Source organism: Simochromis diagramma, unplaced genomic scaffold (genome assembly GCF_900408965.1).
Source record: "Simochromis diagramma unplaced genomic scaffold, fSimDia1.1 OVJJ01000165.1, whole genome shotgun sequence".
Taxonomy (NCBI): Eukaryota; Metazoa; Chordata; class Actinopteri; order Cichliformes; family Cichlidae; genus Simochromis; species Simochromis diagramma.
Genome location: NW_024387467.1, coordinates 2,337,189 through 2,448,420, shown reverse-complemented (window position 1 = coordinate 2,448,420; position 111,232 = coordinate 2,337,189). Strand labels below are relative to the sequence as shown.

The 111,232-nt window shown below is 43.0% G+C and overlaps 6 protein-coding genes and 1 long non-coding RNA gene across 12 annotated transcripts; 5 read left to right on the top strand and 2 right to left on the bottom strand.

Annotated features, from left to right (window-relative positions):
• Positions 1-4,140: 4,140 nt before the first annotated feature.
• fam207a (family with sequence similarity 207 member A) lies at positions 4,141-18,021 on the top strand. Of its 2 annotated transcripts, XM_040014847.1 has the most exons (9): positions 4,141-4,633; positions 5,177-5,297; positions 7,094-7,126; positions 12,846-13,017; positions 13,713-13,894; positions 14,004-14,072; positions 15,640-15,814; positions 17,592-17,657; positions 17,750-18,021. In XM_040014847.1, the coding sequence occupies exons 1-9, from the start codon at positions 4,463-4,465 to the stop codon at positions 17,874-17,876; spliced, it is 1,116 nt and encodes a 371-aa protein (XP_039870781.1). In that variant the 5' UTR covers positions 4,141-4,462; the 3' UTR covers positions 17,877-18,021. The 2 variants fall into 2 exon arrangements, with proteins under 2 accessions (XP_039870781.1, XP_039870782.1); XM_040014848.1 differs by lacking the exons at positions 12,846-13,017; positions 13,713-13,894 and having other exon boundaries at positions 4,158-4,633.
• Positions 18,022-33,091: 15,070 nt separating this feature from the next.
• On the top strand, positions 33,092-49,059 carry LOC120723377 (double-stranded RNA-specific editase 1-like). Its single transcript, XM_040014798.1, has 8 exons — positions 33,092-35,184; positions 37,897-38,011; positions 41,395-41,563; positions 42,336-42,490; positions 42,610-42,778; positions 43,719-43,900; positions 46,791-46,969; positions 48,042-49,059. The coding sequence occupies exons 1-8, from the start codon at positions 34,105-34,107 to the stop codon at positions 48,216-48,218; spliced, it is 2,226 nt and encodes a 741-aa protein (XP_039870732.1). The 5' UTR covers positions 33,092-34,104; the 3' UTR covers positions 48,219-49,059.
• A 10,465-nt stretch (positions 49,060-59,524) lies between these two features.
• Positions 59,525-70,977, top strand: cep70 (centrosomal protein 70). 5 transcript variants are annotated; one of them, XM_040014793.1, is made up of 13 exons: positions 59,525-59,937; positions 60,018-60,114; positions 60,422-60,521; positions 60,876-60,999; positions 62,109-62,289; positions 62,765-62,916; positions 68,438-68,543; positions 68,642-68,764; positions 68,864-69,013; positions 69,150-69,318; positions 70,058-70,166; positions 70,247-70,326; positions 70,610-70,977. In XM_040014793.1, exons 2-13 carry the CDS (start codon positions 60,106-60,108, stop codon positions 70,669-70,671), a joined length of 1,365 nt encoding a protein of 454 aa, XP_039870727.1. In that variant the 5' UTR covers positions 59,525-59,937; positions 60,018-60,105; the 3' UTR covers positions 70,672-70,977. The 5 variants fall into 5 exon arrangements, with proteins under 5 accessions (XP_039870727.1, XP_039870726.1, XP_039870729.1 ...); XM_040014792.1 differs by having other exon boundaries at positions 59,525-60,114; XM_040014791.1 differs by lacking the exons at positions 59,525-59,937; positions 60,018-60,114 and adding an exon at positions 60,142-60,351.
• A 2,212-nt stretch (positions 70,978-73,189) lies between these two features.
• On the top strand, positions 73,190-75,872 carry LOC120723375 (ankyrin repeat domain-containing protein SOWAHC-like). Its single transcript, XM_040014796.1, has one exon. It carries the CDS (start codon positions 73,717-73,719, stop codon positions 74,926-74,928), a length of 1,212 nt encoding a protein of 403 aa, XP_039870730.1. The 5' UTR covers positions 73,190-73,716; the 3' UTR covers positions 74,929-75,872.
• Positions 75,873-76,108: 236 nt separating this feature from the next.
• On the bottom strand, positions 76,109-96,439 carry dhrsx (dehydrogenase/reductase (SDR family) X-linked). Its single transcript, XM_040014797.1, has 7 exons — positions 96,273-96,439; positions 84,124-84,231; positions 80,793-80,861; positions 79,815-79,916; positions 79,521-79,728; positions 78,270-78,477; positions 76,109-77,539 (listed from the first exon to the last, which is right to left on the bottom strand). The coding sequence occupies exons 1-7, from the start codon at positions 96,370-96,372 to the stop codon at positions 77,357-77,359; spliced, it is 978 nt and encodes a 325-aa protein (XP_039870731.1). The 5' UTR covers positions 96,373-96,439; the 3' UTR covers positions 76,109-77,356.
• Positions 86,868-102,963, top strand: LOC120723379. Its single transcript, XR_005693730.1, has 3 exons — positions 86,868-86,890; positions 87,033-87,035; positions 102,821-102,963. It is a non-coding gene; the product is annotated as an uncharacterized LOC120723379 (long non-coding RNA).
• On the bottom strand, positions 87,197-96,385 carry LOC120723372 (E3 SUMO-protein ligase ZBED1-like). Its single transcript, XM_040014790.1, has 2 exons — positions 96,273-96,385; positions 87,197-89,640 (listed from the first exon to the last, which is right to left on the bottom strand). Exon 2 carries the CDS (start codon positions 89,613-89,615, stop codon positions 87,552-87,554), a length of 2,064 nt encoding a protein of 687 aa, XP_039870724.1. The 5' UTR covers positions 89,616-89,640; positions 96,273-96,385; the 3' UTR covers positions 87,197-87,551.
• Positions 102,964-111,232: the final 8,269 nt, after the last annotated feature.

Here is a 111,232-nt window from a genome sequence, read left to right as displayed (position 1 = left end):
GTGTGGGTCGTAGGGTTAGTAAGTAAACGTGCATATTTCTTCTTTGCTCCCTGCCCAACGTTACTGCTCCTGTTGGGTGGACTGTGCGCACCTGCTGTACAGGTGAATGTGCTCCTTTCTATCAGTGCACTGTAGATTTTTACTTAGACAATCATGAATACTCTCCAGTCCTCAGGTTTAACTCTGGTCAAAGATCAGGACAGAATTATTCGCCCCCTTTGAAAATTTCATTTTTTATATTATTTTAACGATTATTTTCCTACTGCTGTTATTTTACCATAGTTATGTTTTTGTTACTGTATCGTTTTACTTTGCACACAGAAACAAAATTAGTTCACAAAAATAAAATCAAGTTTGCTTATTGCTGATAACAGGTATCTGCAGGTATTTGTTGTGTCTCACACACATCTCCTGAGTAATCCCAGCCCATTCTTCTTTGGTCAGTCATTGCACCAAAGAAGAATGGAAAGAACTTTTAACAGGAGGAAGAGTGAGGGAGGGACAGCCATCTGCCCTGACCGGTCTGGGGGGAGCGCAGGAAGACACAGTGTGAAGCAGAGCTAGAGTTTAATAATGACTGAATACAAAGTGGTGTATAAACACAGAGTGAAAAGAGGCTGGTGAAGAAGAGATGCTCAGTGCATCATGGGAAGCCCCCGGCAGCCTCGGCATATTGCAGCACAAGTAAACAAAGGATCAGGGTCATCGAGGATCCTTTGGGAGGCAGCGGCGAGAGAATCACTCTCTGCTCCTGAGCTGCAGTCACCCAGCTCCTACAGGGAGAGAAATAGGGAGGGACGACCTCCCCACACTAAACGACCACCCAGGCATAGTCTCACACACACACACACAAACGAATGACACAAGAACACACAAAGATATTTGAGACCGAGAGGTAGATCACTCCCATGGAGGGAGGGAATCAACCAGGAAACGGGTAACCCTGAACACCAAGGCCCCAGACTCCCCTGCAGCATCCACCAGCACCCCACACCACCCTAGACCTCTTTTATAGATGAAGAAACTCTCTTTCCTGGCTAAATGAAGATCTTCTGGGTTAGTCCAGCACCATTTCTTCTCCAGTTTACAGGTTACGTTTTTAAAGGTGCACATTTGTGAACAGGGAGTCAAGCACTTCTGAACGGAGGCTTTTCTTTCCAGACGAGCAACAATGTGCAGGGTCGTGTGCAGTGAGGATGTAACACTATGACCAATATAATCCACCTCTGTGGGAACAGAGTTTAACCAGCTGCTCTGTCAGTCACACTTTCAAATGACTGTCTTTGGTTAATCTATACGTAGGTTTGAAAGACTGCTGCTCCTCCTCCTTTTACAGCATATGTGCTTTAACTGATTCATCCTGGTGTAACCAGGTCTCTGTGAGGCAGAATACATCAGTCATTCTCTAACAGGTCATCAGAAGACAGAGACATGATGTTTAATTGTCCACATTTAACTGCTTCAGTCTTTGGTTCCCACGGGGTGTCACAAGCCCGAGTCAGCCGGCCTGCAGCCTGGTTCAGGTGCTCCTGTGTTTTCAACTTTTTTCTTACTTTCTTTATTGGTTTGTTTTGAATACTGTTCTCTCTCTAAATTGTGGTGATATTTTATGCTTGGATTATTTGTGATGATTTTTGGTGGTCTGGGCCCAGACAGTCTCTGTGGGGATGGCAGGAGGCGAGAAGCTGAAAAGAGGTTTTGCATCTCTGCTTCCTGGTCTCAACTCTCAATAGTTTTTGGGGGTTTAATAAGTTTCATCAGATTTCTAAACATCAAATGTTCTCCATCCAATCTTTCCTAATAAGAAGAATTATCTTTTCTTATTTAAGAAGACCGCCAATTGACACAAGTGGGTGTTGACGTGAATTCTGATTTTACTCGATCAGTTTCTGTCCTTAACCAGCAGTTTTGCTGGGTTTGGGTGATCATTGTCTTTGAGACTACAGTTCCTGAAGTCATTCAGTGTTGGCAGCTATTCTGGAGTCTTTAGATACATCTCTCACTATTTATTTCCCCTACTTCTGCCAGGCTTGTTCTTAATTGTGTGGCTTTCTTTGAGCATCTCAATGATACTTATCAGTTCAGCTCTTGACACTTGGAGACATTGCGATACTTTTGTGTATCCATCTGCATGTTCATATTTCTTTTTCTAAGCAAGAGCAAATACAAAACCTGAGCGAGGTTGTTGTGTGTGTGTGGATAATAGCAAACACTGAAATACATTTTTTGCACGCAACAATGAATTTTGTTCACTCAAGTTTAGCTTGTCTTCACTCAAAATAAATTTCTCCTCAAAACACAGCACTTGTACTTGCAAATTATTTTCACGTGCGCTCAGAGTAGTAACACAAAAATAACACCATAGGCCAGTATGTCCCAGGCTAACACACAGACAACCATTCACACCTGCCATTGATTTGGAATCACTCATTAATGTGGATGCATGTGTCTGACTGCGGGTGGAAGCTGAAGAGAGCGTCTGCTCATGATAAACTGATTATTATGTTATTATATGTTGTAAAGTTGAATATTTTACTTTACACCTATTACTGAAATACGTGTTCTTAATGTTTTGTCCCCAGTGCCAACATACAAATGTTTAGGAAGACACTTTGTGTAAGTAAAAGCTTTATAACAGCAGAATCATAGCAGAGCTGATCCCGTTAGAAATGCTTCTTATAAAGTAAATGAGTCATTATAAAAAACCTGCTGAATTATTTTATTTTCTATTGACAACAGTAAGTGACTAGACTGAGTTGGTAAAGCTTTGTACTGTCCCACTGTGAACCAGCTGGAGGCTGGAAATGAAGAAGCATGAGCACACCTCCCAACACGGCTGCTTGTGTGCATTTCCCCCACATCCAGCTGCACGAGTTTCTCAGAAAAGTCAAAATGATTGTAGACGATTTGCTTGAGTTTTTATTATCCAGCTGTGTTTCACCATGTCTGTGTTTGTTTACACAGGCACATAATGTACAGTGTAGCACACTAGTGCTGAAAAGACTCTGGTTATTTTTTATTGCTAAATCCAGCAACAAATAAACATCGTTTTCACATAATGATGGAACTATTTTATCTTTCGTTTTCTTGCATGCTGATGATCTTATTACCTATTAATCCAAGTCTGGGGCATTCTGTTCGGCCCAGAGGAAATATCACCCTGACTTTAACTATGATGTGTAAGCATGTTTGCAAAATCCCTTCTGGTCTCTACTTGTTATTCTCAATAACTCACTTCAGTCATAGCGCTGATCGATGCTTTTGACTCTTATTACATGGAGGGCCAACTCGCATAAAGCAATGTCCAAAATCATTATTCCTGACAGTGGCAGAGCTGAACAGCCAGAGGTTTACAGGGAAAACTTGCTTCTAACCAAATAAATCCTGAGAAAACTCTAATAAGAGACTCAGGGCAGTAATATTTCGCTTATTTTTCTTTTTTAAATCTTGCATCTTATTTTAGGTTTGTGGGGGCGCTGGAGCCTGTCCTGCTGTCATAGAGAGAAAGCACACCCAGTCTATCACTGAGGCAATTAAAGCTCACATTGACACTTACAGGCGTTCAGTCCCTAATCTCTTTCTCCTTTAACCCACAGTTCAAACCATTCCAAAATAGTCATGCACAAATTATTAAATAGGACGTCTGTAACGTATACGCATTTGTACTTTTACTTGTTTCGTGAGCTATATTTAAGAAGACTAAAATTATTCACATAAATAAATGTTTTGTCATACTGAATTTAAATGTGCAGATGATGTGAATATGAATTGGTTGGCTACCTCTGTGGCTTACTTCCAACTATTGTATAAATAGAAAATAAAATATAAAAAGATGTATCAGAATAAATATTTTGTGCACTCTCCTCGAGTTGCAATGTTAACTACTATTTGTTTTCTATTTTTATTTCATCAAACCAAGTTATTCAACAAATTTAAGGAAGTAATTATTTTCCCATTTTCTAAAAGGTAAAAAAAATTAAATAACATAACTTGGTACTAAACCTTTTTTGGAAATTATACCAATATATAAGTTTTGGAGAACAACTTTTGGAAATTAGTATCACTAGGAACTTTCACTCCTCCTCGTTTTACACCGAGGCACTAAGCTGGTACACCAGCCGTCTCAGGACTACTATAACTACTTCCGGTAGTTATTACCAAAGTAAAATATGTTCAAGCTTCTTATACGCTCTCTAAGTCAGTTAAAATGTTAACACCGTCGATGGCAGCTGCGATGACAGGGGGGAAGTTAAGTACGCGGCGTGTTTTCCATTAAGGAAATACCAAAACCTTGTTTGAGGCAACATGTTCAAAGGAGAGAAAACACTTTTGAAGGCAAAACAGAACGATTTCCGGTGTTAGCTTGGACGACTTGACCTACATTGCACGCTCTCTAATGGAAATATCAACACGAGGGAGTTCGTGTAAGAAGTGGACTTAAAGTTGGTTCGGCGGTATTAAAATGGTTGGGAAGATAAAATATGTTCGGCAGAAGCTTCACCACGAGGCCGTAAAGGTCGATGGGCCGATCGGCTTCGCGCAGCACGGCTCACTGGTGTCTTCTACTGTACGGAAGGATCCTGGTGAACTACTCACAGCAAATCTAAGACTGGGGAGCAAGCCTCACAGACAGGTGTGTGTTTAAAACCATGGACATAACGAGCAGTCCAAATCTGTCACTGCCACTTTCTTGGGACGGACGTGACAAGATCAACCTTTACCTGACTGAAACTCTTCAAATAAGCCATTCCTCTGCAGATGATCTGTTAGCTGGTTGACTCTTTCAAGGATGTTTGATATGAAAGGAAGGTTGGAGATTGGCCTATAATTAGCTAAGACTGCTGGGTCTAGAGATGCTTTTTGAGTGAAGGTTTAACTACAGCTAGCTTGAAGGCCTGTGGTACACAGCTGATTATTAGAGATAGGTTGATCATAGTTAAGATCGAAGCATTAATTAATGGCAGGACTTCTTTGAGCAGTTTTGTAGGAATGGGGTCTAAAAGACACGTTGATGGTTTGGAGGAAGTAATTACTGAATTACTGAGTAACTAATTACCAGCTCGAGACCATTACACTTAGAGACAGACAGAATCACACATTAGGCTCCATTCTAGCACAAATGTGGTGGATAGAAGTCTTTGAGTTATAGATGCACTTTCATTCTAAACCCTTGCAGGCCCCTGCATTGGCATCCTTCCCCTCCAGTGTTTTTGCTGGCACCAAGATCTCTCCTGAAGCTCTGGTACAGACACTCAAGTTTGATGAAGCTCCAGATGTGCCCACACCTGTCACGAAAGGTAAGAGACGTTTGTCCATGTCAGTGTGATGGCTTATTTGATTATTGTATTATGACCCACAGAGGTCAGTGAAGCAAATTAAGGTATCAACTGTAAAGACGGTATAAGTGTGGCTCAGGTCTAAAGCTGCACTGAAGCACACAAAGCTCTGTGTCCTTTGCTTCTGTGCCTGAGTCTTAACCTACATGTAAATAATTCAGAAAATGTATTCCTAATCGGGTAAACTGCTACAGTTAAATGAAAACGATTCATTATTTATTTATATCAGTGACATTTGTAAGGTGTCTGATAGGGCTGGGCGATATGGCCTAAAATTCATATTGCGATATAATTTGAAGCATGTGCGGTAACGATATATATCACGATATATTCTTTTCTTCTGTATAACGTATTTTCCACACTATAAGGCTTAAAATCCTTTAATTTTCTCAAAAATCGAGAGTGTGCCTCATGTATGAATTCTGGTTGTGCTTACTGACCTCGAACCGATTTGGGCAGAAATCTATTAAAAAATGTTTTAGTACAACTTTGGTAAGCCGCACTGCTTGATGGATGGTCAGAGCATTACGGCTGCCGTAGTGAGGAGCTTCACGAAGTAATCTGGGTCCAAAACTCCGTCAGTTCAGGTCCCAAAGTCAAACAAACACTGAGAGTTAAAAACGGTCTAAATTCTTTCATCTTTAATTAAATCATCAGCATTGTTGCTTTACCAGGTGTAATAATTAAGTTTAACATCCAGGCATCCATGAAAACAGAATTTATTAAATGTAACGGAGCAGGAAGTTAACAGGAAGTTAGCTCGCTAGTTTCCACCTAAACATTTCATAGCATGTTCTGACAGAGATTTTTTAAACTAATTCAAACGTACAGCTCTGCTACCACTTCCAACATAAATGAAGACAGAAAACTAAACAGCAGTGGCGTTTGTGGGGTTACTGAAGTTGGACTAGCTGGTATATAATGTTGTGCTACGTGACTGCTAGCGACACAGCTATGTTAGCATAACATTAGCACAGTGAAGCTGCAGGATGAACACCAACTTTTTTTCCACTCGATAAAAGTTAACGTGAGGGATTCTGGTGGTCAGGGACAAATGCAGTCGCATAGCAGGATGCTGTACACGGGCCAAACTTCAGTCAGGAGAACAACTGAGATTATTCATCCACAATACGAGGTTAGTTATTAATATACTGCAACAACATGGGAACAGAGCAGCTGCGAGAGAATTCAACATTAATGAATCAATGTTACGGAAGTGGGGGAAGCGCAGTTTTTGACTTTCCCTATATTTCAAAAGTGCTTCATCTCTTTGCTGTGACTGTCGGCATAATTTGCAGATGATAATGGTTGTAGCCGCTGCCATGCTTTGACCAAAACAGGCGCAGCTTGATGACATCATCAACATGCGCTATCGCGATAGAGCGATATAAGTCAAAATCTCTATCGTTGGCCAAATTTATATCGTTTCTATCGCCCACCCCTAGTGTCTGACTTATTAAAATGAGTGTTATTAAAATGCTGATGAGAGAAATATTTTGTGTTTGGGACCTAACAGAGCTGCTCGATATGGTTACTTAAGAAATGTACAAAATTTTAAAAAATGGTGTGACAGGAACAAACTATGCTTGAATCTCTGTAAACTGTTGATGTGATTTAGAAATAAAATGAAATTCAGTTGAGTTGTTGAGCTGATTGAGTGTCTCTCTTGCTCAGCTGTGAAGCCAGTTGCAGTTAATCTTAGGTTTATGTGCTCAGGTAAATGCTGGTTTTCACTCAGTGTTTTGATTTTATTTCAGCATTTGAGAACAACAGAGAAAAAGCAACAACAGGTAAGAAGACTTCAGAATCTCTGTAATTTGAGAATAGAGCAGTTTCAAGTTTGAAATGTACAGAGGCAGAAAAACAGCATAATTGTGTGTGTGTGTGTGTCTTTAATGAGCCTGTTTTGGTTCTTCCGTGTATGTGAAGGCCTCCATGAAACTGTTGAAATGCTCGTCACTACTTAGAGTCGTCTAAAGCAGCTGCAAAGCTGTGATGTGCTGAACCAGTTTTCTCTCTCCCTGCTGTGGTGTTGTTTTCTCATTTGCCTTCAGCTGTTCGATATCACTTACTCTGCAGTGTGTGCGGTGTGGTGGATGTACGACGGTTAGGTGGAGAACTCGTCTTCTGCCCACCTCAATCACAGAGATCCATTTCATCTGACAGTGGAAAAATGAGGCTCCCAGTGGGAACAGTGGTGGTAAAGCATGCCCCCTGCCTAACAAACACACTGGAAACCCCCACCTACTTGTGAAAGATTGGATTTCTCCACCTGTGCCCACAGTTGTAGTCAGTGGCAGATGCTTATCTTTGCCTGTTCTGTTAAAACACTTGTGTTGTTTGGTGCTGTGCTGGTAGATAAAGGCCTGCTAGGATGTCTGCACTGTTCACAGTGTGGAGATAACATGCCTGTCTGAACAACACTGGCTGACATACAGTGGGGTAAATAATTATTGGATGAGCAGCAGGTTTGCACACATCTCAGGGGGGATTTTGGCCCACTCCACTTGACAAACAACTCCACGCTTCAGCTCCCTCCACAGATGTCCTGGAGCATTGACGTTTGGAGACTGGGGAGCCTTTAATGGGCCTCTTCCTTAGTCAGTCTGTTGTTGCCTTGGTTGGTATTTTGTCTCTCCATTACATTTAGACATGATAAAAATGATAGACAGCTCATTCTTTGTAAGTGAGCAAACGTACAAGATGTTGAGTTAGGCATGTCTCCCCATCGCTAGCTTAAACAAGTCCTTGGCAGTTCCTGTTATATAAAATATATAAAAAAATTCCCCACTCGCCCCTGTGGGCGGTTTATCCTTCAAGCTCGGGTCCTCTACCAGAGGCCTGGGAGCTTGAGGGTCCTGCGCAGTATCTTAGCTGTTCCCAGGACTGCGCTCTTCTGGACAGAGATCTCCGATGTTATTCCCGGGATCTGCTGGAGCCACTCGCCTAGCTTGGGAGTCACCGCACCTAGTGCTCCGATTACCACGGGGACCACCGTTACCTTCACCCTCCACATCCTCTCGAGCTCTTCTCTGAGCCCTTGGTATTTCTCCAGCTTCTCGTGTTCCTTCTTCCCGATGTTGCTGTCATTGGGAACCGCTACATCGATCACTACGGCCGTCTTCTTCTGTTTGTCTACCACCACTATGTCCGGTTGGTTAGCCACCACCATTTTGTCCGTCTGTATCTGGAAGTCCCACAGGATCTTAGTTTGGTCATTCTCCACCACCCTTGGGGGCGTCTCCCATTTTGACCTCGGGACTTCCAGGTTATACTCGGCACAGATGTTCCTGTACACTATGCCGGCCACTTGGTTATGGCGTTCCATGTATGCCCTGCCTGCTAGCATCTTGCACCCTGCTGTTATGTGCTGGATTGTCTCTGGGGCATCTTTACACAGCCTGCACCTGGGGTCTTGCCTGGTGTGATAGACCCCAGCCTCTATGGATCTTGTGCTCAGAGCTTGTTCTTGTGCTGCCATGATTAGTGCCTCTGTGCTGTCTTTCAGTCCAGCTTTGTCTAGCCACTGGTAGGATTTCTGGATATCAGCCTCCTCCTCTATCTGCCGGTGGTACATACCGTGCAGGGGCCTGTCCTTCCATGATGGTTCCTCGTCTCCCTCCTCTTTCTTGGGTTTCTGCTGCCTGAGGTATTCACCGAGCACTCGGTCAGTTGGGGCCATCTTCCCAATGTATTCGTGGATGTTCGTTGTCTCATCCTGGACAGTGGTGCTGACACTCACCAGTCCCCGGCCCCCTTCCTTCCGCTCAACGTACAGCCTCAGCGTGCTGGACTTGGGGTGAAACCCTCCATGCATGGTAAGGAGCTTTCTTGTCTTTATGTCAGTGGCTTCTATCTCCTCCTTTGGCCAGCCTATTACCCCAGCAGGGTGTTGATGGCCCGGGTCTTGTAGTGCACAGGTTGGTCAGTCTGGTCCTGCAGTCTCGGCTGACTGTTCTGTCTACCAGTAGCTGGTGTTTTGCGCCTCTGGTATTCTTGCCCATCCCTTTCTGTGCCCCGCTCATGTATTGACCCATGTGCCTGTTCATCTTAGCCGCTATGATGCCTGACAGGAGCTTCCATGTGGTGCTGAGGCAGGTTATTGGTCGGTAGTTGGAGGGGACCGGTCCCTTCTGGGGGTCCTTGAGGATCAGGACTGTCCGGGCTTCGGTTAGCCATTCCGGGTGTCTCTCGTTAACTAGCAGCTGGTTCATTTGTGCTGCCAGACGCTCGTGGAGTGCAGTCAGCTTCTTCAGCCAGTAGGCGTGAACCATGTCGGGCCCTGGTGCTGTCCAACTCTTCATACTGGAGACCCTTTCTTGGATATCTGCCACTGTGATGGTTACTGTACCCTGTTCAGGGAGGTCGCTATGGTCTGCCCTCAGATCCACTAGCCACTGAGCAAGGTTCAAGGTTCAAGGTTCTTTATTATTTGTCACATGCATAGTTATACAAGTATAACACACAGTGAAATGTAGCCTGACACGCTCCTCGACATGTGCAAAAATTGGGGGGGGGGGGGGGTGTAGAGGAAGAACATTTTATATATATATATATATATATATATATATATATATATATATACGTGTATATATATATATGTGTGTGTGTGTGTGTGTGTGTGTGTGTATATATATATAAAAAACACCCAGCACGCCCCTGCGGGCGGTTTATCCTTCAAGCTCGGGTCCTCTACCAGAGGCCTGGGAGCTTGAGGGTCCTGCGCAGTATCTTAGCTGTTCCCAGGACTGCGCTCTTCTGGACAGAGATCTCCGATGTTATTCCCGGGATCTGCTGGAGCCACTCGCCTAGCTTGGGAGTCACCGCACCTAGTGCTCCGATTACCACGGGGACCACCGTCACCTTCACCCTCCACATCCTCTCGAGCTCTTCTCTGAGCCCTTGGTATTTCTCCAGCTTCTCGTGTTCCTTCTTCCTGATATTGCTGTCATTCGGAACCGCTACATCGATCACTACGGCCGTCTTCTTCTGTTTGTCTACCACCACTATGTCCGGTTGGTTAGCCACCACCATTTTGTCCGTCTGTATCTGGAAGTCCCACAGGATCTTAGCTCGGTCATTCTCCACCACCCTTGGGGGCATCTCCCATTTTGACCTCGGGACTTCCAGGTTATACTCGGCACAGATGTTCCTGTACACTATGCCGGCCACTTGGTTATGGCGTTCCATGTATGCCTTGCCTGCTAGCATCTTGCACCCTGCTGTTATGTGCTGGATTGTCTCTGGGGCATCTTTACACAGCCTGCACCTGGGGTCTTGCCTGGTGTGATAGACCCCAGCCTCTATGGATCTTGTACTCAGAGCTTGTTCTTGTGCTGCCATGATTAGTGCCTCTGTGCTGTCTTTCAGTCCAGCTTTGTCCAGCCACTGGTAGGATTTCTGGATATCAGCCACCTCCTCTATCTGCCGGTGGTACATACCATGCAGGGGCCTGTCCTTCCATGATGGTTCCTCGTCTACCTCCTCTTTCTTGGGTTTCTGCTGCCTGAGGTATTCACTGAGCACTCGGTCAGTTGGGGCCATCTTCCCAATGTATTCTTGGATGTTCGTTGTCTCATCCTGGACAGTGGTGCTGACACTCACCAGTCCCCGGCCCCCTTCCTTCCGCTTAGCGTACAGCCTCAGGGTGCTGGACTTGGGGTGAAACCCTCCATGCATGGTAAGGAGCTTTCTTGTCTTTATGTCAGTGGCTTCTATCTCCTCCTTTGGCCAGCCTATTACCCCAGCAGGGTACCTGATCACGGGCAGGGCGTACGTGTTGATGGCCCGGATCTTGTTCTTACCATTCAGCTGACTCCTCAGGACTTGCCTGACCCTCTGCAGGTACTTGGTGGTTGCAGCCTTTCTAGCGGCCTCTTCATGGTTCCCATTTGCCTGCGGGATCCCCAGGTACTTGTAACTGTCCTCTATGTCTGCAATGTTGCCTTCTGGTAGTTCAATCCCCTCAGTTCTGACTACCTTCCCTCTCTTTGTTACCATCCGACTACACTTCTCCAGTCCGAACGACATTCCAATGTCATTGCTGTATAGCCTGGTAGTGTGGATCAGTGAATCGATGTCTCGTTCACTCTTGGCATACAGCTTGATGTCATCCATGTACAGGAGGTGGCTGACAACTGCTCCGTTCCGTAGTTGGTATCCGTAGCCAGTCTTGTTAATGATCTCACTGAGGGGGTTCAGGCCTATGCAGAACAGCAGTGGGGACAGAGCATCTCCTTGGTAGATCCCGCACTTGATGGTGACTTGTGCTATGGGCTTGGAGTTGGCCTCTAGTGTTGTACGCCACATCCCCATTGAGTTCCTGATGAAGGCTCTTAGGGTCCCATTGATCTTGTACAATTTTAGGCATTCCAGTATCCAGCTGTGGGGCATTGAGTCATAGGCCTTCTTGTAATCAATCCAGGCAGTGCACAGGTTGGTCAGTCTGGTCTTGCAGTCTCGGCTGACTGTTCTGTCTACCAGTAGCTGGTGTTTTGCGCCTCTGGTATTCTTGCCAATTCCTTTCTGTGTCCCACTCATGTATTGAGCCATGTGCATATATACACTGGGTGAATGTGCAGTAGTAGCATTGCCGTTATATAGCGGCAATGCTCCACTGAGCGTCCTTCTCCCATATGCTCTTCCAGTATTGTTCTGCCTCCAGCCTTGGTGGTTCTGTTCTCATATTGTTCCCCTGCCACTGAGAGTACACCTTGGCTGGTTCTGTGGAGAACAGCTGGTTTATTCTCCTGCCTTCTATCTCTCTGGTGTACCTCCTCAAGCGGCTGGCCAAGGCTGTGAGTCGTTGCTTGGCAGTTTCCAAGGCCTCAGGTATGGACAGCTTCCTGTACTTCTTAGGGACCTTCCTCATCGCGCCTTTCTGCAACTCCGTTAGTTGGCTAACCTCCCTCCGTGCTACCTTGATCTTAGCCTCTAGCCTCCTTCTCCATGGAGGGTACTGCCCCTTGTTCAACGTAGCCAAGCATCTCACTGATCACTGCTGCCGTATTGTAGATCAGCTTGTTAGTGTCGGTAATCGTGGCTGTAGGTATCGTCCGTAGTGCTGCATTAACATCATCTAGCAGACCTTCTGAGGGTACTTCACGTAATCTTGGTAACCGGCTACGGGGGATCCAGGTTTCAAACTTGGCCATGATCTTATCTTTCAGGTCAGTTCCTCTCGCACTCAACGATCCTTCTCCTATCACACATATATGATATATTTAGTATACGCATTCAGTAATGCACATACACTGTTATATTGTACATATATTTATTCATATAACTGTCAGATTTACCCATTCTGATATTTTGCTTGCTCTTATGTTATTGTATTTTTACACATCTCTGTTGCTTGTGGAGCTCGCACACAAGAATTTCACTGGCATGTACTGTACCAGTGTACCTGCACATGTGATGTGACAATAAAAGTGATTTGATTTACCTGGATGACTGAGCGTCCTGTACAGGTGTAACCGGGGATCTAACATCTCTCTTTTGTTCTTTTAGTTTCCTGTTTGCATCAGTTCCTCCGCTTCATCGCAGCTCTTCGGTTCATACTCAGTTCCATCTCATCACCTCTTGTTCTATCGTTCCATCTTTCCATATGTGTTGATTGTTTTGGATGCTTGCTGGCCATCACCTCCATTAGGATCCGCCCTGAACCCCTGTGTTTGCGCTGGTTAGTCCCTGTGTATACCTGCCTCAGAATTATGGATGTGGAAATTTGAGGGTTCTTTGCCGTGCTGGAAGATCCATCCATGACACCTCTACAGTGTTTTAGCTGAGGAAAGATTTTCTGATAGATGGTTCTCTCTTGGGCCCTCAGTGAAGTTATCCTGGACACTTGGCAGGAAACAGCCTCACATCACAGTATTAACTCTTTGTACTGGACTGTGTCCCTTTGGTTATTCTCAGCGTTTCAAAGCGGGTGGGTAAGATTTAGGTTTTACCTGACCGCCGGACTTTGTGATCTCTGAATCATTTTTAATTTGCTTCGTATTTCGCCGCATGTCTTCACACAACAAATGTGGACTCACTCAGCCTTAATGTTAAACAAGAGGGAGCTGTTGTGGAATTTAAAACACCAACATCTAGTCAGTAGATTTTATTTAAAAGTGTTTATATGGACAGAATACTGCATCTATAATGTAATTAACCCCAATATGAGCAGTAGTGCACCGTATACCAGAACACACTGACTGGGTAAAGCTGCCTGTGTGGGCGCTTCATGGGTCAGTGTTGACCTAGCTTTTACTTTAGTGCTGGGCACTGCTATGATTTTTAAAAAGGGACGTAGAGCAAAGAACAGCATGTTTGAAGCTGCTGCTAAAGCATGGATTAATAAGCTTCAATATATTTCTGATGCTGTTGCAGCTACAGGGACAGGACTGCTCAGAGCCTCTACAGCCTTTTGTCTTCACTCTTTCATTTCCAAAAGGAAAGAACTGTGTTTCTACGTTGGGTTAACTCTGCATGGGTTTTGGTCCTGATACATGCACGGAGTGTCAGCGCTGGTTTATGCAGCACGAAGCTTTGTTTTCTGTTCACGAAGGAAGGTTTGCAGCCATCTTTGATGAGTCACATAAAGCTGCCTCTCATAGGCCCCTCTCACTGTGCTGTTATATCGACTGATATTCCTGTTTGTGTGTGTTTGTGTTTCTACAGGCACAGAAATCAAGAAAATGCAGTCAAAGAAAGAAAAGATGAAGGAGAGGAGGGAGCGGTGGCTCAGCAGTGAGTTCACATGGACACAACAATGTAACCTGCTCTTATTTAGTCTGGCAGCTGTGGTTCAGTCGTACAGCTCCATTTCTTACCAAAAATCTCAGGCCAACACATATTTTCATCTAAGTGAACAGTCCAAACACACTCTGGAGTCTGCCACGTGGGCTTGTGTTCATTCTTATTAATGTAATATTTTTGTCAGTGTCTGTCTTGGATCACTTCACTATTACACTGTTTTAATTACTGAGTTAGGGTTAGTTTGCAGGGAGGCTGAGGTGAAGGTACTGGTGTCTGATCGCTCTGTGCTCGAGCCCCACTGTAGTCCACAAACTCTTCAAAAACATCAGAAACAACAGGTTTCGATCTGCCGTCCAGAGGGACCTGTGTACGGTCCAGGCGTCGCCTCAGTGCTGCTAGAACTGAATTCAAAGCTCGTGAAAAAACAGTCGGACGCGTCGTTCTGTGGAGAAGGTGAACCCGTTACACTCCACTCACCGTGGACACGCGTGTTTGGAAACTGTGTGTTTGTGTGATCTTAGTTGTTTTCATGTAACACAGATTATTAAAGGTTTTAAAAACGACATCTTCTTCCAATCAGGAATCTTCTCTCCGTGATCATTTCAGCTAATTGGGATTAGCCTGTAACAGTAGCCCTGTGATGAGCCAATCAATTCGTCAGTAACACAACACGTTTCCTCTTCAGGTGTATAATTAGTTACTAATGGCTTCATGTCTCAGCCCTGCTGAAACCCTAAACCAGCTCCACAGTGGATCGTCCCAGTGTTACAGTCTGGGCTCCACTGGCCAAGGACATCCAGCTTTCATTTTAAATGTACAGCTTGAATGGACACGTTAGGGAAAGAAGATTCATTTCCAGAATTACTAAACTTAAAGTAATTCTGATGCTTGGGGAGTAAGAAATATGCAGTACATACTTTAATGGTTTGTTTCCACATCACTGGGGCTCAGCTGTTTGACAGGAGAATGAATCCTGGTACTTGGTCGTCAGCTGTGGAGAGTTTAGTTGGCATGAAGGTTCCTTTGGGATCAATACTTCTTATTGTTTTGGTAGACACGTCGCTCATTTTCACTGTGATGCCAGAAAATAGCTTGAAAAGAATTAAGTGACAGTAAAATGGATAAAACCCTCCTGTTAAGGTACCACAGAGGCTTTCTTCATGTGCAACGGTCTGCATGTGTGATGTCACAGAGCTGCCATCACAGAGCGGCTGAGAACGCCGTCGCTCACAGGTTCGGCTTGTTGTTGTCAGCCGTCCCTCGTCTTTATTCTGTAGTCTGCAAACACTGTCTGCGTGTGTTACTCAATGTAACATCTCAGTTTAAATCAACTTTGACATGTTTAAGTTCACATGTGAGAGATAACGGTGTCATTGCACAGTCCTACGTGGTACAATAGCACAATGACACTGATAACTGTCCCACGACGGCACATCACAGTAACTTCAGTAATAAAATGAAGAAGAATAAGTGTATGTTATATAGAAACCTCACATCTTGTACTGACATTTCCTGTTACTATATGTCTCACTGTAATAATTTCGCTGCTGTTTCTCAGAGATCAGCTCCATTAAGCAGGCGAAAGAGCTCCAAGCAGCCGAGGTCCGGAGACAGGCCACTCCTGTAGTGGGAGACATGAGGCCGCTGGCTGACGCCTTACCGGATCTCTCTCAGCTCATCTCCCCAGCTTCCACAGCCCCCGTCGCTTGCCGCAAAAGCAGGAAAATCAAAGTGTAAGTGCCAAGGTGACCGCTGAGCAAGCCAGGCATCAAGTGTCAACATGACAGTTGTTGATTATCAAGTGCAGCGTCCCAAAATGATCCCGTTTCTTTTGTCCTTGAAGACAGCAAATCAGGACTAATGGCATGTTTGTGGCTGATGAGGCTTCATCTACTGGCTGCTCTCACTTGTGTTCGCTGTCCGTTTCTTAATGACCAAATATTTTAGTAGAAATGAGCAGAGGTTGGAAAAATGAGCTTACTTTGGGCTGATCAGGCCAAAATAAGACGTTTTATTTCAATAATAAAGAGATTTTCTAAGCTTTACTGTTTTCCGCAGGCGTGTCCATCAGTGCCTGCTATACTGACACAAAATGAATTATGGACCATCGCACGAGCACCACTGTTTTACTGCTGACACAGGCCTGCACTTACATCTTTTTCTGGACTCGGATGAGTCGTCAGTCCAGTCAGTTTTTTCCATTGTCACCATGGTTCACCACAGTCCTCAGAAACTTTGTCATCTTTGTACACTGATGTGCTGGTTTTCACATCTTTAGTCTCAATCTCTTTCTTTTTATTTTAGAGAATTTGTACTTCACTTTGTTCTGTCGTGTTCATGATGAGTGACAAAAAAACAAACCTTGAACTGTAAATTTGTTATTCAAGCAGCAGTAATCAGGCCTGGGTTCATCTAGGTCAAAGTTCAACTTTAACACTATTCAGTAATAACAACAACAATGATAAGAAGAAGAATATCAAAAGCAAACACTAAGTGATGCTTTCATTTGGATCAGTGTCAGATATCTCCTAAGTACAGTCAGCTGACTCTCATGACCACAGGTCTGTCTGAGAGAGGGAGCCTTTAGTAATTAAATGAGCTTCAATGTCTGTCCCCATATGTGCCTGTCCTGTCCCCGATTGTCCCTGTCTGTCCCCCGTTGTGCCTGTCCTGTCCCCGATTGTCCCTGTCTGTCCCCCGTTGTGCCTGTCCTGTCCCTGTCTGTCCCCGACTGTCCCCATCTGTCCCCCGCTGTGCCTGTCCTGTCCCTGTCCTGTCCCTGACTGTGCCTCTCTGTCCCTGTCCTGTCCCTGACTGTGCCTGTCCTGTCTCTGACTGTCCCCATCTGTCCCCCGCTGTGCCTGTCCTGTCCCTGTCTGTCCCTGTCCTGTCCCCGACTGTCCCTGTCCTGTCTCTGTCTGTCCCCGACTGTCCTCATCTGTCCCCCGCTGTGCCTGTCCTGTCCCTGTCCTGTCCCTGTCTGTCCCCGACTGTCCCTGTCCTGTCTCTGACTGTCCATGTCCTGTCCCTGTCTGTCCCCGACTGTCCCCATCTGTCCCCCGCTGTGCCTGTCCTGTCCCTGTCCTGTCCCTGTCTGTCCCCGACTGTCCCTGTCCTGTCTCTGACTGTCCATGTCCTGTCCCTGTCTGTCCCCATCTGTGCCTGTCCTGTCCCTCTCTGTCCCTGACTGTGCCTCTGTGCCCATCAGCTCCATTTCTTTTTCCTGGCCTACGTCAGATGTCTTGCAGAGTTTGGGTGGAGCTACCTGAAGGAGCAGCTTCTCCCACAGACTGTGATAAAAACATCTTTAGTTTGATTTACACTCTGCGGTCATGTGACCACCACATACTGATGTCAAAGCAACATTAAAGTAGTGACTGCCTGATAATAAACCCCGCAGCGTTTCCCTGCTGTGTGGAAGACCAGTAGGAGACACCATTAGAAGAAACTGTCCACTGTTCTTGATGTGTTAAAGTGTCCCCATGTCTCTGTCCGATGTCCTCCCTTTAGCCCGGTGAAGAGACCAGAGCCGACAGATTTCAGTCAGATGAAACGCTCACAGAAACGCAAGCTGCTGTAAGAGTTTTCTTTCTTACTTACAGTGATTGAGAGCCAGACTACACTCCTGTGTGGAAATCCTCTGCCACTCTTCTTTATTGTTTTTACAGGGAAACTGAGACCAGCAGGTTCAGCAAAGCAGTGAGGACGCTCTCAGGTAAAACCAACCCTCTGGCTGATATCGGTGAGCTGCTGAGGAAGAAGATGAGACAGGAGGAAGAGCAAAGCTGCGTTTAGCAAGATCCCAAAGCTGGACTGTGGGAGGCTGAAGAGTATCCACACACAAACATTTCTAACTGTCAGCGAACAGCAACAACCCTGATACCTGTGAGTGACACAGCAGGGTTTCTGTGAAATAATAAATCACAACATTCAGACCCAACATGTTCTGTTTCATTTCTCCTACAAGGTCACAAACTTTAGTCACTGTGTTCATTAAAAATAATAATAACATCCCGGGATGTGTACTTTCAGCTGCTTGCCTGTGAATAAGGCCGTGACCTGACAGTAGTGTTCAGACTGTCACCACGTGCACATACCTCTAACATACAGAAATGTGGATGCTTCTGATAATTCCCCTTTCTCTCAGCCTGGTGTGTTCCCAGGAATGTGGCACATGTCTCCGTGCTGACTCTCCGCTGTAGATGCAAATGAAATAACAGTGTGAAACCCAAGTCTGACTTACAGGAAATGCAGAAATCAGAAGAGAGAAGACATAAGTAATGTCAAGGCAACGTGCTAGCTTTGATGTGTGATTTTAGCTTCTGCTCTTTTTTAGACTCTTCTTCATTAATAATAAATGAAATGAACGAATGAAGGTCTGGATTTGACTCCCAAGTATTTAATTTGCAATTAAAGACATTTATGTGAAGCCACAACATACGATCAAGGCTCTGAATGCACCGAAGGACAAACCAAACATTACAGGAGTGAATGACAGAAAGAAGAAGAGCACAGTGAACAGGAAACGGCCTGGGCGGTGATGCCAGGATTCTGTCTGTGGTTCAAAATGCAAACAAACTCCTACACGCCATTCTGTACACGGCTGTACTACAAACTGGGGTTAATGGTAAGTCAGAGCTTTGCTTTCTGCTTTTATTTGAACAGCTAAGTCACATTAGTCGTTTATGCTTAACACTAAACCGGGTCTTAAACGGGTTATATTTAGAGTTTCAATTCAAAATCACCACCTCATAATTCAATTACATTTACAGCATATGTTCAATGTGCTGCAGAACCTGTGCTGGGGGTAAGCGTAGGGATCATGTTGAGAGCCGTCTGACCTCATGTGACCCATATGAAGGCTCTCACAGTATGGATCAGTTAGAGAGACAATGCTACTGTATGAAAACCATCCAGTTAATAAATTTATTCCTTTGTTTCCAGAGTCATCGACTCGCACCCCCCCCCCGAAGCCCTTTTATAATTAGAGGCAAGAAAAACCTAATCAATACAAAGTCCAGTGCTGCCATTAGAACTCATTAATAATGAATCTATGGGACGAGCGCAGTGTTGAATTAAAGTAACCAGAGCTCATTGTTAGCAGCCTCCAAATGAAGTGAATATATGAAGCACGGCGCTTCCCAGGCTTGTATCTGTGAATCCACTGTTCTCAGATCTCACAGCCTTAAACTGCAAGCACAAATATTCCATGACCAACAGACACAAACGCAGCTATGAAAGAACACAATCACAATTCAAGTGTGGCAGTGAATGAACTGTGACAACAACAACAACAATAATAATAGTGCCTGAAAGGCTACAGATGCTGGGTTCACTAGGACAAAGCAAAGTGATCCAATGCGTTAGGAGAATTTAGTGGAGGCTGGGTCTGTAGCCCATGTGCTAATGACTTATTTTAAAGTTACAGTCAGATTCAGGCACCAAACCTAGTTCAGTTTAGGAAAAGATTTAAGTTTCAGTATAAATACTTTCAGAATATGAAATATCCAGGTGTTCTTACTTCAAGGTTAGAACTCCTGAAGGTACGTTTCTCTCACTACTGCAGTATAACTCTCTACATCAGGGGTGGGGAGCTCCAGGCCTCGAGGGCCTGATTCATTCCTTACCAGGCCTCTGGAGAACTTCAAGACGTGTTGAGGAGGTCATTTAGCTATTTGAACCAGCTGTGGTGGATCGAGGACACATCTAAACCCTGCAGGACACCAGCCCTCGAGGCCTGGAGTTGGACACCGCTGCTGACACAGCAGAGCTTCTTTCTAAGCCCGTATCAGTGCTGCTGGCCTCTCTCTAACTGTCCCTCGCTCTGATCTTAAAACCAGAGGTGCTTTTGAGGTTGTTGCACCCAAACTGTGAGACTGCCTCTCTCTGTTTCAAGCGATGTGTGTGAATGAGGCATGTTGTATAAAGCGCTGTGTGATTTTACCCTTAATCTTTTCTCTTCATGCATACGTGTGTGTGTGTACAGGGAGTGCAGAATTATTAGGCAAATGAGTATTTTGTCCACATCATCCTCTTCATGCATGTTGTCTTACTCCAAGCTGTATAGGCTCGAAAGCCTACTACCAATTAAGCACATTAGGTGATGTGCATCTCTGTAATGAGAAGGGGTGTGGTCTAATGACATCAACACCCTATATCAGGTGTGCATAATTATTAGGCAACGTCCTTTCCTTTGGCAAAATGGGTCAAAAGAAGGACTTGACAGGCTCAGAAAAGTCAAAAATAGTGAGATATCTTGCAGAGGGATGCAGCAGTCTCAAAATTGCAAAGCTTCTGAAGCGTGATCATCGAACAATCAAGCGTTTCATTCAAAATAGTCAACAGGGTCGCAAGAAGCGTGTGGAAAAACCAAGGCGCCAAATAACTGCCCATGAACTGAGAAAAGTCAAGCGTGCAGCTGCCAAGATGCCACTTGCCACCAGTTTGGCCATATTTCAGAGCTGCAACATCACTGGAGTGCCCAAAAGCACAAGGTGTGCAATACTCAGAGACATGGCCAAGGTAAGAAAGGCTGAAAGACGACCACCACTGAACAAGACGCAGAAGCTGAAACGTCAAGACTGGGCCAAGAAATATCTCAAGACTGGTTTTTCTAAGGTTTTATGGACTGATGAAATGAGAGTGAGTCTTGATGGGCCAGATGGATGGGCCCGTGGCTGGATTGGTAAAGGGCAGAGAGCTCCAGTCCGACTCAGACGCCAGCAAGGTGGAGGTGGAGTACTGGTTTGGGCTGGTATCATCAAAGATGAGCTTGTGGGGCCTTTTCGGGTTGAGGATGGAGTCAAGCTCAACTCCCAGTCCTACTGCCAGTTTCTGGAAGACACCTTCTTCAAGCAGTGGTACAGGAAGAAGTCTGCATCCTTCAAGAAAAACATGATTTTCATGCAGGACAATGCTCCATCACACGCGTCCAAGTACTCCACAGCGTGGCTGCAAGAAAGGGTATAAAAGAAGAAAAACTAATGACATGGCCTACCTTGTTCACCTGATCTGAACCCCATTGAGAACCTGTGGTCCATCATCAAATGTCAGATTTACAAGGAGGGAAAACAGTACACCTCTCTGAACAGTGTCTGGGAGGCTGTGGTTGCTGCTGCACGCAATGTTGATGGTGAACAGATCAAAACACTGACAGAATCCATGGATGGCAGGCTTTTGAGTGTCCTTGCAAAGAAAGGTGGCTATATTGGTCGCTGATTTGTTTTTGTTTTGTTTTTGAATGTCAGAAATGTATATTTGTGAATGTGGAGATGTTATATTGGTTTCACTGGTAAAAATAAATAATTGAAATGGGTATGTATTTGTTTTTTGTTAAGTTGCCTAATAATTATGCACAGTAATAGTCACCTGCACACACAGATATCCCCCTAAAATAGCTAAAACTGAAAACAAACTAAAAACTACTTCTGAAAACATTCAGCTTTGATATTAATGAGTTTTTTGGGTTCATTGAGAACATGGTTGTTGTTCAATAATAACATTATTCCTCAAAAATACAACTTGCCTAATAATTCTACACTCCCTGTGTGTGTGTGTGTGTGTGTGTGTGTGTGTGTGTGTGTGTGTGTGTGTGTGTGTGTGTGTGTGTGTGTGTGTGTGTGTGTGCACGCTGGCTGATTATGTGTGGGTCTGTGCGTCTGGATGCTTTAACATGTACACTGGCTTTTATTTATTACCACAACCATTTTGTAACTCTGTGTTATAAATAAAGTTAATATTATCATTAGTGTTTCTCATGTGACAACACTATGACAGATATTTCCTGATATCGATGTTGCAGAGACAAAAGCAACCCAGTGGCTGTGATATTAATGTCCAGGAACATGAGGGCACAGTTGGATAAGCTGTTTGAAATGGATTTCACAGTATGTGACATTAGCTGTTAGCCAATCATCTCCAGAAGTTTTCCTGTGTATGTTCTACAAAGAGCCACAGACTCGTTCAGCCGCACCTGTACCGTCCCCGACTGAAATCAATCCTGTGATTTACAAAAGAGTTTTCCAGCATCTTTCTTTCTAAGCTAAGATAATTAAAGATGTGATCCTGGGTGAGCTGACGTGGTAAAATGTGTCAGGGGCGATCCCACTAATGAAGTCATGTAGGCTGTCACCCTGCCCCCCCATCCCTCCATGTTCTTATATCCTTTAAGCAGTCACTGGTTTCTACCTGCCAATGTGAAAACTATCATCAATTTTAGGAACAACCCAGAAATAATGACTGGACAGTAAATGTAACTGTTTGTTTTTTTTATTTTAAATGTAACCCAACAGAACTTTATGTTAGAGAGAAACAAATAATGTATACAGTGCAAACATGTGCAACATTAAAACACAAAAGCACACAAAGAGAATAATTTAAAACAAGGTCACATCTGAAGACAGTGTGTATATTTGTCCACATGCACAGTGTGTGTGTGTGTGTGTGTGTGTGTGTGTGTGTGTGTGTGTGTGTGTGTAACCAACATAACCAGATCAGGTCATCCCAGCCGGACCTGCTCAGCTCTGATTGAAGTCTGTGTTCACATAAATAAAGTGTTGATGAATCCAGACATAAATATATTTCATTAGCTTAACTCACTTATGTAAACACAACTTTAGTTAAACCAGTGAAACTTTGCAGCTCACACTTACCTGACTGACACTAGTGAGGCAGTCGCTGGGTTTTATTTTACTAAACCCGTTTTAAGTGGTATAACCGTAGAATATTTAAGTTGACTTACTAAACCAGGATATGTCCACAGCTTCCACACAGTGTAGTTAAGTAAACTGAAATGACAGCACTTTAGTGGAACAAACGTTTGTTTACTCTGCTGAGTATCAGTGAACATGTTCTTTCTTCCTCACCGAGCTTAATGTTTAACAGTTTTCACTAAAACTGTTAAACTGTTAAAAATAGAAACACTTTTCCTATAATAAGCAGGAAAAGTGTGGAGGAAAAACAGTGGAGAGAAACAGAAAATGCATAGAGTAAATATATTTACTTTGAATCTGTTGTCTATTAATGTGAAAAAAGGAAATCACCAGCTTTACCCTTCAGCTCTAACAACCACCAGCTGTCATTAATATTCTAAGATAAACTCCCAGAACCAGAGGAAACACTGGAGTCAGTTTATGAGATTGTAAAAAACTGAATATACTTTCTCTGCCTCTAAATATGATCAAAACATGCAATCAACAAAAGCCTTCTGGACTTGTTGGACCTGCACAAACCCAGAGAAACTTTCAAACAGTATTTCAAAGGGTTACACAGTGCTGTGCCACAGGAAATACTTCAGTCAATTCATTTCCTCACTTGCTCCACTCTCCGTTTTATTTCTTTCCTCTTCCCTGACCGACATAAAAGGAAAACCTCACGTGAACAAGTGGGAAGTCTGTTAAAACATCCAGACATCGTTTCAAAGCGCATTAGCAGCTCAGTGTGTGGATCCATTCAGTTTGTTTTTCACCACCTGAGCTTTTGTCGAGAGACCGTTTCCATCACAGTTCTTTGTAAAACCTCAGATGTGTACTTCAGCTTTGTGGGGAGGCTCCAGTCCAGTAAGTAAACGAGGCCAAACGAAACAGCGACTGCATCTGCAGTGTTACCAAGGTCACGAAGCATTTCAGCATCTTCAGTGATTACTCCGACATCTTCAAGGTCACCGGTGGGTTCTGCTCCTTCCTTCCTAATGGTAAGATTCCCAGGATCTGCCGTATTGCCTCCTGGTTCTCCTCAGCATCCTCAAAAACAAAAGAAATAAACCTTCAGCCAGAACACAAACCACAATAAATATCTGGTGTAGCTTTCCAGCTGTGCTAACATCCACTTTTGGCCTGTTGGTATCTGTTCCCAGCCATGGATAAGACAAAGGCTGCACTGGAAAACTCAACAGCACATCCCCTAAAACATTTGTTAAACGTTAGTCTATAAATTCTTAATGTTGGTGAGAAGAGATCTTTACTGCATGCAGTTGTCCTGAGGGAAGAACAGATATTCTGTATTTCTGTGCATGCACCCCAACATGGTTTACTCTGTGGGCCATGGACATCTGTTCTGATCCCAGGAAGAAATGAAAATAAAAATACTTTATTAATATCAATGAGGAAAAGAATGAATAATTAATAATAAATTAAATTAAAAATGTAAACATCATCACAACATTTAAAAAAGCTAAATCTGTGGAAAGCAGAGGTCACTAAACTTACCATGTACGCCTTTATGAGGGTTTCTGGGTCTTCATTGAGATAAACAATTACACAAGCTCTTTTAGCTTTGTTGGCATCATCCTGCAGCGTGTAAGATTATTGTGCAGTAAATAACACAAGAAAAAAATAAAAATAAATAAAAAGAAGAAACACAAACACCAAAACTGACATTTTTTATAGTTTCTGTAGCTGAAACAGTTCACATCTTTATTTCATGGATTTTTTATGGAGAAAGACAGGAACAAACGCCAAACAAGCATGCATTATTCAGAATAATAAAAATGAAATGAGTAACAGTTGCATTCACACAATAATTACAGAGTGAATAAAAATATGTCAGTGAACTGAAGTTTGTTAAAAACAAACACACCTCTTCTGCCATGATGTTCTTAATCAATCAATCAATCAATCAATCAATCAATCAATCAATCTTTATTTATAAAGCACTTTTCATACAAAAAATGTAGCACAAAGTGCTTTACATAGTTAAAAGCAGCCCACCCCACCCTCCAACTCACTCCCCACACTCTCATTAACATAAATGATGTGAATACACACATATCTCCCCCTCACCCCCCCCCCCCCCCACCCCACACACACACGCACACGCACACTTAAAGAGTAAAAATTGATGATAAAATAAATAAGAACGGGATACAATATATCAACGGAGTCAAGGCTTTTCTGGACCAGTTTTGTCCAGCAGCTCCTCCTTTCATTAGCTGCGCGGAGAGGTGATGTAGCCGCTGCATGAAGCTGGATGTCAGGGGTGATGCTGCAAACATTTAATCGTTACCATATATGGCGCCGCTGCTGTCCAATGAGAAGCGCAGCCCTGAAGCATCCAGAGGAGTTTTGAACCTTCACGCTCTGCAGGCGCCGTCACACCGAGGAGGCTTCAGCGCCGTCACGCAGCTCGCTGTGAGTAGCTCTCATCAGTTCATTGGTTGGTTTTCCAGCCTCCTTAAATCTGCTGTAAGTGTCAGTGTTGTCAGAGCGCGCGGTCAGTAAACAGGACAAGAGATTTAGCAAGAAAGCATCAGGTTAGTCATGTTGCTTAAAATGTGTCTTTTATTCTGAACTTTAGGAACCCGTTTTCTTTAATTACTGTCTTTTTTTTAAAATCCTTTTACTTTGGCGCGAGTGCTTGGAAGTGCGCAGACGCACGCGGTGCACTCGGGCCTAGTTTGATTTGGGCGGACAGCTAAAATATAACAAATCAGTCAGTCGATCAATATTTAGGGGGAGGTCACACGGACCGACCTCTAGCACAGGTTTGGCTCCCTGCTGCGACACGTGTGTGTCTAATTAAATAGCGTTGTAAACAAACAAACAAACAATGGTTAATATTTCACTCTTTTTGTTCACATGGTCGTGGAATATCATTAGAGCTTAGATTCATATTTGAAATATGATCCTTCATATTATTTGAATCTGCTGCATCACAGAAATACTGCCATCAGTCTAAATATGGAGATCTGTGAATCTGCCCTCAAACTCGGGTTTTTCTGTCTACAAATGAAATTAACAAAGTTTTGTGATTTTCAGCCTTTGTTGCCTCATAGAAAAAAAATTTTTTTGACAGGTTTGTGCAGTAAGTACAGTGAGTACTTATGGAAGAAGTAATCATTGGGTTTCATATTCAGTGCTTACAGAAAACGATAGGTTCACATTTTCCCTCAGGTTGCCTCACACGATGATGGGCCTGGGTTATACAAGGGGCTGGCTGCAGTTCAAACAGATGATGCTATGTGTTGGTACATGCATACTGCAGTGTCTGTGTGTTTCTGTGCCGCTGCCTCCGTCCAGCTTTTCATCCCTGCTGTAGTTCAAATTGAAACTTATGGTTGACGTCAGAATTTCCTGTAAAGCTGAGCAGCTTCTTCTGTGCAGCATCAGTCTGACTTTCACTCTTGCTGTAAAGGACAAGAAATGAAGAGGAAAACGTGACTCTATTAATATCCTACATGTCACATTTATTAAAAGATATTTACAATATTCTTGCAAAAGCAAAAAGAGCCTCAGGATGAATCATGTCTGTCCCTGAGGGTGACAGCACAGACAAAGAAACAGTGCGGAGCATGTAAAGGTTATGGGGGAGCTGGCAGGCTGTAGCTGTGGGTGCAGCGTTTGTCCGTCCAGGCTGATATGAGCCAGCTGGAATATTTCTGATCATCATGTGAAACATCTCCTCGCTGTCGGATGATGTTAATAAACGTTTTTGGATACAACACTTCACTTTTCATGTGAACGGCATCAAATACGTCACCTCCAGGAGACACTGACTAAGTCTTTATGATCATCCCCACATTCATAATATTATGACATCTATTTTCTTTGGCTGCACTGAGCCTTCACACTACTGTGGGACACTCAGTGGGCTTGTTTGGACCGACTCATATTCTGAAAGTTTTTTTTAAAAGGATCTAATCGAAGAATAAAACAGCCGTCATCAGAAGCATTAAAGTAAGCGCTCATATGACTTCCATGATGCTTCCTCATAATTTCCCTGTTGAAACTAAAAAAAGAGCATGTGATGTATTCAGCCACAGAAGCTAGTTACCTATTATTTTAGTAAACAAGTATTTTCATTTGTTTTCCATTATTCCATTGATCAATCGAGTAATCTGATTTCTTTTCCTTATTAATGAATAGTAATAAATATTCAAAAGAAAAAAAACAGGCATTTCCAAATGATCTGTCGTTGGTTTCAGTTTTTGAAAGTTTTAAACTGTAACTGCATGCAACATCTGTCCAAATAAACGAATACAGTATTTACATTAAAGCCTTATTAAAGTTGTATTTTTTAAAGAAATATTTTCTTAATTGTAAAAATAAATATAGTAATGTCAAATAATATGAGCTATACATGCATAACAAACGTTCTCTGTTAGGAGGCTCACTGGCATTAACCGGAGCCTAAAACTGTTTTCAGCAGTTTGTGTGCTGCTGGAAACAGGACATGATGACGGTGTAGACGTTAATGTGTCCAACCGGACAACGCTCAGAGATTTTCTGTACTTAGATTTTTTTGTGAAAAAATATTTTAATTTTATATTTTTAAAATATGAAATCAATTTAATAACAGAGTTGTTGTTTTATTTCACTTTTAATCTGAAAAATGTTACAAAAGCCTTGAAATAAATATGGTCTCGTACATCTCTTTAGACTCAGCGCTGTTTCCTGCTTCCATGTAAAGTAGGACGGCTGCTGTCAGCCTTCAGCACGCTGATCTGACCATAGAGACTAACGTCTGGAGCAGCTGCTTTGAGGAAGGACTCCCGCAGCTTTTCCCCAGTAAAGGTTTAAATTGTGGTTACAGGAACAGGAGCTCCTGCTTTGGATGCTACAAACACATTTCTTTCTCTCAGCCTGACCTCATCATCTCAGTAACAGATGAACTCCACACACACATCTGAAGCACCTGCGATTACAGGGTGACAATGGGACGCTACAGAGCAGCGCATTGAACAAAGAACTGAGCAAATAATTCACGTTGAAGGTTTTTAACGATCACATTATTCTAATTACTGCATGATGTAGCAGCCTATATGTCACACACTCCCACTCAAAGGTTTGGACACCCCTTTTCTTTATTTTTACTATTTTCTACATCGTAGATACAAACTGAAGACATCAAATACATGAAGCAAGATATATGGAATCATGTAAAAAGAAAAGATAAATAACTCTATGTTTTCGATTCCTGACAGTAGCCGCCCTCTGCTGTGTTGACAGCTGCAAACACTCGGCCTTCTCTCAGTGAGCTTCATGATGTCATCACCTGACATGGTTTCACCTCACAGGTGAGCCTGTCAGGGTTCACTGGTGGAGTTTCTTGCCTTCTTAATGGGGTTGGGACTAGGGCTGGGCCATGTCATACCGTTCACGGTAATACCGGTATAATGTTATGCAATGATAAGAAAATGAAATATGGCGATAGAATATGGGTAAAACGCGCATGCACAGTGCCTTTGTTTTCATACGCACATGGTGGCGACGCAGAATGAGGAGGGCGAAAGCGGATCGTTGGATGAAACCGATGAACCTGAACTGGTTTGTAAAAATGCTGCAACTTCACTGGTGTGGAACTGGTTTAGCTTTCGTCCGTCAGACACACAACAAAGCACTATTTTTGGTAGCGCATGCTAGCGGGCCGTCGTTATTACCGTGTTTTTCGGAAAATACGGCACACTTAATATCAATCCTTTGATTTTTCTGAAAATCGACAGAGCCCCTTATAATCCCGTGTGCCTTATGTATGAATCCTGATTGTGTTTACTGACCTCAAAACGATTTTATGTCAAATATCAAATGTTTTAGTGCGACTTTGCTAAGCTACGAAGCCGCACCGCTTGATGGATTGTCGGAGCATTACGGCTATCGTAGGCGGAGCCTCGTGGAGTGATACGTACTGCGCTTCAACATAATGTTACCATATTGTGTGTGTGTAACCTCTTTTTAAGTTTTGTGGATATTATACATGGTTATGCTGAGGATATGTTGGGTAATTTTATACCTTTTGGTCATATCGCCCTGCTCTAGTTGGGACCATCAGGTGTGTTGTGCAGCAGTCAGGTTGGTGCACAGCTGACAGACCTATTTGACAACTGTTAGAATTCATATTATGGCAAGAACCAATCATAGTCATGACAATAAAGAAAAACCATTAAATGAGAAGGCGTGTCCAAACTTCTGACTGGTACATGATGAGTTTTAAGTGATGAAAGTTTTCTGGACAAAGAGAGCTTCTACATACTGAACAGATTTACTCACTGTTTATGGAGGCGGTGGTAGCTCAGAGCGTTTGGTTATATAGCAAACTAACACAGCATGATGTTACATAGTTACAGCTAATGTCCACTTTAACGAGTGAACATGAAGTTCCACAGTGCTGACTTGACCTCCATGAAACAGTTGAAAGAGTGTGTTGCACACCTGGTCCTATCGATTGTTAAAGGGCTGTCTGAGATATGAGCTGCAGGCTGTTAGATTTACATCAGCTTTGAAAGAACGACCCATTTCGCATGTACATTAGTTTACATGGTCTCTGTCGCACATTACTACTGGTCTGAACCTATAAACAATGTTCAAAAAAGCTGAATCTCTGAGGTTTGCCCTCATTTTCATTGTTGCTTGTTCAGTTATTTCTAATAATGAGGTCTCATCTCTTAAAGCACTCAGTAGTAAGAAAGTTTAATCACATATTTGACACATGTAGACTTTAAATGATCTATGATCTATTAAAAGAGTCTCACAGGTTTGTAATAGTGAAGTTAGTGGGCACAATCATTATGTTCACGATCAGACATACAGACATACAGTGTGCAAAATCTCACCACTAGATGTCACTAGACTGTAGATTGCAGTCAATGCTACTGTAAGGCTTTTAATCAAACTAGCAGTAACATTTTTGTATTATTAATGGCACACTATTAAACACTAATAAGTGCTCTACTGATCACTTATAAAGCTTCTTACTCCTTTGAGTACTTCTAATCCAATCATCTGCCTAATTTTTCTTCAGTTACTCGATTAGTCAGCGATTATTTCAATAACAAGTTTACAGATGATGCAGTGGAAACGCTCTGAGGGAGGCTTGAGCTGATGTTCCCAGCTGCTGATGACCATGCTAAAGAGCCTCTTTACAGGACAAGCTATAATTATAACTATAATTAAAAATGTGATGTCCACCTGTACACACAAAAACTGAAGATTGGAGTTCTCAGCATTCGTTCGTACATTTTTCCCTTTATTAAAAGGTATCCACACCTTCTAAAACAACTTCGATAGAGCATGATATTGATGTGGGTGATGCAAAACCAATCCGGCAGAGGTTCTACAGGGTCTCTGAGGAAAAGAGGAAAATAATTGAGCAGGAAGTTCAGTACATGTTGGAAAACAACACTGCAGTGCCGTCGTCATCAAGCTGGGCTTCCCCATGTTTGTTGGTTGAAAAAGCTGATAAATCACCACGTTGTTGCACAGACTTTCGTAAAGTAAATGCAGTGACCAAACCCGATTCCTATCCTTTGCCTCATATTGACGACAGTATTGACCAAGTTGGTGCAGCAGAATATGTGAGCAAGTTTGTGGCAGGTGCCACTGACTCCCAGAGCTCAGGAAATATCTGCTTTCATCACGCCATCCGGTCTTTATTCATATACAGTCATGGGTTTTGGTTTACGCAATGCTCCAGCTACATTTCAGCGACTCATGAATATGGTTGTTAATGGGCTGAGAGGCTGTGCTGTTTACCTAGATGACGTGGTGGTATATAGTAGCACCTGGGAGGATCATCTGGATCGTATTCGCACTCTGTTTGAACGACTATTTTGGGGAAATCTGACTATCAACCTGGCGAAATGTGAATTTGCGAAAGCAACTGTGACCTATCTTGGTAAGGTTGTAGGCCAAGGTTATGTGAGGCCGGTTGATGCAAAGGTGTTGGCCATCAGAGAGTTCCCTGTTCCAGTAACCAAAAAAGAACTCAGGAGATTTTTGGGTCTGGTCGGTTATTATCGCTGTTTTTGTCTAAACTTCTCAACAGTGGTTGCTCCTCTGACTGATTTGTTGAAGGCCAAAGTAAAGTTCATTTGGTCTGCGGCATGCCAGCAAGCTTTTTGGGATGTAAAAGCTTTACTATGCTCTGAACCTGTGCTTTTAGCACCTCGTCTGGATCAGCCCTTCAAGCTGTGTGTGGACGCAATCCACATTGGTGCAGGTGCTGTTCTAGTCCAAGCTGACAAGCAAGGTACTGAACATCCAGTTAGTTTCTATTCCAAGAAGTTCAACTCCCATCAGCTGAATTATTCAGTCATTGAAAAGGAAGCTTTGGCATTAGTTTTGGCCTTGCAGCATTTCAGAGTATATTTGGATTCTGCTCGGCCAATTGAGGTATCTTCTGACCATAACCCTCTCACTTTCTTGAACTCATTGCAGAACCCAAATCAGAGGCTCATGCATTGGGCTCTCTTTTTGCAGCCTTACACTTTGGACATCCAGCACATTAAGGGCAAAGATAATGTCTTGGCAGATGCTTTGTCCCGTGCCCCTTTGTAACCAGCAGCTTCACTCCTCATATGCTTTGAAGTATGTCCTCTCCAGTATCGTTTTCCTTCCTCTTAAATTGCTCCTAGGTACCAAGGTTGCTGAGGTTGGAAATGTGCTGAAGATGGAAGGACTTTGAGCATGCAGAAAGGTGTTGCGTGGGTGTACATATGTTGGACATTAATCTCTACATGTTCTTCTAGCTGCAAATTCAAAATGTACATGATTGTGTTTGTCGACTCAGGGTGAAACTCTGTTCTATGGGGGGAGTGTGACAGCCAGTGGGCTGGCCTTTTGTTTTGCTTTTTCTGTTACCTGTTTCTTGCAGGTAGGTGGAGCTGACCCAATTATAGATGCAGCACACCTGAGAAGGCCAGTCCCAGTATATAAAGACACCTTGACTGAACCATGGGCGGCTGTCTCCATCCATCGTGTTTATTTGAGGCTTCAGTTATGGCTGTTATATCATTTCAATTGTGTTTCAGTTTCTTCACCTTATTTTCATTAAATATATCTTACAGCCTTTAAAAGCCTGTGTGTGGTCTCCCACTTGCTTGTCACTTCCTTTGAGCTGGGTTGTGACAGACCCGGCTCAAAGACAGACATTTTCCAATACAGTAAGAGACAGTCAATCGAACGGCCTCTGTGCTGGTGAAATTCAGCAATGCTCTGGGGACTCGTTCAGTGGAGTGGCTTTACAGATAAAAGCTCCCAACATAAAGAAAAATGGCAGCAAGGAACTTGAGCTGAAGACTGAAGATTGAGGGAAAATGTGTTTATTGCAGAAGATCAAGCACATACCTCAGAATTACTTTGGTTATTTTTTTTCTATCCCATAGCTTTAAAATTCTTTGGATGTTCTTTGACATCACACATGACATGAAATACAAGCAGATTCTGGAGTGGCTTAAATGATTTGAATTACTAACTACACTGTATTTTTACACACCAGTGCTGGAGCTCCCACAGATCCCACGAGGCAGGTCAAGTTTGGCTTGATTAAACACTGGAGCATCACATCCACTAAACATTCTCAGGATAATGTTCAAACTGTTCATCACCTTTATGATATTAACTAGAATGCAGAATGTTACTATGGTGCTGATCAGCAGCTTCATGAAACCATAAGTATTTGTATCCATTCTGTGAGGTCTTGTGGATAAAGTCAAGTAAATGACAAGGTGCAATAACAATTTTGGCATCTATGGTACATGGATGTGGTGCTTCTGGCTCCCCATATACAGTATGTATGGTCAACCGATTTGGCTCAGTGTGACACTCTTCGTGTTCAAGCCCATAGTTTCAGAGATTCATTCATTCATTGTGCAACAGCTGCTAATATGTTCACTGTCTGCAGAACTGGAGGGCTCTTAATCTTCACATGAATTCAGAGTTCAGCTGGCACAGCGATTTAGAATCTTTTACCCCATGAGGGTATATTAAATTTAGTCTAGTGGTTGGTGGTATTCAGAAAGTAAACAGTACAAGGACTGTGTTTGTTGGGCCAAAACCACAAAAGATGATCTCCTTGATGAGGAGGAGTTGATACAACCCCTCTTCTCTGACTCCGCCCACCTCTGCACTGCTGCTTGAGTTTGGTCTGAAGTTCTGCTGACAACCCAGACTCTAGACGATATGAATATAACAGTGCTGAAAAAAACAAAAAACAGAGTCTCTTCCACCAAATCCAATATTTACATTTTTTATTAGAAATGGTCAACACCTGTAACATATCTGACTCAACTTTGCATGTTTCCTGCAGGTGAAGGGCTGCTCATCATTGGAGGACCCAAAGTAGAAAGCATGAGTGAGTCACTAATGTCTTTGTTTCAAATCCTGCTAAAGATAAAGTCTTCATTTGAAATATAAAAATAAATGAATAATACATAATATATGTCCAGGTATTTTATGAGGAAACACAATTATTATTTAAATATCCCACATATTCACATAGGATGGTCCTTGAACATGTATCATCTTTAGCTTTTTTAGGATTGATCTACTATGAGACTTCAGTCTGATTTGATGGCAGATTATGCTTGTTCCCTTGCTCTTAAAGAAAAGTTCCCTCTAAAGATCCCTAAGAGTTACGTTCCAGAAGTAGTACAGTACACACTTTATTATTCGTGTTAGACAGCAGTAATCCTGTCCCTGTCCTGTGTAAGCCCAGCGTTCCTCCAGCGTCGCTTCCAGGATATTTTTGGCCAAATATCCAGAATTTACAAAGTAATTAGAATACAATTTCTGTTAAATAAGATAACATTTTAAGCATAATAGTCTGAAAACAGAAGGGGAGATTATGGGTTTACTCCACATTTGTTCAGATGCTGCTGACTCTAATCTCTGGTAACCACATTTCCTTAAAACCTTTGCTACATATATATAAGGGGAATCCTGCATTTTATAGGAATGTTTTCTGTACGTAACACTGGACAGAGTAACCTATTAAGCTGTTGCGTGAGGATGTTATTAATGAAAATTGGCACCAAGTTTGGCTTTGTTGAACGGGCCTTGTGATGTGTGCTCCCCAGACTGTTTATGTAGGTTTTCAGTCATCCAGGTCGAAGCAGTGTAGGGACAACCCCCACGAGGGTTTAAACACCTATGACTCTCCACCATTGGGTTTTTAGAAATGACGAGGCCTCTTGGATGAGAGGTGAAATGTCTTCACAAAACTTAAAGTCACTTTCTTTCCAAGCTCCTTTTACTGTATTCCCAAAATATAAAATCATTCCGAGAAAGACTTCAGGAAAGATACATAGTGAGTAATGTATAATGAGATACATATTAAGCTTTCCATGTTAAGGAAAGTATTAAATGTTAACGATCTACATCCACAAGATAAAGCAATCTCTAAATTTTCCATTTACAAGATCCTTCAACAAAGGCATAGTGAGTTACTCTTTCTGGGCACTGCAGGTTCATGCAGCATGAGCGTTAAGGAAAATCAGAACCGGGACAACCACGTCTCCAAAGAGGGAATTGCAGCTGAGGCTGTTCAACTCCCCAGTGGGAATGCGAGGCATGGGAGGAAACGTCCCTTAGAAGAAGGCAATAATGGGCATACCAATTCCAGGTACAGGCCCAGGAAGCGTAAGAAAGTCCCTCGGCCCATACCGCCCAAAAATGCTCTTATGCACCTGAACGAGATCAAGCCAGGGTTGCAGTATAAGCTCCTCTCTCAGACTGGGCCGGTCCACGCACCAGTCTTTGAGATGACTGTGGAGGTCAATGGGCAGGTTTTTGAAGGTTTGGGTCCTACCAAGAAGAAGGCTAAGCTGAGTGCAGCAGAAAAGGCACTGTGCTCCTTCGTCCATTTTCCTAATGCATCGGAAGCACATGCTCCCATGGGCCAGACCCTGTCTGCTCACACGGACTTCACCTCGGACCATGCCATTCCAGATATGCTCTTTAGTGCATCGGAGACATTCAACCCTGCAGAAGACACTTTTTACCTTGGTTCCAATACCAGTTTCTTCAGTTCACTGGGAATAGAGTACCCATTGCCATCCTCTCCTGTCCCAAACCTGGCACAGTCTCCCTTACCTCCAGCACCCTCCGCCTTCATCTCCCTAACAGCCGGCAAGAATCCTGTCATGTTTCTCAATGAGGTGCGGCCAGGCCTCAAGTATGACTTTGTGTCAGAAAGCGGGGAGAGTCATGCCAAGAACTTTGTCATGTCGGTGACGGTAGACTCTGAGAATTTCCAGGGTTCTGGGCGCAATAAGAAGCTGGCCAAGACTCGGGCTGCCCAAGCTGCTCTGTCTGCTCTCTTTAAGATACAGCTGGACCAGACACCATCACAACAGCCAATACCCAGAGAGGGACTGCAGCTTCACCAGCCACAGGTGAGCATGGAAGAAATCAGTCTGTCCCTCCGTCTGACTCACTGACAGACTGACGTATGTGTGGCCTCTTCCTGATGACAGCATATTTGTCACACATGTTTCAGATCATCATTGGTGAGGGTGAGATGATTATACAGCATCTTTAATAACTTTAAAAAACAAGAATTGGGTGCACAAGTTTGTATTTATTTTGGATTTCTTTTAATACACAGGGCCAGAATTATACATGTCTGTGCATTGGGACCAGCAAAGACTGTTCAATTCAATTTTATTTAAATAGCACCAAATCACAACAACAGTTTCTTCGAGGTGCTTAGCTGACCGTAACTACATAGAAGAGTAACCCTGCATTTGATCTTAGCTCATGTTTAAATCCTTTATCTAATTTGCTGGCCGGGGTTTCTGATGAACTTCAGCGATGCTCTATTTTGAGAGTTCTTGAACTCTGTAAGAGCCCCTTTCTTTAACCACAAACAATGGAAAAGTGGAACACGGATGTGTCTTGATGCACGCTCAGTCATCCAGGAGAAACGTTTCATCACTCATCCAGGTGACTTCTTCAGTCTCAGCTGACTGCAGGTTTCCCCAGCCTTATAAACAGTACATTTGCAGAGTAACATAGTGTACGCTGTTAAGTGCCAGGAGGATATGGCGTTATTTTTGTGCCACTATTCTGAGTGCACATAAAAAAAAAATTGCTGTAAAAGCTGCTGCTCATGATATCGGTTTGGATACGTGGTGAGAGGGAAACATGAAGGTGATACAAATCATACCAACAAGACAGTGTACATCACCGTCACAACAGTGTTTGTTTTAGTTCAAAGGCTTTATGGTTTTTCCTGTAACACCTGGTGGTGTAGTCTGTGATTTTTTTGTCAGTTCAGCCTTTTATATTATGTTTAACCCGAGTGACCACCCGGTCAGCTGGTGGGTAACGGGCATCTCCGAAAACGTTAGAGCACTTTTGCAAATATGTGATGTCTTGATGAATCGAGCAGATATTTGAAGTTTACACAGAAACATTCTCGCATGAAAATATCTTAAAAGTTTATTTTGTAACCCAGAAAGAGTAATATTTCAAACTCCGCCCCTCTGTGTTCCTCCGCCACTGCCTCGTTTGAGTTTTGGATGAAATGCATTCTGGGATATTGCATTTTGTCATTTCGAGCTGATTGGAGACCAGAACAGCCAATCAGGTTTTTTTGCATCCAAGTCTGTGATTGGCTGGTTTTGTGGCAGAAATATAACGGTGTAGAGAAAGAGTTGAGCGGGCACAGGCAGAAATGTTGAGAGCACGAGCAACACATTGCAAGCGAGCGCAAATGCAAAAACTGAGCGAGAGGGGCTGCTGTTGTGTGTGTGGATAATAGCAAACACTGAAATACATGTTTTGCACGCAGCAATGAATTTTGTTCACTCAAATTCAGCTTTTCTTCACTCAAAATAAATTTCTCCTCAAAATGCAACACTTGCACCTGCAAACTTTTTTTTACGTGCGCTCAAAATAGTGGCACAAAGATAACGCCATAGGAGGATTGCCAGGATTTATGCATCGGGGAAACCAAATAACCTCTGGCTACAACACAGAAGATCTACCTCGTCAGGCCAGGACTCTGCAGTCTATTTACACCTACAGGCCAGTGGACACTCTTTCAATGATGAGGATGTCCAGGACATCCTGGACAGGGAGGAACGGTGGTTTGAGGGCGGAGTCAAGGAGGCCATTTACGTGAAAAGAGAAAGACCATCTCTGAATCGAGGAGGGGCCTAAGGGTACATCTGTCACCATCTTATAAATGCTGTGATTGCAGCCATTCCCCAACTCTCTGTGAATGGGACTCATGGTTATTGGTCAGTGGTTGTTGATCAATGGTCATGAGAATTTGCATAATTAAGATCAAGGACCTGCCCTCCCAGCCCATTGTTCCTTCAGTGGGCTGGTTTCAGTCATTATGCAAATGTATTGATTATAAGATTGAAACCTGCAGTCAGCTGAGACTGAAGACGTCACCTGATGATGATGAAACGTTTCTCCCACTGAAAACATCCAGATGAACAGAATCAACTTTTGGAGAATACGGATGTGATTGTGCAACAAATCCATTCCTGTTCTAATGAGGAGGATTTAAAGTGATTACCTGAACCATGTATGTGACAAATATAAGAAAAAAAAATCAGGAGTGAGGATTTCTTTTGGACTACAGCCTGAGTTGAATGAGGCAGTGGGCTGTATTGATCATGGACAGATCCTCATTGCTCATGACCACGCTGTCTAAGGCTGATTGAAGATGATAGCTTTAGGAGAGAACTTTTATGATGCTGAGAAGCTATTTAAACATGCTTCTAATTCCTATATTACAACAAAGCTGCTATGTTAACCCTCTGTGTGCTATTCAAACACTGCGATTTGTTATACCAGCCTTTCCAAGTCATTTGTTGAATTAAAGGATTTGGGTGTTTTTTGAAGCTACTCACATCGCTGCTTGGCTTTCACAGTTATGCAGCATTCCTTAATGAAATAAGGAATGATATACTGAAATATGGATTTAAGCTGCTTTTAGTAACTTCTTATCCTCCTTCACTAACATTTTCTTTTGCTAATGTTTGGTAAATACAATTGAATAACAGTTGCTTCTCTGAAATTGTTGGTTGGATATTTGTTATGTCTTATTTCACATAATTTCACTGTTGCACTTATGTGTCACTCCTCAGGTCCTGGCAGATGCAGTCTCTCATCTAGTTATTGATAAGTTCAGCAAACTGACGGATAACTTCAGGGCTCCACATGCTCAACGGAAAGTCTTGGCAGGTGTTGTCATGACAGCAGGTATTCTTGTAGCCCAGGTCATCTCCTAATTAGAAGGTTGCTGATCCCAGCTGCTCCGAGAGTTCTGTCAGCGGGGGTCCAGATCGTTTCCAAAAATGCTTACACAGCAGTTTAAATGTGTACATAACGCTCATGCCACCAACCCCCAACCAAATCTGCAGGAGATCTATAGTGAGGTACGCGTACTTGTTCAACTCAATTCAAATTACTTTTACTTATACAGCACCAAATCACAACAACAGTCGCCTCAAGGTGCTTTATACTGTAAGGTAGACCCTACAATACATACAGAGAAAAACCCAACAATCATATGACCCCCTATGAGCAAGCACTTTGGTGACAGTGGGAAGGAAAATGCAGAGAGGTCTATTAACACATAGTGGTCGTGTCCAAATTCATGGGCTGCATCCTTCTGAGGACCCGGCCTTCGCGGTCTACGTGGGCCGGGTCCTCAGAAGGTCGGGTAGGCCGGAAGTAAACGGCCGTGAAATTGGACGGTCTAGCCTTCTGATTAGCGTTACCGCTGTCTCCGTGGAGATTAATAAACTCAGCCGTCTGCTCCTTGCTATCTAAAATATAACAGGACACTGGCGTAAATTCTCGACTGTCTCATATTTCTGTTTAATCAGTTTTCTGTTTGACGTTTATTCAGCTGTGTGAAAACCAAGGAGGAACCCACCCAGGGGATTAATAAAGTTTTATTTTATCTAATCTAATCTAATAACTTTAATCTCAGCCAAACCGATTGACTCACGAACAAACAAAACACTGAAAAAAGCCCAACAATAACATTTTTAGGTTGTCTAAGTGACTTATATATTACGTTTAACCCGAGCAGCGAAAGTCCGCGGTGATCTGAAAATGATGTGCCGGGAGTTGTGCCGTTCTCGGCGGCTTCAGTGACCCTCGAGCTCCCGGCTAGCTATCGAGCTGGTGGGTAGCAGACGTCTCCGAAAACGTCGAAGCACTTTTGCAAATATGCAATATCTTGATAACCCGAGCAGATATTTGATGTTTAAACAGCTACTTTCAATTCAATTCAATTCAATTTTATTTATATAGCACCAAATCACAACATAAGTCGCCTCAAGGCGCTTCATAGATACAGAGAAAAACCCAACAATCATATGACCCCCTATGAGCAAGCACTTTGGCGACAGTGGGAAGGAAAAACTCCCTTTTAACAGGAAGAAACCTCCAGCAGAACCAGGCTCAGGGAGGGGCGGGGCCATCTGCTGTGATTGGTTGGGGTGAGAGAAGGAAGACAGGATAAAAGACATGCTGTGGAAGAGAGACAGAGATTAATAACAAGTATGATTCAATGCAGAGAGGTCTGTTAATACATAGTGAGTGAGAAAGGTGACTGGAAAGGAAAAACTCAATGCATCATGGGAATCCCCCGGCAGCCTATGTCTATTGCAGCATAACTAAGGGAGGATTCAGGGTCCCCTGGTCCAGCCCTAACTATATGCTTTAGCAAAAAGGAAAGTTTGAAGCCTAATCTTGAAAGTAGAGATAGTGTCTGTCTCCTGAATCCAAACTGGAAGCTGGTTCCACAGAAGAGGGGCCTGAAAACTGAAGGCTCTGCCTCCCATTCTACTTTTAAATACTCTAGGAACAACAAGTAGGCCTGCAGAGCGAGAGCGAAGTGCTCTAATAGGGTGATATGGTACTACAAGGTCATTAAGATAAGATGGGGCCTGATTATTTAAGACCTTGTATGTGAGGAGCAGGATTTTGAATTCAATGTTTAAGTTGTTTGTTGCTAGTTTTTAGTTTGTTTTTTGTCTGTTTGGGAGCTGACACAGTCTCTGTGGAGATGGAGTTTGGTAGGGTAGCAGGAGGAGAGAAGCTGCAGAGAGGCGTGTAAGACTGCGACTCTGCTTCCTGGTCCCAACTCTGGATAGTCATATTTTCCTCCAGCATCAAAGGCTCAGAAACTGTGACAGGAGGAGGTCTGCAGACCCAAAGACACGACTGACTCAGAGGACAAGTTTCTGAGAGTTAACAGCTGTGTGATGGCGGCTCACAGGACAACAGCTTCAAGCAGCTTCATAGTGGTCGTAGTGAGAAAGTCTCAGTTTCAGCTGTGAAGAGAAAACTTCAAGCTGCAGGTTTGACAGGATGAGTTGCAGCAAGAAAGCTCTATCTGTCCCACAGGATCTTAGCTCATTCATTCTCCACCTCCTTTGGGGGTGTAGGAGCCATATGAGTTGTTCCTTTTTTGATTAACTGCGTTGGTTTAAATGGACTCACTGTATTGGTGCACTGTTGAGTATGGATATGCTAAAGCTAAATCTTTGCTCCAAGAGAACTTTGGCAATTCGCTGAAAATTGTTGCTGCCTACATTGAAAGGGTCAGTAAATGGCCTCCTATAAAATCTGATGACGTGAAGGCTTTGCAGGAATATGGGTTTTTATTAAGGCAATGTTGCAATGCAATGAGAGACGTTGAGTCCTTGCATGAGTTGGATGTCTCTGCTAATATGCAAGCAGTTATAAAAAAGTTGCCTTATAAGCTCAGGGATAAGTGGAGGAATGTTGTGTGCGATCTGCAGGAGAGGTTTCAACGTAAAGTGGTTTTTAGCGATGTTGTTGAGTTTGTCGAAAGGCAAGTTAAGATCGCAAGTGACCCATTGTTTGGAGACATAAAGGATCCTCCAACAGACATCAGAAAATCTGGGAATCAGATAACCTTTGCTTTTCTAGATCCTGGGAGCTCAGCTTCATTTTGTACTGATGGGCTCATGAATAGGCTGAATCTTTCAGGAAGGAAAACTGGCATTCTGTTGCGGACAATGGGTCAGGAGAAAATGGTCAGTAGTTATGTGGTTCCAGATCAGCTGGTTTGTGCTGCCAGACGCTTGTGGAGTCCAGGCAGCTCCTTCAGCCGGCATGAATCATGTCAGGGCCTGATGCTGTCCAACTCTTCATACTGGAGCTTACTGGTCTCCTATAAACAAGCATTTGGTGACAGTAGGAAGGTAAAACAGCTTTTAACAGGAAGTAACCTCTGGTGGAACAAGGCTCAGGTACGGGCAGCCATATGCAGCAATTGGTTGGGGTAAGAGGAGGGAGACAGGGCCTTGTTTGGACAGGTATACTTATTATGCAGAATGGAAGATAAGATATGTGGAAAGATAAAAGAAACAGGGAGATTTTCAGTTGAAGCCACATAAAATACAGGCACGTGGTAGCCTGGTTACTCTGAGAGTGGTTTCTCAGCAGGACATCTTTCCTTGAAGAAAAACTGTTCCAGACAATATTCATTTTAAATTTTCAGGATAATAAAATATGCTGAAGTTGAAGCGGTCAAATTGATTCGGCTGAAGTGACAAGATGTTAGGGACCTTATGAACCAGTGCAATGTTTTACCCATCCAGGTGCAGATGTGAAGGAGGCTCAGGTCATCTGCGTATCCACAGGGACAAAGTGCATCGGTCGTGAATACATGAGTAACCGAGGTTTGGCCCTCAATGACTGCCATGCAGAGATTGTAGCTCGTCGGTCTCTCATTAGGTTCCTGTACTCCCAGCTGGAGTACTTCCTCAGGTAAAAGCCTCCCACCTACTTTCAAAGTGCTCCCTACACATACTGTACATAGAACTGAGTCTACCAAACCAGTCTTTACCCTTACTTACTGATTCAAAAGAACTAAATACAGTTGGTCTGTTGACTATTTTACAGTGGTGTGAAAAAGTGTTTGGGCCCTTGCTGATTTCCTATTTTTTGTATGTTTGTCACACCTAAATGTTTCAGATCATTAAACAAAAATATAAATATTAGACAAAGATAACACAAGTAAACGTGTCTATTATTAAGGAGGAAAAAATCCAAACCTACATGGCCATGTGTGGAAAAAGTGATTGGCGATGGCCCCGAAACCAAATAACTCTTTGGGCCACCCTTAGCAGCAACAACTGCAGTCAAGCATTTGCAATAACTAGCAATAACTCTTTTACAGCACTGCAGAGGAATTTTGGCCCACTTTCCATAATTGTTGTATTTCAGCCACATTCGAGGGTTTTCGACTATTAACCACCTGTTTAAGGTCATGCCACAGCATCTCAACCGGTTTCAGGTCAAAACTTTGTTTTGACCTTGTTTACTAGTGTTATCTCTTTCTAATGTTTATATTTGTTTGATCATCTGAAACATTTAAGTGTAATAGAAATGGAAAAAATATTAAATCAGGAAGGAGGCAAACACTTTTTCACACCACTCTAGTGTTTTAACAAATTAGCAATTACTGTCAACCAGCCATTCTGAACATTTCAGAAAGCACTGCTAGCCTACCAGTCTTTTGTCTGCATTTCTGTTTTAGTAACAGTGAAGAAGAACATCAGAAATCCATTTTTATGCGGTGTGATAACAGTCAAGGCTTCAGAGTAAAGGAAAATGTCCAATTCCACCTGTATATCAGCACCTCCCCCTGTGGAGATGCTCGCATCTTTTCACCTCATGAAGGCGGAGTGGACGGTAAGTGGATTATTATGATCGTTACAAATAGAGATTCATAGTGATGAAACAATATTTGTTTTTTGCCTGAAAATATGTAGGTTACTGTTATGTCGTCAGTGACTTTTTGCCTGTGTCAGATCAGGGAGATGGACATCCCAACAGAAAAGCCCGTGGGCAGCTGCGCACTAAAATTGAGTCTGGTGAGGGAACCATACCTGTGCACTCCAGTAACACCATCAAGACATGGGACGGTGTTCTTCACGGAGAAAGGCTGCTTACCATGTCTTGCAGTGACAAGATTGCAAGGTGTCTGTTTTGTTTGTTACATGCTCACATGGTGATTAGCAACATCACATGTTGTCCTTTCCTGGGGGCTTTTATGGCCAGGTATAAGGGCATAAAAGCTCTTATACCTGGGCCCTTTATATAATCTTTGTAAAGTATGAAAGTACAGATAACAAGCTAAGGAGCTTGGAAAGAAAAGTGTCTGGACTTTCTTTCTTGAAGACGTTTCATCTGAGAAGTTCTTAAATTCTAAGAAAAATTGGTGGAGAGTACCAGATTTTAAGCCCTATGGGAGTGTCCCCCCAAGAAGGTCATGGACCCCCTTATGATCCTCTACCTAATCACACGAGGCAAGGTGTGAAAATCGGCGTGGGTCACAATCAGCTAAGGTTTCGGGTGGACCTACTGTGAAACCTGGCCCCACCCTATCATCTGGGAAGGATCTCAAAACTGGATTATAGATGACAGATAGTTGGTGTGTTAAGCCCCGCCCTCTGTTCAAAGATGGTTGTTCACAGTGGACATAGATGCTTCGTTCTAGAGGAGAAGAAGAAGGCGGCAGAGGAGAAGGCAAAGAAGAAGGCGGTGGCGAAGAAGAATTTTGATTGTACAGGTCGTCGAATAGGCAAAATAGATTTTGGTGTGAACTCATTTCTACTAGCTATTGTCTATGCTGTCGTCTAAATGCACAAGTTTAACACTCCATCTTCATATTTATAGCCTTGTACTATCCATTTGTTCTAAATATTAAAACCAGCTCTGCAGAATCACTTTAGTTTGAAGTGTTTTGGAAGAGATCAATGGGAATCCTGTTGATGTGTACAGAGGCTGAATCTAGGAGGACACTAACAGCAGCAGACCCCTCTGTGCCTTTATCAGATTTATATTTTCAGGAAATACTAATCTGCTTTATTTCTTTGTTTCTGTCAATTTCTCTGAAGATTTTACTCTGTTCCTTCAGGTGGAACGTTGTTGGATTTCAAGGCTCTTTGTTGAGCTACTTTACTGAGCCCATCTATTTCTCCAGCATCATCCTGGGCAGCCTGTACCATGCCGACCACCTCTCCAGAGCCATGTACCAGCGGATTACTGAGATTGAAGAGCTGCCACAGTCCTTTAGCCTGAACAGGCCACTGCTCAGTGGTGAGAGGCACTGTACTTTTCCACAGTTCACTGATTTCTCTGATCTGTTCATTCGGACCTGATTGTTCTGAGAATCTGAAACCAGGTCCTGCTCACAGATTTTATGGAAAATTCCCAAACCAAGAGATATAATTTTTGTTTTAATTTTTAACATTTGAAAGGTTGCCAATTAATTAGTAAAATAATCCATGAGGTAATGAAAATGGCTGGCAAAATGTGTTCACATGTTTTGAACCTGTGTACAATACACAGCATTGATATCAAACCCATTTTACATCATGGGCCATGTACAGCCCACTCTGATGTGAAGTGGGCCAGTAGTATGGATGGCATTCACGGCCGTGGGGGTCTTTATTATTAGAATAATTAGTAAAATGTACAAAAATACAGTTAAAAGTTAAAATCCACACTGTGAAGTATGCGACACACACACCTCCCCCACACACCCCCACCGCACAACTGAGGCCGGGGAGCCATCCGGCCGAACCTACCCCCCCGCGGGTGAGAGGAAATCGGCCACAGCCATCTGCGCCCCTGGCCTATGGACCACCTTGAACTTAAAGGGCTGTAAAGCCAGATACCACCGGGTGACCCGGGCGTTGGCATCCTTCATGCAGTGGAGCCACTGCAGCGGGACATGTTCCGAGCAAAGGGTGAATGAGCGCCCCAGGAGATAAAGCGAAGGGAGTCAACCGCCCACCAGATAGCCAAGCACTCTTTCTCCACAGTAATGTACCGCCTCTCCCACTCGGACAGCTTCCGGCTAATGTAGAGCATGTGCCGTTCTCTACCTGTGGACGCACCTGCCCGCCCCCCAAGTGGTACCCGAAATACTGAACCGCCCTCCGTCCAACCGCACACTTCTTCGGGTTGGTCGTGAGCCCCGCCTGCCTCAGGGACTCCAGGACTGCAGCCACCCGCTGCACATGCTCCGCCCAGGTGTCCCTATGGATGATCACGTCATCCAAGTAGGTGGCAGCATACGCAGCGTGCAGACGCAGCACCCGGTCAATGAGGCGCTGAAAGATGGCCGGGGCTCCAACAAGCCGAACGGAAGCATGATGAACTGGCACAAACCGTACGGAGTGGAGAAGGCGGTTTTCTCCTTGGACTCTGCAGACAAGCGAGTCTGCCAGTAGCCCTTGGTTAAATCCAGTGTCATGAAAAAACGGGCCGTGCCTAACCGGTCCAGGAGCTCGTCGACCCAGGGCATGGGATAAGCATCAAACTGTGACACCTCCTTCACTTTGCGATAGCCGACACAGAACCATATAGACCCATCCTTCTTCACCATGAGAACGATGGGGCTACACCAGGTGCTGTGCGACTCTTCTATTACTCCCATCTTCAGCATTTCGGCCAATTCCCTCTGAACGATTTGCCTTTTGTGTCCAGGGAGCCTGTAGGGCCATGAACGCACCATCACACCAGGCTGTGTTTCAAAATGATGCTCAATGAGAGACGTTCAGCCGGGCAGGGGGGAGAACATGTCGACAAAGCGCTGTTGCAGCGCTCTCTGGGCCTGTGTGAGATGGTCATCGCAATGGAGGGAGGCGGGAATGATAGAATTTGGCACCTCTGGCCCCAACTCATCTCTCTCCTTAACCAGGCTCACTAGAGAAGCAGACTCAGCCTCCCTCCATGCTTTCAGGAGGTTGAGGTGATAAATCTGCGTGGCCCCCTCCCCTGTCCATTCGTGCGACCTCATAGTCAACGTCCCCCACTCGCCGTGTGACCACAAAGGGACCTTGCCATTTGGCGAGTAACTTTGAGCTAGAAGAAGGGAGTAATACAAGCACTTTGTCTCCCGGTGAAAATTGCCTGAGTCTAGCCCCTCTGTTATACAGGCACTGCTGACGGTCCTGAGCCTGGAGCAAATTCTCCCTGTGATAACCTCCCCAAAGTGTGGAGTTTTGCTCTCAGGTCCAACACGTACTGAATCTCGTCTTTTTGCGGGGCTCAGACCATCCTCCCAGCTTTCTTTAATTAGGTCGAGCACCCCACTTCGAACGGCCGATCCTCGCCAGTCAGCTTGCAGGCACGGAACCGCCGGCAATGGTCTTCCGGGGTGAGGCCAATCCGGTCCAACACGGACATATGCACCGTGACAGCTCGTTCCGGTCCAGCCAGCCTCCCGCTCGACTCAGCCATCACTATATAGACACACAGAAGGAAGACACTCATGACACAATCGCCACCACCTGTGGCTCCCCTGCCTCCCAGTACCACCCCCCTGAGCTCACCACTCCACCCCTCCCCTGCAGCTACGCCAGGGATCACACCTCCACCACACACACATTTCCTCACCTTTTCTAAAACTGTCCGGTGGGCTGGATTGGTGTTTTCAATGAGCCGACTCTGAAACTCGGACCTTTTGTACAGCCAAACAGCTATCTCATTCATGTTTTTTAAAATGGTTTAATGTGCCCAATATTGTATTGTTTTGTATTGTATTGTATCTTTATTTGTTTCAGACATATAAAACAAAAACAATATATACACACTACATATATTTTCATTTACAGATACGAATATATATGTAGATATACACACACACACGTATGTGTTCAGATAAACAAAAAATATAATGAAATAAAACAAAATCGTCTGACATAATGTAACAATGTTTGGTCTGAAAAGGAGTAGGAAGAAGTATGAACATACTTATTAATTCCTACCCCTGCTCAACATCTTATTGATCCCACATAATTCACCTAATTCCCATCATCACATACTCCACACGATACACGAGGAGAACCTATATAAACTTGGCTACCGTGATTGATATAATTTGGATATAATTTGATATTTTTATACATACAATGGGTGATCATCTTTAACGGTATCATATTCTTCCAAAATCAGTTTTCGAAGTATTTTCATGATGCAGGAATAAGTAACACAGAAGCCCGTCAGCCAGGAAAAGCTCCAAACTTCAGTGTGAACTGGACGGTGGGGGACAAGGGTTTAGAGCTGATCAATGCCACCACTGGGAAAGATGATCTGGGTCGACCCTCCAGGCTTTGCAAACATGCCCTCTACAGCCGATGGATGAATCTACACTGCAAGGTAACACAGTGCTGATTTTTCAATGCATGTACTGTAGTGTGAGATTGCATACTGTATCTATCCGGTCTTTAAGTGATGAGGTGATGAATCCTGTTTCCGGGCCCAAAGTAGTCTGCATTTAATAAGGCTGTTGTGTTTTTAACATGTTTGCTTTTTATCTTGTTCTATTTAATCTCAACGAGCCCCTAAAAGCAGTCAGTGATCACTGTCGGCCTCTCGGTTTTTATTATCGCTAATCATTTTAAAGCTCAGTTTTTAAACAATTACGATGTAGCTACAGCCCATGCAGCAGTATATTAATGACTAACCTCGTATTGTGGATGGATTATCTCAGTTGTTCTCCTGACTGAAGTTTGGTCCGTTTACAGCATCCTGCCATGCGACTGTATTTGCCCCTAACCATCAGGAACCCTCACGTTAACTTTTATCAAGTCCTCCAGCTTTACTGTTTATGCTATGCTAACATAGCTTTGTCGCGCTAGTGATCACGTAGCACATCATTATATACCAGCTAGCCCAACTTCAGTAACCCTACAAACGTCACTGCTGTTTAGTTTCCTGTCTTCATTTATCTTGGAAGTGATAACAGAGCGGTATGTTTTAATTTGTTTCAGAAATCTCTCAGTCAGAACATGTTATATCATGTTTAGGTGGAAGCTAGCGAGCTAACTTCCTGCTAGCTTCTAACTCTGAATGTAATAAATCCTGTTTTCATGGATACCTGGATGTTAAACTTCATTGTTACACCTGGTAAAGCAGCAACGCTGATCATTTTATTACAGATGAAAGAGTTTAGACAGCTTTTAACTCTCTGTGATGCCCCAGTGATTGTGTGACCTGCAGCGGAGTTTGGGCCCAGTTACGGCTAATGATGTCAGACTTAACGACCGGATTAATAATGAAAGTGTGTGAGCAGGAGGTCTGGCCAGAAAGCCTGCGCACGAGCCCTTTTCTCTTCCTGCACTGTCCAATAAAGGCAAATGCCAAAAAGATGTATTTTTAAAAAGTCATTCCTGGTTGTTGCACATTGTTGCTGTTGTCTAAGTGAAGGCTTATCTCCATTATACCATAGCTCTCCTCCATGCTGCGAATCAGAACGGTGAGACCCAGAAGCTACCATGAGGCCAAACAGGCAGCAAAGGAATATCATTCTGCAAAGCAGACACTCTTCAGGGCCTTCCACAATGCTGGACTGGGCGCGTGGATAAAGAAGCCTATAGAGCAGGACCAGTTTGCCCTCTCCAGCTGATGTACCTCATTCTACCTTGATTTTGTAGCATTGTGCTACTCCCTCTTAGCCTAGACTACATGTTAAAAAGGTCAATATTCAGTCAATTATACAACTTCATACGAAGGGTAAATGTAAAAACAGACTGAGAATAGCAGTAACTTTGTAAACTGTTAGTTTTTTCTCAGGTATGGTTATGCTAAATTATTCAAGTATGAAAACCTTTGTTTTCACATTCTGTATTGGGAGCTCTAATGATCAGAGCTGCACATCTCTCACTGACTAAACTCACAAGGACACAGCATTTCTCTCTGAGTTCTAATACACACACTCGTATGTCTTATCTGCTTGAAAAATGCGTCGTTGCATCTTCTGTTCTCAGGTAAGAACACCTACAGTCTGTTTATCAACTTTATTTTTATGCATGGCGGTTTAACATGCCTGGGCACGCTTAAACTGCCATGTTTACAACCAGGTAAATGTTGGAACAGTTATAATATTTTAATTACTTGCAGTCAATTTCGTATCAATTACAGAAACTGAAACGTGAATGAAGAATAATTCCTGAGTTCCAGTGGGGGGGAAAAAAAGACAGAAAAGACCTTTGTGAACACTTTGGAGTTACCAGGATTTCTAAATTGCAAGATTTGCAGAGTGTTGCGGTCTAGCTCAGTTTTTCATGAAGGGTAAGCCGGGCAGACTTCAATATCTTTCAATCCCATCTTTCTTCACAGTAAACAAGCACTCTAGCAGTCTGTGACTCTTCAGTCTGGCTTAAGTTGGATTAGACTTGCAGTCAAGACCGCCTAATCCGAGACCAAGACAAGACCAAGACCAGAGGGTATCGAGACCAAGACAAGACCAAGACCAGAGGGTATCGAGACCAAGACCAAGACCAGAGGTCGAGACGAGACCAAGACAGAGTCAAAAACAGTCTTTAAACTGCAGCCAGATGCTGCTTCGTTTACGGGTTTCAGGCATATTTATGTGTTTTTGCTTTCACACAGCCCTCCTCACCGCTGTCTACTGTCTCACTCACTTACTGAGAGGACAGACGCACGCTCCACTTGACTGTCGCCTCTCTCACCCTCTCTGTTTTTCACACAATGACATTATCCTATATCCTCGCATGTGATTGGCCACAATATGGAGGGATTGGAGCGTAGCTGAGCCCCTGTGTGAGAGCTGAGCAGCAAAAGGAAATGAAGTGAGGGTAGAAATGACTGAAAGATTAATAGGCTCTGTTTTGAGTTTTGTTCAAAAAAGAATGACTTCATGTAGGAAAAAAATATATATCACATATGCAGGACACCTTAAACTAGTTTTTTAATTAAGCAGCAAGAAAGAACAAAGTCGGGGCTGTATCAAGACACGAGGGCTAAACCCCAATTCAACCAGACCCAGAACTGATCCAGAATTAAAACAGGACTACAACAGTTCAAAATCAGGACTACTGAGGACTTAACCAAGACAGAACCAGAATCAGAACTAGATGATAGTAGCACTAAAAATCATCATATACCTGCACTACACTTATTTTTTTTAATTGTACCAAAGTCCACTATTTAGATTCAGAAACGTTTATATAATTATTCAGCCTTGTTGTGCAAACAAGCCTGCATAACTTAATAAATGTAGAGTTTGAAAAGTAACAAATGGTATCTAAAAAGTTACACTAGGCACTGGATACATGTTCTGATGAGTTCTCTCTCTCTCTCTCTTGACAATCAAGCCAAACACCCACATCATCAAATACACAGTTGAAACCAGATATTTACTCTTTAGATAAAAACACTTTTTTAATTGTAACATCAAATCAGACTAAATGTTTACTTTTTTAGATTGATAAATATAAAAAACATATTTGTTAACTTTAAGAGTAAAGAGAGAAACTATCTGTATTTCTTAATTGTAAATGGCACCAAATTGTATTCAAACTGAGCCACACTTATGGAGCTCCACAGTTCTGTTCCTGCTGTTTTGGTTGACATCTCTTGATGTTCCCATGTCACAGAAACAGGCTCTGTGTTTTGCCTTATATCCATCCACAGCTGTGCCACCAGTTTACTCACATGGACTCTACTAACCAATCAGAAGCTTCTTCAGCTCAGAATGGAATCGTCTGGAGTTTCTTATTAATTAACAAACTTAGTGTATATGTACTCCTACATTTGACGAAAGCTCCCTCTTTTTATTCTGACATTTAAAAGTCTCAGGTACATCAAAGTGCTTCACAGACGAGCCACATTTGTGGGGTTACAGCAGTAAAGGAGCAGGAAATACAATTATCAGCAAAGCAGCAGGCAGCAGCTTCTCCCCCCTCGCTCACATGGGTGCTGTGCTCAGTCGCCTAGTGCCTGAGCTCGGATCATACCAAAATTAGGGGGAATTTACGACGGTGCGCTCTGTGCTTCGTGTGCTGTTTTTGTTTCATACAGTTGTCAGTCAGGCATCTAACTAACAAATTACACTCCAAAGGACCCCATGCTTCTGAAAAAATGACCTGGGCGTAAGCCCAGTATGCCACCCCCCCGCTCAGTGTACGTGATCCTTCAGCACTGCTTAAAAGACTGCTGCTTGCCTTTCAGAATGAGGAGTTGCTCCCAAATGTCACAAACTGTACACACCTTGCCTTTAAGTCCTGCAGTTTTTAATTGTCTCGTTTGGAAGGGTCCTGCTGCAGTTATCTATATACCTAGCACTAACTAGATACCCAACTGCAACTTAAGCAGTGAAACTGCTCTCCTTACACAAACCCTCTTACACTAGAGTACCAACCTTTGTGCAGCAAAGCTCAACTAAACCAACATCTTCATTTGTACAGAGGCAGTAAATCACAATTCTTCTGGAATCCAGCATATCTGGTTGTAGACGTGGTGTTGGCACAGATAATGTAGTCCTTTTTACTACCAGTTAAAACCTGTGAAATTCCACCTTTTCCAGGATTCCTGCTGTTCTTTTATAATTGTAATATACCTCAGTAGACCTTATATCTCAAGCCTCAGAGGAGAATGTGAATGGACTGCAACCAACAAAGCCCATTTTTAACTAATTTACTTTCACTCTTTACAAATGTTAATGTGAATCCTGCTGTTCGTAGTTTAATGCTGAAGACACGCCCCATCTTTGCGCACCTGTGAACCTGACCCCTCTGTGCTTGAATCTTTCCTCTCCATGTGCCACTAGCAGGTGAGCTTCTTTGGTTGCAGATTGTTCACTTTGTTATCGTTCCATAACATAAAACAACCCCTCGGGGCCAAATGTGTGAGGTCTACCTGTTAAGCATGTAACATGTAAGTGTCTAACATATACAAATACAGTCAAGTCCCTGATTTAATGAATACTGAAATAATGATCAAATAAAATGCACTGCAGTGTTTTGTTTTGGGTTGTTTGGGTCTTTGAAAATATTTTCTTAAAGTAGATTATTTATATTCACCCTTACTATCCTACGTTTGACTAAGAAAGACGGAAAGCTTTGGAAGGATTTGTTCTTTGGACTCGAACAGTGTGGACCGTTTAGAGACCAAACGAGGCTCTCCCCCTGTAAGAAACAGAGATGAGTAGGTGGTCTGTCTGAGGAGTGGGGAACTCCAGAATCCACCCAGGGGGTGGAGTGTGCCTGCTTAACCAATCCAGAGAGAATTAGTACCTAAACAAACCAGTGCAGTGAACTTGCCCAAGGACCCTGGTCACTCGTAGCATTAGGCTTTATAATCAGTCCTCCTCCTTCCAGAGACAACACTACCATCCTAAAAATCACCATTTAATCAGTCGGCCCCGTAAACGTCGGGGAAACCGTGCCAGAACATCGTGTTTTATGCCAGCCGCTGGTGTTGGTGGAAGCAGTCTGTAACACTGTGATACTGACAGACCCCCTCAAAGGAATGTGGCCTGGGCCTGTTGAGGAATGCACTCTTCCCACCTTTTTCAAGTCTACAGGCCGGACTGGAGGACAAAGGATGGTTGCCATGGTAATGGGAATGTCCTGACCACCCTGTAAACATTCATACTTCTCTAACAGAGTGATCCAGGTCTGGTCCTCCAAAGAAAGAAAAAGGAAAAGTAGGCTGAACAAGTGACAGTGACAGCGTCCTGATTTATTAAACGGCAAGTTTAACATCTTAATGATGTTATCTTAACTAAGATGGCGGCGTGAGCAGTCACAGCAGCCCGGTGCTCTCCACAACTTTGCGGCTTTCTTTTTATTTTGTGTGTTTTTGTTTCACTTTTCCTCCGACATGCAGGAGCACATATGCAGTACAGTAAGGCTGAACTGCTCACGCTTCTAAACCACAAAAACCTGCACACCTTCGCTGACAGTGACTGGGACTCAATCCCCCCAGAGATCCAAAGTGACACAGACTCTAATTTCACCATGCCACCGCTGAAGTGGCGTAGGCGACGGAGGCACAGGGAAGAGAGCGGGACTGAGGGCTAGGCTACGTGCTAACCCACGCAGACCGGCTATTCCGAGTCTCTTCCTCACCAACTCACGCTCAATGAACAACAAATCCGATCACTTTTATTGTAGCATCACATGTGCAGGTACACTGGTACAGCACATGCGAGTGAAATTCTTGTGTGCGAGCTTCACAAGCAACAGAGGTGTGCAAAATACAATAAGAACAAAGCAAAATATAAGAATGGGAATCTGAGAATTATAAGAATAAATATATGTACAAGAATGTATGCACATTACTGAATATACCAAATATGTATATATATATGTATGTGTGTGTGTGTGTGTGTGTGTGTAAAATAAAATATACATTATACACCAACAACACAGTTAAAGTCGTCCACTGCTGCCCGGACACAGAGTACATGATGGTTCAGTGTAGACCCTTCTACTTGCCGAGAGAGCTCACAGCGATCACAATAATAGCAGTTTATGTGCCGCTGCAAGCTAATGCTAAGTCAGCCACCATTGTTCCAGTGCCCAAGAGGAACACAGTGAGCTGCTTGAATGACTATCGTCCAGTTGCTTTAACACCCATAATTACCAAATGCTTTGAGAAAATCATCATGTCACACATTAAAGCTGCCATCCCTGCAGACCTCGATCCACACCAGTTTACATACAGGGCAAACAGGTCGACAGAGGACGCCATAATAACAGCTCTTCACACAGCCCTCACACACCTGGACAGTCGTAACACCTATGTTAGAATGATGTTTGTGGACTTCAGCTCGGCCTTCAACACAGTTCAACCCCACAAACTGGTTAATAAACTAAGCAACTTGAGACCCAGCAGCTCACTGTGCAGCTGGATACTGGACATCCTGAGTGACAGACCCCAGAACGTCAGGATGGGAGAGCACACCTCCTCCACCCTCACTCTGAATGTAGGTGTCCCACAGGGGTGTGTCCTCAGTCCCCTCTTATAGGGCTTTGGAGCGTGATGTCACGGGAGGGGGCGTAACCACCGAAGCGCCATTTTAGCAGGTCAAGCTTAGGGCTAAAGGAGCGAAAGCACACAGATAGCATCAGCAATGGCATGCACTTCGGGAAGGGAATAAGCTGGAAAATGGGCTCTCTTTTTATCATTTCCTCACCTGGAAGCAACGTGAGGGAGCTCATGTATCGGGTGTTATTTTCCCATCAGTTGATCCAACTCCTCCACAGTAGCAGGTGGAATGTTTCTGTTTTGAGGACGGCTCCTTTTACCTGTCACTACGGATGGTCTGTTTATGTTTTGATTGAGAGCCTTTTTTGGGCAGCTGAAGAGGAGAAGTCTATCTTATGGCCAACCTCTGGCTGTATCTTGGTCATATTACCCAGCAAAACCCAGTATGCAGGTTCATCTGTAACAGTCCTTGTGCCACAGATCAGCACTGTTGCTTCTACATTAAACAGAAGAGCAGTGACGTGGGTGCGGGTCTCCATGACTCCGGCCTTACAGGTGCAGCGGGCGTCTTCAACCTTCCCTGTGACGCTCACAGTGACCCATGGCTGCAATGCTGGTTCATTCAGTCTTTGAGAGTGCAGGACCTGAAACACACACAGACAAAGTTCATTTAAAGACAAGAACTATGAGCCAAGGCCGACATAAATGTGTTTTATCTACTTTATCATAAATGTAACAAAGTGTTTAGAAAGTTAGCACATACATGTAATTTTTTATCTTTTTATGTGTCCATCTATAGAACGCCGCTGTTATATTCTAAATCTGCCTGTTCTCTGTCAGAAACCCACCTGCAAAAACTGAACCTAAAGTATGTAATCAATCAATCAATCAATCAAAGCTTTATTTGTCACAAGCAGGTTGCCCTGCAGTGAAATGGGACCCCCCCCCCGACCTTACACACATAACACAGACATCAACATGGGGTTACAAGTCGGAGATCGGTAGCATTGCAGAAAAACACTGAAAAGTACACAACAACGGGAAGGTACAAGAGGAAAAAAAGAGACCTCCACTCATGCTGTGCTTCCATGGTAGGACAGCACGAGAACAGGAAACAAAAAACTCCTCTGCACAAAAAAGCACATGAATGTCCACAGCACAATGTTGTGCTGTGGACATTGTTGTTGTCTTCACTTTAGAGATGGAGAAAGCATAAAGTGACAATTATGAATCACTTAATATGATAAGGAGATTCTGCAGGTCATTAATCAATGTATAAAACCAAAGTAGAATATATTTTCAGTTACACAGGACAGTGTTGGTCAAGTTACTTGAAAAAAGTCATCATTAACTAATTACTGATTACTTCCTGAAAAAAGTAATCCTGTTACTTTACTGATTACTTATTTTCAAAAGTAATTAATTACTTAGTTACTTTTTAAAAACACGATTTACAACCTGAATAGGTGATAAAGCGATAGATCTTTCAGCCCAATTCTACTTTTTCTACATAATCCATCATACAAAATGTAATCAAATGAAAAAGTCTCTTTTTAAAACTTGTTTTATCAGTTTTAACCTTTTAACTTTATGCATCAAGAAAAATTTTAATTATATGCAACATTCTCTGACTGGAAGAAATTAGTTTAACATTTAAACCTATTTTCTGCACATTCCAGCACATAAAATAAAATAGTTTTTGTGTGTTTACACTCAGTCTTTCAAATAGATGCAAGTAAAACACAGCAAATAAATAAAGTCAAAGACTCAGCGGTCCTGTTGCCTGTAAAGCAGGAGTGGGGTAGGCGGAGGTTTACCCTGGTGCAGGTGTGCCGCAGCGGTCAGTGGAAGGATACGGCAGTTTCTCTGTGAAGTTCACATTCCAGCGGCAGCGTATTTGGCGTTTGCTCGGGAGTTCAGGGGTTTTTTCGCTGTAAAAAGAAGGTTTCTTCCCACACAGTGAACAGCAGACACTAATGTTTTTGTCACTTTTTGCGGAATCAAACTCAAAGTAAGGTCAGTGCTTCCACGCTTTAAACGCTGCACGCTCATACTCTCTCCTGCACTCGATATATGATCCACTGTTGATCTGCACACAGCTGTTGTCACGAACGTCGCACTCGCTTACATCATTGTCATGAGACGCAAAAAAATCACGGTTTTAGTAACGCAGCGTGCTTACGGGAAAGTAACAGTAATCTAATTACCTTTTTTGTAATAGTATCCCTTACTTTACTCGTTACTTGAAAAAGTAATCGGATTACAGTAACGCGCTACTTGTAACGCGTTACTGCCCATCTCTGCTCAGGACATAAACACGGAAGCAAGGTGTATAATTAAGAGAAAGAGGTCGTGTCCAAATTCCAGGGCTGCATCCTCCTGAGGATGCGGTCTACGTGGTCTACGTGGGCCGGGTCCTCAGAAGGTCAGGTAGGCCGGAAGTAAACGGCTGTGAAATTGGACGGTCCAGCCTTCTGATTAGCGTCACCGCTGTCTCGGTGGAGTTTAATAAACTCGGCCGTCTGCTCCTTGCTATCTAAAATATAACGGGACACTGGAGGAAACTCTCGACCATCTCACACTTCTGTTTAATCAGTTTTCTGTTTGACGTTTAGTCAGCTGTGTAAAAACCAAGGAGGAACCCACCCGATGGATTAATAAAGTTTTATTTTATCTAATCTAATCTAATAACTTTAATCTCAGCCAAACCGATTTACTCACGAACAAACAAAACACTGAAAAAAGCCCAACAATAACATTTTTAGGTTGTCTAAGTGACTTATATATTACGTTTAACCCGAGCAGCGAAAGTCCGCGGTGATCTGAACATGATGTGCCGGGAGTTGTGCCGTTCTCGGCGGCATCAGTGACCATTGAGCTTCCGGCTAGCTATCGAGCTGGTGGGTAGCAGACGTCTCTGAAAACGTCGAAGCACTTTTAGAAATGTTTTTGCTCTTTTTTGCTCTATAAAATAGTTGTTGTTTTTTTAGAATCATTCATCTTAGCAGTAGGATTTACATGAAAAGAGAAACAAATTAAGTTTGAGTGAAAATGTACATTTTTTTGCACTCTCTGGTCAACTGACTCAGTGAATCAAATGACTCAAAAACCCGATTCAATTTGGTGAGTGACTCATTAAAACTCGATTCAGTAAAAAGAATCAAATTTACCATCACTAGCGCTATGAATTCTGGGATATGGTAGGCCACAAAGGACACACCCGACCCATCCTTCAAATTCGGGGAAAAGGAGGACGCATTTGTCGGCTGCATTCGGAGGAGTCTACGAATTTGGACAGCTTTGTACCAACTGCACTGTGGCAGTGATGTGTATTCCTCTGATTGGGAGAAAAGAAAAAGGAGGTGTGATTCTGTTCTGAATGATTCAATATGTTGCTTGTCTCTTTGAGACTGTCATTGTTTTTGTTCTAAATAAAGTTCATTTAAAAAAAAAAGAATTTGGACAGCCTTCGGCGCGTCGCTGTGACGTAATCGGTCTACAAATGCGGCCTCAGGAGGACGCAGCCCATGAGAAGTTTTGGTTGGATTATAGGGGAAAAATAAATGAGACAGGAATTAGTAGCAAAAATATTAACCCAGCAGAACCATTTTCAATTTTACTGCCATGGATATATGACAACTCCTGATTTCATTTATTACACAAGGGAAAAGTCAGATATGATCATATACGGGAAAAGTGTTCAGAACATGTGGAGATAAATACTGATGCATCGTAATTGTTAGACTATAAAGCGGGTGTTGTGTTTGTTATTCCAGAAAGAAGCTTTGTGATGAATAAAAGAATTACTGATGACCTAACAGTTTATACTGGAGAACTGTAGCAGCTTTAATCACTTCAAACTGGGTAGAGGAGGCACCAGTAGGAAGTATTTGTGCTTCCTACTGGAAGTACAAATATTTGATTTACTGGTTTTTTTTTTAATCAATTTTAAATCATGCTTTTTATTGTTTTTGTTTTTTAATGTCTCTGTAAAGCACTTTGAATCAGCTTGTTGTTGAATTGTGCTATATAAATAAACTTGCCTTGCCTTACTCAGACTCTAGTAGCGCACCATTGAGCATATGTGATATGTGTTTGGATTCTAGACACAATATTGTTTTTTGATATAATTCATTTGATCTGGGCGATCGTGGCTCAAGAGTTGGGCGTTCGTCATGTAATCGGAAGGTTGCCGGTTCGAGCCCCGGCTCGGACAGTCTCGGTCGTTGTGTCCTTGGGCAAGACACTTCACCTGTTGCCTACTGGTGGTGGTCAGAGGGCCCGGTGGCGCCAGTGTCCGGCAGCCTCGCCTCTGTCAGTGCACCCCAGGGTGGCTGTGGCTACACTGCAGCTTGCCATCACCAGTGTGTGAATGGGTGGATGATTGTGCATAGTGTAAAGCGCTTTGGGGTCCTTAGGACCAAGTAAAGCGCTATACAAATACAGACCATTTAATCTATAGAGTCAAACATACGGGGATAGAAATACATTTTCCGTGTCGGTTTGGATGAAAATGAACAGGCTGATAAGTTTGCAAAAGCTGCAACAAGAAAAAGTCATGTAGATATGAATATAATATACAGTAAAGGTGAGGTTAAAGGAACAGAGCAGGGAAAGGTAGATATTATTATAGTATACAGAGAGCAGTGGGACACTGTAGAAGAAGTCATAGAAGTAAAAGAAGATATCATTTCAAGAGTAAGATTTGGTCACATAGGTTTAAATAACACTAAAAAAGATGAACAAGAATGAGAGAGGGAATTGTGAACGTTGTGGACCACAGGAAACATTTGAACATGTGATGTTGGAATGTGGTAAACATAGACGGGAAAGGCAAATGCTCAAATCTGAATTGAAGAAGAATAGAGTTCAATTAAGGGTAAAAGAAATATTTCAAAGGGACACAGGTGGTGTAGTTTATAGGGAAATATTTGATTTTTTTTGTTTGTTCTTAATATTTTTATTAGGATTTTTTTCATAGTAACAGACAAAGAAAAGAAAACCAGAACTTAGCTCAGGCTGTTTTGAGGCACATACAAGGCAGTTGAGGTAAACCACAACCCCTCCAGGAATCAAAACAAATCACAGTAAGACCAACAGTCAGGCAAATTAATTCAGTTTGGGAAAGCCCTGCAACAAGGAGGATGCCAGTACAGGTCCAACGTAGATATGGGTCCCAGGCCTGTGGAAAGAGTCCAAGGTGGAGTTGAGTATACAAGTTATATATTCATTGGGAATACAGTCCGTACAATGTTATGCCAGGATTTCTTAGTTGGGATGGCTAGCCTGCCCCAGAGGAGCAGGATATTGTTTCTGGATGAAAAATAACTACTGGAACAGCCTCTTGTGTTTGCCTTAGAAAACCAGATTGTCCATTACTCCCAGTATAAGAACTAGAGGGTCCAGAGGAACAGCAGGAATGAAAATAACTGAAAGCACCGTTGCAACATCAGACCAAAACTTTAGAATTTTCACACATGACCAAAAACAATGCATAAAGTCCCCCCCCCCGCAATACACTTCCAACATACAGGGGAGAGGTTTACATCTGTTTTACTTTTTAAAGAATACATCACACAATTTTGAACTGAAACGATTTATCCTGGTTACAGATATCCTAGAGGCACAGGCCCAAATCTCCTGCCAGTCTGGACCTTTTATAGAGCGGTCTAGGTCTCTTTCCCAAGCCTGTTTAGCAGCCAGGAAGTGAGGGGCTGAGCCGGAGTATCCTTTAAAAGGAACTAATGGAAATATTTGGGTTTTTAAAGAGCAATAAGTATTTATATGAGACCATAGGTGTAAAACTGTTCCGATCCACACTCCAGCCCAGAAGGTGGCGGTAAAAGTTTGACAAGATAGACGAAGAAGAAGAAGAAGAAGAAGAAGAAGAAGAAGAGAGGGGGGGGGGGGGATACCTACCTTGGCACGACACCTGTCGGATAGTTTGCTTGTTAGTAACAAGCAAACTATCCGACAGGGTTTTGTTTTTTTTTTTTTCAAACAAGTGTAACAAGTTGTTACACTTGTTTGAAAAAAAAAAAAACCCTGTCGGATAGTTTTTTTTGTGTAAGCTGATTGGTGAACAAGTCGAATAACCACTTCCTATTGGTTTACTATAGTGACATCATCGCGCACTTATTTGAATGACGGAAGGAGCATATTTTCTGTATGAGATGTCTAAAAATTAGCAAAGTGTACATCAACAGCTGGTAACTTATACTAAATTAACCAGCCTTCTTTGTTCACTACGTTTGCTAAGCTAACGTTCAGGGCCAACGCTAACTTGTTAGCTACTAGTGCTGCTAACACAGTCTGTGCCTGTTTGCTCGATTACAATTATATTTTTAAGTGGACGTTTATTTATCGACTTTCTACAGGAAATACTTACAGTAAGGACTTAATTTAACCACTGTAGGAAGTCTAAGGTGAATGAATGTGAATGGCTGATTAAAGAATACATTAAACGAAGGTTACCGAGTTGTGTTGAGACGCCAAAAGAAGAGCTTTTCACTGAAGCCCTTTGGACACTTGTTGATTTCTTTCTGCAGACCGAACCGATGAAACAGGTAAGCTACGTGATTAAAACAGCATGATTAAGGTGGTCCGAGGCTGCTGGGTTGTTGGATCGCCTTTCATACACTGCTTAGCGACCGCTCTCCGATACACGAGCTGCATTGTTAATGAAAGCTGGGTTTACGTTGAGTGGGACGTTTTTACGCGTGGATATGGACTTCAGGACTACTTATGCTTTACAGTCAAGAAATCAAACATATGTTTATCTGTGGAGCTACAAGCAGTTTCAGGTAGAGCTGTATTTGTGTTAACTGCAAAGTGTTGAACTCCGCTGTCAGTGACGGTTTGTGTGTGTTGCAGCAGGAACAAGTGGAGTGGGATGACGTGAACAAACGTTTACAACATCATGGTTTTAAACCGGTGTTTTTTGCAGATCCCGCTGAGAATAAGAGTCCTGCAGGTAAGAATAAAAGTACGAGACTTTATCAAAGGTCACGTGTTACGGTGGCCGAAAGTGAACAATCGTATCAGGCTGAAGACTGTAACAACTATACATGGAAACAAAAATCAGAATTGAAGACGACTAAGGACAGAGTGTATAAAATTAAAGTGGCTCAACAATATAGTTACTGTGTCAAATGTCAATAGATTTAATTTACATGCAACTTTAAATGAAAAGAATGATTTTAATGGTCTTTTTGTTGTTTACTTGTTTATAAATTCTACTTTGAGTTTTAAGCAAAAATGTTTGGCTTTAAGAGGCTTGTCAGTGTGATTTGATGAGTAATGTATACGGCTGCCTGTGTGTTTGCAGATTTGGTCCTTCTGGACAAGAAGTCGGCTGCTGAGCTGAGGACAACTCTGAGGGTGATGCTCACAGACTCAGAGAGAAGGCAGGCCCTGATCCAGGAGCTTGTCATGTCCAACAACCAGCTCAAGTAAGTTCAGCACTGTGTAAGAAACATCCTAAGTGGTGCTGGGATGTTATTTAGTGATGTTTTCAGTGAAACATGTTTGTAACTATCTGTTTAAACATGGAAACTGTAAATAGCCCCCCACCCCAAGGACATTATTGCAGTTACGAATGTCATCTTACTGGACTGAACCTCAGACTGTCCTGTAACGTGGCTAGGAGAGCTGGGGTCTGTTTCAGTGACACATGTGCAATGCTACTGCTGGATATTAATAATGTATATGCAGTGTTGTATAGACCACCTGTCCTGCTGTCATTTAACTTCTCCAACATCAGATGAGTATCAGGAACACACATTTCTTGATCCTCACAGACCAGTACAGGCATGAAATGTGAGACTGGGTGGCACACTGCTGAGATGGAGTCTGTATGGAGCATGTATGCTCACCAAGTGTCGGGCAGTTTCTGTTGGTGCTTGGCTTTTCTCCAACAGTTCAGCTCTATTAAATTCAGTTTATGTTTATAGGGCCAAATGATAACAGTTTCCTCAAGACGCTTTATATTCTCAAGCAAAGACTCCAAATTAGAGCAGAGAAACCCCAACAATCACATGACCCCCTATGAACAAGCACTTTGGCGACAGTGGGAAGGAAAAACTCCCTTTTAACAGGAAGAAACCTCTGGCAGAACCAGGCTCAGGGAGGGGCGGGGCCATCTGCTGTGATTGGTTGGGGAGAGAGAAGGAAGACAGGATAAAGACATGCTGTGGAAGAGAGACAGAGGTTAATAACAGATATGATTCAATGCAGAGAGGTCTATAGAAGAAAGCAGTCCTACATATTTGTTTAATATGAAGGACATATCCTGGTCAAAAATGACTCCAAGGTTCCTCACAGTGTTATTAGACGACATGGTGATGCCATCCAGAGTAAGAGTCTGGCACATTCTTCTGGCTACATGTGCTCTTGTTTTCTCACCCTTTGAGATTTTAACTTGTTGATGCTGTTTTACTAATTTTACGTAGAAGTTTGAAGTCATGTTGTCATAAAGTATTTAGCGAGCCGTTCAGGGCCTTCAGGACTACACAAACTGCAGTCAGCAGATGCAGAGATGCTTTGCTTTGTGTGTCGTCAGAATGGAGGTTCAGGAGCACATGAGCCGAGCAGCTCAGCAGTGTCAGAGGGTCACAGAGCTGGAGGAACTGTTGGACAAGGTGAAGACCAGAGTCCAGGATCTGGAGGACCGCTACCTTAGCAAGGCAGTCCAGCAGCACAGCCACACACAGCAACTGCAGAAGGAAAAACTGGAAGCACACGTGGGTCGTTCAGCTTTTTATTTCACTGTCTTTAAATTTCCCGTTAACAAAAGAGTCAAAACAAACGGCACAAGCACTCGAAGCCACAGTTACTTCTTACAACTCGGCACCAAGTAAATTAAATTTCTTTTGGAAGTCTTAGTCATGCTGAACAGCTCTGTGCATGTAAAACACTGAAAAAACACTATAGTTCATATAAGCAGATGTCTCCAGGTGTCTGCTAAAGTTTACATGATGTGAACATATTATCTGTAATGAACAAAGATATTCGCGAGTCACCAAAGTTAACACTGAACCTTGAGCTGTTTCCCAAACATTTAACAGGCTACCCTGAACTCTTTAAGATGAGTGTAGGTGTTTATTTTCATCGACTGCATGTTTTCTTATAGAGCAGACATTTAAACATTAATGTTATGTTTCAGTGGTTTGCAGTTTCCGTGTACTGGTAAAAGAAAAACCTTCTGCGTACTTTCAGAGACGGTGTGAGATTCTAGAGCAAAAGCTGTCGAAACAGAAAGAGGAGGCAACCCAGCTTCAGAGGAAACTCCATTTCATCACCAAAAAAGAAGAGCAGCGATTGGCTTTGCAGCATCAAGCCTCCCAGCAGAGGTCTCCTGCAGATCAACAGTAAGATATTTGAAAACCTCACACACAAGATCATTGAACGGTGTGTAAAGTCTGTTCTAGACTGTCTAGGGAGGGCAGTCAGCCATACTGTTGTGCAGATCTGTAGAGGAGGGCTCTATCAAATAATGCTACAACATGGTCAAAGTGAGCGTATCCACATCAGTCAAACATGGCATGTTGTAGCAGGGCCCGTGCTCAAAAGTCAGGCTCGTGCCCCAGACGTGCTCAGACATGCAGACGGGAACATGATGTGAGTTTTTGGGGAAGTTTGACTGAGTCAGTGAGGCTTAATCTGACCTCAGATTGCCTCAAATTTGGCCTCATTCTACCCCTCTAAGTCAGAGCACCAGCAGAAGAACCTGGAGGAAACAGACCAATCTGACCCAAGGTCAGTGCACGTCACATTGTCAATGCGATGTCTCGAGAACAATGCAATGTAGGATTTTCAAATTGATACCATAGTTTCATGTAATAAAAACAAATCAGAGACTAGTCTGAATCCTGGTGACCTCGACTTCAAGGTCAGGGGTCAGGTTTTCTGAAAATTCAGTGAATGCAATAAGTTTAAAACAAGGCGATTCTGAAACTGTTAGGAGGCTGAGGGCTAGTACTGGCTGCTGCTAGCAGTTTCAGATCTCTCAAAAGATGTCTAGTTGGATTTGTATCTCGGCTCCGGCTGAGCCACTTAAGGACATATACAGACGGGTCCTGAAGCCAGTCCTTTGTTATCTCAGCTGTGGGCTTAGGGTTATTGTCGTTTTGGACGATAAACCTTTGCCCAGGTCTGAGCTTCAGAGCCATCTGGAGGCCACTGTGCTCATTAGGACCATCGGTGCTGCAGGGATTGTTCTGTAGTCTTTCCCAGATCTGTGCCTCGATACAGTCCTGTCTCTGAGGTCTGCAGACTGCTCTTTGGACTTCAGGACTTGTGCCCTGACATTCACTGTCAACTATAGGATCTTATATAGACAAGTGTGCTACTTTACAACATGTATCCAGTCAACTGAATTTACTACAGGTGGACTCCAAGTTGTAGAAACTAAAAGATGAGCAGTCTAAGGAGCTTGGAAAGAAAAGCTTCTGGACTTCTTTAAGTTTCTTGAAGGTGTTTCACCTCTCATCTGAGAAGCTTCTTCAGTTCTAAGAGCAACTGGTGTAATAAAATCTGGGACTCTCCACTTCCTCCTCTTAGAACTGAAGAAACTTCTCAGATGAAACACCTTCAAAGTAGGGCTGGGCGATATGGCCTAAAATTCATATCACGATATAATTTGAAGCATGTGCGGTAACGATATATATCAGGATATATTCTTTTCTTCTGTATAACGTATTTTCCACATTATTTAAAATCCTTTAATTTTCTCAAAAATCGAGAGTGTGCCTCATGTATGAATTCTGGTTGTGCTTACTGACCTCGAACCGATTTTGGCTGCAGAAATCTGTTAAAAATGTTTTAGTACAACTTTGGTAAGCTGCACTGCTTGATGGATGGTCAGAGCATTACGGCTGCCGTAGTGAGGAGCTTCACGAAGTAATCTGGGTCCAAAACTCCGTCAGCTTCAGGTCCCAAAGTCAAACAAACACTGAGAGTTAAAAACGGTCTAAATTCTTTCATTTTTAATTAAATCATCAGCGTTGCTGCTTTATCAGGTGTAATAATTAAGTTTAACATCCAGGCATCCATGAAAACAGAATTTATTACATTTAACGGAGTTAGAAGTTAGCAGGAAGTTAGCTCGCTAGCTTCCATCTAAACATTTCATACCATGTTCTGACAGAGATTTTTTTAAACTAATTCAAACGTACAGCTCTGCTACCACTTCCAACATAAATGAAGACAGAAAACTAAACAGCAGTGACGTTTGTGGGGTTACTGAAGTTGGACTAGCTGGTATATAATGTTGTGCTACGTGACTGCTAGCGACACAGCTATGTTAGCATAACATTAGCACAGTGAAGCTGGAGGATGAACACCAACTTTTTTTCCACTCGATAAAAGTTAACATGAGTGATTCTGGTGGTCAGGGACAAATGCAGTCGCATAGCAGGATGCTGTACACGGGCCAAACTTCAGTCAGGAGAACAACTGAGATTATTCATCCACAATACGAGGTTAGTCATTAATATACTGCAACAACATGGGAACAGAGCAGCTGCGAGAGAATTCAACATTAATGAATCAATGTTACGGAAGTGGAGGAAGCGCAGTTTTTGGCTTTCCCCATATTTCAAAAGTGCTCATCTTGCTGACTGTCGGCATAATTTGCAGATGATAATGGTTGTAGCCGCTGCGATGCTTTCGACCAAAACAGGCGCAGCTTGATGACATCATCAACATGCGCTATCGCGATAGAGCGATATAGTCAAAATCTCTATCGTTGGCCAAATTTATATCGTTTCCATCGTATATCGTTTATATCGCCCACCCCTACTTCAAAGAAATCCAGACCCTTTACTTTCCGAGCTCCTTAGACTTCAATGACCTGGATGACTGACAACCTTCACAGACTAAAAGATGAACACTTTTGTTAAAGTTACATTTATTTATTTTATGAATTTGCATTTTATGAATCCAGTTTCAAACAAGGCTGTAACATGACAAAATGTGGAGCCAGTGAAGGGCAGTGAATACTGTAAAACCCTTGTAGGTTGTACTGGGAGGGGAATCGGGTGTAAACATCTGCCAAGTCAGTTATGTGGTAAAGAGCAGCTTGTTCTTAAGCAGCCTTGGGCCCTCTATGGCCCACTGTGAGTCCTGGTATCAGGAGGAAGTGTTGTTATATATTTATATAACAGTGAATCACAACAACAGTCGCCTCAAGGTGCTTACTGTTGTAAAGCAAACACCCCACAATAATACAGAGAAGAGACGGAAAACCTATCAGCAACCGCTTTGCTGATTATTTTGATAGTTGACGAATTTGCCTAATTTTTCTTCAATTAGTCGATTAATCAGCGATTATTTCAATAATAACTGTAGGGCCCAGGCCCACTGTAGGGCCCCGTGCCCACTGTGGCTGCAACTTGCTCTCCGATGCATCCGTTGGAGTCTGAATGTGTGTGAGTGTACTTTGAGTGCTCGGAGTAGAAAAGCGCTCTGTAAGAACCAGTCCATCTACCAGTTAAACCCTGGTTTTGTTTTCGGTCACTATGAAAAATCCTCTGAGGCTTTGGGGATCATGTCACAATAACTCATCATTCATGCACATTTTCATCATCCCAGTTTGTTCAGCAAGTTTCAGTAACTATGTAAGAAGCTGCAATCGCTTCCCTCCTGTAAGATATACCTACAAACTCCAAGCTTTCCTCCACAGCACTCTCCTAGATCCTCAGTTAGGGCTGCTCGATGGCAAAAATGATCTCGATTATTTTCACTGAAATTGAGATCTCGATTATTTGACGATATTTATTTAACAATAACAATGTATTGAATAATGGCTTTAAAGATAAAGCCATAATACTGATAACAGTGCAAATGTTTGCAATATAAAAAATAAATGAAATTGAGCAGTGGTCTTTCGAGGATAAACGTCACCGCGTTGTTATCTCCTGGTGTCTCTGGGAGCTGGTGGGAGTTTTTCTCTATGCTCCTTCATTGTTTGATCGTATGTCACTGTGAGCGGTCTTCAAATGATTGAATAAATTTGTATTGTTGCTCTGTGGTGCAGCTACGACACACTATATCTACTTGATCCACGTCTGACTCCGCGAACCCATAATGTTTCCACACCACTGAAGTCGTTTTACCTCTTTTCAACCAACGGCATTCTTTCTTCAGCAGCCATTATCCTCTCCAAATAACTTCTGCTTCGCTTTCCCAGCTTAATTGTTGTGACGCGTGTTCGAAACGCAGAGAGGTGCGCTCGATTTGCCACACGGAGCAGCGCGAGAGTAAAGAGATGATGAGATGGCCTTTATTTGTCAGTTGCAGGTCTTTTGCCCACAACTGAGATGACAGACCTTGCCGACCGTACATACAATACACAAACATCACATTGGGGAGACGGGTATGTGCTAACTAAAAATAAAGACAAGATGATAGTTTATTGAATTTTAATTAAATTTGCAGATTGTTTCGGTGAAGTTTAATAAACTCCTTGCTATCTAAAATATAACAGGACACCGGAGTAAACTCTCCAGCATCTCACACTTCTGATGATCAGCTGTCTGCTTGACGTTTATTCAGCTGTGTAAAAACTATAACTTTAACCTCAGCCAAACCGATTTACTCAGGAACAAATAAAATACTAAAAAAGCCAAACAACAACATTTTAAGTTATCTAAGTGACTCATATATCATGTTTAACCTGAGTAGCGAAAGACGGCGGTGGGTTTGAAGCCGGGAGTCCGGTGTTCTCACGGCTCTAGTGACCTTGCCCCCGGCTAGCTATCGAGCTAGTGGGTAACAGACGTCTCCGAAAACGTCGGAGTGCTTTTGAAAATATGCGGTGTCTTGATAAACTGAGCAGATATTTGAGGTTTACACAGCTACATTCTCACCTGAAAATATGTTAAACGTTTATTTTGTGACCCAGAAAGAATAATAAGAGTAACATTAAAACTAACTAGCTGCCGCCATTGTTGGAAACTGAGCTGGGCTGCGCTATGAATTCTGGGACACAGCTGCTTCTTCTTCGGGGTTTAACGGCAGCTGGCATCCTTGTACATGCAGTGCTGCCATCTTCTGTTTCAGTCCGTTATTACACTCTTAAATCCTGCTACTTATTCCTGCGTCTTTTGGGATCTTACAAAGCTTCAAACGACGCGTCGACTATTAAATTAGTCGTCGACGATTTTGATAGTCGACTAATCGTGACTAGTCGACTAATCATGGCAGCCCTAGTCCAGAGTTCAGCTGAGACAGTGTCCTTCGCCCTGCCAGGCTAAGTAAACAGTCTTCCAGCCAACCCAGGTGGCCTTGCAGGGAAAGGGAAGGAACAGACTCAACACAGTCGTTATCAGGGTGTTGTTGTTCAGCTCCAGCCTTGAGCCCACAGCTGGCACCAAGGGGTAGCTGCATTATGATGGTAATTTTTTCAGCAGTGTCAGAGTGTCAATTTTTTCTTTTTTTACTTTCGCTCAGAGGTGTTATTCTGAGCAGGCCTCTCCTTGATGTAACCCAATATACGCTCAGAGGTGTTATTCTGAGTATTCACGGCAGCTGTAAAGCACGAGGGAGGGGCTAATAATCAGCTCAGTCATTTTTAATGATCGTTGAAAGCCCAGATCGTAATTTAGATTAAAATTCGATTAATTGAGCAGCCCTATCGTCAGTCACACTCCATTAGAAATGGTCATGCACTGCATTGTGACTCATGATAGACACAAAATCCAATTTAAGTAGAAACTGAACTCCCACTGACAAACAAAAACCTCCAAATAGTCTTTAAATATGAGTCTCGTGAGTTTTTTGCTGTCCAGACTTTAACCGTGTGAAGAGGACCAAAGTGAATTTGACCCCTGTTCCTGAAATTAAACAGAATTTCTGTATCCAGGAGTTCATCTCATTTCTCATTCGCAGAGCCAACTTCCTGTGGAGCTCGCCAAAACAAGACGGCACAGCTGAGATTAGCGAGCTCATCAGTGACCCAGCCAAGGAAGCCCGGCTGTGTGTCTACTATCATCATGTAAGTGTGACTTGATGTAGTCTCGGGCACGTACTGCTTTGAGCCTTTTTTTCCTGACATACCAGAAATATTTCTTCTTTTCTTTCCTGAAATTTCAGCTGTTGAATGAGATCAGTGCAGTTGTAACTGATCATAAAGGTCCTCTGAGAGTGCACAGACCGGACTTCCAGGATGTCCTGTCTACACTGAAAGTGTGGGCAGAGCAGCTCGATCTGCTGAAGGTAAACACCAACAACCTGCCAAACCATCTCGAGCCCTCGGTTAGGTATGTGACGTTTGCTTTGAAGATGAACTTCCTGTGCATGCGTGCTTGTACGTAGGGTCTTCAGTGCAGTTTAAAAGAACTGTCTGTCAGACTAATGCCCTTACAACCATGCGATGGTGGTTATAACACTGACGAAGCAGCAGAGGTTGGAGACATGTTGCTGCTTGTAGACGCCATGCTGGAAAATGCCTCGGCTGATGATAAGGTACAAGTTTGTTACTCTTGTTTGTACTACTTTATCAGGCTGTTGTGTAAATGACACTGCAGGGCGCGGTGGCTCACATGTCTGAGCGTATACTTCAGAGAAGCCTGCTTATTGCAGCGTTTTCTTTCCTTGTTAGGTCCTCAGAAGCCCCACTCGACACACTCTGGAGTCCATGGTGTCTCATTTTCAGAAGCTGTTTGACGTCACCTCTCTGAGAGGAGTGTACCCCCGTATGAATGAGGTCTACACTAAACTGGGAGAGATGACCAATGCCATGAGGAACCTTCGAGATATCCTTGATCTAGGTGACTTACACAGACTGCCTAGTTATGGATGTTATTTATGCAGTATGACAGTCTGGGCTTCTATCAGCAACTCCTGGACACATTTTCCTTTGTTTGGATTGAAACCCTGAAGTTAAAAGTAACTAAGAGTCATTAAAATAAGTAAACTCACTCCTGGAGGCAGAGTAGACCTGTACGAGGAGGTACTAGTGCTAATGTCCTCATGATAATCCATTGTTTGACTGTATAAACATGTGGATGTGAACTGCTCGTTCTTCACATCCAAGATATTCCAAAGTACTGCACAGTAGTGCTTAATTAAAACTCTTGGCACACACACTGTCCAGAGTAAACTGAAAACAATGAGTGTTTGGAACATAAGAGCAGTGACTGTAGAGGCCTGGACCTGCCAAACACTGCTACTCCCTGCAGGTAGCATCACCTACACTTATCTCCTAATGCACGCCTTGGCCACTAGATGGGGCCGACTGACAAAAATGAATATTTGTATAACTGTATCGTCATCTTTGTTTTTGTGTGGTTAGATTAGTGTCATGTCTCCACTGGCTGTGACTCTTTGTTCTCGATTACGAACAAGCATCTTCCTCCTGACCTTGACCACAGCAGTAGCTTTCATAACGGCTTCTTTTTCATGCTGCTTCCATAATCAGGAGAGTCTTCCATATTACACTGAGTGTGGATTACTGTCATTCAGCATCATTCAGCATGAGACTAACAGGGCTGTCTGTGGTTTTGTCAGACGGTGGTGTTTCTCCTGCTGAAGTTGTGAAGCATGTGTCCAGACTGGTGTCCTCCATTGAAAGCATGGCGAGGTTCCCTGAGCTGCTGGGAGACATTGATATTGACAGGTTTGCTTTTCTCACACATGAGTTGGACTACCAGATGGCAGCTGCTCAGGCCTGCTTCAATCTTTGCTCCTGTTTTTCAGCATCATCATGAAGGTGAAACAGCACGAGGAGTTCTTCCCTGCGTTCCATGCCCTGGTTACAGGAATCTTACAGACTCTAGGTAAATTCAACCAACTCTATTTATTTTATTTACAAATGACTTCTTGGTAGAAATAAATCCAGGACTCTCATCCAATATTACTGAGGAAACATGAAGATGAACAGATCGTGGTGTTTCCAGGAGCTCGCAGTCAGAATCATTGTGGTGTTGGGTGCCTTCCAAGCACTGACTGGTTGTGAACTGCTCGTTGTCATGTGATTTTAAGACGATCCTGGGCTGGGATTGGCCGAGCTGACTTTAAGCCTGAGATTTCTACTGCTGCTCTTCTCTCTGTGTGTTACAGGAGTGAGCCACCTAGACGACATCCTGCCAGCTCTGAAGGCTTTGACAGAAACAGCACAGTGACCTGGATCAGCTTTTTGTTTTTAGTCAAACCTCTATTTTATAAGCTGCCTTGAAAGCATGGCTGGTGCTGTTTTCACCTCTGTGTGGATGATGCCAGCAGATTTTTACACTTTTGATACTTACCATTGTAAACCTGGCAGGAGTAGGTGAGTTAAAGGCACGATGTGGTGGTGGAGGTGCCGTAGGAGGTGTGGTCTCTGAAAATCACGTCAGTACTGTCAGCACTTGTGTTTGACATGTGTACATAGCTGTAACAAAAGCAGGCCCCAAACATGGGAGGAATAAAGCATTTGTCAGTTATTAGCAGTTTGATGTCTGTGGCGTCTTCATTTGGTTTGGTGAGCGCAGCGTCCACACACGTCTCATAGATTTATACTCCCAAGCACTAAGAAGCAAAACTGCTCCAGCTGTAAATGGACGAACGCCTCACATGGAGCTGGTTAGCATACCGTGTTACTGAGGGAAGCACAAAATGTTGCGCTTTAACACTTACTGTGTTTTTCACAGATAACGTCTTGATCAGTAGGTTTAACTGGACACTGTTTGCTGGTTTACCATCAGAATGGTTTTATTTGGTGGCAGCAGCAACGTGTAGCTGAATCATGGTTAATCCTAATCAGAATATAATCAAAGTCATGAATGAGAAATGTAGACTGAGTGATGGAAAGGATTTGTAGGCCTGACCTTTTGACCCCGACTCCCAGGAGCATTGTTATCACTGCTGTGAGAGCGCAGCAGATAGTGTGTTATATATGAGAAGCCCCGACTTTACCATGTACGACTGAAAAGGGGATTTTAGATTATGTTGTGATTGAAGAGTCGTGAAGAGAAAAGGTAACCCTGTGAAACTAAGAGGAGATGTTGTGTCATATTCATGTGCGACTGATTCAAGAAGAAATCATGTTGAAGTAAACTAATGATGAACTCTGAGTCGTTCTACAATAAAATTAATTCCAGTAAGGAAGACTCAAACCTTTGGAGTAATCAATGATAGAGGGACAGTTTTATTTAGCCGTACACCTGAACAGTTTCCCAGGAAACAAACTGGATTTCTGCAGTTTTGAATGTCGAACAGTCTGTCTTTATTCGTTTGAATGTTTGTGGATATAATGGAGACTCTAAGAACAAGATATTACTGGAGATGTTATTGGAGATCTAAAAGCAAAATACCCAGATGACTTTACATTAGCTGGTGTTAGTTGTGGCCCTGATGAATGGTGTGGTAGTCTCCTATTCATACCATGAACACAATCCAAACAAGATTCTTTTAATACGCATCTCAGGACAACTGTTGCTGTGATTTGGTGCTACATAAATAACATTGAATTTAATTGAATAATAATAATGTAATTGGTTTATGGTCATTTTAACCCCATAATAAGCTGGTTTTCATGGATCAGACCCAAATGAAATTGTTGATCAAGAATTAGTTTTTGGTTTGTTACCCAAGATATTTGTTAAATGTGTCGCAAGCCAACATCTCTGCAGCTGCCATTCATCTGAATCAGAGTACTTTAACTAAAAGTAAGACAAAGTATGGAGAGAAAAGCGGGAGCAACTGAAACAGGCTGCATGCCGGTTGACGCATGCGCACTCCTTAATATAAAAATTATTGATCATTGTGGCGTCACTATTACTTTCAAACCTGGAACAGAACTAACTCTCTGACACAAATGGTGGAAATTTAACGCATAAAGTTTAAATGATGGTGAAAAAAAATCCTGTTCAGGTAATGAAAAAGGTCAACTTGTTTATTTATATTTACAAAGTGAGAGAATCCCAGAAGACAAACAGATTTTCAATTCAACTTTATTTATACAGCACCAAATCACAACAGCAGTCGTCTCAGGCGCTTTGTAAGGCAGACCCTACAATAATACATACATGACTGAAGGTGATTTAAAAAACAGTTCCTACTTCATCGAATTACAAAAAAGGAGAATGAACAAATGTGACGGTAAAATTATGAGCAGCCGTAAAGAAAATGTAAATGTTATCAGAATATTTTCATAGCTACTCTCAGGTATTGTTTTTAGAAAAGGTTAAACTGGTTATTTGTCTAACCTGACTTTTTAAAAATTAACTTGACTCAGCTACGAGGAAAACGGCTCTGAGAAAATCACCAGGACAAGAACGCTTCAGCATTTTGCGCAGATATCAGAGGTTTGCTTCGTAAAACAATAAAACAATGTATACAGTGAAGCGAGAGATAATTAGTTTAATAGCAAAACGAAATATTCTGAATAATAAGGCCAATCACATTAATATTTACACAGAGGGCTGGCTCCAAACGCATAATAACAACAGGTTTGTTAGATATGCAGAACGGCTGGAACAGAATGAAAGTGAAATAACGTTTCTGGATTTAACAAACAGCAACGACGGAACAGATTTCAGTATTTATTGATCCAACACGTGCTTTAAGAGTATCCAACGGAACTATTAACATGATACACCAAATTACTATTTCACTTAAAATAATAACATCTCCCTCGAAAAAGCTTTATAGTAAAGTCGTTAGAAACAGGAGGTTAGACTGTAATACATGCTGTGAGTGCGGCACAGACATCCATCAGTTCTGGTTTAGTCCCAGTATCCTGTCCAGTAAACACTGGGTGGGGTCCAGTCCTGCGGGTATTACTGCCTTGAAAAAAGGCTCTACAAGAGATTTTCTTCTCAAACTGAGCGATAATATTTTCCTAATGTGGCTTTAACACTCCGTCGTGGGTTTTTACGCACACAGGTACACGTGTAAATAAAAAGTCTGCGAGTATTTTAGTTTTATAAGCGCTGCCTGTTTCAAAGAAAAATGGTGCTTTGGCGCAATCGGTACTTAAAAAGTAGAAGTCCAGTGAATCACAGCTGTGAGTAGTTTTAGTGGATGCGTTACAGCCAGCCCGCGGAACAAGAAGTGAGGAGAAACACCTGGTTCAGGTTACGGAAATAACAGCCAAGTCAGAGTTCCGCATAATTTCAACACTGAAAGAATTTGACAGGACAAAGTGTCCTCGGTGTGTTTGTACAGAGGACAGCAGCTGGAAGGCGATGGGAAACTGGGAAAGCTTCAGACGAGACGACAGGGAGTCCAGAAAGGAGCCGGTTGGAAAAGAGCCCAACGTACCAGAAATTACAGTGGCTGAAGCGTCGCCGCTCGCTCCAGAGAGATCTTTCTTTAGCGTACCCGGGCCTGCACACACCGGTAGGACGGGGCAGGTACTTACTGCTGCTGAGCAGCAGGCTGAGTCGCAGGAAAGCCTGAGCGCAGCAGAGGGGCTTAGTGTGACCATGTGCAGAAAGTCTGCAGAGTCCCAGCACAGGTCTCCCTTTGGCCCGCCGGAGTCACAGGAGGAGGAGCGCGTAGATACGCACAGTTTGTCTGGAAGCGACGATAGCAGCACCCCGAGAGGGAGTCGCAAGCATTTCCTAGAGGTCATGATGAACAGCTCCTCAGGGATTCGGCGCTCTTTTTACCTGTCCCGCAGGGCTGAAGCTGACTCCACCTCTATGGTTTCCTCCACCCTGGACGAAGACAGGACAGCTGTAGCCTTGGAGCCTATGGAGCACGAGTGGATGATGTGCGCTTCAGACGGGCAGTGGAGCAGCTTGCATCGCCTCCTCACCGCAGAACCCAGCCTCATCCTGAAGAAGGATTTTGTGACTGGCTTCACCTGCCTGCACTGGGCCGCCAAGCACGGCAAGCCTGAGCTCATAGCCATGATTATTAATTTTGCCAAGCTGCACAACATTTCTGTTAGTATTGATATTCGATCCAGCACCGGCTACACACCTCTGCACATCGCCGCCATGCACGGTCATGTGGAGGTGGTCAAGCTTCTGGTTAGAACCTACAATGCAGACGTGGAGATCAGAGACTATAGTGGGAGGAAGGCCTGCCAGTACCTCACCGACAACGTGAGCGTGGAGATACGGAGCATCGCTGGAGGCTGTGAGTGCTCTGCAGGTGAGAACTCTCATCCCAGGGACGGAAGACGCTGGAGGGTCTCTAACATGAAGCCCCTCAGCCAGCTTAACTCCAACGATTGTGCTTCTGGGGACAGTGAGGGCCAACCCAGGGAAATGCCCCTCTGGAGGAAGTCCTCACTGAGCAGGATGAAGCCCAAACTGCAGAAGCTTCGTGACAGGACATCCCAGATCGTCCACAGCACTTCATTCAAAGATAAAGAGCAACAGGGAGGGTCAAAGAGAGCCTCTAGATCCAGAGCCAGGAGCCACTTCTTTGGGTCAGATCAGTACTGACACAGGATGTGGTGGAGCACTACGTATGTCTCCCAGTTTATTTTCATCCATCGTTATTGCAAACGACCTTTCAGTGCAGTGTCTGCTTGACTTGACTGAACATCGTGTTGATTCAATGGGAACGTGAAAAACATGCTTTACTAGCTTTGGATTATCAGACAGGAACTTCTCTGTGTGGTGAATATATGAAGCAGCTTTCATGGTTACTGTGGCCCGCTGAAGGTTGTGGGGTCAGTGGAGGTGGGCACGAGTGACTGTACTTTTAACAGCGTTTCTCTCCTTTTAGTTTTCTTTATGAAATAAACTAAGGGAACAGTAATGATCAGCTCCATGATGTACAACAAACGCACACTGTGTGTTCACAACAGTAACTCCTATTAGCCTTTAAATCAGATCACAGACGGTGAGACTCCCTCTGCAGGCCAAGCTGGGTATTTTTATCCATCCACAGCTGACACTAAAGCCCGTGGACCTTAAGTCAGTAATCCGCCTGCAGTGATCCAGATTACTGTGTCACGAGGCTGTGAGGGAGTGTAAGGTGACAGAGAAGCTCTGGCAAAGTGTGAGCACTTTGTGTGACCGCTGAGCACCGAGTGCACGTCACATGATCCGTTTGGTTTACTGTATGTGAGGACAGCAGTGCTGAGGTGGAGGCACAGCAAAGTGGAACAGAGGCTGACGAGCCACGCATGCACTAAACGTCCTGCTTCACCTTCTACTCACACCCGGCATCTCATTTCTGGGAAAACCTTCTCCCTGATGTTGTGTGGATGTATGGAAGTTTTGTTTCTCATCAGTGTGTAAAGAAGCACTTCTTCTCTTAGCTGCACGTTTAATCGTTAACAGCTTGCACTTCAGCATTTATTTTTGCACGTTTACCTGGTTTAATGACACCATTTGAATGTTTGTTTTACTTATTAAATAAAACATCTGATTTAACTCTTGTTGTTTCAGCTCAGCTTGGGTTTCCAGGTCTGAGGAAATATTCGGCTGTCCGTCTTTGTAATGTTACCAAATCCGTTACAGCAAACTGCTGCTTCAGTAGAGATGCAGATTTTTACAAAAGCCCAGTGAGTGACTTTGATTTAGACCTTTCTAAAAACTCTTCCCTAAAAGAGTACATGCAAGAAAAAGTACTTACAACAGTACTAAGCTACAGAGTAACAACACCAATCCGTGATAGACCGAGACGTGACTTTTATTTACCATTGCAAAGATCAAATAACAGCACAGACAGCAGAAACATGGCTACATTGGTCCAAAGTGCGTAAACAGAGCAGAATGTACATACAGTGTCCACAGGGTGGCGCTGTGAGCCTGTGACAGCGTCTGAGAGTTAACATGTAGGAGACGAGTTCATTACAGCAAACCAGACTAAAGCAGCAGTGATCATTAGTTTTAATAACACTGACAGGTTCATGTTTCTTTTATGGAGTCACATTCATGAAGCATTACAGTTACACTAAGTGGTCCCGTCTGTGGGTGAAGCCAACTCCACCCATTTACAGCCTGAGTTAAAGGGACTGCTCTCAGCTCCAAGTCTGACTGTACTCACCTACTCTGCAGTAAAACACATCAGTGTAGTACTTTATTGTGTACCTTTACTATTTAGAGGTCACCACAGCAGATCATCCTAACCTGTCACTATCACCTGGCTCCCACCCTCCTTCACTGCATCCATGAACTTCCTCTTTGACCCTGGCAGCTGTGTTTGTCCAGCATATGCACGTCTCACCTCTAACGTTGTCCCAGCCTGAGCAGACAATATTCATTTACACTGCCATCCATCTTGCTCACTGCCAATGAAAATCACAGCGTACTGAACTCTGCCGGCTCCACCGCCGGCTCCACCGCCGGCTCCACCTCCAGTCATTTCAGCGCCTTAAAGCGAGTGTTGTTGTGATTTGGTGCTATATAAATAAAACCGATAAAGCATACATCACTCCTGAGGCACGCTTTGCTCCTTTAGCAGCAACATCACAGCACACAGTGAAATATAAAGTGAAGAATAAATCGATAAAGTCATTTACAGGCATGAACAGGTAAAGCTACGGCACGAAGGCTTCATGTGAGCTCAGACCTTTCTACGTCTGTCTTTGTGTGGAATATTAATCATATTAAGGTGTGGTTTAAAAACAGGCACATGTGATGTCTGGTACATATGATGGGCCATGAGCTCGGGTCTACCACAGGCCGTGGATGTAATTGCTCCTTTGGTATAGTTATCTTTTTTGTCAGGTAAAGTTCAAATAGAGGTGGTCAAAATCATAACACAATGAACACGTCCATATGAGTAAAAGTTATATATGAAAGCAAGCGTATTATTGCAAAACTTTGAAATGTTTGGCTTCTGAAACATTGTTAGATAAGATTGTCCCAGTGAGGACTGAGGATGCAGAAGTATCCAGCCTTAAGGTCAGCTGGTGGGTCAGGCCTCCTGCAGACCCACCAGCTGGCAGCTCTTTTTCCACAGCTTGGCCTGTAGTTCAGAGTCGTAGGAAACACCCGCAGACTGCGTCTTCTGGCCGTTGTACAGGTAACAGCCACCCACCCCCTCCATCTCAGAAGCAGCTGCAGCATAGACGGCTGTAGAGGCTCCCTCTGCTGGAGTCTGAGCAAAGCACAGAACAACAACAGCTTCAAAGCCTCGTAACATCTCCAAAAGTGAGTGTTTCCTCTCATAAAGGTGCTTTAGAATACTTCAGCTGCAGCATGTCTGATTTCTGTGCCTGGCAGTGAACACATCATGTCATCATAACAGCATCACACAAAGTTTCACAACCATGTGGTTCAAACTGAACTGAAGGTTTAGTGCAGAGCATCAGCCACACACACAGCTGCTGACCAGCAGCTTACACCTGCAGAGAGAGAGAGTGTGTGTCTCTCTCTCTCTCTCTCTCTCTCTCTCTCTCTCTCTCACACACACACACACACACACACCAGGTCTTTATATGCATCATTATCAGTATCGGAGATAAGAATTCACTCGCTGGGCCCACGTCCTTATTTTAGCAGGTAAAGGTGATGCTTGGACATGAACTGAGCTGCGGTTTGGGGAAGGCCTCAGAGGGGACTGGCGACGGCTCCCGGCCTGGCAGATCCCCGTGTACTAAATAGAAGTGAAGAAGTTAAAGATTTGAGAACAAGGAGGGAGGGAGGGCACGTAAAGGAGAATGAACAGCTTGCAGAACTGGGGGAACCTCTGTAGATGACAGCTGGAAGGTTTGGAGGCGTGCTCCTGCTCCTGAAACTCCCATGCATAATCTCCAAAACATGAACAAAGAGTAATAATAACGGGGGAAAACCTTCCAGCTGAAGACGATGAATAACTTGGTCCTCACCCTGAACAATATCTTGGCTACTGGCTTCTTGAGCAGCTGCACCAGAGTCCACAGGTTATCGTACAGCGCCGTGTCCACCATTCCCGGGTCCACAGCATTCACAGTCACAGAGCAGCTGCTGGCAGTCAGCTGCTCCTGCAGGTAGTAGGTGAACAGGACCAGACCCAGTTTGCTTTGGGAGTAAGCACCATGGGAACTGTACTGGATCCTGGGAAGAAGAGGATGAAGGGAGTATCAGAGTTAACCTGGCTGTTTTATATATCCCAAACTTCCCCAGAGTACTGCAGCCGGTACAGAGCTGAGAGCAGCTTTCTCAGTCAGAGAAAACAGCATCCAGGTCAGAGCTGCGTTCATGAAAACTCCGACATCCTATTATCACTCTGGTTATCTCGGGGTGAGAACATGCACTCTTCCCAACTAGAACACAAACCAACAATTCCTGTGAACAAAAACCTTAAATGTCTGAAATTCAACAGATTTTATTGGTAGTTTTCTAAAAGGCATCGTTGCTGTGAGAGTGCTGCTCTCAGTCCTGTCTACATGTTCACACATCATCCCAGCCCATTATGTAACATACATCACAACCATGGAAACATTTAACACCATAAAAACACTTCAAAGTGTGTTTTCGAAATCATTTTTTTAACTTCTCCAGATTCTATAAAATCCAGTCCATAGACTGTTATGCACATGGTTTTAAATGCAGCCTTCAGCTCATAACCCTCCTTTGTCTCTGTCTGTGAACCTTATTTTGTTTCCTGTCCATTATTTGACCACATCCACGAGTTTGTGTGCTCCACATATTCAGCTTATCTGGTTTCTGTAGTATGCCTGTGTGTATCCTCACACAGTAATCCAACTAAGATAAAACCTTTGAACATGTGTGCCTCGTTTTTCCTACTCAGGAGCAGTAAGAGATGCTCCAACAGGCCCGCCGCTCTGTAGGCATGCTAAGAATACATGCTGGCTGAAATCAGGAAGCACAGTCTTCAGATGTGTCTGATTAAAGTCTGCAGCTACGCTGTGACCTGCAGCAGGATGTACCTTCTGTAGTTTGTTTTTAGTGGCGTGCAGGAGCGCTAACAGTGCTAACGCTGGGATCTAGGGGAATGAGGATGACAAAGTGTTCCAGTTTAAACATGACAGTGAAGTTGCAGATTTCCTGTGTGATTATTATAAAATGTAATCACTCAAACTTTTTGTATTCTTTCAGACTCAGAGGGTTTCACACCCACTGATTGATCTTCTCACCTCCTGTTTAAGTCCTCCATGTCTATGACTCCTGCGTAATGTGTAGCAGAGGACATGTTGATGATTCTAGAGCAGCAGCCCGGTTTTCCTGACCTCTTCAGCAGATCAAGCAGCAAGTTGGTCAGCAGGAAGTGGCTCAGGTAATTGAGGCCCAAGTGGTACTCAAAGCCATCCTCTGTCTGTCTGTCAGGAACCATCATGGTCCCAGCTACGTGAAAGGAACAAGTTTAACATGTAGTAAACCGGTGCGTGACTTTGTAAAGACCATCATCAGTGTGTGTTTGTATAGCCTACCGTTATTAACCAGGACATGGAGGGGTAGACCTCTGTCCCTGAACAACCGCACAAAGTGTCGCACAGATTTCAGTGACGTCATGTCCACGAAGACAAACTCGGCTGCAGTAAGAAAAGAACAGCACTGAATCCTGACTCCACGACTCCCATCAGGTAACAGCAGTCAGTAGCTGCAGTGCATGTGACCTCTCGAGGTCACTGTGCACGCCACATCATACGCCCCACCATCAATAGGCAGAAATGATTGAGTTTGTCTCCCAGAAGTCCCTAAAGGTAGCAAACATCTCAACAAGTGAGGACAGTATGGAACACATGTAAGACGAAGGGCTTTATACTAGTAAGCATTAGCACACACGCTCATTTCTTTACGTGTCGTTACACAGCAGGAGATGCTGGTTTGTCAGGATTTACATTTTGTATTCTGAGGGGAGGTCATGTCCGAGGTCAAACTGGTTTTAACACCCTCAATGTTGCCATGGTAATGGAGAAGAAAATGTGACATCCCTGGTTCATAACACCGATTATTTACTGTTAAAGTATCATTTTTAGGAAGAAATCAGGATTATTGTCATTGACATTATTTTAGATTCTCACTTATATGTTTTGCTACAGGCTGGGATGACTGATACTCACCATGTGTAGGGATAAAAGGTGTGTGTGTTTTTCTGCACTGTATTTTTTGAGTTTCCAGTTAGGCTGGACTACACTAACAGTTTATTTTAACTTATTTAAACCCGTGTCTGGGTCTACAGTCGGCTTTCATTTGCTCTCTGTGTCAACTCAGATGTGATCCTGTTATTTAGCTTTTCAGAGAGCAAGTATCACAGCTGACATTATTTCATATATGTATTTATGATGTAAAGCATTGCCATGGTATAACATTTTTATCTGAAATTTGAGCTTTTATTTTGGAAGACCCACTTCCTGTTTCATAGACAATACTGAATGAGAGCTTCCGTGTTACTGGATGTGACTTACCGGTTCCTTCGGTCCCTTCTTCGTGAATCTTCCTAACAGCTGCTGCACCTTCTTCTCTCTCATTCCCAGCTGGAGATGATGAAGATCAAAGAGAGGCTTGGTGGGCAGATATCCAGCAGCTGATCCACTCAATGCTACAGCCTACACTCGCTAACAAAACCTTTGGTACGACTGATACTAATGAACAAAACACTGGAGAAAAAGCCAATCACAACGAGTCTATCAACAGGGGAAGGTAATATTCTGGTATTTTAGTCCGTCGTCATCAGGATGATGGAGGTAATGAAAAAAATAATCTAGAGCAGAGTTGTCAAACATGACGCCCAGGGGCCAGAATCGGCCTGCCAAAGACTCCGATGGGGCCCACTGGATGGTTTTGGAATATGTTTAGGAAGTTATAGATTTTGGACTTTTAGCTGTATTTTCATGGGTTTTACAGCTTTTCCTGCTGATGAACACCAGTACCATGACCATTCATAGTACACCACAGTAAATAGATAAACAATAATTAAAAGACAGAAGAATTCATGTGGATTACTCTCCTGGGCGATGAGACAGCAGAACTTTCTATAATTTTACACATTTATTTGTGAAACAGATTTCTTTCAATCACTACAGCAGCATCTTGTAGTAAAAATGAGACGTACTGTTGAAATTGGACTAAATGGGATTAAAGGTGTAGTTTAGCGTATTTACGCTGACTGAAACGAGGGCATCACTGGTTCGGCCCACTTAAGATCAAAATGCTGTATAAAATGAGTTTGTACGGAGCCCCGCAGGGGACATGGGAGAAGAAAAAAAATTAGGGAGAAAAAAAAAAAAAAAATTAAGACGGACTTTTGCGAGATCTCGCAAAACAAACTCGGGATCTCGCAAAACTCCAACAATGGCGGCAGCTACTTAGTTGTAATATTACTCTTTCTGGGTCACAAAATACACTTTTAAGATATTTTGAGGCGTGAATGTAGTTGTGTAAACGTCAGATACCTGCTCGGTTTACAAGACATCACATATTTGCAAAAGTGCTCCGACGTTTTTGGAGATCTGACACCCACTAGCTCGAAGCTAACGGGAGGTCGAGACCTACTACAGCCGGGAGGAACACCGCTTTCCCGGCACATCGTGCCTCGACCTCCCGGTCGGCTTCGAGCTGGCAGCCTCCGAAGAATGCGGCTAAAACTTTTGCGAGATCTCGCAATAGTTTTGCGAGATCCCGAGTTTGTTTTGCGAGATCTCGCAAAAGTCCGTCTTAATTTTTTTTTTTTCTCCCTAATTTTTTTTTTCTCCCATGTCCCCTGCGGGGCTCCGTAAGTTTGACATCCCTGCTCCAGAGTTAGGGTTTGCAAAGTTTGTATGTTAATGTCTTTTCAGAAAGAATTTATTGTTGGAATTCTCATTTTGTAACAATCTTTAATCAGTAGTAAGGTGGCATGCATTGACACCAGGAACGTTTAGTTAGCCCTATTGTGCTAGAAAAAGTTAAAGATTTTAAATCCAAGTAAAGCGCTCAGTTGGTCCTGCATGAACTATAGATTCATTCTACAGGGTGGGCCATTTATATGGATACACCGTAATAACATGGGAATGGTTGGTGATATTAAAGTCCTGTTTGTGGCACATTAGTATATGTGAGGGGGCAAACTCCTCAAGATGGGTGGTGACCATGGTGGCCATTTAGGAGTCGGCCATCTTGGATACAACTTTTGTTTTTTCCAACAGGAAGAGGGCCATGTGACACATCACACTTATTGGTAATGTCACAAGAAAAACAATGGTGTGCTTGGTTTCAACGTAACTTTATTCTTTCATGAGTTATTTACAAGTTTCTCTTTGTTCACAGCCATTGACATGTCGAAGAGGTTAACACGTGAGGAGCGGATCGAAATCGTGTTGATATCTGGTGAATGCAGTAACCGGGTCATTGCAGCAGGTTTCAATGCAAGACACCCTACGAGACCACCCATCTCCATGCTACAGTTAGCAAACTGCTTGCTAAGTTTCGTGAAACTGGTTCAGTGTTGGATTTGCCAAAATGTGGACGCAAGAAAACTGTCAGTAATAAATGTGTCTGTGAAGGTTCTCAGTCATCCAGGTCATCGTAGTCAAAGGAGCTTGCAAAGAAAAGCGTCTGGACTTCTTTAAGTTGCTTGAAGACGTTTCACCTCTCATCCGAGAAGCTTCTTCAGTTCTAAGGTCAAATGGTGGAGAGTCCCAGATATAAACCTAGTGGGAGTTTCCCCCCACAGAGGGACAAAAGGACCCCCGATGATCCTCTAATCGCCTGAGCCAAGGTGTGAAACTGGGTGTAGGTCACAATCAGCCAGGGTTTCAGGTGAGCTCATTGTGAAACCTGGCCCCACCCCATCATGCGATTTCCTGAGGTCAGATGGCCCAGGATGTGAGTGGGCGTTAAGGCGTCTGGGGAGGGAACTCAAAACTGGATTATAGATGGCAGACAGTTGGTGTCGTAAGCCCCACCTCTGTTCAAAGATGGTCGCTCACAGTGGACATAGATGCTTCTTTCTCTCCTCTTTCAAACCATCTGTCCTCTCTGTCCAAAATGTGAACATTGGCATCCTCAAAGAGTGACCTTTGACCTTTAGATGCAGATGGACAGCTGAGTCTTGTCCTGTGGAGGTGGCTCTTCTGTGTTGTGCCATGCGCTTGTGAAGTGGCTGTTTGGTCTCTCCAATGTAGAGGTCTGGGCATTCCTCGCTGCACTGTACAGCAAACACCACATTGTTCAGTCTGTGTTTTGGAGTTTTTCACCCGAAAGACAAAACTCCAAAACACAGACTTAACAATGTGGTGTATGCTGTACCTCCACTTGAGGAGTTTGCCCCCTCACATATACTAATGTGCCACAAACAGGACTTTAATATCACCAACCATTCCTATGTTATTACGGTGTATCCATATAATTGTCCCACCCTGTAGATCACTTCATTTTCATTAATACATTTAGCTGGCCTGTGGGCTACACTTTGAGAACCTAGGATCTACTGCCAGTGCAGATATGAAGCATTCAGCTCCATATTTGGAAAGATTCCAGTGCTGTTGTGTGCAAGTCATTCAATAAATGAATACAAACGGTCAAAAAGTTCATATTAAACACAGCTGCTGTTTAGTTCCATAGACAACATACAAAATATTTATAGCTCAAGTGGGCAGTAGGTTCCTTTTTACATAGTTGTACACACAGTTTTTGAGACCAGAGTCCCAGCCTGTGGGACATCTGAAACAATGCAACTTTAAGGCACTGCCACAACTAAGAAAAAGTATAGAAAGGGGAACTGACTGAGTGAAGGCATGTGATTGGACATTAGCCTACCTATGATAACATGCATGCCAAGGCTTGCCAGGTGTCTTGCTGTTTCAAAACCAATTCCTCTGGTACCCCCAGTCACAATGGCAACCCTTCCATTTTGCTTGGGTAAGACTGTGTAGGAGGAGAGAGGGGACCACATAAGAACATTGCACAATCTTTCATTTAAACTCTGGCGAGGTTCAGTAACGATGAGGTTTAAGACAATGCTGGGACAAAAGTCTTCCGTGACTGATCTATTAACAGTCATCTGTAAATATGCAGCAGCAACACAGCATTCAAAGAATCAACAGAACAGAATTACAGTGAGTGCAGATAAGTCTATACACACTTTTGTAAGTCAGGTGATTTACAAGAAGCTTTTTCTATAGTTACTCAGCTGGTTTTGTGTAGAACTTAGAAACATATCTGAAATTAATTATGAATGCAATGACATGTCATTCTACTTGACTGCCACTGGGAAATACAATGACCAATTACCCAGGCCAGTGACTGACATTTTTTAAATAGTGCAATGAAGAGCATGACATGTGGATTTCTTAGATCAATTTTCACAGAACCTTTCTTGTAGCACTCTTTAATAAATACCAGTTAATCTGCTTTGTTTTGCTTGTAACCCAGGAAAACAGCAGGAAACCTATGAAATACACCGCTCCAGAACAGACTGGTGAAATCCGTTTGTATGACTGCATTGCATTTTCAAATATTGAACATTGTTCCCATGCAAAGTGAAGACATCAAGCAGCCAGACAAGCAAAACCTTTACTCACATTTATTATCAGTCAGTTCTGCAATATGTGGACAAGTATTTACAAAGTACATGTAAGTCTGCCGAGGCATTCGTCCCCGAACATACAAACCGGAAGATTTTCACATGGTTAATGAGTTTAAAATATTCTATTTAAATCTGTACCACGATCTTCTCCTAACCATTACAATGTAGTTTTGGTACATAAATCTCAACAGCGACTGAAAATTAAATTTAACAGCAAATAAAACATTGTTGTTTCAGACTGTCTAAACTGATCACCCTAGTGGTATTTCTTAGAGATATTTATGAACCAATAATTCACCTAGCAGTAAATTACACGTTTCCTTATCACATAATATCATGTCTAAATGTATGAAGTTTAAAGAGATATAATTAATCGTTCCAACATTGGCTTGTGGTACATGCAGTGTCACTTCACTGGTGGGAAAGGAGTCTGATCCTAAGCAAGCGAGTGATGGCGACTAGATAGAGTTAGGCTCACCTCAGTGCACAGCTTGGGCACTGGAACCAGTTTCCTGGCCTGTACTCTGTTCCACTCTGTACTTACTCTAAATGAAAAGAGGATGGCAGAGTGTGCTTGTAGCCCTTACTGTGGAATTTCCATGCCCACATGGGCAGCAAATGTTTTACCTGGAGAGGTGTGTTTGTGCACTACGCTCCCCCACCGAGATGTGTACAGGTGAGACCATCAAGCAAGACTTTGGGAATGGCCACAAAGTGATTCAGGAAAACTGTCAAATGACTCACGAGAGGGAATCGGAGCTAAACTCACACTCTACATAGTGGTAGTGAGATGCTACTGGCCTCAACACTTTGACCATCTCCTCGACAGTCTTCCACAGTTCATCCGGTACTGTTCGTGGCCGAGTGTGAAGCAGTGGGAATGATAGACAGCATCTCCAAGTCTAGAAAAGGGTGAAGCGCCCACTTCAGTTTAAGTATCTCAAAAGTGAAGGGAGAGTGGAGGGTGACATTTTACAGTGAAAAGATAGCAGAGCTAAAACAATGCAAATGATTCCCTGGATTCTCCCTTTGATCAGTCAATCAATCAATAGAGACTGTGTTGAGCCTGTTTCTACACATCAAAAGGAGTCAGTTGAGGTGATTCAGACATCTGACTAGGATGATTCCTAGGTGAGGTGTTTCGGGTATGTCCTACTGGGACGAAACCTTCGGGCAGGCCCAGGACTCACTGGAGATTATATCCCTCATTTAGCTTGGAAACAACTTGGTGCCCCACCCAGAATAAGCCATTAGAGGATTCTGGGTTGATGGAAGTCTGAGATTCTCTGTTTAGGCTTAGGCCGCTGCCTGCAAAACTCAAACCAAGAAAGCAAAGAAAGAAACAAATCAAACAAAAAAAAATGGATACATGCATGTTCCCTTATAGCTCTTAATACCCTCTTGACTTGGCGTGGCACTTGCCAGATTAATTTGCATTTAAACGCAACAGGTGTGCACAGATGAGGGGAAAAAAATAGGCTGTGGATTTTAGGTTTTGTGACCCATCTAATGGAAAAATCCTGAATACCTAGCCTTCCAGTATTCCACTCTAATCATCCAAAGCTGAGGCAAGTATGAGTTGTAATTCCCAAAAGTTGATTCTGTTCATCTGGATGTAGTGATTTCAGTGGGAGAAACATTTTGTCATAATCCAGGTGACGTCTTCAGTCTCAGCTGACGGCTGGTTTCCAACCTTAGAAACAGGACATTTGCACAATGCCTGAAACCAGCCCACTGAAGGAACAATGGGCTGGGAGGTCAGTTCCTTGAACATTAATATGCAAATTGCCATGACCATTGATCAAAGCCCACTGATCAATGTCCATGAGTCCCATTCACAGAGAGTTGGGGAATGGCTGCAATCACAGCATTGTAAGATGGTGACAGATGTACCCTTAGGCCCCCCCCTCGATTCAGAGATGGTCTTTCCCTTTTCACGTAAATGTCCTCCTTGGCTCCGCCGGGGGAGGGGTACATCTGTCACCATCTTACAATGCTGTGTAAGATGGTTTACAGAGAGTTGCAACCATTCCCCAACTCGCTGTGAATGGTACTCATGGCCATTGATCAGTGGGCTTTGATTTGCATATTTGCATATTAATGATCAAGGAAATGACCCCCCAGCCCAGTGTTCATTCAGTGGGTTGGTTTCAGTCTTTATGCAAGTGTACTGTTTATAAGGTTGGGGAAACCTGCAGTCAGCTGAGACTGAAGAAGTCACCTGGATGAGTGACGAAACGTTTCACCGACTAAAAATGTCCAGATGAACAGAATCAGCCTTTTGGGATTTACTTACCTGGCCGACTGAGCATGCATCAAGACATAAGTTGTAATTTAAAAAACAAAACAAACAAACAAAAAACAGCTGACACATTTATAATAAAGACAAAACACAATATTGCTACATAAACGATAAATCTTTCTTCTGTAACCTTCCACTTCATTTTAATACAATAGAGTTTCTGTGCAGATTTTGAATGCATAAGGACATCCGCTCTGTAAAGGAGAAATGTGTTTACAGCAGTTAATTTAAAAGCTAATGTGTCCCATATGTTATAAAGGCTGAAAACGTTGTCCCTTTATGCCACCAGTGGCTTTTCAGCCTTTAGAACCTCAGCCTTTAGCAAAGTAAATAAAGTTCTTTAAAACCTCAGTCACTTTAGTGCTGAGCCAAACTAGAGTTGGTTTCCAAAACAGTTTCAATTTCATCCTCACAGGGTTCAGGCTCATAGTAGCTCCGACAGTTCTCATACAGGAAAACCTGCATATCCACTAGAGCTGAAGGTATGCGGTTTCTTTTCCCAGAAAGAAAAGTACCTGATGAGCTGAACAACCTATGACAAGGAACACTTGTGGCAGGAACGCACCAATACTTCTGGAGCACCTTAGGAAGTGTGGGGAACAAAGGTGCATGGTTCGACCACCAAAGCAAAGGGTCTTCATTCAGACCTAGAACCCTCTGTGACTTGTAGTTGCTCAGCTCCTCTACTACTTGAGCATGTAGCTCCTCCTGGCTCTGGTCTGCATCTGACTGGCAAAATATGGCAGCCAAAGGGTTGTCTTGAACTGAAGTGCTGGCAGAAGATTCACCCAGAAGTCCCTGTTTTTTGCAAGGTGGCTCATCAGACACCAAAGAAGAATCATCAAGGCCCGATCGCTCCGAAATCTGCTTCTCAAGGATTGCTTTGGCCTCTTCAATAATAATACTCTCAACTTTGGAGCGTTCTTGGGTGGAAAGAAAAGGCAGTTTCTTATAACGAGGATCCAAAAATGTAGCAATGTTGAGGAATGTTGCGATCTCTTGGGATAACTGTGAATTCTGTGAATATGTGCTTGACAAGACCTTGGAGATGAGCTCTTTGCTCATGCTGATCTCTTTGAGATCCCCTTCCTTAATTTTGAGGGTGGTGTTCAGCAGCATATGAAGGACAGGTCTCACCATGCTAATGGTTGGATACTTACAAGAAGTGATCATGTTTGCCACAACTTTAAAGGGCTGGAGGACTTCAATCAAGCCCTCCAACAAGGCCCAGTCAGAACCACTGAAGGTGAAATGATGGCTACTAGAACTCTCTATAAGTGTCATACTTATAACAGCCTGTTGCTCTTTCAGTCTTTGTAGCATTGCCAATGTACCAAACCATGACCGGTCCTGGTCTGTGATGAGTGTACACTGAGCAAGGCCATGTTGCTTCTGCTTTTCTCGTACTGTATACATTGCAGATTCTCTATAATGATCGACAAGCTTGCGGCAGCATCCCAAAAAGCCACTCACTCGTGGCAGCTGGAAGGCTTCAGCCATTGCATGATTGATTGTGTGCCCAAGGCAGGGCATTTCCACTGTCAGATCCAGGAGGGAGCATGCTTTCACCACATCCACCGAACCATCTGTGGTAGCCCCAATGACTTTATGAGTTATCCCCCACTTCACAAAGGCTTCATACATGGCTCTGGTGATATTCTCAGCTCTGTTGTCCTCTTGTACTTCAAAAGTTTTAAGGCATTTGTTGGTCACCGAGAAGCCAGATGCACTGTTGTAATTTATTGAATGCACAGAAAGTGAAATATATGTTCTGTTTTGTGTTTGGCTTTGCCACAGATCTGTAGCAATGCCACAATTCATAACTCCACTTAGCTCATTAAAGACCACATTTTGGGTACGGCAGTACATTTGAGGAACCATTTTGGCTGCGAGGTCACTTTTGCTTGGAGGAGAATATCCAGGGTCGGCAATACCGATTAAATTCTTGAACGTAGGCTCTTCAACTGTACATACAGGATATAACCCCTCACAAATGAAGTTAATAATAGCTACTGTCAAATCATTGTGTCGTTTGTTTTCAGAGTCTAAGCTCTGCCTTAAATGGGTTTCCTGGGACTGCTGCTGTGAAACTGTAGGCTCAGTCTTTATCCGAGAAAACGCCGTAGCAAAAGCTTCCCGCATCTGATCTGTGTTGCTTTTCACAAACTCACTGAACTCTATGGGATGGTTCTTTTCAAGGTGGTATGACAAGTTTGAGGTGTTTCCAGAGTAGGCAATTTGGCTCATACATACACGACAGTAAATCCTTTTCCAGTGTAATATGCAGCCATCTGCATCTGTGTCAAAGCCAAAGTACTTCCACACTTTGCTTTTGGCACGTGGGTGTGCGACCAGATTGAGGCCTGAGCACGAAGGTCCTGAACTTTTACCCTCCATTGGCTCCTTAGGTAAAAAGTCCATCAGGATGGCTTCTCTTATCGAGAACCTAACAAGAACAGTGAAATAAACATTTGATTTTGGTGATAAAAACATTTTAAGTGTTTGAGAACTGGATTTTACAATTCTCCCAACAAGTAACATGCAAATGAGCAGATAAAATCAAATATCTGGCTAAGATAGGAACTTGCATGATGGTTACCACTGATACTGAGGTTTGCACAAGTAACCCTAACATAACAATGCCACATGAGACACTACATGTACACTATGCAATCCTGCTCTCAAAACTGACAGATTTAACACTGCCTCTGAAGCTGGATTTAAGAAATAACTGTTTAAAAGTTCACATTTTTAGAACATGTTTAGCACCATCTTGAGTTAGTACAGAATATCAGGTCACCAGGTTGGTTGGTTATTTGCAACTGATAGACCCACATTAGATTAACAAAAACTCGTTGCAGCCAGGAGTAATTAAAAAAGTTACCCTTTGAACACATTTTTTAGTTTTAGTATTCTTGTTTTCGTTTTCGTCACTAGCTTACATAAACTTATAGAAGTCTGTTAACCACAACCAACCAACTCTGTGATGTCACATCCTGTACTGGCACAGGATAGTGCTAAGCATGCTCTAAAACCTTTAAGCACTTATTCTTATTTAAGTGTTACATCTATGTCAGTTTTTGACAGCGCATCCTCCATAGTGTAAATTAACCTTTACACAGTGTTTCATGTCCACTTTAAACCTACCTTCAATAAGTCGATTATGTTGCTGCCCTTTTAGGTCGCCACCAGAAATATTAGTCAATTAAACAAATTACTCATATCTAATTCGTTTACCACATCATTTAACTGCTGGTTTTACTACACTACGGTTCCACCCACAACGATTTGGCAGCCACATCGTATCTAACTCAAGACCAATAACAGCCAAATGGAGCTGCAGTTCTCCAATATTTGGCTGTACAAAATAAATGTTTGTGAGTCAGAGTACTCAGACATAACCATTTAATTACAGGAATGACAAATTATAAACAGGCATATTAACATTAACCTTAAGGAATGAAGGCTATCGGTTGCAAATACTGCTAAAGCATGGCGCATTTAATGTGTGTGAAATGCTGTTCACATTCCAAAGTGGCACATGTGACGTGACACGGTCAATTCACACGCTCTTCAGCCGAATCCTTCAACTATGTTCACGTTCTTGGAACCAAATTTCAAGTTTGTGTAATGGTTGTTTAGCCCTGGTGAAAATGACTGCCACAGGTCGCACTAATTATATAAACACACTTCTCAAACAAATTAAAGGGACACTTTTTAATCAGAGTACAGCACTAAGTCAATTAAACTTCTGAGACATTGATATGGTCAGTTAAGTAGCCGAGAGGATTGTCAATCAGCTTCAGCTGCTTTGGCATTATTGAAATTAATAACAGAAAAAAATACTGTTTAACTTTGTGGCCTTCTATATACTTCCTCTTCTATATACACTTCCTGTCGGTTACTGGGACACTTTGATTGCACTACTTTAGTACTGATGACTTTTTATAAATTGAGCACAATATACACTGTTTTGTTTTTTTTTGTTTTTTTTTCCCCCATTTTTGCTAGTTTATATATAAAAATAAATACATATCAAGAACAAAGTTATGAAAACAAAAAATTAATTTTAGGTGGTTTGAAAGGATTTTGTGCAACCTTTTATTTATAAATTGAGGTCTACATCTAGAAAAATGGCTTTCAGTTTCTTTGTGGTTTTATTGCACTTTTTAGCAATTTATTTAGTTACTATGAACTAAAGTTACTAAAATTAGGATTAATAAAAAAAATGTAATACTGATGTAGAACAAATTCCATCCATCCATTCGCTTCCGCTTATCCTTTTCAGGGTCGCGGGGGGCGCTGGGAGGAAGATGGAGTACCCGGGGAGAACCCACGCAAACACGGGGAGAACATGCAAACTCCACAAAGAAAGACCCCGGCCTGATGGTGGAACTGAACTCAGGACCTTCTTGCTGTGAGGCAACAGTGCTAACCACCGTGCCAGCCATGTAGAATAAATTGAAATGCTTAAATAAAAAAAAAAAAATAAAAAAAAAAACCCATAAAAACATAGCACTACATACAGCACGTAACAATGCAAAGATAAGCTCTGGTGGCTTTTGGTGGTGGTTTTATCGTAGATGATGAAGAGTTAACTAGAGACTAACCGACTGTTGCTGTCATCAGTAGTTGGTACCAGACACACTAGTTGCTTAATTTAATTGTTAAAATTTTAATTGATGCCCAATACAGGTAAATTATTGTGTCCATCTGCCATTTGGTGGCAGCCATTTGTCACCAGGTGCCGCAAATGGTGAAATCGTCGCCATAAATCTTTTAATATTGGCCTGATGTTTTTGCCATATATAGCGAATATTAGCTTCCACCTTTCCTGGATGGGCTTTCAGTCATTTGGGAAGGGTTCAGAGTATAGCTGCTACTAGGGCTGTTCGATATAACGATATATATCGGATGACGATATAAAAACGTCCATCGTTTCATTTTACGCTATCGTTTGTTTCGTGGTGTCGCAAAATAAACTGTTTACGGCAATATTTGTTCATGGTTTTGATGTCACTGTAGGGGCTATATTAATTTCTTCTTTCTCTTATATTTAATATAACCACACTACGGACGGACAAGCGCCTGTTTTTATGCGTCGTCGTTAGCAACAACGACGGTAACAGCATCGCGTGTCCGCTTGTTTATGTTCCGCATAAACCTTTCACAATAAAGCTCAAGATCCTGTTGAGACTTTTCAAAATAAACTGAATCACGTGAACGAGCAGATTATTTACGGATGAGAAGTAAAAAAGAGCCGCCAGGTGCTAAAAAATAAAGCTTAGAATCAAAAGTTAGAACAGGCTTTTCCCCGCAGCACGCCGTGTGATAAATACTCACAAAGAAAACGGCGCCGTTACAACTTATGTCTAAAAATGTATCGTTTCATGCATCGGTTAAAACACTCGACTCCAGCTACATGACGCGCAGCTGGAAACACTTCACGCAAGTCGAGCTGCCCGAGATTCACAGACTCTACAGAAAATGTTACATTTCTGTGATTTACATCGTTATCGGGACGATAGATGTCTGATATCGGGATATGAGGTTTTGGTCATATCGCACAGCCCTAGCTGCTACTGCTCCACATTGAAAGGAAACAGCTAAGGGTGTCCTCTTCTGGATAAGGTGTTCCAGCCCTGCATGTCCTACTGGGAGGAGGCCCCGGCGTAAACCCAGGACACACTGGAGAGTGTGTATCTGTTCCCTGGGAACATCTTGATGTTCCTTCAGATAAGATGGAAGAAGTGGCAAGAGGGAGGTCTGGGCTTCCCTGCTGCTGTCCCTGGGACAGACTTCATGAGAGTGGCCTGAGGGTCCGAGGTCCTCCAGCGGATTATGTGCTTACTGTTTGGCCCTGTGGAGCCTAATTAGCATTTGCCATAGAATTTTGGAATTGTCACGTCCACTAGTGGGGCTCTGTGGTTTTAAAAGCAGCAGCCGTAGTACCTGCAGCACTCAGTACATGTGAAAGATGTAAAAGGGTCTGGAAATACTGCGGAGAACGTGCAGCATTCGGCCGTGGGTCAGTGAGAGTTTGGTAAGGTATATCCATGGAGCAACGCACCGATCTCTACAGGCTGGATAACAGCACTCAGACTACCCTAGACCCACTGTCAAACCCTATGCAGTTAGTTCTAGGTCCCACCTGCTGCAAGGAAATGCTCAGTCTTGTGTCATTTCTATCAACCCACTCCTTATCAGTATAGATTTATTTCCCCATTGAGACCTGATGTGTTTTCAAAGTGTTCCTTTAATTGTTTTGTATCATTATTATATTATGTAACAACAATGAGCTGAAGATTAGAAATATACATTCCCTTGAATTTTTTTAATTGAAAATTGCCGATACATTATAACTACATTTAAAAAAAGAATAAGAAGCAATATTTATATTATGCCAATATAATCTGCCCTGGTTAAATACTCCATCTGTGACCAGCTGAGCCGGAACAATTCTTCTTCTATCCAGCTACAGTTTGCTAGCTGCCACAGCAATGATAACCCAGCAATTACCTGATAGCCACTGAGCTAATAGTTAAGTGTCTAATGTTAATGTGTGCATCATCCAGGTTAACATTTATGATAACTTCAATGTTGCTGAAACGGGAGCTTTACAGACCTCTAAAATTCCTCTTAAGCTGTTTGTATCAATATTGATGCAAAGTATCGTAATTCTGTATTCATTTTCGTATCAATAAATACTGGAGTAACATTTTTTTCTTGACAATCCTACTGTGTAGATGTCTAAAGCCCAGCCTCCAACCTGAGCGGTCTCTCAGATAAACTCATCTCTAATCTAGCTCCTCCTGGTTCGTTCCAACAAAAGCACACATGATTACAGATGATTGATTTATTGCAAATATCCAACAAATCTTGATTTCGTCACCAGTAACACTGATGTTCAGAACTACAATAAAAGTCTGTTTTTAAAAGTGAATATTTGGCTCATTAAATCAAAGGCCAATCAGTTGGAATGCAACAAATCTGTCATTAGTCACGCACTCGGTGAGATTATGTGGGTATAAAACCAGGATCTGCATCTCCAGAAACACTTCCCTCTTTGTCTTACAGTGTAATGCATTAGTGATTTTCCACTCTATGGTCACATGCTTTATTCACTAAAATTAAATTAGTAACACTGCTCCTTTGATAAGTGGGTTTTCAAAAACCTCTAGCTGTAACTCCACCTGTCTACATACTTTTGCTATGATTTTGAAAAAAACAAATAAAAACAAACATTTTCTGGCGATGAGAAGTTCACCTGAAAAACCACCTCAGTGTAGGGAAAGGAAAAATGAAACACTGGGTTAGATCATGGTGAAGTCAGTTGTGTAAGTCCACTATGGAGCAGCAGTGGTCACACATGGCAGCTAATCAGGGGTACACAAAGATCTGCTGGAGCTCACAGCACAATCACTGGGATCCTTTCAGATATGTTAAAGTACTACAGCTGATGTTCCCCTGCCTGCTGAACTCCACTTTAACCCAGGAGTTCTGTCTGGGTTAAAAATAAAAGTTTGGATTCACATATACTATTATTTCATTACATGTTATATAGTGGTGCAACGGATCACCGTTGATCCATAATCCGAACCGATCCCACTCCACGGTTCGGTACGCACATGATCCGAAGATTGGAAACAGAAGAAAAACAAGTATGTGTAAGGTGGCGTGGTGGGTCTGTCAAGTGGTAGTTATGGTCAGCGCTAGAGGTCCAAGTGGAGGAGCAGAGGCGTTTAAGCAGCCCTTTGCTGCCCAGCCCGACCGGGCTAAAGCTATTACAGAAGCTGTTGGGGTGTTTAGCTGCAGACGGGAGGCCGTATTCTGTTGCGCAAAACAAGGGGTTTAAACTATGATGGACGTGCTTGAGCCACGCTATGATATCCCGTTTGCGTCCACTTCAGTGGCAACATCGTTCCAAGCATGTATGAGCAGGAAAAGTTTAAAGTTATGGCTGAACTGTCCCAGGCATCTTCTGTTGCCCAACTACTACAGACGGGTGGAGCTGCAGGGCAACGGAAAGCTACGTGACCGCTCATTATATCACAGGAGAGTGCGACATTATAAAGCGCCTTGAGGCGACTGTCGTTGTGATTTGGCGCTTTATAAATAAAATTGCATTGAGTGGTAGATACAAAGACTGTACTGCCCCATATTGTACCATCATTTTTTTATAATTGTGGAATGAGTCTTGAGCTGAATGTTTTTAAACAGGCAAAAATACTTCAATAAGTAAATGTTACATTTTTGTCTTTTTTTGCTGATCCGTAAAATTGATCCGATCCGAGAGATTTTGGATCCGTTGCACCACTAATGTTATATATAGTTTAGTTCTGACTGAAACAGCTGGTAAAACATGCTTCAGAGAGCCACTTCTTATTACCTCTGTCACCGTTTTAATGGACCCAGGCTGTTACAGCTCCACAGGTTTTTCTTTGCATTTGTAAAGACAAAGCGGCTCTCATGTCACACCTTTACCACAGTGTCTATGAGCTCAGTGGGGTATGAAGCTTGTCCCTGGGGACATTTTAATGCACGTCAATAGAAAAAGCATAGAAACGTGCGTGTAAAGGTCAGTGCATTCATCATCACAGGAAGTGTACAAACATGAATCAGTGTAAGAAATAAAAACAAATGATTGATAATGAAAATTAAATGAACCTCCTTTGAAAACAGGATTGTTCTGACGCGATCCGAGTCCCCTTTGTGTCACAGCCCGCGCAGGAGCCCACGAGGAGACGGACTCACCGTAAGAATCATCTCAGTTTAATCTCATCCCAGCATAAACCGTTTGCGAGTTAGAAAACGCTACTTTAACAGCTGTTCAGCCGCAAACACACGCACCGCACGGCTCTGGCAGAAATCACATCTTCCTCACACTATCGAGCGGAATTACGAACTAACGAGTACTTCAAACTCTCCGTGTCCTGTTCTTACAGCTGACCGAGCAGTTCTATACCTGCAGGCGCTTCTGTCGACGACGACACGACATCAGTACCGCACATGGCGACAAATATGCATCAGGCACAAACCAGCAGACACAGAGCTGTGTAAGAGAGAAGCGGGGCTGACCTGGGAGCGTAAAGGAGCGGTTGAAAATTTGGTAGAGAAGAACTTTAATTCCGCATAAGTAGAGTTTGAAGAGAGGCACCAGCACCGACTGAAGAGACATCCTTCTGCTTCCCACACCGAAACGCTTCCGAGCCCGAGTGTGCTTCCGTTAATGAGTCCGTGTGGACGCCTCACTGGGATAAGTCTGTCAGTGGTTCCGCCCTCTTTGCGTCAAAACTTCTTGAGGGCGGAACAAAATGAGCTGAAACGCATTTTCTCCGCTAAAGCTGTGAACAGTGTTTAGTTTGAACAGCCACGTCAATGCATCTGCTGTCGTTATGTCAACAATAATAACAGTATCGGTACTTTGTAGTTTCTGATGAAGAGGCTGTGAGCTGTTTGGTGGCCTTATTCAGACGGTATATTTATTGGGCCATAGCAGCGGGGTTAAAGTAGGGGCAGAGATGAGGTGCAGACCCGCCACATGTCTACTGATCAACATTAACAGCAATGAAAATAGAATACAAAATAAAACAATATATCCCAGTGGGGGGACAGGGGTACCTTGACACAGAGCCTCTGTAGCACAGTGTGGTTTGTTTTTTGTCACATGCACTGGAGCTTCACAGACCGTCACTACTAATAACTAGGTTACACATCAGCTAAATGTCAAAGTCATATTTTCCACCAGCTTAACCAAACTCGCCATAGTAACCGAAATTTCTATTCCTAGGCAGATATTTTCTGTTGGTGCTGAGGGAGCTTTACTGTGACACGAGACTGTAATCTATCACATGATAGTTTGGACTGAAACATCTTTCTGAATGACTCAATTCTATTCAATTTTATTTAAATAGCACCAAATCACAACAACAGTCGCCTCAAGGTGCTTTATATTGTACAGTAGATCCTACAATGATGGTAGATACAGAGACATTTGTTTTGTAAACTCGAACACTAAAGCTTAACTTAATACTGCTTGAAGTCTAAATCCTGGTTACAGTGTAGTGATATGCTCCAAACATTATCTATGCTGATTTCTAATTCTGCAATGATGCAGACTGCAAGAACAGGTTCAGCTGGCCACAAAGAGGCAGTTTATAAATGTTCACACAGAAAAGCCTCCATGGACATCTAGTTTATCTCTCGGATAAACTCATCTCTAATCTAGCTCCTCCTGGTTCGTTCCAACAAAAGCACACATGATTACAGATGATTGATTTATTGCAAATATCCAACAAATCTTGATTTCGTCACCAGTAACACTGATGTTCAGAACTACAATAAAAGTCCGTTTTTAAAAGTGAATATTTGGCTCATTAAATCAAAGGCCAATCAGTTTTGATCTTTTGTAATGCTGCTGGATATTCCCAAAAAAAGGAATGCAGCAAATCTGTCATTAGTCACGCACTCGGTGAGATTATGTGGGTATAAAACCAGGATCTGCATCTCCAGAAACACTTCCCTCTTTGTCTTACAGTGTAATGCATTAGTGATTTTCCTCTCTATGGTCACATGCCTTATTCACTAAAATTAAATTAGTAACACTGCGCCTTTGATAAGTGGGTTTTCAAAAACCTCTAGCTGTAACTCCACCTGTCTACATACTTTTGCTAACAAACAGACATTTTCTTGCAGATGATAAAGGATTCAGAAAGTTTATTCATGCAGGTCCATATGACAGAGAATGTGCATCTTCTTTTTGTTTTCATATTATAATTTATATTTAATTGTGTTGTTGTTTGCAGTGTTTTGTGTTGTTTCACTTTAAATTTATTTAAAAGGAAAAAGCTGAAAGTTTAAATAATTAAAAGTTGAAATGTGAATAGTTGGTTTTTGTATTATATGATTTATTTATTACATTTTATATTTACGGTGGCCCCTACAGACAAAGCACGTACAAATTCCAAAACATGTAAAAACTCCAAAACACGTAAAAACTCAAAACACAACAGAAGTGCTCCAGGATGCTAGGGGGCAGTGTTGAGCTTTTGTTACTTAGTGGCTACACAAGCCAGCAAGTACCAACGACCGGATTTGGTGTGTGGTAGTAACAGGTAAATGAACTTCTTTTTTTTTTAATTATTTGAATATATATGAGTGCTTGAGTATAAATACACAAACAATACACACATGCTTTCAATTGTGTAATTTAAGTGATCTAGTAGCTCTGTTTGGAAGTTCAGTTCATGCTAGAAATGTGTTTTGGAGTTTGTACGTGTTTTGTCTCTAGGGGCCACCGTATATATTTATATATAAACATATAAATAAAACCACTTTTTTTACATTAGTAATTCATTTTGTGCATAATTTTATATTATTGTTAATAATAAATTAATTAAAGCAACAAAACAACCTGATGAGCCAGTTCGGAGCCGAAAGAGCCGGTTCTCTAAAAAGAGCCGGAAATCCCACCACTAGCTCCTAATCATTATAACATTATAAAAAACAATTTGTGTTTGTTATAATGTTTGCTGAGCTGTGGGGACAGAGTCCAGGGAGGCCCAGCCCAGACCTGGCGTCTGAGCCTCCTTGGACAGCGGGGGCAGCAGCCACACTCCTCACTTGATCTCCACCTTTTTTTTTTTTTCCTGTCCCATTTGGTTCTTTAGCCGTCAGAATTGTTGTCTGAAGACCAACAAGGAGACCCAATGGATTTACTTTGCCAAATGGATCATCACGGCCTTGCTTATTGGTCCATTTGATCGACCTTTGTTGTTATTGTTTATTTTATTTTATTTTCAGTTGTTACAGACGGGACAGACATGAGTGAGGGATAGGAAAGGGAGAGAGAACGATGAAGGAAAAGAAAAACAGAAGGTAAGAGGGACAGTGAGAAAGGGCACTTAAAAAGAGAAAGAAGAGAAAAAAAAATCTCCTGGATCACCTGTTGAGAGAAAAAGAAAAGAAAACAAGCAAAAACAGAGCAACATACTAAACACAACACCATCACGTTAATCTAGCTAAGTGTAAACAGCAGTAAATACTAAATACTGAATGTTGTTGTGTAGCAAGCAGGACCAACAGCGCATAATGTGCTTGGAAATAGCACCAATAAAGGTGTAGTTTAAGTCTATGAACAGTGAACACCCGTGTGCACACCTGTGTGGATCAGCGCGCTTTTATTCAAAAGGTTTCCACATGTAATGGTCTGCTAGAGGATGTAGAGAGCCATAGCCCCGTCCCCCAGGGCATGAAGCAGGCATGGAGGAGATCCCGGCTCCAGACATCCAGAGGCCCCAGAGGGCGAGAGCCCAAGGAGGACCACCGGAGGGGCATCCGTGCCACCCTCCTGGGAAGAGCTGAGGAGAGCCCCAGATGAGGGGTCACCCAGTAGCCACGGAGCAGCACCCAGAGGGGGCTGCAGTGGTGTGCCCGCTGGCTCTGCCGGCAGCCAGCTGTGCCAGAGTGAACCGAGCCGCAGGCCCAGAGGCCGGAGGCCTGAGGGCCCCCTTTGCCCCGGAAGAGGCCTGATCTCCACCTACAAGCTTCTGTGACAATAACTCTCTTGTAAACTGTCCTTTAATGTGTTAAAGTGGGAATTATTTTTATAATCTAATATTAGAGCCTACAGTGCACTGATGGCATGATACCTGTATCAAGTGATTTACACATGTTTGGTTATAAACCGATAGCTGTTAAAAAGTTTACACAAACATGACATGTAAACGCATCGTGGAGTAGATAAGAATTCTACTTTCTGTTGCCACCCAAAACCTGTGCTACAACTATTCCCAACACCACGCTTCAACATGGCCCCTTCACATACAGTTTTCGTAAAGTCACAGTTTACTTTTCTGTCACATGCAATGATAAGGGGTCCCCCTTTTTAAAGATGGGAACCACCACGCCGGTCTGCCAGTCTAGAGGTACCATGCCAGATCTCCATGCATCCATGAAATCCAGGGACGGGAATGAAGGATGGGACCAGGGAATCTAAACACAAAGATAGACGAGAGAATCAGGACTAGGAAAACCACAAAAGAAACACGAGAGATACTTATAGAACCAGCCAACACTAACAAGAGTAGTTTAACGTTCCAGTGATGAGAAGCACTGAGCCACTGTTTTAAATGGTGGCCGGGAGTGGCAGGTTAGTGAGCCGCAGGTGTGTTGGCCAAGAGCGAGAGCCCACAATGAGCGCCACCCAGGCGAGGAGGAGACAGGAGAAATAAACCAGTCCAAAACCCCAAAACCAGGAGCAGAAGTCCAACAATAAGGTGAAAACAGTTCTGAAGGCCGGCCGTGTTCTGAGGAAACAGAGTCCAACACAAAAACAGTTTAGGAGGCCGGCCAAGTGACCAGGGGAAGGAACGAGGCAGATCAGGAGGCCGACTGGGAGGCAAGCAATGGGGACATAGCAGGTCTGGGGGCATTACTTAATAAAAAGTAATTTTTCGATGCAGAGAGGTAAGTGGGATAGGTGACTGAAGAAGAAACACCCAGTGCATCATGGGAATCCCCGGCAGCCTACGTCCATTGCAGCATAACCAAGGGAGGATTCAGGGTCACCTGGTCCAGCCCTAACTATATGCTTTAGCAAAAAGGAAAGTTTGAAGCCTCATCTTGAAAGTAGAGATAGTGTCTGTCTCCTGAATCCAAACTGGAAGCTGGTTCCACAGAAGAGGGGCCTGAAAACTGAAGGCTCTGCCCCCCGTTCTACTTAAATGTAGAATGGGAGGCAAGCTACAATGTAGCTTGCCATCACCAGTGTGTGAATGGGTGGATGACTGGATATGTAAAGCGCTTTGGGGTCCTTAGGGACTAGTAAAGCGCTATATAAATACAGGCCATTTACCATTTTTACCATTTTAAATACTCTAGGAACAACGAGTAAGGGAAGCATGTATAATGTAAACAGAATTGGTCCTAGCACTGAACCCTGTGGAATTCCATAATTAACCTTAGTGTGTGATTCTATATCTATTTGATAGATATGGTAAAAACCTGTCATAAACCTGGCAATTGCTGGTGTGTAGTGGCAGGTCGGAGGGCAGGCAACCAGGTAGGAGAAGCAGCCTGAGATCACCAGGGCGGAGTAAGGTAAGTTCACTCCTGATGTTTTGATTCATGGAAACGTCAACCTCTGCACACAGGGAGAAGAAGGTTACTCAAGGAAAAGGCGATTAGTTTAACTACATGAAAGAGTGGCCTAGTTACCGTCAGATGGCACACAACAGACCGGCAAGGCATGGCAGACTGCTCCGGGTTTAAGAAGCCCTCCTGCTGATTGCACATACATGAGGCCCAGGTGAGATGTAGGAGGCTCCACCCTAAAGGGGTGGATGGGAGACCTACAGCCACAGATGTAAAAAACCTGGACACTCCCATGGACCATGACACAAACCACTGCAGCCTCGCCTCTATCAGTGCGCCCCAGGGCAGCTGTGGCTACAATGTAGCTTGCTATCGCCAGTGTGTGAATGTGTGTGTGAATGGGTGAATGACTGAATGTAGTGTAAAGCGCTTTGGGGTCCTATGGACTAGAAAAGCGCTATACAAATGCAGGCCATTTACCATCACACAAACCACTGCAGTGCAGTACCTGTAATACCTACAGCATGTTCTAATCGCTCTAATAGGATATTATGGTCGACAGTATCGAACGCTGCACTGAGGTCTAGCAGGACAAGCACAGAGATGAGTCCACTGTCAGAGGCCATAAGAAGATCATTTGTAACCTTCACTAAAGCTGTTTCTGTGCTGTGATGAGCTCTGAAACCTGACTGAAACTCTTCAAATAAACCATTCCTCTGCAGATGATCTGTTAGCTGTTTGACAACTACTCTTTCAAGGATGTTTGATATGAAAGGAAGGTTGGAGATTGGCCTATAATTAGCTAAGACTGCTGCGTCTACAGATGCTTTTTTGAGAAAAAGACTCTTATCTACAGCTACTAAAAGTAGCTGTAGATAATATTACATCTGTGGGATGATTATTGGTAATTTTTTCTGAGGGAAGAAGTTCATAAAGTCATTACTAGTTAACGTTAAAGGGATGGTTGGCTCAACAGAGCTCTGACTGTTTGTCAGCCTGGCTACAGAGCTGAAGAGAAACCTGGGGTTGTTCTTATTTTCTTCAATCAGTGATGAATAGTGAGATGTTATCTATCATTTTGTTTTTAATTAAACTGACTACGCAGATAAGCTACACAAAAGCACCACTGTGTGTTGGAACAGGAACAGAAAGTGATACTCTACTGCAGTGAGAGTCAACACCAAGCGCGAGCCTCATTACATGGCAAAATATAATGGCACAAAAGGAGGGTGTGTGTGATGTTTGGTGATGCATGTTGTACCTTCATCCCTGACAATACTGCTGCTAATAGTTCTTTTACATAAACAGTCACTAACACAGGAGTGGACCATCACCTCACAGCATGGATACTGGACTACCTCACAGTATTTGAGGACTCAGGGCTGTGTGTCGGACAGGGTCGTCTGCAGTACGGGGGCGCCACAGGGAACGGTTCTGGCTCCGTTCCTCTTCACCATCTACACTGCAGACTTGTCCCACAACTCCACCCAGTGCTTCCTGCAGAAGTTCTCCGACGACTCTGCAATAATCAGCCTCATCACTAATGGGGACGACAGGGAGTACAGAGAACTGACCCAAGAGTTTGTGGACTGGTGCCAGCTGAACTACCTCCACATCAACACCAGAAAAACCAAGGAGCTGGTGGTAGACTTCCGCAGGAACAAACATCCTCCACTGCAACCACTGAACATCCAAGGTATGGACATCGAGGCTGTGGACAGCTACAGGTACCTTCGTGTTCATCTGAACAATAAACTGCACTGGACTCATAACTCAGACGCCCTCTACAGGAAAGGGCAGAGCAGGCTATACCTGCTGCAGAGACTCAGGTCTTTTGGAGTGGAGGGCCCACTCCTGAAGACCTTCTATGACTCTGTGGTGGCCTCAGCCATCTTTTATGGTGTGGTCTGCTGGGGACAGGAAGAGACTGAACAGGCTGATCTGCAGGGCCAGCTCTGTTCTGCCCTCTGGACCCAGTGGAGGTGGTGAGTGACAGGAGAATGGTGGCTAAGCTGTCATCCCTGTTGGACAACATCTCCCACCCCATGCAGGAGACTCTGACAGCACTGAGCAGCTCCATCAGTGGCTGCAGCACCCACGGTGTGGGACGGAGAGATTTCGCAGGTCTTTCCTCCCCACTGCTGTCAGACTCTACAACATGGTCATACATGCACACAGACACACACAAACACCCCATACACAATTGTAACTCTCCCACTGATGCGCAGAAGGAGATAATAATCAAGGGGAGCAATCTCCGGCTTGAGTGAACGCGCCTGCTGGCTGCCGCCGCGGCGCGCCTGGCTGCCGCCGCGGCGCGCCTGGCTGCTGCCGCTACTCACCGGTACATTTTCATTTTCGATTATTTGGCTTCAGACTTGAATGAACAGGAACGTTCACACTCAGGACCAGATCGATCTCTGCCAGGGATTGATTTGCAACGCTTGTCCTCAACATCTGCTATTTCAGCTGAATGTGCTCTGACGTCTTCTTCTCAGTGAGCTGCACTAGCTTAACTGTTTGAGCTATTTTAGCCTACCTGTTCATTGCTCCGGCCGGCTCCTTTTCCTCCACATAATTCAACATGTGGGCCAAGATGTTCCTGAGCTGGTCCACACTATTTTGGATTCTCCTGACGCTCGTCTACCATCCTCACTTTCCAGCCTCGCCGGAGATACATCCATCGCGGGTCCCGCATGGAACTAAATCGTTCTGGTCTGCTACTCGCTGCCCTCGCAGGAACCCTGATCGGGCTGTCAACCATCAATCTCTAGCCCACCTGCCCAGGGCGCCCACCGCGATTAGCAAAAAAGAAAATACTCCACTCAACTTCGGTCTTCTAAACATTCGTTCATTGACAAGTAAGGGACCTCTCATCCAAGACCTCCTATCTGACCGTAAGTTTGACTTTTTCTGCTTAACTGAAATCTGGCAACAACCTGATGACTTTTCTCAGCTAAACAAATCTACTCCTCTGGGGTTTGTTTACTTTTCTAAACCCCGCTGCTCAGGTCGTGGGGGTGGTCTCGCGATCTTCTTTCGCCAGCACTTGAAAGTCCTGCCAGTTAACGTTGATACCTTTAGTTCTCTAGAGGTCCTTGCATGTGAGCTGACTGGACCCATTCCCACTATCATAGCTACTGTATACCGCCCCCAAACCTAACCCTGTCTTCCTCAGTGACTTTGCTAATCTACTAACCCATCTTTCATCTCTCTCCCCAAATGTGATCTTGGTGGGAGATTTCAACATTCACATGGACAATAATGACCTTCTGCTCACCAGAGACTTTTCCTCCTGTCTCGAAGGCTCTGAATTTAAACAATTTATCGACTTTCCCACTCACTCTAAAGGACACACCCTGGACTTGGTCTGCTGTTCTGGTCTCACTCCCTTGGATCTTTCTGCTACTGAAATCCTAATAACTGACCACTTCCTCCTTTCATTTAACCTCACTCTCTGCTGCTCTTCTACCAAGCCAACCCGTCTCATCTCGTTCCGCAACATCAAGAACATTGATATGGACATTCTCACTACCAGTTTGGACAATGTTCAGATTCCAATGTTCAGCGTTTTTCTTTTTGCAGCGTTTTTCTTTTTGCAAGTGTTTTCTGAAGTTGCAGTCCGTTTGGCCTCTCAGGGCCACCGTAGTAATGGCTTCATGAATTTTATTTTACAAATAAACCTCACAAATGTACATTATGTACAGCTACTGTAATCCATCAGCCAATGTTGATAATTAAAGAAAAGATAAGATATGATTGTTCACAGCAGAAAGTACAAGAGCAGTAAAAAATTAAGAGAAAAAAGAGAAAAACAATAGAATAGAATAAATTCAAATTCAAATTTTATTTGTCACGTACACAGTCATACACAGTACGATATGTAGTGAAATGCTTGGACAACTGCTCGTGACCTAAAGAAAACAAAAAAGGAAAAGGCTATGAATAAGATAGGAAATAAATATGAAAAATTAAAAAGGGTAAATTTAACTAGGAAGGAATAAAATATAAATTAAGGTTAAAAATGAAATAACTGTACAACACAAATTAGAATGAAGGGTAAATTTAACTGGGAGAATAAGATAAAATATATAAATTAAAGTTGAAAATAAAATAACTGTACAACAAAATACACAATATAGAACTATATAAGAATAAGATAAACAGAATAACATACTATACAAAATAAAAGAATATTATATACAATAGAATAAAATCTGCTCTCTGATGTATTTTCTGGCAGAAACCTTGCTTGTTGTGCCCGTGTGTGCAGTGAGTCAGCCACAAACCTCTTAATAGTGAGATGATCATGCTTAAGCTTTTGTGAAACATCTGAGGTTTTCATTACGTGTCCAAGGTATTCAACTATTTCACACTTTTCAGCAGCAGAGAGGACCTGCTTCTTTCCCATATTGCTTGAAAACGGTGGTCTGCTTAATAATGTGGAAAATCCTTCTTTAGTTTTTCCTTTAATTGGGCTCAGCTGGCAAACTGATGATCACAGGTGTCTGGGATTGATTTCAGTGATCCAAAGAGCTCTGAGGCACAATGCTCTCCATGACTTTAATTGAAAAACATATTTAATCTTTATGACACTTCAACACAATTTGCATAATAATTTGGAACGCGGTATACAACACGCCACATTCACATTAGCACTGTTTTCTACGCTTTTAAGTGCTCAATAACTATCATTCACACTCCGATGGATGCATCGGAGAGCAACTTGGGCCCCAAAGACATTTGGCATGCAGACTAGCAGCTCTCATTTCTAGAAATATGGACAAATTTATTAAACCCCCCAAAATATGACTATCCAGAGTTGGGACCAGGAAGCAGAGTTGCAGTCTTACACGCCTCTCTGCAGCTTCTCTCCTCCTGCTACCCCCCCAAAAAACCCATCTCCATAGAGACTGTGTCAGCTCCCAAACAGACAAAAAAAAACTAAAAACCAGCAACAAACAACTTAAACATAAACAATTACAAAGAAAGAACAATACAGTATCCACATCTGAACCAAAGAGTAAAACAGTGAAATGTGGATTATTAAATATTAGGTCTCTCTCCTCCAAGTCTCTGTTAGTACATGACTTAATAATTGATCAACAAATTGATTTACTCTGCCTTACAGAAACCTGGTTGCAGCAGGATGATTATGTTAGTTTAAATGAATCAACACCCCCGAGTCATTCTAACTACCAGAAATCTCGAAGCACAGGCCGAGGGGGCGGTGTGGCAGCAATTTTTCACACCAGCCTATCAATTAATGAAAGACCAAGACAGACTTTTAATTCATTTGAAAGCCTGATGCTTAACATTGTCCACCCCAGCTGTGAAACTCAGAAACCAGTCTTACTTGTTATCATCTATCGTCCACCTGGGCCTTACACAGAGTTTCTGTCTGATTTCTCAGACTTTTTATCTGATTTAGTTCTGAGTTTCTGTCTGATTTTAACATCCATGTAGATGCTAAAAATGACAGCCTCAACATGGCATTTAATCTGTTATTAGACTCAATTGGCTTCTCTCAAAATGTAAAAGAACCCACCCACCACTTTAATCACACTCTAGATCTTGTTTTAACATATGGCATAGAAACTGAACATTTAACAGTGTTTCCTGAAAACCCTCTCCTGTCTGATCATTTCCTGATAACATTTACTTTTACAATAATTGATTACACAGTGGTGAAGAGTAGACTTTATCAAAGTAGATGTCTTTCTGAAAGTGCTGTAACTAAGTTTAAGAATATAATCCACCCACTGTTATCATCTCCAATGCCCTGTACCAACATAGAGCAGAGCAGCTATCTGAACGCTACCCCAACAGAGGTCGATTATCTTGTTAATCATTTCACCTCCTCACTACGTACGACTCTGGATACTGTAGCTCCTGTGAAAACTAAGGCCTCAAATCAGAAGTACCTGACTCCGTGGTATAATTCTCAAACACGTACCCTAAAGCAGATGACTCGTAATCTGGAGAGGAAATGGCGTGTCACAAATCTAGAGGATCATCATTTAGCCTGGAGAAATAGTTTGCTGCTTTATAAGAAAGCCCTCCGCAAAGCCAGAACATCCTACTATTCGTCACTGATTGAAGTAAATAAGAACAACCCCAGGTTTCTCTTCAGCACTGTAGCCAGGCTGACAAAAAGTCAGAGCTCTTTTGAGCCAACAATCCCTTTAACGTTAACTAGTAATGACTTCATGAACTTCTTCACAAATAAAATTTTTATCATTAGAGAAAAAATGACCAGTAATCATCCCACAGATGTAATATTATCTACAGCTACTCTTAGTACCATTGATGTTAAGTTAGACTCTTTTTCTCCAATTGATCTTTCTGAGTTAACTTCAATAATTACTTCCTCCAAACCATCAACCTGTCTTTTAGACCCCATTCCTACAAAACTGCTCAAAGAAGTCCTGCCATTAATTAATTCTTCGATCTTAAATATGATCAACCTATCTCTAATGATCGGCTATGTACCACAGGCCTTCAAGCTAGCTGTAGTTAAACCTTTACTCAAAAAGCCATCTCTAGACCCAGCAGTCTTAGCTAATTATAGGCCAATCTCCAACCTTCCTTTCATATCAAAAATCCTTGAAAGAGTAGTTGTCAAACAGCTAACAGATCATCTGCAGAGGAATGGTTTATTTGAAGAGTTTCAGTCAGGTTTCAGAGCTCATCACAGCACAGAAACAGCTTTAGTGAAGGTTACAAATGATCTTCTTATGGCCTCTGACAGTGGACTCATCTCTGTGCTTGTCCTGCTAGACCTTAGTGCAGCATTCGATACTGTCGACCATAATATCCTATTAGAGCGATTAGAACATGCTGTAGGTATTACAGGTACTGCGCTGCAGTGGTTTGTATCATATCTATCTAATAGACTCCAGTTTGTGCATGTAAATGGAGAGTCCTCTTCACACACTGAGGTTAATTATGGAGTTCCACAGGGTTCAGTGCTAGGACCAATTCTGTTTACATTATACATGCTTCCCTTAGGCAGCATCATTAGAAGACATAGCATACATTTACACTGCTATGCTGATGACACCCAGCTCTATCTGTCCATGAAGCCAGATAACACACACCAATTAATTAAACTGCAGGAATGTCTTAAAGACATAAAGACCTGGATGGCCGCTAACTTTCTGCTTCTTAATTCAGATAAAACTGAGGTTATTGTACTCGGCCCTGAAAATCTTAGAAATATGGTATCTAACCAGATTCTTACTCTGGATGGCATTACCTTGGCCTCCAGTAACGCGGTGAGGAACCTTGGAGTCATTTTTGACCAGGACATGTCCTTCAACGCACATATTAAACAAATATGTAAGACTGCTTTCTTCCATTTGCGCAACATCTCTAAAGTTAGAAATATCCTGTCTCAGAGTGACGCTGAAAAACTAGTTCATGCATTTATTACTTCCAGGCTGGACTACTGTAATTCATTATTATCAGGATGTCCAAAAAACTCCCTGAAAAGCCTTCAGCTAATCCAAAATGCTGCAGCAAGAGTCCTGAGAGGGACTAGAAAGAGAGAGCATATTTCTCCTGTTTTGGCTTCCCTTCATTGGCTTCCTGTTAAATCCAGAATTGAATTCAAAATCCTGCTCCTCACATACAAGGTCTTAAATAATCAGGCCCCATCTTATCTTAATGACCTTGTAGTACCATATCACCCTATTAGAGCACTTCGCTCTCGCTCTGCAGGCCTACTTGTTGTTCCTAGAGTATTTAAAAGTAGAATGGGAGGCAGAGCCTTCAGTTTTCAGGCCCCTCTTCTGTGGAACCAGCTTCCAGTTTGGATTCGGGAGACAGACACTATCTCTACTTTTAAGATTAGGCTTAAAACTTTCCTTTTTGCTAAAGCATATAGTTAGGGCTGGACCAGGTGACCCTGAATCCTCCCTTAGTTATGCTGCAATAGACGTAGGCTGCCGGGGGATTCCCATGATGCATTGAGTTTTTCCTTTCCAGTCACCTTTCTCACTCACTATGTGTTAACAGACCTCTCTGCATTGAATCATATCTGTTATTAACCTCTGTCTCTCTTCCACAGCATGTCTTTATCCTGTCTTCCTTCTCTCACCCCAACCGGTCGCAGCAGATGGCCGCCCCTCCCTGAGCCTGGTTCTGCCGGAGGTTTCTTCCTGTTAAAAGGGAGTTTTTCCTTCCCACTGTCGCCAAAGTGCTTGCTCATAGGGGGTCATATGATTGTTGGGTTTTTCTCTGTATCTATGAAGCGCCTTGAGGCGACTTTTGTTGTGATTTGGCGCTATATAAATAAAATTGAATTGAATTGAATTGACTAGAGAGCCAGGGATCAAACCACCGACCTTGCGATCACTAGACGACCTGCTCTACCTCCTGAGCTACAGCCACCCCCACCGCTTTATTTGCATGTGAAGATGCTCCCCAGAGCTTAATTGAGGCAACAACAAACTTCTGAAGTGCCACAGAATTTCAGTGAGGCCTTCCTTAGGAATGTGTTTGTTTTGCTTCTTCCTCCAGCTTCAATAATACAGGCAATTGCTCAAGAGATGCAAAATGTGCACGAGTTGGGCCAGGATTATGCTTTAGGTAAACTACAGTCACTTTTAAAAAATGACTTTGTCCCAGGATGTATTTGAAATTGTTAATCCTCTTGGCTTTGCTAAAAAAAAAAACAAAAAAACAAAAAAAAAAAAAAACCACAAAGTGGTTGGAGTCTGTCTGTCTGTGGCAAATCTGCCTGCTCATGTGTGGTCCAGTACTGATCACATGTCTCTTATCTTACTATGTGGAGAGAATGGCCTTAATAAAAATTTGGAAGAACAAAGGTTTTCTCAAAAATGTTAGAAGCTCTAAGAGATTTGGAGGAAAGTGGTATCATTTCTGGTGATGAAACAGTCAAAGCAGCTTTGTCTTGTATTTCTGGGGATAATTTGGTTTCACACAACGTTGGTGGGTTTACTGAGAACTTCAGTCGCGCTAAATACAGATACTATGAAATCACACAAAGTGAGTTTCAGAGTTATGATGTAAATGCATGTGATCCGCAGCGCACATCTGAAAGCTACAACTCTGTTGTGGACAATCTACAAACTGAAGGCAGTCAAGAAATCAAAGGGATAAACTCTGTTTTTAATACTTTGAAATCTTTTCATGTTTGCCAACCTGGTTTAGGCCACGACATGTTTGAGGGTGTCTTAGCCTACGACATTGCAGTGTACCTGAAGTATTTCATTAAGGAAAAGAAGCGACTTACATGTGCACTTTTGAACTGACGCATTAAACAGTTCAAGTACAAAGGAGCTGATGCGCTAACAAAGCCATGTGCTGTCAACCCATTTTTAACCAAGCTTTCAGGTCAAGCCATTCAGAACTGGAGTTTGTTAAGGTTGCTGCATGTTATAAATGGTGATAAAGTCCAAAACCCAAAGGATGACGTACGAAAGTTAATGCTCCAGCTTAAAGACATAGTTGAAATGATTCGTGTACAAAAGATCTCACTGTCACAGGTAGCTTATCTTGACCTTATAATCCAAGAATATTGAGATTCAAGAAAGTGTTTGTTTCCAGAGAGTCTACTAAAACCCAAACACAATTTCTTGAGCCACTATCCTGCACTTATTTGTAAATTTGGCCCCTTGATTAGGTGAACTATGCATTTTAAAAGTAAACATAGTTACTTCAAAAGATGTGCCAGGAATCTGAAAAACTTTAAAATCATGTGCCAAACGTTATCGAAAGCCATCAAATGATGTAGTTGTGTATTTTGTGGATATACACAAAGCTGAGTATCTTTCTGAATACCACGTGTACTCGGTGACAAAGGATAGTACAAGGTTGCAATGTCTCAACTAGAGATGGACCGATTCAATATTGCGTATCGGACCGATACTGACGTAAATTACTGGATCGGATATCAGAGAGAAATAAAAAAAAAAAAA

Coding starts and splice junctions, on each gene's coding strand:
- fam207a (XM_040014847.1), top strand. CDS start 4,463: ATGGTTGGGAAGATAAAATATGTTCGGCAGAAGCTTCACCACGAGGCC. Junction 13,895..14,003: donor TTTTCTGTTCACGAAGGAAG/GTTTGCAGCCAT, acceptor GTGTTTCTACAG/GCACAGAAATCAAGAAAATG. Junction 15,815..17,591: donor AAAAGCAGGAAAATCAAAGT/GTAAGTGCCAAG, acceptor TCCTCCCTTTAG/CCCGGTGAAGAGACCAGAGC.
- LOC120723377 (XM_040014798.1), top strand. CDS start 34,105: ATGTATAATGAGATACATATTAAGCTTTCCATGTTAAGGAAAGTATTA. Junction 35,185..37,896: donor TGCAGCTTCACCAGCCACAG/GTGAGCATGGAA, acceptor GTCACTCCTCAG/GTCCTGGCAGATGCAGTCTC. Junction 42,779..43,718: donor TGCAGTGACAAGATTGCAAG/GTGTCTGTTTTG, acceptor CTGTTCCTTCAG/GTGGAACGTTGTTGGATTTC.
- cep70 (XM_040014791.1), top strand. CDS start 60,229: ATGAAAGCTGGGTTTACGTTGAGTGGGACGTTTTTACGCGTGGATATG. Junction 62,290..62,764: donor AGGAAAAACTGGAAGCACAC/GTGGGTCGTTCA, acceptor GCGTACTTTCAG/AGACGGTGTGAGATTCTAGA. Junction 68,544..68,641: donor TGTGTGTCTACTATCATCAT/GTAAGTGTGACT, acceptor CTGAAATTTCAG/CTGTTGAATGAGATCAGTGC.
- LOC120723375 (XM_040014796.1), top strand. CDS start 73,717: ATGGGAAACTGGGAAAGCTTCAGACGAGACGACAGGGAGTCCAGAAAG.
- LOC120723372 (XM_040014790.1), bottom strand. CDS start 89,615: ATGGACTTTTTACCTAAGGAGCCAATGGAGGGTAAAAGTTCAGGACCT.
- dhrsx (XM_040014797.1), bottom strand. CDS start 96,372: ATGTCTCTTCAGTCGGTGCTGGTGCCTCTCTTCAAACTCTACTTATGC. Junction 79,729..79,814: donor CCATGTCCTGGTTAATAACG/GTAGGCTATACA, acceptor CCTTTCACGTAG/CTGGGACCATGATGGTTCCT. Junction 77,540..78,269: donor TAGCCAAGATATTGTTCAGG/GTGAGGACCAAG, acceptor TGCTTTGCTCAG/ACTCCAGCAGAGGGAGCCTC.